The sequence below is a fragment of the Aphidius gifuensis genome, linkage group LG4 (genome assembly GCF_014905175.1).
Source record: "Aphidius gifuensis isolate YNYX2018 linkage group LG4, ASM1490517v1, whole genome shotgun sequence".
NCBI classification, from domain to species: Eukaryota; Metazoa; Arthropoda; class Insecta; order Hymenoptera; family Braconidae; genus Aphidius; species Aphidius gifuensis.
The window spans coordinates 21,884,201-22,028,379 of record NC_057791.1 but is presented as its reverse complement, the minus strand read 5'-3'; the positions used below and the strand labels follow the sequence as shown (position 1 = coordinate 22,028,379).

The 144,179-nt window shown below is 23.2% G+C and overlaps 8 protein-coding genes and 1 long non-coding RNA gene across 12 annotated transcripts; 6 read left to right on the top strand and 3 right to left on the bottom strand.

Annotated features, from left to right (window-relative positions):
• The first annotated feature begins 56,320 nt into the window (after positions 1–56,320).
• Positions 56,321–89,702, top strand: LOC122855692. Its single transcript, XM_044157241.1, is given in 21 exon segments — positions 56,321–61,239; positions 61,241–62,807; positions 67,452–67,495; positions 68,461–68,551; positions 71,218–71,226; positions 73,814–73,888; positions 76,276–76,495; positions 77,364–77,484; positions 79,382–79,488; positions 82,775–82,916; positions 82,982–83,428; positions 83,520–83,670; positions 84,257–84,991; positions 85,059–85,280; positions 85,371–85,823; positions 85,910–86,041; positions 86,122–86,335; positions 86,483–86,632; positions 87,232–87,324; positions 87,415–87,577; positions 87,650–89,702. Coding segments are annotated over 21 exon segments (9,636 nt in total). The 5' UTR covers positions 56,321–57,037; the 3' UTR covers positions 87,948–89,702.
• Positions 89,703–92,920: 3,218 nt separating this feature from the next.
• LOC122855691 lies at positions 92,921–93,742 on the bottom strand. Its single transcript, XR_006374090.1, has 2 exons — positions 93,331–93,742; positions 92,921–93,105 (listed from the first exon to the last, which is right to left on the bottom strand). It is a non-coding gene; the product is annotated as an uncharacterized LOC122855691 (long non-coding RNA).
• A 377-nt stretch (positions 93,743–94,119) lies between these two features.
• On the top strand, positions 94,120–102,171 carry LOC122855688 (ran-binding protein 9). 2 transcript variants are annotated; one of them, XM_044157238.1, is made up of 8 exons: positions 94,120–94,833; positions 96,872–97,227; positions 97,298–97,485; positions 97,571–97,683; positions 97,762–98,247; positions 98,327–98,677; positions 98,855–99,038; positions 99,122–102,171. In XM_044157238.1, exons 1-7 carry the CDS (start codon positions 94,626–94,628, stop codon positions 98,986–98,988), a joined length of 1,836 nt encoding a protein of 611 aa, XP_044013173.1. In that variant the 5' UTR covers positions 94,120–94,625; the 3' UTR covers positions 98,989–99,038; positions 99,122–102,171. The 2 variants fall into 2 exon arrangements, with proteins under 2 accessions (XP_044013173.1, XP_044013174.1); XM_044157239.1 differs by having other exon boundaries at positions 94,306–94,833; positions 99,125–102,171.
• Positions 102,172–102,909: 738 nt separating this feature from the next.
• On the top strand, positions 102,910–104,718 carry LOC122855690. The gene is made up of 4 exons (XM_044157240.1): positions 102,910–103,164; positions 103,260–103,407; positions 103,498–103,976; positions 104,058–104,718. The coding sequence occupies exons 1-4, from the start codon at positions 103,003–103,005 to the stop codon at positions 104,667–104,669; spliced, it is 1,401 nt and encodes a 466-aa protein (XP_044013175.1). The 5' UTR covers positions 102,910–103,002; the 3' UTR covers positions 104,670–104,718.
• Positions 104,719–105,093: 375 nt separating this feature from the next.
• Positions 105,094–106,163, top strand: LOC122855687 (thioredoxin domain-containing protein 9). Its single transcript, XM_044157237.1, has 3 exons — positions 105,094–105,544; positions 105,620–105,821; positions 105,885–106,163. Exons 1-3 carry the CDS (start codon positions 105,368–105,370, stop codon positions 106,157–106,159), a joined length of 654 nt encoding a protein of 217 aa, XP_044013172.1. The 5' UTR covers positions 105,094–105,367; the 3' UTR covers positions 106,160–106,163.
• A 25-nt stretch (positions 106,164–106,188) lies between these two features.
• Positions 106,189–107,743, bottom strand: LOC122855686 (copper chaperone for superoxide dismutase). The gene is made up of 6 exons (XM_044157236.1): positions 107,498–107,743; positions 107,231–107,429; positions 106,911–107,170; positions 106,667–106,848; positions 106,487–106,599; positions 106,189–106,339 (listed from the first exon to the last, which is right to left on the bottom strand). Exons 1-6 carry the CDS (start codon positions 107,507–107,509, stop codon positions 106,323–106,325), a joined length of 783 nt encoding a protein of 260 aa, XP_044013171.1. The 5' UTR covers positions 107,510–107,743; the 3' UTR covers positions 106,189–106,322.
• Positions 107,744–107,949: 206 nt separating this feature from the next.
• LOC122855685 (fumarylacetoacetate hydrolase domain-containing protein 2A) lies at positions 107,950–110,304 on the top strand. Of its 2 annotated transcripts, XM_044157234.1 has the most exons (8): positions 107,950–108,077; positions 108,258–108,490; positions 108,669–108,830; positions 109,143–109,178; positions 109,343–109,559; positions 109,630–109,964; positions 110,055–110,142; positions 110,219–110,304. In XM_044157234.1, the coding sequence occupies exons 2-8, from the start codon at positions 108,351–108,353 to the stop codon at positions 110,279–110,281; spliced, it is 1,041 nt and encodes a 346-aa protein (XP_044013169.1). In that variant the 5' UTR covers positions 107,950–108,077; positions 108,258–108,350; the 3' UTR covers positions 110,282–110,304. The 2 variants fall into 2 exon arrangements, with proteins under 2 accessions (XP_044013169.1, XP_044013170.1); XM_044157235.1 differs by lacking the exon at positions 109,143–109,178.
• Positions 110,305–112,842: 2,538 nt separating this feature from the next.
• Positions 112,843–135,860, top strand: LOC122855683 (26S proteasome non-ATPase regulatory subunit 1). The gene is made up of 8 exons (XM_044157231.1): positions 112,843–112,990; positions 113,280–113,397; positions 113,471–115,052; positions 115,461–115,676; positions 116,368–116,432; positions 134,506–135,199; positions 135,298–135,709; positions 135,789–135,860. Exons 1-8 carry the CDS (start codon positions 112,972–112,974, stop codon positions 135,857–135,859), a joined length of 3,177 nt encoding a protein of 1,058 aa, XP_044013166.1. The 5' UTR covers positions 112,843–112,971; the 3' UTR covers position 135,860.
• Positions 126,837–143,837, bottom strand: LOC122855684 (5-hydroxytryptamine receptor 2A-like). Of its 2 annotated transcripts, none has more exons than XM_044157232.1 (6): positions 143,250–143,837; positions 136,086–136,318; positions 134,268–134,442; positions 132,306–132,621; positions 128,514–128,974; positions 126,837–128,440 (listed from the first exon to the last, which is right to left on the bottom strand). In XM_044157232.1, the coding sequence occupies exons 1-6, from the start codon at positions 143,716–143,718 to the stop codon at positions 127,953–127,955; spliced, it is 2,142 nt and encodes a 713-aa protein (XP_044013167.1). In that variant the 5' UTR covers positions 143,719–143,837; the 3' UTR covers positions 126,837–127,952. The 2 variants fall into 2 exon arrangements, with proteins under 2 accessions (XP_044013167.1, XP_044013168.1); XM_044157233.1 differs by having other exon boundaries at positions 127,943–128,440; positions 128,514–128,971; positions 143,250–143,632.
• Positions 143,838–144,179: the final 342 nt, after the last annotated feature.

Here is a 144,179-nt window from a genome sequence, read left to right as displayed (position 1 = left end):
TTCTGCTAAATGAAAAAAAGGATTTATTTTTTAAAAATTTTACTAAATATACTAGAGCCAATACAAAAAATTGTTCATGATCTTTATCATGATATTTATTCACTAATTTACCACACAATTGTGCGTACAGCTCGTGACTTTTAAATTGCTGCTTGCATGTCATTTCGTCATTAGAAAAATTAATTAATTAATAACAAGAAAATTTTCAATGAATTGTAATTTTTTTATTTTTATTTACTTCCTTTTTTTCGTTCTTTAAAAACACCCTAGACTATTTTTTTGTAATTTTTTAACTTCAACGACAGTTGTATTGAAATATTTTTTAATCTTTAATCATATCAGTTTATCGATTTTTCTTTCCTCCAATTGTTCAGCTATAATTTTTTGTATTTTATTTATTTATAACTTTTCGATATTTTGAAAATTCAACCTCGTTTATATATTTCAACTTTTCAAATAAATAGGTCTTGAATAAATAACCATTACATATATTTTTCCATTTTTAGTATCAAATTTTATGGGGTCGATGCATTTATACCCGCGTCATAAATCCTCACACTTTTTTTCTATTTTTGTTTCTGCTATTCTCTATAAAATCACATGGAAAAAATTTATTCAATAAATAACAATATAAAGTTTTATTTTCAAAAATAAATAAACCAACAATCAGTTAAATTTTTTTTTTATATTTCAGGATGATAATGGAGTCTGGGCAAGTCTTGATTCAGAATTGGAAATGCGAGGTGGTGAAGTAGTTGGTACAAAATCACCAACTGGTCATTCACTTCTAATATCTTGTCGTTTTGAACAACCATTTGGTAAGTCAATTAAAAAATTAATAATCATTAAATATTAACAATAAATTCATGTCACATTATATACACTTGAATTTATTATTATTATTTTTTTTTGTTTTTCAAATTATATATAAAAAATTGGCTTTTAGATAAACACGCAAATTAAATAATTAACATCATTATAAAATGAAAAAATTATTATAATTAAAATTATATATTGCATTAAATTATTAGTGCGTTAATATGAAAATTTAAATTAAATTAAATGAAGGCTTTATTCGATAACAAATACACGTAAAAGTAAGGAGCTTTAAGTTGAGTCAGATGAGCATCAAAAACAGTGGAGAATTAATAAAACTTTTAATTGACAATACTCTCAAGTGACAACTAAAACAATTCGCACAATTTGACATACATATATTTGTGAGACTTGATTGTCATGATTAAAAATATATAAAGTTTATTAAAATAATTATAGCTAAGTTTATTTTTTTGATATATTTTATATATTTTTTTGTCATTTTAAATTATAAAACAATGATCATTATATACGTCATGAGTAAATGAGTTAATTATTTTGATTTATTGGTATGTATAATAATTGATGAATCAGGAAGATGGGATTCAAGATGTGGATGGAAAGCCTTACTTACAACTGAAACAGCTAAGAAGTTACGAGCAGCTCGGCCCATGTGTGGCTCAGGTACCCTCAACTTAAAATCCATCACGAGTGATAATAATTTATATAAAAAAAAAATTTTTTTTTATTTTTTTTTATTCAAATATTAAAACAGTTTTTAAATTATGGATGTGTAATTATTTATTAATCAATAATTTATCAAGAAAAAAAAATTCTATTTCTCAATCAATTCAAATTTTTTTTTTTTTTTAAATAATTTTTATTTTACATTTTAAAAGAACAATATAATTTTTTTTTTTTTTTTAATTGTTTATTTTGTTGTTATTTATTAATTTCATAAGAAAAATAATTTTTTTAATAATTAATTTAATGAGAAATTATTTTTTAAATAATTTTAAAATTTAAAATTACAATTTTTTAGATTTTTTCTTTTTTTTTTTTATTAATTAAATAACTATGTAATTTTTCATATTGTTTTTTTTTTTTTTATTGTTTGTTTTTAATATAAATAAGTTGTTTACCATAAGATAAAATTTTTTACACATCCATGGTTATTATAATGGACACTTGATCCGTTGAATTTAGTAATTGCAAACCCCTTATAGCTCGTCAATCACACTGCATCATCATAACAAACACTTGTTAATATATATTTATTTTTTATATCTTTATTTTAATGAATAACTTATTATCATGTTGGTACATTTTCAATAATTTATTTGATTAATTTTAATATTGAAATTATTTTATGTATATATTTATTTTCTTTTTATATTTCGTCGAATTAAAATTCGATTCAATTATTTTTTAATTATCTTAGGTTACTTGCGACCAGCTCCATTGTTTATTCGACAAATAACTTTTTTTTTTCTTTCTTTTGTCAATTAATATAATAATTATTTATTTGATTTATTTTTTGTTTACCCATCTTTTATTTTTCGATAATAAAAATAGCGTCAAGTTTTACGATGTTTTTGTATTCCCAGAAATTTTTTGTTTCTCTTTGTTTTTTTTAATTTAAAAAAATTAATTTTTTTAATAAACATACATACACACATAATGTGCACTTAAAACGATAATTCACATGTTCAACAAATGCTATATAATTATTGTTATTAGCTGTTTATAAACGTAGTAGGCTAAAAAAAATTAAAAAAAATAAATATTTTGATGTTACTTATTTAATATTATTTCGCTGTTAAAAAAAAATACAATTGCATTTATTTGTGTGCAACTATGTGTGTATGTATGTATGCTTATCTGTATTTTTATTTTATTTATTTAATAAAAATATTTCATTGAATATTTATCTTTTAAATGTTCAGATATATATTTTTTGTTCAATGTTTCAAAAATTAATGTCCAGTGTTAAAATTTAAAAAAAATATCACTACAATTAAAAGTACTATCACAATTTCAAGAAATAATTTTTTGGCTTGATACTAAATTTATATCAATCAGTGGAAATGGACCAACATAAAAAGAATGATAACAATTTTTTACGATGACCTATGATTTTTTAAAATAATTTTTTTTAATGCTCAAGAGTCATGATTAGTAAAAAAAAAAAAAAATGCACAGGTTTATTATTGTGATACACATATTTTTTTGTGTTAAAATTAAAGTGAAGTTTTTTTTTTTTAAATTTAGTTTGCACATAAATATCCTAATCTGCCTTGCACAAATATATATTAATATATATGCACGCAGTAGCGCGGCGATAGCACGGAATAAAATTTTGATTTAAAAATATTGCAGTGACTTTGATAAATAAATGACAATTAAAAATATATTTATTATTTTAAAATATATGTAATAATAAAAGAGGGTACCTGCGGATACACGGAGCTATGGCTGCGACACTGCCAATACCAATATGCGTCTCTACTCTATTTTACTATTTTACTATTTACTATCCTTACCAACTAAATAGTATCATCCAGATAGAAGATTTTTTTTTTCAAATTATTATTATCCAATTATATATTAATTTTACACGAAGAAAAAAATATTGTTTAATAAAAATTACCGCATGCTTCATCACAAGTGGCGAGAGCACAAAAAAATAAATTTTTAATTTTATAAAAAATACATTTAAAATATAATAATAATAAATAAATATTTTCAATTTTTATTTCTTTTATTAAATTACATTTTCCGGTTCATTTTTTATATAATTTATATATTTTTTTACGTGAAAATTCGTCGGAAAAAAAAGTTGAAATATAATTGACATTTGAAAATAATAAAATATTGAATTTTTGTTTTTTCAACTGTGAATTGTTTAAACAATTTTTTTACAATATTAAATAATAAAATTTGTAAAAAGTTGTTTATTATTTACTTGATTTAGTGAGACATTTATTTAAAAAATTTATTTAACGATTAATACTTGAGAAAGGTAATTTTTAATGAATTTTTTTTCTTCGTGTATAATGATTTATTTAATTTTTTTTTTAGAAATTATAGAGTGATTAGGTGAATGAGTGCGACAACTTTCTGAATACTTAAATATCCCCGATAATTTTTAACTCTTAGTAAAGCTCATTTCTCATTTATTTTTTTTTTTTATTTCTATTCTATTGGGAAGTAATTATTCTCGATGGAAAAGATGGCCTTATTCCCATTAATTTCTTTCTTTTTTTTTTTGTTCTTCATTGTTTTAAATTCTATTTTTTTTCTGTTCATTCATTCAGAAGAAATTAGGAAAACTTAAAGTTTAAAATGTCGGTGACAGATGTGTCTCGGTATTTAAAAAAAAATTCAATAAAAAATTTTATTTTTATCTTTTAAAATAAACTAAAAATTGATTTTTCAAGATTTTATATTTCTTTAGATTGTTTTTTTTTTTTTTTATATATTTTTTGCAATTTTTTTTTCTAAGGGATGTTTTGAAAGTTTGTCAATATATCCGTGGGCAGTTGGTGCCTTATGTCCTCTGCTCAATATCCATGGTTATTACTTTTTCTTTGTTGGACATTGGATGGAAAAAAAAAACAAAATTCAATACAAAAAAAAATGATAAAATATTACAGTCTCAGAACGTAGTAGTAAAATATTCTCGAGACGTTTCGAGTAGTATTTAAAGAAAAAATTTGTATTTTTTATTTCGTCCAAATGAAAATTAAAACAATGTAAATAATAATAAACATAAAAAAAAATTTTTTTAAATTGCAGAAAGTGCCAAATAAGAGTAAATCTAAAAAAAAAGAAAAAAAAAATTAATAACTATTGTAGAAATTTTATCACAACTCTTCGCGTATACTTTTTCGTATTTTTATAATTTTTTTTTTTCTACTGTACATGTTTATTATTCACTTTTATCCAGAGTTGAAAATATTTTTCTGGACAAAGTAAGTTTTTCATATAAAAATATAAAAAATATACTTGGCAGAGTTTACAAACATTGTGTTTTTTTTTTCTTTGTTTTTACTAAAATGTTTTTTTCTTTGTAATTTATTTGAAAAATTTACATTGGTATTTTTTTTTTTCTTCATTTATATCCCATTTGTTTTTTTAATGAAGAAATTTTTTTATTACAATTTATATTCTTATAATTTACTTGAATAGTATTAGAACTAATGAGTCTATAAAAATTATTTTACATTTTATTTTATAAATTTATTCTATTATATTTTTTTTTTATTTTGATAAATAAAATACATGTTCAAAACTTTCAGCACAGCTGTTAAAGCATTGTGTTAGATATTTGGTCTTAAATTTTAACCTCACTCCTCAAACACGTACAAAAACCCTAGAAAATACTTAAAAAAAATTCTCAAACTCATTGAGCAATTCAATTCGAAAAAAAACTTTCTAGTGTTTTATAAAACTTTTTTTTATACCTTGTTATTTTTTTATTATTAATAATAAAAAATAAAACCTATCTCGTGTTTTTTATTTAAAATTATTCTATCCGGAAGTTAAACCACAATGCCAATGACTTTTGATCATGTAAAATATTAATTAAATTTATCGTGACCTATGAACATTAGTGATTTCCACAAACCCTAATTTTCACCCCTTTTTTTATTATTAGAAGCGTTGAAAATATGCACTGAGAAATAAATAATTTCATTAATAAATAAATAAAATAAAACGCAAGCACGTGTTGTTAGCATATTCGTGGATGGTCTTGTTATCAAATAAAAATAATAATAATAACAAATAATATAAATAATTAGAAATTTCAAAATAATAATATTTTTAAATAATAAATTTATTTATTTTTTGTTAGATCCAGAAAATACAGAAGGTGCTGATTTACAAAGAAAATTAGAAATGTTAAATAGCACAATGGACCAAGAGGCAAGAGCTGAGCAAGCAAGACGACAAATACTCTACAATATAGGCCACTGTAAGTTAAATTTATAAAAATTTATATTTAAAAAAAAATGAAATATCTATAGGTCAGTGTAAAGCTCTAAAAAAGTAGATAATAATAATAAATAAAATTATTTTTTCCTTAGTTAATAAAACATTGAAAATTATGAATCAATAAAAATCAAAAAAATTTTTATTATTTTCTTTAAATTTATAAATTAATTAGATAGAAATATTTTAAAAAATCAATTAATAATTTCATTATAATTTTCGTATTTATATTTTGATTTAATAATTTTAATTTAATAAATGAATTGATTTTTTTTTTTTTTTGAAGCTTTTATTGATAAAATATTATTTTTATAGTGTTAGAGTTTTTTTTTTTTTTTAAATAAATTTAAGTGTCTATTTTGCTTCACATGATCCTATTTTTTATCATTTGTCATAAAATTGAGATTATATATTTAAAAGATTGTAGTTGAGCTTTTTTTTTTTTTTTATAACTGGATCAAAGTTTTGTCAAAAGCTTTTCTATATTACCGAGTGGCAGTAAGTTTAAGAGCTTTTTTTTTTTTTTCCTTTTCTTGTTATTCAAGTTGTGATTATTATTATTTATTTTTTTTTGTTTTCTTATCATTTTTTACTCTGCAAATACAACAGTCGAGTTTGCATGTAAGCTCAGTCCTTCAGTGGCACCTTCATTATTTGCTTTTGGTCGAGATTTTTTTTACCTTTTTCTTTTTTTTTTATTTCTACGAACCAACAAGCTTATTTAATCTGATTTACATTTTTTTCAATTGAGAAAGTGCCAAAAGAGAATAAGATTTTTCAGAATGAAAAAATAATGTTTGTTTAATAAATTGTGTTGGCTAGTTATTTACTTGGGTCTTTAAAAAATTTTTTTTTTTTCATTTTTGGTATTTTTAGTTATTGATTGTTACTTTTAACAATTTAAATAAATGTTTCAATTTATTTAAAATTTTTATTTTATTAATAAATAAATTAAAAAAAAAAAATATTCAAGTTTTGTTTATAAAAAATATAATCAACTAATGGAAATTACATTGTATTTAATTTTAAGTAATTAAAAATATGTAGAGAATTTTTTTTACAATGTAACGAATATTCATGTTTAATTAGAAGATGATTTATAGTGTATATTTTTTTTTTTTGTAAACTAGTAATTTGTAATAGATAATGTAATCAAATTTTGTTAATTTAATAGCTGGTTACTCGGAGGATTCTGATTACACATCAGATTTAAATTATCCAGTTGGTGGACAGGGTGCAAATAGTTCAGCCTCTCAATTTAGATCAGCTGCTAATCAACTAGCAACACCACAGAGATCCCTGGAAACATCAAGAGAAAATAGTTACGAGAGAGACGATCACCAGGTATAGTTAAAAAATATTTTTATGATTTTATTCTTTTAATTTCAATACCAATATAAAATAATCCTAAAATTTATAAAACTAAATTTCAATTATTTTTATATTTTTGAAAATAAAATTAATTTGCTATTTTGAAATTTTAGATTCCAGCAACAGTTGGAGGTAGATTAGCAGCTGGAAGTTATAATTATGGAGGACGTGGACATAGTCCAAGGTACAATGAACCCTATCCAGGTGAGGGTCCACCACAACGTTACACCACTCAACAAACAGAGTCTTCCGAGCCACTATTTTACAATAGTAGGCCAAGGCATTATAAAGAATACAGGCATGTTTTTATAAATAAATATAAAATATAATAATAATTTATTTTAATAATACACTTAATACATAAACAAACAATTGATAATTTTTACTAAACAAATATACATTTTGTGGGGGAGGGATTTTAATTCATTTATTTATTTTAATTTTTTATCTTCTATTTTTTTTTTTTTTTTTCTTCTTTCTTTTCCTATGATTCAGACGACGGAAGCACACGTGGGATTACGAGGACAGGTACTGTTGAGTGGTTGAGCTTTTATATTTAAAAAAAAAAATATATATTTATATCATTTATTCATAAATATGCTCATCACTCATGCCTTATCGTTGTCATGAAAAAAAAATAAATAAATAAAATAACATACATTTAAAAAATAATCAATATTATTTATTTTTATTATTGTTTATAATTATGCTTCTACTCAAACAACATTTATCCATTTTTCCATTTTAAAATTTACCGCCAAAACATAGAAATCAGTGGTGGGGATAACTCCCACTACTGATTTTTATAGTCTCACTAATCACTATTTTTGTTTTCAATTTAACGCCAAATTTCGTGCCAATTTATTGTGTCTACTAATTTGATTATAAAGTGCAATCAATTGCTTTGCTATTGACATTTATACATTACATTTATACATACTCATTTTTTAATTATCATGTAAGCAAGTTTTAAAATACAAAACTAATAAAAAAATATTCTATTTGCCAAGTGACATTTTAATAAAAAAAAAAAAAAATAGCACGTCTTGAATATGATAAAGAACATTTTTGTGTTTATTTTATTTGACATGTTAATGTTTTATTTTATAGTCAAGATGGATGGTACAGCGAGGGATATGATTATCAGGGTGTACGAGTTGATGATTCAAGGATATACAGTGACACTGAGTATTATCCAAAAACTGCCACTTCATCTTCTAAAAGAAAAGGCAAGTATCAAAAAAAATAAAATAAAATAAAACTGTTTGTTTTATTAATTACCTTTCAATTTAATAACTAATAATATTTTTCTTGGTATATTTAAAAATAAAGGTCCACATAGAAGACCATCATTGGAAAGACAAACGACACTTTATGATGAACATATGCAATATGGTGGTACTGATACATATGGAATTAATAATGGATTAATTAATAAAATGAGTGCAATTTATCCAGATAGTCAGACTGATATTAGACACAATGATTATTATGATAATATTACAGGTTACATGTACAATGACGACAGGTAATTAAATCAATAATTAATTGATGATAATTTTAAATTAAACAAATAAAATAACATGTGTTTTAGATATGGACAAGATGATGAAGATAGACAATGGGATAGTGGAGGAAAATGGTACAGAAATACAAATACATATAATGAAAATAATAAAAATCGTAAAACATTGCCACAAAGACCAGCATCAAGTATTGGTATTCATAGACCAGATTATAAACCAACAGTTACAAGACAACGTAGTTATGAATCTGAAGAACTTGATTACAGGTAAAATTATAAAATAAAATAAATGATAAATATTTAAACTAATAATTAATATATTAAATTTTAGTGTACAAACAACACGTAGAAGAAAATTACAACCACAACAACGTTCATTTTCACGTCAAGATATTGTTGGTAAAAAATTACCACCAACACCAATAAAACCAAGTAATATTATATTAAATAGAAAACCATTATCATTACCAGCAACACCAGGTCGTCAACTGCCACATAAACGTGTACCATCAATTGAAGAAACATATTATAAACAAGATTATAATGAAGATTATAATTATGCATATTCAAGTAGTCAAGATAATTTACAAGATGGTTATACAGATAATATTTATCATGATAGTGGTATTATTGATAATAAAACATTAATAAATCAATCATTATATACAAATGGTAATGATGTTTTGTATTCAAACACTGTACATGTACAAAATAATCAATTTGTACCAGATTATACAGATAATATTGATGATGATTATGAATTATCAAAAAAAGTTAATAATACATTTACAACAAGTGATAATTATAGTGATAATAATTATCATGATAATTATATTGATAATATACAACCATCATTACCAATGACAACAATATCAACAACAATAGCAACAACAACAACAGCATCATCATCTTCATCAAAAAATCAATTAATTTACACTGAAACTTATCAGGAAAATACATATCCAAATATAAATGATAAAATAATTGATGAATTTGATAATTCACATGGTATGATTGTTGATGATAATTATGATAATATTGATACGTATAATGATGATTTTACAAAGCGTGAATTAACTTATCAAAATTCATTTGGTGATTCATTTAAACAAGATTCATTTTGTGATTCTTATAAACAAGATTCATATCCTGATTCATATACTGATTCTTATAAAGATGATAGTTATCAAGATACATATAAAAAAGACAATAATCAATTGCAATATGATGATGATAATTTTAAAAATATACCAGTTACTAGTAGTAGTTGTAGTGTGTTAAATTATGATAAAACAATATCAACATCTGTGTATAATGATCATCAACAACAACAGCAACAACATGAACAATATTCATCATCATCTATAAATCATCAGTATGACAATAATTATAGTGTTACAACAAGTACATATGAACAACAACAAATAATAAATAAAGATGATCAAAATTATAGTGATAATTATAATCAAAGTATACAAATGACAAATGAACCATATGATAATTGTAAAAATATACCAATATCACAAGAATATCAAATTGATTATCAACAAATATCATCAACATATAATAAAGATGAAACAATGACTGATAATAATTATAATAATATATATGATGATAATTATCATCATGATTATAATGATGATAATTATGAAGATGCTTATCAAGATTCATATCAAAATTCATTTGATGATAATTATAAAAATAATGATGTTAATAATACAACAATTGATAATATTGAAAGAAGAAATAGTGAAGTGCCTGAATTATCAATAACAACACCACGTGGTAAAACACAAACAAATGGTTATAAAAATAATGAATCTGAATATTATTATGATGATGATGATGATAATAATAATACAACAACAATAATGCCAACATCAAGACGTAAGAAACTCAGTAAACGTGGTACAAGTCCATTGTTACAACAAAATACTGATTCATTAGAATCACGTGATGATGATTTGAAAGATTCATTTGAAACAGCAAGAGGTTTTAGTGAATATTCAACAGCTGGTGAATCAAGTCCAATAACACATGATACACCATCATTAAAAAATACAATGACACAACAAACAAATAGTATTTTTAATGATATCAATCAAAAAATTACATCAACAATAAATTCTTTTATATCAACAACAACAACGACAACAATAACAACATCAGCTGTAACAGCAACAACAACAACAACAACAGCAATGATACATACTGGTGGTGGTGTGACAATGACAAATGGTAAAAGAGCAGCATTAACAAGAACAGATTCATATGTTGATGATAATAATGATGATGATTATATAAATATTATTAAAAATGAAATTAAACGTAAAGATTCACAGCTATCACATAATAGCCAAATAAGTCATCATAGTCAACAATCAAATCATTCACAAAAACCAAAGCTAAGCAGAGGTGATTCATATATGACAGATAATTATGATAATGAACAGTCATATGATAATAATAGACGTGATTCATATCAACAAATAAATAATACAACATCAAGACGTGATTCATATGGTTCAACAATTGATACACAAGATAGTTTTAAACAATCATCATTAAATCGTACTGATTCATATCAAAAACGTGAATTAACACGTAATTCATCAATATATGGACAAAATTATACAACACCACAACCAATATCAAGAGCTGAAAGTTATCAACGTGGTTATTTTAATGATCAAGATTCAATTGATGAGACTGAAATTGTATTGAGTAATGCAATTAATGGTGAATATAAAATGCGAGATGAAACACTTGAAAGGTAATTTATTTATTTATAATTAAATGAAAAATAAAATTGAAAAAGAAATATACCAAATACAATTTTATTATATTAATAATTAATATTAATTTTATATTTTAGATATGAAAGAGGTGAAGAGGCACTTGCAAGAGGATCTCGAGAAAATTCATTGGTTGAACCATACAAAGGATCTTCATCACCTCCACTGTCAAGATCAGGCAGTCCAAGAGGTCTATATTTTTTTCCTTTTAATTATCTTTTGATTTGTCTTGAAGATCACTTTTGTTGAATAAAATTTTATATATTTTTTTAGGAAGTATCACTAAACAGACATCACTGGATGAAAGTGTACAAATGGATACACCACCAAGAAGTCCACCAGAACCACCACCAGATGAAGAACTTATGGAACTTGTTGGTGCACAACCAGTACCAACACAACTCAAGGAACGTCCTGATTTAACACCAAAACAACGATGGCATTGGGCGTACAATAAAATCATCATGCAGCTAAATGTAAGTTTTTAAAAAAAGAACATTCAATTATTATTATTAATTTATGGTATCAATGAACTGCAGCGACCTTGATTATTATATACGTTTAAAAATACTTAATTGTGACATTCATGGAAAAACATGACCCGCATTTTGTGACAAGAATTTAATTTGATATTAATTACCTTGATAGTGGTTGAATAAAATACAAACAAGTTAACAATATAATTAAACTACAATATTGAATGTCAGCTTAAATTAATTCATCAAACATTTGATAGATTATTTTTTTTAGTTTATTTATATATTGTATGACCTTGGTACAAGTAGACATTGGTTGTGAGGGTTACCCGGGGGTCGTCGATCTATTTACGAGCATTGAACTTTTGTTCAATTAAATAAATATTTATTTGATTTTATACTGACAGTTGGTCACGTTCATTATGTACATGTGTTTTTTCTATCATTCACACATGGATTTTTCGTTACATATTCTTTACTCTCTGTTTTTTTATTTTTATTTTTCGTGTTTGTATTTTAGTAGTAGAGTATATTTTTCTCTACTTTATTTGCATAATTTAATGCTCTGTTGATTTATGAAGTACTAGGTAAATAATACGCGTTATAATAATGATGAACAAAGAGAGGAAGGAAAATAAAATAGGTAACTCAAGATGAAGCCAAAAATGTGTACGAAGAAATTTGGATTTGTGATGGCTTACATGAAAGTTCCATTAGACAGAACTTGTCATTCTTGTTGATATCATCCCCTTTGCCATCATACGTGTGTTTTTTTTTTCTTATAAGCATAACTATTTTATTTTCTGAGCCTGATCGACGTGTATAAATTTTTATACCACTTTGTGTTTTATTAAATTGAGAAAGAAAAATCCTTTTTTATACCGGTAATCCAAGAAAATATAAAAAAAATTAATCCAAATATTTTGGATCTATATATTTTATATAAAAAAAAAAAAAACAATTAATTATTTTTTTAAATATTGAAATTGACGTTTTACATTAAATTAATTAAAAAACAAACAGAAAATTTTACAATTAATTTTATATAATATAATAAAGCAATTTATTTTCAAAATTACAAATACAATTTAAATTTAAATTTTGTATTATTTCTTTTTTTTTTTAATAACTGTTTGTTGTAATCAAATTTTATTGTAATTTATTTTAAAATCTTTGTTAAATTTTAATTGAATCACGTTCACAACAATGCTATTTTCAAGTTAAAATATTATTTTAATTTAAATTGATATTAAATTTAATAACTGTATTTAAATATTAATTTTGAAAAGTGCTTTTAACAATTTATTTGTAGCTGGGTTGTATACTGGTTGGTCCATCATATCCAAGATATGATTTAAAAATATTATTGACTTGATTGAAAACATTATCAATTAATGTTTCATTTAATTTGTGTGTAACATCAGCTGTTATTAGCTTAATTCCAGCAAAACCACCATAGCCATCCATGCTTTTGTAGTAAATTCCAATTCCACCCATTGGTCTTGGTGGTGTTGTAAAAACTGGTTGAATATCTAAATATGGTATCATTGTTTGAGAAGCATCTTTCTCAAAGCTTGTTGGTTGAAATGGAAGATAATGATTTTTTGCATCACGTAAAATTTGATGTTGAACTTTTGTAGAAGCTAATTCCGAAACATCAACATCACCATGTTTCACAGCAAACCTAGTTTTTTGTTTAATAATTTTCATTAAATACACATTTCAAATATCCAAACTTTAGCCAAATTATTTTTCTTTAGCTAGATGAGTTTTTAAAAAAAGTAAATACTTAAATTTTCAAACTAATAGATAAAAAATATGTCTTACTTTGCGTCTAAGTAGGTCGAAGAAACACTTATCTTCTTGTCGGTTAATTGGTCGCCATTTATGTTAGTTTCAAGTCCTTCTGCTCTCAAAAAAATAACACCCTCTACAAATTCAAATTGAACACCTGTAAAATGAATTAAAAAAATTCATTAAATTTCTTTTTTTTTTTTTTTTTAATGAAAAAAACTGTTTACATATTGAGTTTCAATTAAAAAAGTTATTCACCAGTTAGTACTGCATTTGGTGGCAAAATAACATCGTTCAAACTTATTGATCGGTGACTTATATTGAATGTAGCAGTTTGAGTGTAATCCTCAGGTGTTGTCTTCCACTTTATGGTGCTTGAATCAATACTACCGTTGACATATTTACCCTCTTGTATTTCCATATAGACTGTCTTATTTTTTATCAACCATTTTACACCAGTTATAACACTGAAATATTTATATACAAAATAATTCATGTCATATTTATTTTTAGTTGGAGATGTAATAAATTTATCATTCAATAATAAAATTTATATACTTACAAACCAGGTGATGCTGTTACATTTTTAGTACTAAATTTTCTTATTGAATCTTTTTGATCTTCTTGATCAACCCAACACATATGTTGATCTGTCTCAGCATGTTTTTCTATATAAATTCTTTTTAATGATTTTTTAACTTTTTCATCACCTGCTTTTCCCCATTCTTCAGCAGCATACATATCGGATGTCCAAAATGCTTCTTTTTCATAAGCAAAGTGATGAAATTTACGCTCTGGATCTGATAACTATATAAAAATAATTTTAAAATTTATTAATAAAATATCATATGCTCTGCAAATTTTTAAAGAGCTTACATTACGATAGGCTGTATTTGCATTATCGTATTTCTTGAATGGATGACATATCATTTTTAGTGGAGTGATTTCTGTTTTTGGCATATACAAGATATTTGGATGATCAAAAACTTTTATTCCACCTCGACGACATTCAACTCTTTCAGCAATTACTAATTTTGTCAAACGTTCCCAAGTTTTATCTGTAGAAAAAAAAAATTTAAAGTTGAAACAATTACTCAAATAATTTAGAAGATAATTAAAATATAAAAATAATTTTAATACTTCTAATATGTTCTGATGGATCACATGTTCGAATGTCTCGTGATGTTGCATTAAATGCTTTGTGAGATGCTATTAAAACTGCTTTGATATCACTTTGATATTCGTTCATTCTGTCCATAGCCGATGTCATATAATCAGCAGCATCTTTTATTCAAAAAAAATATAAAAATTAATTTATTATAAATGTACGGGTTATTTATTTATAATATATTTACGTTTATCATTTTTTTGTGCAATTGCTTCTTTGTATGAACGCAAATGAGCAGCCATAACAACTGAGTAACTTTTTGCAATAACAGCCATTAAAACCATTGATAAATTAAATATTTTTTCATGCTCAGATTCATTATTATTGCAGTCATCATTTTTTTTTTTCTGAGGCAAAAAATATATATGTATTATTCAATAATCGATGCACAATTTAAAAAAGGAAATTTAATGTAAATTTTGATAGTATTTAAATCAAGGTGTTTTACTTACGCTGGACAGATGCTGATCAACAATATAATCAAAAATTGATTTTAATTTACGAACAGAATTTGTATCAGATCTTATGGCAACAGAATCCTCAACAAATGCTTTGAGTCCTTTTCTGTAATCTTTATTACGATCAAGTAATTCATCTTTATCAAATTTTTCAAATACTGATGAACATGATGGATTTAATAAACATTTAGTCAATCTATCATCATAAAAACCTTTGAAAAAATTAATTTTTTTTTGCAATCCATCAACAATTTTTTCACCAACAATAACACTAACAATTTCATCAATAACTCTTTGTGATTCTGTTTGAATGAGAATTTCAACACGATCAAATCTTTCTTGTTGTTTTTGTGCACTAAGAAAATTATCATTTGGTGGTGGTGTTACTGTTTTATTATTTGCATCTTGGACTGTAGTATAAAATGAAAAAAATACACCTGATACTGTGGATAATACTTTACCAGCTGGATCTGGTATAAATTTCATCAACTCTTGAAGATGCTTGAGTGCAGTCTCTTCAACTTTCCTTGTTATTATCTCAGCATTACTTGGGTTAATTTCGTTTGATGATAAAATTATGAGCAATCCTACGATTGCAAACTTACATGAAAATTTCATGGTGGATGTGCCAGTTTAATTGTTACTTGTTTAGACATTTTCTCGAAAGGCACGTCTATATATATCGAAGAAAAACTGTTTGATTAAAAATTGGAAGGTCACATATGGTCGTCTTTAAATAATAAACCATTGACACAATTAAACAAATAAACAGATTAATCTATCATTTTTTGAATTTTTATTGAAAAATAAATTTCAAGGTTACCTATTTCATGAGGAAGTAATTTTTGTTTTTCATTTTTACGATAGTTAAAGTTTTTAAATATTTATTTAATAATTTTGTTGTCAATAACTAAATTATTTGATATCCGCATTCCAGCATCATCTTGTATAGAAAATAACTCGTTCAACAAAATAAATTTATCCTATCAAAAAATGAGTTTACAAAGTTTACATACACATTGTAAAAAATTTTTATATAATCGCAGATGGATTTTTCTTATACGGCATATAAAAGTTTTCAATATTAAATTGGGAATATTAAAAAATAATATATACTTTTTTTTTTTTTTCATACCATATTTTTGAAATGTTATGTATTTTTTTTATTATCAAAATTCTACTCGGTGAAATATCATGAATAGAGTAGAAGAAAAACTTAATTTTTAATTTAAAAGAAAAAAGCTCAAAAGATTTATTTTATTCAATTTTTTTATTTACTTTCAATTATCAGTTTGCTTTTTACGATTTTTTTTGAGTAGAAAAAATTTTTCCCATGAAATTAAACTACTTTTATGAAAAAAATAAAAATATATATTCATTGTCATGAATATTATTGTGATAATTTCATCATTATTCAAACTTCATACGTAAAATTCAAAAATTTTATGAGTAAAAATTAATTTAAGTTTGAAAAGTGATGTAGATGGCTATAAAGAATAACAATTCTACTCGTAGATGATTTTCAATATTATTTTATATTTATAATTAAAACAAAATAAATTAATTAACTGGTAGTTTATTGAACTTGTTTTTATTTCATCATTTATTTTATTCTTTAATTTTTGTAGACATAAATTTATGACAATTATATATTTCATATTTATTACATTTATTGTATGGTAGGTCGACATTTTATAATTGCAGTATGAGGCTTAACAAGGTATTGAATTTGAATTTTATTTATTAATTTATTTTACAACATATGTTACATCTCAATAATGACAATATAATTCAAAAATGAAAATCATCAAGTTTTTATGGTTATTAAAAGTGTATTAGATTATAATATATTTTGTGGGAAATCGCTGTTACAATTTAAAACTATGTACGTTTCAATTTTTTTTTTTTTAAATTAATTGTAAATATATCAGCAACTTTATAATACTTCTCGAGATTGGTGTTGCATACTTCATGATTGACACCTACGTATTTGCCTTTACCTATCAATGCTAGATCTATCGGTTGATCGACAAATTTTGATAAATTTTTAAAAGCATTTTCAGTTTTGTTAGAAAGTTTTAATTTCCACATGGTATATGGACTAAGTAATGGAGGATTTCCTACTATTTTAGAATAAACTTCATTAGAATTTCCGTAAATTTTATTTTTCAAAAATGCATCATGTTTAATTTTTTGTTGACTGTGAGTTATGATATAAAATTTATCGTCACATTTATAATAAGAATTACCTAAATGTGTCATTTTTACAGTAAAATTTCGTAAACTTTGATGTATTTTTTTTTCTAAACTTTTATTGTTTGATAGTATGAACTCTAATCCGATTTCATTGAATTTGACAGCATTGTAATCAAGACCAGATTTTGTAATATCTGCGTTAATCATTATCTCTTCTCCTTTCAATAAACTTGATATTTCTTTGTGATACTTATCATGGTCCCATACGACAAACTCTCCTACCCCAGCTGGTTTTTTCCTAAATACAACATTTAAGTATGAATCAGCCTCACTACTTGAATCAATTAAACTCGCACGTTTATCTTTTTCATTAATAAGAGTTTTTATCTGTCGTGAGGCTTTATCGACTGAATCACTCAAATTGTTATGTGTAGCTCTCAAATCAAATTGATTTAAATATAAATTTGCAAATGGAAAGATATATTGCTCAAATGCATCCATAGCTTGGCCATATTCATACAAAACAATATTAGACCGTGTTACCAAGTCTAAGTTATTAATTTCTCGATTGAGTGCTTCGTTATCTGTAAGTGGTATCCCTGAATGAATGTTAGCAATGTAACGACCCAACTGTTTTCTTTCATAGGCATCCTGTATACGATCATACATTTGAATCATTGCTAGTACTCCATATTCAAATTTTTCTATGCAACGAGTCAAGCTAACTTGTGTCTGAAATCCTTGAGTCATTTCTCGTATTTGAATTTGTACATCTTTAAAAGTACTTTGTATTTTCCATTTAATTACGTCAAGTGACATATGAGACTTATCTCGAAAATTTTCTCGGACATCTGTGTATCTACTTTTTATCATCTCAATCATCGGAATCATTAGTTTATAAATATTCGTTTCATACTGTTTCAACTTTTCAATTTTTTCAGTCGCTTGTTTTAAATTTCTATCAAATTCGTCGATTCTTAAAGAATGTGTCCTTATTTTACTGTAAGCTTCTTGTACTGCATTACCTAGACTTACACCAGTTTGGATGTGAGTCAAAACATTCAGGTATCCTTCTGTTTTTATATTATATTTAGGCTTTTCTTTGTTCAACGACTCTAAATATTTAGTCGCTAGCTCGTTTTTTTCTTTTTCCAACTCATTCAGTCGATTAACAGACACAGGATCTTTTGTTTGACCTTTTGCTTGTTCATCTTTAATATTTTTTTGATTTTCTTTTATTCTACGTTGAATTTCTGTAGGATCATTCTCGGATCTTTCTTTCTCTACCAATTTTATTTCATTTTTTGTTAATTTTAATATTTCATTTTTCAATGTATGGAGTTTCGTTAAAAGTGATGGATCGTTGTTCAAATTTTTAGGAGTTATGTTTTTCAATTGATCTCGAATTTTTTGTATCATCTGTTTGACTCCGGTAACATTACCAAATGAGTCTGTACTCGAAATTTCATCCAACATTATTTGTGCGATATTTAATTGTTCTTCAAATTTTTTTTGTTCAACTTTTATCAAATCAGATATTCTCGTGAAAGACTGACCAACCGCAGCAGGGAGTGTAGTTGGAACTTGAGTTGGCGTAATAATATCATCAGAACAGAAAGTCTCGTAACCTGTTATTGCGATTCCTAAACTAGCACCAGCAGCTGCTCCAACTGGACCAGCAAAAGCCAAGGCTACACTACCAGTTTTAAAAAGACTTAATAATGTTTCTTGGACAAATTGCCCCTGTAATTGTCTCATTTTTTCTATTAGGTTTAATTTTTCTTCTTTGCTTTTTTCTTGCAAATTAACTGTTTCATTCACTAGCAAATGAATATTTTTATTTGTTTCTTCAATAATTTGATCTATTTCTGGCAGTATATCATTTTCTATGAGATTAATCGCTTCTTTTATTTGTGTTCTCATTATGTTTTGATATCGTTCATTGTATTTATCAATTTGTACTTGGTGCTGTACATTTTTGTACTCTTCTATATCTGTTTTTACTGATATGAAATATTGATTGATATCTATTACTAGATATGTTGATAAATTATTTTTTATACTATAAATTTTACTTAAAATTGCAGCAAGTAAATAATCAGTTACGTTTTGACTCTCGATGAGTTTTGTATCATTTTTTATTCTTTCTTTATATTGATTAACTCTGTCAAATAATGACTCATAGAAAGGTAAAAACGATATTTTTTCTTGTAACTTGAAAAATTGACTCTCTAAAACATTTAATTCATGCGTAAATCCAAACGCATTGTATAAATCATTTATAGAAACTGAATTATCTGATGTAACTGATGAGTTTTCTGTTCGATCATTGATCCCTTTATTTAATCTATTGTTTTCTAATTTATTTAGAAAATCTCTCATTTCTATTTCCCGTACGCTACCTGATAAATTTTCTCTTAAATAACTCTTGTAATTGTTTATGGTATGAGATGGGTTTTCAAATTTGTCTGCTTCTTTAGCTTCTTCTCTTTCCGCAGTATTGAGACCACGAGTACCCCGCCAATTACTTATTGGACCCCTAGTATGTGCAGCGATTTTTGTGGGTTCCTGGTAAGGAAGTTTAGTCGGAACACCGTCAGACGAGTAAATCGTGTGTTCACTCACTTTAAGATCTGATCCAGTCGTTCCCATAATACCAATATTACCTCCATCACCATCGATTCCTATATCTCCTATTGTAGTACTTGTACGAGGTTTTATATTATTATTAGAAAGTATAATAAATATAACATTTCCTGGTTTACCACTATTACCACCTTTTCCACCATTACCTCCATTGCCACCCAAACCACCGTTAGAACCATAAAGAGTAATTTCATCCGTGTTACGATTCATTAGTAAAAGTTTTTGTTCATAACTCCCAGAGTAGTTATTGCAGGTGAATGACATTCCGTCTCTATTTACGCATAGATTTATTGCCTCTCCCAAGCTCTTAATCTTAGGAGGGCTGATTCCATTAGGCCCTTTTGCACCATCACCACCAGCTTGACCTGGCCCACCTTTACCTCCATTAGCAGTTACAGTGAGATACTGAGCATTTACAAACTTTGTTCCAATACCCAAAAAATTTCCACCAGGATCTCCAGGTAACCCTGGTTTACCATTATCTCCAGTTGGTACGATAGTATTACCATCATTAGCTTTTGCTGGATTATGAGCTTTTCCTGGATTGCCATCTAATATTATTTGATGAATTCCTTGAACCTCCCAAGTTGGTGCTATTATAAGAAGCTGTAAATTTTTCCCAGTTTCATTTATATCGACATCGATAAACACCTTTTTCAAAGCATATATCTCTATTGATTTCAATGGTGTTTTACAGTCATGTTTTTGAATATCACTGAGTTTGACATAATTACCTTTTACCACTAATTTATTGCCTTGAGCATAATCGCAAGATTTCAACAAGTTGGATTTCAATGTGAAATCTAATACTTTGTTCAGATTATTCAATTTATACTTATTGAGTGTCATATATTCAATATGATAATTTTTATAATCAGGGTAGCATTCGTTTGAGAACTCTTGCGATATGATATCTCCTACTTCTTTATTCTCTTCACTCCGAGATATTTCAATCAAATGATTATTACATATTTCAGTGTTATTCTGAATATCGTAATCTGACAATCTTTCATATAAACCATATAAAAAGTGATAAAACCTGCTAGAGTCATTCGAGTAACGCATGGCGTCGTCCAACCCATCGGTACACTTGAATCTGTTGTCCGATTGACGAGTCAAATTATCTAAGAAATCCAAATAAACACCGTACTTTACAGTATTTGATGAAATATATTTTGTAGAACTATTAATTTTTGTGTCAGAGATATTTAGTTTATGTACATTATCCAAAATTATTCGTGTACATTTGATATTCTCATCCACGTCATCTGCTGCTATCGTTATTTCTGAAAGTGTGTTATATATTGGCTCTATTATTTGATTTAAAGTTTGTATATCGTAAATCGTTTTTTCTTTATATTCGAGGTATCTTTCTATCTCTGTTCCAATATTTTCAGCATTGGCTCTTATTTTATTTTTTATTTGATTTTTTATATAAGTAGTATTTGCATTGATATATCTTTTTGATCGTTCTAAATTTATCATTATACTTTGAAACGGAGATATCCAAGTTTGTGAGTCAATGCTCTTGAAATTTTCGGAACTAAAATTTCCCAAAAAATCTAAATATTGTGCTTGGTTCACAATCTCTGATACGTTAACAATTATATTACCATTTAATAATTTGATTCTACTAGCGATATTATTTGATAATTCCTCTGCAGTCGTTATAATTTTTATTTCTTCTATCAAATCGAATATTATGTTATATCCTGTATCAAGACTTGTTAAAACTGATGGAAGCTCAGAAGATTCAGTGTCAATAACAGCGGTGCTATTTAAAAATAATTTAATTTCATTCTGCGTTTTCATTACTAAATTGTCATAATAAATTTGCACATTTTTTGCTACTTCTTTTATATTAAACGAAATGCTTTTGTCAATTTGTTGTATCAAATAATGAATACAATTTTTTGAGTCTGCTGATAAAGTATAACCAAAGTCATTTTCTTTATTATATTCAATAAATTTTATATTTTTGTGTAATAGATTTTCTAGAGATGCTTTATGTTCTTGATAACTTTCCATTGTACTGAAAGATCCACTATCTGTTGGCTGTCTTATAAAACCGATTCGAGGATAATTAGAACCATTTGTTAATAGAATATCAACAAATTGCATTATTTTATCTTCTTGCGAAGTTTTATTAATTTTTTTACTCAGTGTATTTTTCACTTCAGTCAAAAAAGCCCTAATAGTAGCAATGATCTTATTGTCTGGTTTAGGATTATTAACTTTTGTGGCTATGATGGCAATACTGTCTTTAAATTTATTGATATTTTTAATCATATTAGTGGCATGCCTAGCTAATTCCATAAAATCTGTTTTGTCCTGACCTTTTTTAACAGAATAATAGTTGACAATAAAAATAAATTTTATTGCTTTTGCACGATTTATTATTTTTTTGATATAATAAGTTCCAGCTATATCATGTTGTGCATCTCTGGTATCACTAAATCCCGGACAATCATAAATTGATGTATTTGTTTTGCTATCGATTACGAGTTCAGGTAACTCTGTATGCGAATCAATAGAAGATTGACCAATTTTATTTCCTGTATCTTGAATGATAAAATCACCAGTTGGTTCATTTCCGTCCATAACCTCGACTGAAAATAAATTCGAGTTATTACCAGCTAAATATTGGACAGACGTACTTTTTCCAGCACCTGTATTGCCTAGTACTAGTACTACGTTTGTATTTTCGGTATATTTAATTAGCTTTTCTCCTTCATCAAGATGCTTTAAAATAGATTTCACTTTATTCTTATCCCGACAAATGTTGGTATCTGTATCATTAATATTACGACGCTTTCTGTTTCGTTTTCGAATAAATACATCATTTTTCCGTTGAAGGTTTTTATAATATTTGAGAGGGGTATCTTTTGTATCAGATGACGGAATAGAATTCAACTTATTTATTTCAGTCGTTGAATCAATGAAATTTTCCTGTCTTTTCTGTAGAAAGTTACATATTATTAGTAATATATTATGACAAAATTTTAGCCATTTAATTTTACTTGAATTATATTTTGTTTACCTTATATTGATACTCATCAACAATTGAATCAAAAGTCTCTTCAAATTTTTTCGCTAGTAATTCAGCATCACTCCGGTTAATTTCATTGGATAATAAAATTATAAGCAATCCTAAGATTGCAAACCGAGATAAAAATTTCATGCTGGATGCATCAGTTGTATTGTTAGTCGATTAAAAATTTACGATAACATTTTTTCCTTAGCTACATCTTTATATATCGAGAAAGAAAATTATTTGACGTAAAAGTGGAAGGTCACATATGGTAGTCTTTGAAAAATAATATAATAAACAACATTAAATAAATGAATAGACGAATCTATCGTTTTGTTAATCAATTTCATTGACAATTAAATTTCAAGGTTACTCATTATTTTTTATTTTTAAATTATTTTTTATTTTTAATGTTAGTCAATATTTTACAAATATTTATTCCAAACTTTTGTTATAAATAAATAAATTATTTGATATCCGTATTCCAGCTTTATTTTGTAGACAATGGCACACATGTATTTATATAACAAAACAAATTTATTTTATATTCTATACAATATTATTGTCTTATTGTTGACATTAACAAGTCTTTTTCTCGATTAATGTTTACCTAATTATCATTATTCTCTCCGGACAGTTATTAGCCAAATTTTATTTCAAATAATAATTCCATAAGCATAAAATTCAATTAGTATCGATCAAATAACATTGTTATTTATAATTTTCGATAACCATTAATATTTTCTGGAGTAAAAATAAAAAAACCTGATAGACAACACATCCATCAAATTGTATAACATGATATTTCTTCCGCATATAGCCTCGTAATAACTTTTGCTTCAAATCCCAATTGACTTGGTCAAAAAAAAAAAAATAACTGAGTAACATAATCATTGTATGTAGATCGTCTCAAATGACTCTAATAATACCCTCAGTAAACACTAAAAATAAAACTAAAAAAAAAACAAAAAACGTCCTAAAATTCATGTACCGTTACAAAGTACTATTTAATTTTTTTTTAATTTTTAATCTCAAGGCTAATTACAGCTGAATGTACAACTGTATACATATTATTTTATATATTTTTTAATTAACTTTAAAATGTAAAATTTTAATCACACGTAGTTCAACAATGCACCTATTTAAATTTTGAATACAACGTGATGAGATAAAAAAAATATTAATAATAATAAACTAATCAAGTATCAAATTGCATAATTTTTTTTATTTTTCATTTATCAAAATTGTCTGTATCAAGTTTAATGAAGTTTCAAAATTTAGTATGATCATGAAGCATATTTGTTAGTATATATCTATGTATATTTATTGTTCATGTGTTAACAATATATAACAAGCATTTGGCTAGGACAAAGTCAAATTGGAAAGTCAAGAAGACGTTCGTGACGGAAAACAAGAATTACTAGGTACTTTAATTTAAAGACGATAACAAGTTTGACAAATAGAAATAGAAATTAGTCAACTCAAGTCCAGAATACTTAGTTCATTAAAATTTATTTAAATAATTGCCTTTTTTTCTTTTTCAAACAATACGATAGTATATCAACATCCGAGTTTATTTGCATGAGTTTATTAATCTATATAGGCCAATTGTTGGTGCGTGTATGACCATCAGAAACCCGTATGTTGTAGTAAAATAGCAATGAGCAATCAACATAATCACCTTCAATTCAAGGTCCCCAACAAATACATTAACACACAGTCAATGTCCTATCAACATTATATATTTATTATTATTATTTCCCCTATTTTTTTTCTTCTATTGTTTTTTTTTTATTGTACGAAAATTCAGTTGAGATGAATTGATTCAGTTTCACTCAGTAACCAATCGCAAACGCATCAATCTCAATATATCGAACAAGAAAAGGGTGTAACATTTCAAAAGATAAAAGACTAAAGTAAAAAAATAAAAGCCAAATTAAATAAAATGAAAGGGTGAATGGGAAAAAAAATAAAAATATATGATAATAATAATAAGAAGATAAAGTAGACATGGTTAAAGGTGAAATGGTGTCGATGGCCCAAGAGTGACTTGCTTGGTAACTCTATTATTATCGATCGTTATTACATTTTATTATTGGTGGATAAGAGTATGGATACTTGTCACAAGTTAAAGGGAGAGTGAATAAAAAAAAAATAAAAAAAAAAAAGAGGTGGTGGTTCATCACAACGGGGTTACCTTGTGTCAAGCTAAAGTGAAAAAAACGGCAAGTGGTCCTATCACTCAAAGGCCAGGTCTAGAGAATAGGTCTATTGGTTTACCTCGCATTTATACTTTGGACAAGCATTCAAGTACATCAAAAAATACAAAGTACAAAGTAGATTAAAATTCATTTAAATCACGAAAAAAAAAAATCATATATTTAAAATTATTTTTTGATTTTAATAGTCATTTTGTTTTTTTTTTTTTTTTTTAACTATTTTATATTGTCTTTAATCAATTTATTTTTTTTATTTTTATTTTGTGAAGTTGTGTTTTTTATTGTTGTGCTGATTTATTGTTATACTATCAGTAAAAAAAATTAAACGATAAAAATTTATACCGGATACACTAACACACACATAATGTTAAATATAGAATTGTTTTTATTTTTTTTATTTTTCATTTAGTATTGCTTGTTTGTGTTGATAAGTAACAAGTATAAAACATAAAAAGAATCAAAATGAATTATCGTGAAAAATCAACAGAATGGGCATTATTATTTCCATTAAAAGCTGGTTTATTTGCTGTTAAATCATCAATTTCTTCGAAGAATATAAACAGAGAGAGAGATAAATTAATGAATGATAATAATATAAAATTAATTTATAATAATAGAATGCGACGTGGTTCATCATTATCAGATTTAGATAAACTTCAGTGTAAATTAAATGATAATAATATTGTTCTACCAGATATTGTAAGATCAATTGAAAAATGTTCAGAGTCATTACCACAATCACCAGCATTATCAAGAACAAATTTACAATTAAATAATAATTTTAATCAACAACGTGGTGGTAGTATTGGTGATTTAATGAATTTAAAAAAATACGGTGGTTCATCATGGAGTGTTAAAAGTGAAACTCTTGTTGCTAAATTTATACCACTAAGTACTGTTACACCTAGGCATAGTCCAACAAATATTGATAGTGATTATGATGCTAAAACAAGTCCAGATGATGATAGTAGTCAGGAATTATTTAATGGACCATTAACATGTGCACAAAGAACAAGGCGGTTAAGTCGACTTATTAGAAGCCAAAGACGTACTAAAGATGCTCTTAATTCGTGTGTTATCAAAAGAAATATCGTAAGTCTATTAATTAAGAGAAAAAAAAAGATATTGCAGTAGTTGATAATTATCACTAATTATTAGGATTACTTGATTTACATTTAATTCAGGTCAATTCACTTCAATACTCATTTAATTGACATATATTTTTTTAATTAGGAAATACTTTAGTTATTTTATAATTTAAGAAAAATAAATTACACAATGATTTCTGTTAATTTTAACAATAATAATATTATTTTTCTAAAAATTATTACAACAAAATACCAGGTAAAAGTATTTGGAATTTTTAATTTTTTAAATTTTTATTAATATCAGTATTTAAATGAATTATTCTCTTTATTTTTATGATATTGCTGTTATCAAAATAAATGTTTATAGCTATTTGTAAAATTAATGAGAAATTTTTAATTACTTTTTGGGTGAAAATTTATTTAATTAATTTGTTAATGGACATTTCAATTTTTTTAAAAATAATTCTTTTGATGTGGAAATATGGAAAAATTAATAATCAAAATAGATTTTTCTTTGTAAATTAAATTTAATTTAATATTTAAAGATTAAATATTTTTGTTTTTTTTTCTTTATTTAAACATTATTTTAATATGATTCATCTTTGTATCACAATGAAAATTATTATTGCACGTGTACTTTCAGTATCATAAATACAATTAGTCCCACGTCTACGATTTCATTTTCATATGCCATACAAACAAAGTGTTTTGTACGTGGTTGATTATCATTCGACCTCGTGAAATCTCAGTTATATATTTTATTTCTCAACTCAAATAATAAACTGTGTTAAAATATACTCAAATAAAAAAAATTAAACTCTTAAATTAAAATTTATTCATTTTTCTACTATCATGAGAATTTGATTTAATTAAAAATAATTATTTTACTTTTTAATTTATAGTTTTTTTTTTTTTTTTTTCATTCGAATAATTCATAATAAGTGTTTACACTTTGTTTATTTATAACTTTTTTTTCTTTCATTAGATGCTCTTTTATGTATTTTTAATTTTTTTTTTTTTCTTGGTAAATTATTTTTTAACTTTAACGTTATTCAGTTGGACAGAGCCATTTACTGAACTTTATTTTTGATGACCATCACAGAGGGACAATAAACTACTGTAATTAAAAGTTTTTGAGTAAAATTTTATTTCACATTTATGTGATATTTTTAATTTTTTATTATTCCATTTTTTAATTATTTTATTTATTTATTTTTTTTTTTTAGTACTCTATGTGGTTTTTTGTTTTAATATTTTTTTTTATTCTATTTATTTTCTTTATTTTGTTTAAAATTAATCAAAGCAAATTTTCTTGAGATTCTTGATGTTGTTCCAACAATTTAATAATAAAGAAAAAAAATATATACTCAGTGAAATTTTTTTTTCATTTCTTTCTTGAAAGTTTTATCGATTAAATAAAATTTCTTTGGTCTTTTTATATAATTTTTTTTTTTTCGGATATTCATTTAAAAAATAATTAATTTAAAATTACTTCCAATTTTTATGGGTTATATATTGATTGAGATTTAATTATAATAATCTTTTTAAAATAAATAAATTAAATTTAATAATCCAAGCTTTAAAAATACTTGTGCTTTAAATATATTTAGCTCAAAAATTTTTACATCCCTTAGCCTCATTATCAGGCAGGATGTCAATAGTAAAAAAAAAAAAAAATAACAAAATAAAAAAATATAAATACAAAATAATGATCACTCTCAAGAGTTATTCATGTTCATTTTTAATTTTTTTTTTTAAATTTTAATTCTACAATAATAATTATTTTTTTTTTTGATAAAAGAACATGTGCACATTCATTATTATCAGTGTGTACGTCTTAAAAAATATTAGAGTGCAAAATTAAAAAAAAAAATTTGTTGTTTACTGTAAAAAACAAAATAAAATTGATTAAAAGTTTTTAATTTTTCTTTCTTTTTTAAGAAACAGCAAGTAAATTTTTTTTTATTTTTAAAAAGCTTTCTAAGTTTGTTGAATAAATTTTTTATTTTCATGTTGGTTATATCTGTTTTGTTACTTTTTTACCTTCATAAATGTAACTGCATATGACACCTTGGTTTCTTATTTATTCTATGTTATAAAGTATAGTTTATGAGGTCGCAACGACGTGGCTAAAGTTGGATAGGATTTCCTTAGCCCGGTGTTTACTCTTATATCCATGCCCAGGCCATACATTAAATAAAACAAAAAAAAAAAATAACAAAAAAAAGTACTACCTTTTTTTTTGTAATATATGAAACGTGACCTTCAACTTACACAAACGACTTGCTGTTTAAACATGCCATAAAAGCATTAAAAAAAAAAAAAAAATTTTAAATAAAATAAAAAAAAAAAATCTATAACTAAAAATGACCAAATTAATTTGAATTTTTTTTTTTTTTTTATATTTAATATCTATTTTTAAAAACAAAATAATGTCATAGTATTAAGTAAAAAAATAAACGGTTTAAAAATTAAACCATTAAAAGGAATTTTTTTTTTTTTTTGCTATTTTATATTTAAGCACTTGGATTGAGTCAAATGTAAGAGGTTGAAATGGTTTACTTGGCATGTATATTGCCACAAAAAAAAAAAGAAAATTGAAGCAAAAAAAAATAGACGAATATACATAGAAAATTTTTACTTTTATCCTTCAAGCTTTTGGTGGTAATAGTGTATACCAAACTACATTTTCACAGCTATATATGTAGGTCTAATATTTTTTTTTTATTTATCTTGTATCTTTTTTATACAAGCTTTTTCTTAACTTTCCTCTTGGATGCCTGATTTTTTTTTTCTTTTTTATGGCTTTCACACAAAGACAATGTTTCCCTGCACGAATGAGCAAAGTACTTGCACGTAGATCGATCAATTTGACAGTACTACTGGGCTATAAAATCCCCAAGTATTTTACAGGTGACAATACATAATATAAAATAAAATGTACATTTTACACATTTGTTTTATTTTTATCTTCAAATGTTTACTTATTTTATATTAATGTATTTTTTATTTATTTTTATGTAAATAAATAAATATATAAAAATAAAAAAAAAAATGAAAAGCCATTAGCTATTTTCAAATAGGAAACTTATCCGAATGATATTGGTTTTAAAATAATTTTATGGATTTTTTAAAATATGTTTATTGAATTGCCATTTGGTGCAATGATAATATAATGTTTGAAAATTCATAAAATCGAATTTATGTTATTAAATGGGATAAATAATAAAAATAATTTATCAGTAAGAATATAGTAAAAATGTCTGGAACTTATTGATGATTTTTACTTCGTGACCTGTTTTTATTTATTTATTTTTTTTCTGTAAACTCATTTCGGTTTTTCTTATTTTCTTTTTTAAATATTGCTGAAGGGTAAAATATTATTATTTTAAACACGAACTGAAAAATTATTTTTTATGATTTCATATTATTTTTTCGGAAATCTTCTAAAGTGTTCAGTGTATATATATATGCGAATTCATGACAGTTATATTTACCAGTTTTATATCCTGAGTCACGTATTGAATAGTGTGGATTTCTTCAATTTTGTGACTTAACTCCGATAGTGCTATCAAGACTATCCAATTTATTGTTACTATTGAAAAAAAAACTGAACCACTTGAAAATTTTTACAAATTCAATATTTATTGATTATTGTAAAATTAAAAGAAACTTTGTAAATTTAGTATCGATCTAATTGTAGATAATAAATTGATGAGTGTTGAGAGAGGGAATGTTGAAAGTAACTTGGATTAAAATTTCATTAAAAATTATTATATATAGCTTCTAAAAATGACAGATAATTTGCATATTACTAAAACCCTCGTGTTGCAATTTCTATAAACCCTCCTTGAGTAATACACAACTCGAAAAATCCACCAATAATATATTTTAAATTTTATAATTTTTTTAATTTTTAACAAAAAAACAAATTATTAAAATTAACAACACATTATTTTCCAATCACATTTTATATCTGTCTATTTAAAATTTAATTATTCAAAATATATTCTCATAATTTTGATCTTTCTCTATGTATATATATATTTTTTTTTTCTTTCAAATTGAATTATAATTTTCTCCAGTGTAAATTAAAATAAAAGAAAAAAAATGAAAAAGAAGCAAAAAGAAATTTCATCTTCTTTATAATAAAAATTCTTTCTCTAATCATTGATTATAATTCTTGTAAAAAATACTCAACATTTCCTCACTGAATATTTTAAGTATTCCTTCATCAAATTATATAAAAAAAAAATTCAACGTCCAAGTGGTTATAATAAAATTAAACTGAACTACATGTCTCGACAGATTACTGGCGCCACATAGATTCACTAAAATTCTTGTCATTCTAATAACACATAGAATCACAAAACTAAAAATTCCAACTCTGAAAAATCGACATTGACAAAACAGTCATAAACCCCTCAAAAAAAATTTCATATAATTTGTTCTTGAACAAATTGAATATTTATTAGAAAAAAAAAAATGATCAAAGACTAATCGATATTCTAGCATCATAATGTAGATAGATATTGCCAATTTTTCTATGTCTTTTCGAATATTTTATAAACTTAAAAAATCACGTATATAAAATCAAGTTTTTAAAATTTTCTACTCGACCAATGACATTTCACCTTCTTGACTTTTATTTATTTTTTTTTTTATATTCAATTGACGTTGTACTCTTCAACAACGTGTAAACTTGGATATTTGCCAAACACAGACTGGACCATAAAATTATATCACCAAATGTTACATTCAAAAATGACAAACAAGTTGAAAAAAAAATTTTTTTTTTATTTCACCTCAACACTCTACAAATAATCAATAAATAATATAATAAATAATTAAATCTTTTTATTTTTTATTTAATTTTAAAAATAGCTTTAAATATTATTTTATATTTATAAAATATACTACTTGATTTAACTGAAAATATTTTAAATTTATATTTTAAAAATTTATCATGATGAATAATTTTAATGTGTATAAAATATTAATTTATTCGTTAAAATTATAAACGTTTAGTAGGGCATCCATGCGTAAGCAAAGTGTTAAAATATATGAATAAAATAATAATGATGATGACGATGATAATAGAAGGATAGTTTTTAATTATTATTCTGTCAGGTTCAAGTCACTTGCTCATGCATAATTATGAGAATTTTTGTATGTATAAAATGTTGATAGAGCTAGAAATATTAATTAAAATTTTTGAATGTATTTGTGAAAATGCAATGCAAATGAGGTTTGAAAATTGTTGTCTTAGATAAAACATGAAATAAATTTTAAAGAAATTTCAAATACTTGATAGAATATATTTTTTTTTTTTAAATTGCAAAAATATTTTACTGTAAACAAGGCTCGCTGCAGAATTTTATAAATGTAAATATAAAAGCTTTAAATATACTAATCTATTTTATTTTTTGTGTTTCAGGTGAGTAATCAAAAAATTTATTTATTTTATATCTTAAAACTTGTTGCTGTTAACAAACGATGATGGTAAGTCAAAAAAAAAAAATATGATTTATAAAATACAATGCTCTAAATACTTTGCAATTGAACAAACCGAAAAACGATAATAAAAAAATGAAAAATATATATTTCATTTTGTATAGCTTTTAAGATAATAGATATTAAAAAAATCTCAAGTCAGATTTGATCCGTTTATATAACAAAGCATTAAATCAAAGTAAAAAAAAAAAATTCAACAAATGAAAAATAATAATTGAATAATTTTTTTACTGAATATTCAATTTACAAAAAAGATAAATTCTTTTTCGAATAATAATCTGTGAAATTTAATGTAGTTATAAAATATAAAATTATGATTTACCAAAGTTATTTAAACTTTAAATAGTTTGTAACTTTTTGGTTATTAAATATTCGTTAAAGTACTTTGTCATACTTTGGTCTTAATATTATTTCTATATTTAATAATTACAAAATGATATTGTTTAAATATTACTTTAACATATTCATTAAACTTTCAACAACATTAAAAGGTGTTTTAATTATTCTTTAACATGTTAATTATGTTTAATTATTTTTTTTTATATCTAAATAAAAATCTAGTTAAATATTTTTTTGAATATTTGCTTTTTACAACTGCAAAAGTTTATTTCTTGTTTAAAAAAAAAATTAATTTCGACGAAATTGAAGTTAACTTTGACGTTTTTATACCTTGCTAATTTATTGTCGTCATTTTTGAAAAGTGGCTGATGATAAATGTCACAATTTATGTTGCAATGTGATGCATAATAATATTGCTGAAATTGTTAACCCCATTTTATGATTTGTATGCTTACAATTACACTAATATGCAGAAAGTTTGACGAGCGTGTAATTAGCATATGCTACACATTTTTTTTACAATTGTAAAAAAAAAAAATAAAAGCAAGAAAAAAAAAGATAACCGTCATTTGAATTTTATATCTTTTGGCTACTAAATATTTTCCATTTTTTAACATGTGTTTCATATTTTTATTTTATTATAATCGTCATTTTTTGATATTCGTTTTGAGCAATTTTTATGATAAAATATCACTCGTTTATTGCCCACTAAATCACAATGACTATGAATAAAAAAAAAAACAAAATTTGATGTCCGTCATAAAAAAAAGTGAATAATGAGGGTGAAAAAAAAAAATAAAAATAAACCAGAAAAGAAAATTGTAATTCTCGAATTTTTTAGCCAGAGGCCAAGAAAAGTTTGATCAATATTTTTAAACCACATATATATCTATACTCATCTTCACATCAACTACATTTTTTTTACATTTTTTTTTTTTTTTTGTTTTCGTTTTCTTCTATTTTATTTTCTACACTAAGCCACCAAGCTTTTTTTGTGAATAAAAAAAATTTTAATTTACGTGTTGGTAACAAGACTTTCTGTCATACTTAATTTAAAAATAATAATAATTTTTAAAATTCTTTTTGATAAAACATTCAAATGATGTTGATAAAAAGAAAAAAAAATATGGAAAAAAAAAAAGTTTAACATATTTTTTAAATATTATTTTTCGAAATTTTTGAGACAGCAATTTATATTTTTTATATTTTTTACAATTTATTTTAAATTTTTCAACGAATGGAATGAAGCATTATTTGAATTTGAAAACAGTATAAAATTTTATATTGATATTGGTTTTTTATTTTATTTTGAATATATACATTGTTGACCGTATTTTTTGAATCGCCGTTTAAATTCCAATGTAACTCAACCAGATTCTTTCTATATATACGAACCACGGAATTCAATGGAATCGTGTACGATTGCAATTTATTTGAATTTCACAAGCAAATTGAATGTCCAATACTTGAAAAATAATAAAATATAAAATAAAAAGAATTAATAGAAAATAAAAAAAATATATACCTGATGAAGAGTTTATTACTTTGGTAATAAATGGCTGACCCTGTTGCTGAGACAGCAATTTGATCGACCATCTGTGGATAAATTCATATACTAAATAAATTTATCAAAGTAATTTAATCATAAACAAATCATAATAATAAATATAATAATAATATTAATTATTCAAGTTTTTGATTATATATCATACAAAATATTTAAAGGGTGTAATAATTTTGTAAATTAAATTATTTGTTAAATAATATCTATGGGCTGATAACAAGGTAATATAAAGTTTGCGTGACATAGTGGCTATTCAATTAAAAGCTTCAACACCTTCACCTCATCAACCAATTCTACGAATTATTTATCAACAGATCTCTAAAATAAGTAATTGGACAAAATTACTTGCCAACAAAATTAACCACTAAAAATGAAATTCATTTTTTTTTTTTCTTTCACTTTGAATTTAATTTTATGAAAGGATATTTTTGTAATATTTCAGTGAGGAAATGTTGAGTATTTTTTACAAGAATTATAATCAATGATTAGAGAAAGAATTTTTATTATAAAGAAGATGAAATTTCTTTTTGCTTCTTTTTCATTTTTTTTCTTTTATTTTAATTTACACTGGAGAAAATTATAATTCAATTTGAAAGAAAAAAAAAATATATATATACATAGGGAAATATCAAAATTATGAGAATATATTTTGAATAATTAAATTTTAAATAGACAGATATAAAATGTGATTGGAAAATAATGTGTTGTTAATTTTAATAATTTGTTTTTTTGTTAAAAATTAAAAAAATTATAAAATTTAAAATATATTATTGGTGGATTTTTCGAGTTGTGTATTACTCAAGGAGGGTTTATAGAAATTGCAACACGAGGGTTTTAGTAATATGCAAATTATCTGTCATTTTTAGAAGCTATATATAATAATTTTTAATGAATTTTTAATCCAAGTTACTCTCAACGTTCCCTCTCTCAACACTCATCAATTTATCGATTTTAAATTTATAAAATTTCTTTGAATTTCACAATACAATGAAAATTGAGCGTGTAAAATTTCCAAGTATCTAAATTGTTTTTTTTTTTTTTAATAATAATATCAATAAATTCTATAGCTTTGATACGATTATCTTTGTTAGCTTATAGAAAAAAAAAGTCTATTCAGTACACTCCCCAACAGTTGTCAATCCAATATTTATACTTAAACAATTTGAATCAATCAAAAAAAAAAACAAAACAAAACAAACTAAAGCTAATATAATGTTAAATAAAAAAATCAATGTGTTTAACTTATCGGAAGAATTGTATATATAGTAATGTAAATTTACAAAACAAATATAAAATGCAATTGAAGATTGATTGATTGTTAAAATGTACAATTACGATTTTCAATTTAACAATTTTCATTGGCATTAGTTCTAGAAAGTTACAAAATAAGTATAAAACTTATCTGGTTTGGTTGGTTGAAAGTCTAAGCTTAAATTCAATGAAATTGTTAGAATCTGTAAAGCGGATGAAACAATGTATGGGTGTTAGTCTATATACATGTCTTGTATATGTATATTGCACTTTCAACAAAAGTTTTACCCTGGGAACGTACATCAGGCTTGGTTGAACAGTGAAACTTTTGTCATATAAACGTGCGACTCAGTATTTTCAAGCTTATTGTATATATAAATATCATATTTTTATATTTTTCTCAATTTTTCAATACATTTATCTGTCTATTTTTTTTTTTTTTTGCCTTTCTTTATTCTCAATATTTTTGATCATAATATTTTATCGAACGTAATTCTACGACACTGTTAAAAAATATACTCCACAAAAATAAAAAATTGTTTTTTCTTTTTTATTATGATTAGTTTGTTCTTGCTGAAAGTTTTTTCTTTATTTTCAATTTTTAATTAATTATATACTTGGCAAAATTCATATACAACTCGTGTTAATAATTTTTAAATATTATTTTTATTTTTTTTGTCTCGTTTTTACTAACGTAAACAGGAAATTTATTTTGCAAAATACTTGCTATGAGATTATATAGTATTAATTAAAGCTAACATCTAAATAAGTTTTTCATAATAATTAGTGTTCTTGGTAAAATTAATGCATGAATAATTTTATAATATTTTGTGCAAATGATAACTTGTTGTACATCTGTATCCATGATTGTCAATTCACGCTTGACTTGATACATCTTAAATTAATGTGAATATTTTCCCATAAGTTTTATTAAATTCAACATAATTAGTGATAATAATAATAATTCAAAACTTGACTCTAATTTAATCTTATTACTGATGATTAAATTCAAAAAAAAAGTATTTTATTTTTAATTAGATTTCTATCCTTGGAATTTGATTCAATGGAATTTTTCCAATTTAAAAACAAATATTCAAATTTCCCGGGAATTTTTATTTTCGCCATATATTAATTATTTTTTCATCATTAATTTTTTCGGAATAAAAAAAAAACTATATACAAGTAAATAATTTTAATTAATAAATAAAAAAATTTTCTTTGAAATACTATATAAATTTAAAATTATTTCAATTCAATTATTTTGCTAAACGATTTTATATAGAAAAAAAAAAAAAAAATGCATTTATAAATTTTATAAATAGTTATTTTTATTATATTTTTTTCATGTTTTATTTAATTGTGATTATTTGTAGAGTTCTGAATAATTTTCTATATGTTTGATGAATTTTATTTTTTATTTTATTTAAACATTTATTTTACAAATCATCATGTACGTGAACAGACAGATTGTGTGTGCTGATAGCAGTAAAATTTAACTTGGCATTTTGCCCGACCAGACATTGTCAGTTGAGTTTATTGTTTTTTTTTTTTTTTTTCCTCATTCTACTCAAAGACTCACTGTTAATTCTAACTAGTATCCTTTTTTTTATTTTTTATTTCCTTTTATTTCGCTACATTGTTTCGGTTAAATTGATGGTTAGTATATCTCTTAACATTTATTTTTAACGTGTGTGCACTTATACACTTGCTTAATTACTATCCTTAGATTTCTAACTCTTATTATATTATTTAATTTCATAATCTAATTATTTTTTTAAATACTCTTTGAATCTTAAACATTGTATTTTTTTATATTTTCTTTTTAATGTCTTGTTTTATATTTTTTTTTTCCTTTATCTGTTATTGTTGTTGGTATGTATTTTTCTTTTAACTTGCTTTGTAGATGATAAATTAAACTTCATCTTGTGGCCATGATAACTCGTCAAGATTTGTATTAAACTGAAATGAAAACCCTTTTACTTGGTAAAATGAGGTCAAACGGTGGGTAATATCGCGCCAGCTCCAGCCACTCCCGTTGGTTTTTAATGTTATCGCTTTTTAGACCCACCATTCAACGAATAAACTCTCTATATTTCTATTTAATAATAATAGAAAAATAAAAAAAAAACTAACTTTTATAAAAAAAAATAACAAATAAACTAATATAAAAAAAAAAAAATAATGATGAAAGTAAAAAAAATAAAACTAAATATATAAAAATACAAAAAATAAATACGATTATCAAAATTGATAGTATTATTAAAAATACAATAACACAATATCAAAATAAAATATTTATAATAGACTTTTTCATATTTTTTATTTTTTATATTTGAAAATTCAATTGAATACTCCTTGACATTTTAAGTGTATCCATTTGAAAATTTTGAAGCTATGGACTCACAAGAGAGTTAAAAAAAAAATCCAGCAGCTTTAATAACTCTATGCAAAAAAATATAAAGCATATGAAGTTGATAATAAAAAAAAATAAATAGAAAAGTATATTTCAGCTATTCTTCAAACTTCATGTTGCACTTTGAAGGAATAGAAAATAAAAAAAAGTGAATTTATGAATGAGAGATTGTTGAAAAATGAAGAATGCATGAGTAAAAAAGAGAGTATACACTTGACCAGGGCTTTTACCAAAATCAATAAAATATATATATATAAATAGATGAAATAGGGTGAACTAATGCCCTGGATGTCCAACAATTGTTTGTACAATGGAATTGGTAGATATTTTGACACAGTATGTGTCATTAAATTTACAAATCTTTTTGTACAATGAACACAAAGATTTATCTTATAAAAAAAAGAAAATGAAAAAACTCATATAATTTATTTATATGTAGATAAGAAAAATGATGCTCAAGTGGATGAAGTGGATGAAGTGGATATATAGAGACAGTTGCTCCAGGTGTGTCAGAATATAAAATGATAAAAGAAAAAAATAAATTTGAGGATTCAGAGTAGATTGTGTTTGTATGTAAGATGGAATAATGTTTTTTCCTAATTTTTTTATTTCACTGAGAGTGAAGATTTTAGAAGTTCATAGCATTGTTTTATTGGCTGAACGATTTGAGACTTTTTTTTTTATCTCTATTGAACATGACAATTGTTTAAAATTAAATTATTCTAGATAAAAAAATTCACGTTCCATTATTTCCATTTACCAGTGTTAGATAAAAAATTTTATTTTTTAATTTTACATGTAAAATTAATAAAAAATTATTAAATAACACAAAAAAAAAAAATAATAAAAGCAATGTTTTATTTATTTTTTGAATTGTATTTAGCAATTTTATTTGGGAATAATTTAATAATTAAAAATTAGCATGATGTTATATATTTCAGTAGTACAAGTCAAGCAGTGTCAGACTCAAATTATTATTTTTTTTATTCAACGTATATAATTGACAAAAAATTATTAAAAAACAAAAAAAAAAAATAAACTAAATTTATTGTTTATTTTTTATAATTATATTTAATAATTTTACTTGGAAAAAATTTAATAATATTTAGCATTAAATTACATATTTCAGTAGTACAAGTCAAGTATTGTCAGACTCTAAATTTTATATTTTAATTTTACATGTAAATATTTTTATTGTTGGTATTTAATAATTTTACTGGGGAAAAGCTAGTTTAACCATGTCAAGTAAAATAGTTATAATAAAAAATGAGTATAATAGTGGATATAATTGGCGGACAAGTTTGTTGTAGACTGGAGTAAAATTATAAGAGCAACTGTAGACTAGGAAAATGCTCGGTAAAGCCCAACTGGAAAATCAATATGGCGGGTATAACCAGAAGCATGGGCACGGCGCGTGGCTGCCTACCTTTCATCACTTGCCGCGTTTATATATATATGATTTTTTTTTTCCCCGTTTTTTTGTTTTTACTCAAAACTTCCCTTTTTTATTTTTTTTTTTTTCTTTCATATTACACACATGACAAATTCAATGCTGGTATACCAATAATTTTTTTCTTTTTTCTCCACTTTTTTCATATAAATTTTTTTCTTTTTTATACTTTCATTTTACTTGTCATTTGAGGACAAAAAATAAATCCCCTTATATTGAGCAAAAGACGCCCAATTTTAAATTTCGTTGACCTCTTTGTTCTTTAAAAAGAAATTTATTTTTTTTTATTTTTTTTTACTACTATTCTTTTTGTTTTAATATTTTTCATTTTTTTTTTTTTTGGCTACTCGTCAGTGTCTGACTAAAAATTGTTTGTTCTACTCAGTATCTTTGTATTCACTTAAATAATGAGATACTAAAAGAATTTTTTTTATATTTAAATTTTATTTTTATAAATTTTTTTATACATTTTTCCAAAGGAGTGTTGAAACTTGATCAAAAAAAAAAAAAAAAATACAAACTTGTCTACAAAAAATAGTAATAAAAAAATTCTTAAAAAATTAAAAAATAAATTGCTCAATTTAAAGTAACACATACAAATAGAATTTACGATAAACATATATTTATTTATTTATTTTTTCTATTTTTATTATCTATCATAGAGAAAATTGAATGATAAAAAAAAAAAATTGGATTTTTTAAAAGTTTTTTCTTTTCATTTTTAATACAAGATGAAGATAGTGGCACCTTGGAGAATTGGTACCGAAAATATATATATAGATATAGATATATATGAATTTAAACAATTTTGCACCCCTATCAAAGTTACGTACCTGATATTTTCTTGTCATGCGCATTTGTGGAAAAAAAAAAAACGTTGTACTAGGGGATGTTTGATGATAGTGGGGGTAGTTAATACTGAAATTTCTGGTATATAGTGGGGATAAAATTTAGCCCCTATAGATAGTATAAATATACTGTAAAGTAGAGTAGGAAATGAGGGGTTATACAAGTTAGTAGCTGAGGTACACGTTGTGTCAGCCGGTAGTAGCAAATGCCGTGCTGATGCTACACTGTTGTACACTACGCGTTGGCCTATTATATATATATATCTATACATAAATGTGTATATGTGTATGTTGATATTCTGTGTTTATATTATTAACATAATCCTTCTTAAAAATTTAAAAAACAAAATTAAAATATTCAATAATTTCGTATATTTAAAAATAATAATTTAAAAATAAATAAAAAAGTATCTTAATTTATTTTGAAATTCTTTGAAATTTTTATTTATTAATTTCAAGTAAATAATTAACAATTAATTATAAAAAATTAGTTTATTTTTTATATATTTTTTTTAGTTAAAAAAATAAAAAAAGTTGATAATTGTGTTGTGGATTTTCTTTTTTTTTTTTTGTGAAAATTTTTGATGGATTAAAAAATATTAAATGTCAAGATTTAATGGATGATTTTGTGACTTTAATAGTTTGTTTGTTAAAGGCTAATGAAAATTTATGAAAAAAAAAATTTAACAGTGATTGAGATTGAGAGAGAAATTTAATAATTAAAATAGAGCAAATTTAGAAAAAAAATAACGAAGAGAAGAATTTATGAATTTATTTATTTATATGCTGGTAGTGTCAGATATTTTTTTTTACAACTCAATCAAGACATAATGAAACTGTAAAAAAAATCGAGTGAATTTAGTTTTAATTTTGTATTTTATATAATTATTTTTTTTATGAGATATTTAAAATTGATTAAATTGTAGTTTTATCGTAAACTGTCAGATAAAAATGTTTTTTTTTTTATTATTTTGTTGTTGTTACTTTTTGTTATTTTGAATTTGTGGATAAAAGAGGGTGATTCTTCACGATAAGTAGTGCTAGACGAGGCGTTGGGTGGCGTCGGGCGTGTGTTGCGTAGCAAAACCTCAAAACGTTCAATACTCGTGAGTCCTTTTTATGGGTGCCGAAAAAAAAAGAAAAAAAAAATAAAATATAAGAAGAATAATAATAATAATAATAAATAGAAAAAAATATAATAGAAGTAAACGGATGACATACAGCCAGAGGGAAAAAAAGAAAAATAAAAAAAATAAAGATAAATTTATGAAAATGACAATGGGAAATGAAAAAATCATGAGATGTAATATCATACTTGTCGAAATATTTTATGTCTAAATGTAGATAACCAGGGGTAATGTCCTCAGATGCACTTTAAGCCAAAAAATAAAAAAAAAAAACTATTTAAATATTAACAGACTTTTCTATTCGTTTATTTATCCATTTTTTTTTTAAATCATTTTATTCATTTTATTTATTGCTCTACTATTTTGGTCATATTATAGATTAATAATTCTAATGAAAATTATATTCACTGTCTTTTTGACTAGTCTTTTATTGGTAAAAATTAAATGACTAAATGAAAATATATATTTATAATTATAATCCCTGAATTTGATTAGTTTAGAAAGAAAAAAAAAATGCTGAATAATTGATACTATTGAAAATTTATAGTCTAAATTTACTCAGTCAAAGTCAGATTAATAAATTTATATTAATTTTATTTTTTTAAATTACTTCTTTCGTTTTGATTTATTAAAAAAATATTATATTTTATTAATTTTTCTATTAATTGTATAATTTTTTTTATCATATTTTGACATGGCATTTATGAAGTAATATTATGTAGAATAATTTGTGTAATAATGTTTAATCGATTGTGCCAAAAAACAAGCTTCTCTGTTCACTTCAATTAAATTGTATATTCGTATCTTTCTTTGAAATCATTGCTGACATCGATTTATTGCTTTAACGCAAAAGTAGTTGACTTCAAATTGAGCATTGAACATCAATTTATCCCCTGACAATATATATAATATATACCCTTATTTTATTATTTTTCAAGTGTCAAATAAAACAAGGAATATAAATTCAATGGAAAATTATTTTGCACGTTTGTTCAATAATAAAATAAAAAAATCAATATTACAATTTTAACTAGATTAAAGCTTTTTTATTTTATTTATTATTTTTTATAGTTTATTATTCTTTTTACTCTATTCATTGATAAAAACTGGTATTTTTTTTTAAATATAATAAACAACTGTTAAATTTTATTTGAAACCACACAAATCAAAATATTGAAATTTCATTTTTCATTCTGTCAAAATATCATTTGAATCTAGAGAATTATTGCTGAGTAGATATTTTTTATTTTTATAACTATTGTGATCTATAGATTGTCTATTTATTTATTTATTTTTTTTAATTTCATTTAAATTGTTGAACAAGTTACGAAGGGATCTGTACAAGTCAAAATTACTGACGAGAGTGTTAGTTCGTTAATTCAATTAAAACTCTACAGAACACAAAAAAATAAAATAAATAAAAAGTTGAAAAATATTGTTTTGAAATTATGCATTTGTTGAAAATATATTTTTCTTATTTTTATTTAAATTTTCATATTTATTTTTAGTTTTTTTAAATTTATAACTTTTTTCAATTTATTATTTAAATTTTGGCTTCAAGTAAAATTTATGCTTCGTGTTGTGAATAGTCTGATGATATTTTAGCATTTTACTAATGCAGATTGATATTTTGAAAACATAAAAAATAAAATAAATTGCAAGTATAATTTTGAGATACTTTTTGAACTTGATGAGGTTGTACAAAGTAGCTTAATGCAAAAGTTTTATATATAATATTGTTTGCAAATGAAATTTAGTGCATATATATTAGGGTTAGTGGGTTTCTGCTATTACCAAAAATGTGATAATTTATCCACTGAAAATATAGAACAATCGAGTGAATAAGACAAAAGATAAATAAAAGCCAAAGAAAGTAGATCGTTTGTCGATAAATGCTTACTCGAGCTTTTACAAAACAGTTCGGATTTTATATAGACAATATATATAGATGAATATTGGAAAAATAAAATGAACATTGTTCTGAATTTTTTTGTTCTTCTATTTTGCGAAATTATTTATGACCGATAAACTTTCTTATTTTTAACAAACAAAAATATTTTTTTTTGTAATGGTAAAAAAGTAGATAAATAAAAAAAAATTGCTGGGAAAAAAGTTGATATACTAACTGGAACCATAGTTTACCACACTTGGAACTTCATGGTCAGTTGAAACGAAAGAGCAGACATAAAACATTGTTTATAAAAAAAAAAAAAAAAGTAGCAGTAAAAGGGCAAAAAAAAATATAAATAGAAAAAAAAATTAAAAACTTCTCTTCGTTATTTCTATTCGTAACAAAAAACTTTGAATCACTTATTAAATATTTTTTTTTTTAGTTTATATTCTTTTTCAACTCAACACATTGTCAAGTAAATATTTAAAAAAATTTTTAAATATTTAAAATGATAATTTATTTAATTGTAAAATATTTCAGATGACAATTAATGCCTGAGTTGAAAGAAGAGCAAAAAAATAATACAAAAATTTGAAAAAGCTAAAAAAAAAAGTTTTTAAAAATAGTGAGTGCAGAGAAAAAGCAAAGCAAAAAGTTGAAAGGAATAAAAAGTTGATACACATTATTCTATTGCTCCAAAAAAAAATTTAAATTAAAAATATAATAATAAATATAGGGTAATACTGGAAAGAACTACTTAATCCAATCTCAACTTTTTACAAGTTGAATATTAATTTATTCTTTCAATGAATTTTTAAAATCTAAAAATAAAAAAATAATAATAATCATTGAAATAAAATAAATTTACAGTGAAAAACAAATTTTAATTATATGGAAAAAGTGAATTCATCAAAAAATCTCATCGTAAATTGAAAATAAAAATAATACTATAAAAATAATTGTTGAACGTTAATATTTAAAATCTTTAAAATCAATTCATTAATAATTATAAATCTCAAGTGTCCGATTAAAACGCGACTAATCGAATTTTGTCAATTACTAGTAATCGTTAATAATTAATTAAAAAAATTATATATATTAAATTCAATTATCGATGTTAACTGTGATGATAAAAAGTGTTAAAATAATTTACCAATCTTTTTAAATAATTCAAAAATTAAATAAACAACGAAGTGAATATAAAAAAAATATAAAAAACAATATCAAGAAAATATCTACGAATTATTAAATGAATAATTTAAAAGAAAAAAAAATATATACAACCTAAAATAAACAAAGTTAAATAATTAATTAAAAATCAAGTAGTGTCGTGTTTTGTGTTGTACCTGATAAATAATTTTTTTTAATTGGAATTTTTTTGTTTAAATTAATTTTATTGTGATTAAAATTATGTTTAAATATATTAATCATAATTTATCGAGGTAAGCTAAAATAATTAATTATTGATCGATTGAAATCAGTATCCAAAGTTATGATCATTATTATTTGGTCAATTTTGTATTATAGGATAATATACATTTGGCATTGTCAAGTGTTATGAAGAGTTGTTTGTGCCAAAAACAATTTTGTTGAACATGTGTATGAATTTTCATTGAGAAGTACCAGTAAAAAAGATAAATGGAGTTTAAAAATAATAAAAAATAAAAAAGATAATATATATGACATTGCTTTTACGAGCCAAAACACTTGTTGACATATCCGTTGACACTCAAGCTGAATATACAATCTGTTTAAATGCAATAATTGTTTTAATTTCCTATACTTGTCCGGTTTTTTATTTTTCATATATGCGTCGGAAAAAATTAACTCTTTTTTTGTTCTTATCTCATTATGGTCTATTGTTTTGTTCTTGATTAGACTTTATTGTTTAACAATTATTTCCTTTTTTTTTTCATTATTTTATTTTTAATTTTGTAATTATCGTATTTTGGTTAATTGACTATTTATTTTTTCAAAAAAATTAGGAGTTTATTGGAAATGAAATTTAAATATTTATGAAATTGGTTATTTTTTGTTTTTTTTGGAATTGCATTTTTGGCTTTTTTAGATATATTTATGTTGATTCAAAAAATATGAGAAGATTGTTATTGGATAGCTTATACTTTGACGTTGTAAAAATCATGTTTATTTTTATTCCAATGTTCTATATTTTTCTTGTAAATATATATCAATGTTTGTCGTAAAAATTGACGTAAAAAAAAATATTCTTTTCGTATAATTTTACATCACAGTTTAATATATTTTTTTAAATTCTCAAGAGGATAAATATTTTTTAAAAAATTATTTTTTAACACTTCAAGCAGAATTATCCCGGGTATTTAAAAAAAAATATTTTTTCTAGTATGAATTAATACTATGAAAAAGAAAGAAAAAAAAAAATTTGACTGACTTTTTAAAAATTAAATTCATTTTCAACTTTTTTTATATAATAAAAAATTTTTTAATATTATTTTCTTGAAAATTACCCATCAAATGGTTTATTTTCTTTATAATTTTATTCAAAAGAATTTTTATTTTCAAGTTTGAAAAAAGTAGCTTGTGGTTTTGAAAAATAATATTTTTTTCTTTTACATTATTTTGGAAGTTTAATGGTACGTGATTTACATTTTTAAATATTTTTTTTTATATTTTCAAAAAATATTTACGAGAGCATAACTTTTTTTATAGTAAAAACTTTCGATGGATTTTTATTTTGTACATATTTATAATACCAGTGTATACTCATCTCGCGATTTTGTCGTATATTTCCTGTCACATCACACGTTATAGATTGTCCTTCTACCTTTTCCTATAAAAGCAATAATTTTTTTTTTTTCATTTTTTTTTTCAAACAGTCTCTGATGCTCCAGTTGAGTTTTACTCAACACCAATTCATCGATGTGACAACTCAATTCGATCTCTTTCTATGCATTTGACAATTCAAAAAAAAAAAAAATCAAATTCCCCAAAGTATTAACAATTTTTCGAATAAAAAAAAATTTAGATAAAAGTTGGTTTTTAAAGTTTGATGAAAAAATAAAAAAAAATTATATATTCCAACGTTAAGTTTTGACAGATTAAAGAATTTAACTTCAATGAATAAATTTGATAAAAATTGAAAGTAAAAAAAAAAAAACAAATTATTAAAAACCAAGAAAATTTAATAATTCTTTGAAAAATTTATCTAAAACTTTTCATACAATATTTTATTTCCAGTAAATCAGCAAATCATTACAAAATATATTTAATTTAAAAAAAAAAAATCAATACTAAAATAGAAAAACATAAGAGCTTTTCAATTTTCCTCTTGAAATTCAATTAAAAAATAAAATAAAAGGATTATTTTTATCAGAATAAAAAATGCCAAGCTTTGCAAAAAATAAAAAAATTTATTATTCATAAAGAAAAGAATTATTCATCTTTAATATAATTCATCTTGTTGAATATTTAACTTTTTGACTAAAAATATATATATGACCCATTGGTAAATGATATATATATATTGTTTTTAAATTTTATTTTCGATCGATACTGGGTTAAAACTGGGTGGTTTGTGCGCGAGTCATTGACTCCTGGCATCTCTTCTCTCTTGAGTTGAGAGTTTCTCTTGAACATCACTGCTGGTACTCCCAGATCCCTAGGCGTGTCACTGTCACCTACCTGACACCCCTCTATCCATATTGACACACTTAAAAGTATTTCCTATAAATAATAATAATGAAAAAAAAAAATCATATATTTTAATATATTTATATAACTATTAAATTATTTTCTTTCAAAAAATTTTTTCTTTACATCTTCAAATAAATAAAAAATAGATCAATTTTACTTTCATGTTGAAATGATATTATGTTATACGACTTCCTTTTGATGGATTTTAACGACACACAATGTGATATAACATTGCTGCTTCTTTTTTTTTTTTATATTTTTTATTTAGCCTTTGTATATTTTATACCTCTCGTTCTATATATAAATATTGTATGTACTTATGTAATAAATATGTGCTGCAATATGAGTATGTGAATTTTATTTATATTTTCAAGGGATTTAGATGAGGTAAAAAAAAAATATATATATTATATATTCTCGAGGTGGCTGTGGGTGCAGTAGCCATATAAGTAGGGGTGAATTATAATCTCACTGTGTGTGACAAGGGTGTGTTGTGACAAGTTAAGAGGAGAAAGTGATACACAGTATACATGAGTCTGGCTATTCAACCCATTCATGCATAATAAATATATTAAACATGCGAAGATAATTCCGACAGACAGGATATCCCTTTTTTTTTTTATTTTTATTTATAAATATATTTTTTATCAATTTGATTTTTTTTAATTTAATAATTGCTTGGAGTTATAATAAATATTAAATTCTTTTTTAATTTAGAAAAAAAATAGTTTTTTTGGATAATTGAGGAAAAAAATATATTTGGCTGACAAGTTTGCGTGGTAAAAGGTTTATGAAACTGAAAATTAAATAGCCTTTTTATTTCACATGCCAAGAAACATCATTTTTTGTATCGTTACAACCAAGTCTCAACGGTAATCTCAAACTCCCTCGTGTTTTGTGGTGGAAAATAAAAAAAAAAATTCAAACAAAACTGAACCAAGTCTTAATGAGCTCTCTATATATATAAATTTTCTTTTTTTATATTTTATTTTCTAGTTTTCTTATTTTTTGTATTCTCTTTGTTACATGATTTTTATTATTTTTGTTTTTTAAATAAAAATAAAATTTCTTTTATTCATTGAATGAAGAAATCTTGTGAAAGGAAAATTTTGAAAGTTATGTTTTTTTTTTGTTGTAAATTATGCTGAATTGTTTGGTGAATTTATGTATTGTCCAATAAATTGACTGTACTTTTTTTTGGTTTTTATTGTTATATTTACAAGTATTATCATGGTAATTAATTTAAATATATAATGTGATTGAAATGATACATTGCGAAATTATAGATCAGTTTGTTGTGGTTTTGTGAATATATCGTTGGTCAATTGGTGAACCTCATTTCCTTGAATGCATATACCATTCGATGATTATTCATAATAACTTGAATTGTTGAAGCCAATTTAAAATACAAATTTGATTGATTTATTTATTTTAATTTTATGTAAATATTATTATTATTTATTGTTTTAAACTGTTGTGAAAAATTAAATTTTTAATTTATTAATTCATTTTTTTTTTTTAAATAATAATTTAATTTTGTAATTAAAAATTTATTTTTCGAATAGATAATTTGATTTTGTAAATAAACAATTAATTTTTCAATTAAATAATTTATTTTTTAAATAGAAAAAAATTTCTAAAATATATTTGGAAATAATTTAAATTATTCTTCATCATTTTTAATTATAATTTTACTTTGAATTTTATTTAAATAAATATTATATCTTATTTCTAATTTTTCATATTTATTTATACAGAAATATTTAACATTTACTTTGTAACCTTTCACTTCTTTTTCATTTTACAACTTTAATGGAATTGTGAAAATTATTCTGAGCAGATTATTCTCATCTCGCACAAAACCTCAAAACAACATAATAATTTTACCTTAAATACAAGCTCTTTTTACAACAAACTTGTATGAAACAAAAAATAATAATAATAACCAGACAATAGAAAAACAATGCATCGTTTGTTTCTACAAAACTTTGATGCATTTTCTTTTTTTTTTTACAATTTTTTTTTTCGACACTAATGTTCTATGTCATTATTATTCTCAAGATGATTTTATATTCTTAAAAAGAAAAAACTTATATAATTTTTATAAAATTGTTAGACCATTATTTGAATTGAAAATATTTTATTATACAAGCATCACAAATATCATAAAAAATTCAACTGCAATGCTACGTTTTTATTTTTGTCTGCAGGTATTTTATCAATGCGACATAATAATAATAAAAAGAAATATATTTGAATATAATTTTATGTTGATTTGTTTATTCTATTTTCATTTAATTATGGTAATTTGATATTATTATAATTTAATCGGGTAGTGTTTCTTTTTTTCTATTTTTTTTATTATCCATTTTTGTAATGATACTCTTGTCATGACATTAGTTGATAGAATATGTGATTTTATCATTCAATATACACAATGATATTAGCAGAATGAATTCACATTGCGTCCTCAATATTTTTTTATTTTTTTTTTTTTCTGAACTCATTGTTGATAACCATCATGACCAATCGATTATTTGTAATTGCTATTCCTTATTCCTTTTATTCGTGCATTCTGTATCTTGTCTACCAACTGGAAACTGGGTTGTGACTCTGCTGGATTTCGATATAACTTTTACTCTTGACTATTTCCATTCAAAATGGAAAAAAAAAATATTTTCTACTACGTGAATAACATAACTGCAATTTCAAAAATTAAAAAAAAAAAAAAACAACAACAATAAAACACGCTTATGATTAAAAGTACATATAAAAATAATTATATTTATATTTAAACAATTTATTATTTATAAAAAAAAATAAACAAACCAAAATATTTATTATGAAATTTAAAAAACAAAATAAATTTTATTTCAAAAAATCTGTAATAAAAATAAAAAAATTTAATTTTTCAAATTAATTTATTAATCATAATAAAGTATATTAAATAAAAAAATTATAAAAATAATTATTTATATATAAATAATGCATTATATAAAAATAAAAAAAAAGATTTTTTTTTTTTTTTGAAATTAGATTTTGATTAATCAAGTGGTTTTGATTACCAATAAAAAAAAAAAAGAAAAAAGAAAATTACATTTAAATTCCCAAATGAATAGCTGGGAATTTAATGGTAAATTACGAAGATGATAGTTCAAACGGGGCCAAAATACCGACATACATATACAAGGCAGACTTACTGCCTCTAGCGGATCAAAATAGAGACCATAAATCAATGAGTAAGCATACCATGCCCCCCAGTCAAACTGCCCGAATACTCTTGACATGCATAATTAGGTACATGCATTCTCTAACAATATATATTAATATATAGATATATATTGTTTGAAACTTGTGATTTTGACCCTACATATGCATGAACATGTGCACCTCAATCAGATATCCATGAATTTCTACTCAACACGATTGAGACTCTTTTACTCAACAATTTACTTCCTTGACAATAAATACTAATCAATCAAAATTCAAAAATTTTAAATCTTAAAAGTTTGAAATTAATTTCTTTATGATTATATATATTTTTATTAATAAAATATATATTAAATCTATTTTTATAAAATTTTATTTAATTATTTTTTTTTTTTTAATTTCAATCTAACAAATTACATATATTTTTTATCTTCTTTCGAAAAAAATATTGATAATTATATAGAAATAATTAGGGAGAAATAATAAATATATTTTTATGAAAAAATTTCTTGAATTATATTTTTTTTTTATTTTTCTTCTTTCAAGTAAATTTAATGAAAATATAATTTAAAAAATTATAAAAATTTATTAATTAAAATGTATTTTTAGTAAATTTTTAAAATTTATTAGAATTCAATTTAATCAAGCTTGTTACATGTGTTTAATTTGTAAAATGCATCATGGGAAATCTAGAATTACATTAAATTTATTTCTAAAATAAATCATTATTTTCTTCATCAAGTAAGCTTGTGGTTAAGAATAGAATTTTACGGTGCATGTAATATCTTCGGTTCAAATCCTAAAGGCACTTTATATGGTGAAGCTATATATTCTATTTGCGTACTTTCACCCGTCATAGAATATGAACTGGGATTGGAACAAATGTTGTGAAGTGGATAAATAGTCACTTACAGCGTTCGAGGACCAAGCGTGTGGAACAAATATCTCCTTGCAAAGTACGAGTAAAGGGTTATCCCCTTTCCTGGTTCTATGCTCGGAAATATTTGTCCCAGGCGCCAAAATATCCTTTTGTTTTTATTTTCATTTGGCAAATATATTTTAGTTTCATCTTGACATCCGACAAATGTATTAAGGAGGTTATGCACAAATTACTCTTTTTTAAAAAAATATAATGAGAATGTTCTGAAATTTTGTACACAAGTAGATCTTTTCATTCTGAATACAACGGTATAATTATTTTCTTGTTGATCAAATTTTTTGTAATTATGTGAAAATATATTCGCCTTATTTTCAACGTTTTCGTCTGTCATATGATTTGAAATTATGAAACCGAATTAATTGAAAAATTTTTAGTTGAGGTCAATAATAGTAATAATTATAGCTTTCGAGAATTAGATGTGTGGAACGTATGGCATGTTCAAACACACACATACCCGCAATCATAATTGTATATAAAGGATTTACTTTATTTTTTACAGTGTAGTCTTTCATTTTGTCTGTGACGTCAGACGCCAAAAATATTTGTCATAACACTTTAAATTAAAAAAAAGTAAACTTAAAAATAAATTTATTATAATTTATTACAAAATACTTTCTTGACAATAAATACTAATCAATCAAAATTCAAAAATTTTAAAATCTATTTTTATAAAATTTTATTTAATTATTTTTTTTTTTTTAATTTCAATCTAACAAATTACATATATTTTTTATCTTCTTTCGAAAAAAATATTTATAATTATATAGAAATAATTAGAGAGAAATATTAAATATATTTTTATGAAAAAATATATCTTGAATTATTTTTTTTTTTCTTTTTTTTCTTCCAAGTAAATTTAATTAAAAAATAATTTAAAAATTTATTAATTAAAAATATTAAATGTATTTATAGTAAATTTTTAAAATTTATTAGAATTTAATTTAATCAAACTTGTTACATGTGTTTAATTTGTAAAATGCATCATGGGAAATCTAGCAAACCGGACATTAAATTTATGTTCTAAAATAAAATCATTATTTTCATTTGGCATCAAGCAAGCTTGTGGTTAAGAAAGCCAGGGCACCGTTTTCCGGTGCCTGTAGTCTTCGGTTCAAATCACGTATTCTCAAAATTTTTACGAGAGAACGTTAGCTATATTTGACGTCTCCAAAACCTTTCACCTTTCATATAGTACGTAACCCAATCAGGCAATGTTATGAGGTGGATATAAGCTACCTTATAGCGTTCGAGGACCAAGCGTGAGGAACAAATATCTCCTTGCAAAGCACGAGTAAAGGGTAGCCCCTTTCCTGGTTCTATGCTTCGAAATATTTGTCTTAGACGCCAAAATATCTTTTTTTTTTTTCATTTTTATTTGGCAAATATATTTTAGTTTCATCTTGACATCCGAAAAATGTATTACATGTAAAATATAAAAAGTAAACTTAAAAATAAATTTATTATAATTTATTACAAAATACTTTCTTGACAATAAATACTAATCAATCAAAATTCAAAAATTTTAAACTGTTTGAAATTAATTTCTTTAATTATATATATTTTTATTTAATTATTATAAATTTTTTTATTTATTAAATTGTTTATTTCTTTGTTTTAAAATTACTCTTAAAAAAACGATAATTAAATTGATTAATAAAATATATTAAATCTATTTTTATAAAATTTTATTTAATTATTTTTTTTTTTTTAATTTCAATCTAACAAATTACATATATTTTTTATCTTCTTTTGAAAAAAAAATTGATAATTATATATAAATAATTAGAGAAAAATATTAAATATATTTTTATGAGAAAATATGTCTTAAATTATATTTAAAAAAAATTTTTTTTTTTCCAAATAAATTTAAAAAATTATAAAATTTATTAATTAGAAAAAATTAAATGTATTTTCAGTAAATTTTTGAAATTTATTAGAATTTAATTTAATCAAACTTGTTACATGTGTTTAATTTGTATAATGCATCATGGAAAATCTAGCAAACCGGACATTGAATTTATCTTCTAAAATAAAATCATTATTTTCATTTGGCATCAAGCAAGCTTGTGGTTAAGAAAGCCAGGGCATCGTTTTAAAATGCTGTAGTCCTTGGTTCAAATCTTATATTTCGCATCTACATTTATCATGTAAACACGAGGTAACTCAACATATGATATGGTATATCAGTTACCTATAGCGTTCAAGAACCAAGCGTGTGAAAGGTGTGGATCAAATATCTCCTTGCAAAGGACGAGTAAAGGGTAGCCCCTTTCCTGGTTCTCTGCTCGGAAATATTTGTCCCAGACGTCAAAATATCCTTTTTTTAGTTTCATTTGGCAAATATATTTTAGTTTCGACTTGACATCCGACAAATTATATTATACATGTAAAATAAAAAAAAGTAAACTTAAAAATAAATTTATTATAATTTATTACAAATTAAATTACAATTTATCTTTAAATTGATTTTATTTTGTATTTGTTTATTAGTAAATTTATATATTTTTATTATTTAATTTTTATTTTTAATTTATCTATACATGTATAGACATGTTAATTACAACGGAAATAATGTGACTTGTAATTAGTCACTAGTTGCACGCATACAATTAAAATTGTTAAAAGTATTTTATGGTTTTGTTGGTGTAAACTTGGATAAGACATGATTATTGGTTTTATCACGCATCCTGGCACATTTCTATTGTCGAGGTAACAAGCCAAGATTGATCAAGCTTGTAATTCAACTGTTCATTTGTATAAATTCACAAAATTTATAATTATTAATAGTCTATTCATGACATTAAATCATTAACAAACCATCTTTTATAAATTAAATATTTAAAAGATATTTCCTTTTTTTTTTACTATTTCAATGAAAATCTTTTTATTTTTTTATCTGAAAAATCTTTTTGTTTTAAATTTAAATTCAATAATTAATCATCTATAAATTTTTAAATTTTTATTTTTAAATTGATAACTAATTCATAACTGAATATATCATTTAAAAATTTATTTAAAATTTTTTTCTACATCTATTAAAAATTCATCCGAAAAAAATTCTATATTCAAACATAATAATAAATTTTCAATGAATTTTTAAATTTTTTCAATAAATTGAAGTATTCTTGAGTGGAAAAAAAAATAAATAAATAAGTAAATCAACTTTTTATACAGAAAAAAAAGAGAAATAATATATAAAAAAGAAAAAAATTAATTTTATCAGATATAAATTTTTATACCATTAAGTTTTATAAAAAAGCTTTTTTTTTATTTTTTCGTTGTACATTTAAAAAAAAAAAAAAAAGTTTACATGTAATAGAGGTATTCCCCCTCCCGTGTCTCCGATCCTGATAAGAAAAATCCTTGATTCTTTTTCCCACAGGGGGATTTCGTGCCTCGTCAATGACCTCTTTAAACCTTTACCTGATATGAGTATATATTATATTTTCCATCGATCCCATCCATTCATATATTTACAACCCAATGTTTCCAGATAAAAAATAAATATAAAACATATACTACACGACATCTTGACTATACAAATCTCTCAAAACAATAAAAAACAAAAAGATATTAACGATAAAAGTAAATAAATAAAATAAAGAAAAATTTATTTAAAAAGATTTAAAGTAATCCTTGAGATTTCTTTTAGAGTCAGTCAGTGAAGACAGAAAGAAAATAAATTCGAAAAATCTAAAATGTCAAGAAAAAAATAATAAAATCCCGGAAAAAAACTTGATAAAAAACGAAAAAAAAAATTAAAAAGATTAAGATGTTTCGACGACAAGTATAACAATCATTTTTATGAATTTTTTTTTTTTTTTTCATTTTGAAATAGATCACAATGCCGAACATCTCATGATTTACTATATCACTTTGAATTTTATTCAAATAAACTTGAGTTAAACTTTTTAGAAAAAAAAAAAAAAAATTCACTGATGCATGTTAGTAAATTTAATATCTACGTTTAGCCTTTTTTTTTTCTTGTTTTATTTTTGGAGATAAATTTATTTGATCAAGGGTCGTATGTAGAATGAATATATCTATGGATTGAAAAACTTTTTGATTGACTTGGTGATAAATTTACCAAGTTGTAACATAATTTGACCGTCGTGGTCAAAAAACTTTTTGATTTAAAATTTAATACTTAATTGTAATATAACCAGAATTATAAATACGTCCAAAAGTTTGATGATAATTTGGGACTTTTTTATTTCGAAATAAAATATTTATTTTTGTTAATTATATCAAAAAGTTTTCTTAATTATTTATTTATCATTGTCAGTTGTGTTCAGATGCTTTTGACAGTTTTAATTTGACAGTTGGTATTGAATTTTCATGATAAATAATCAATGTAGAATATGGTTGGTAAATTTTCATGATTCGACAGGTCATCTTAAACAACAACAAAAGATTATTATAACAACAAAGACTCAAGTTTAGTCTCTGCGGAAATATTTCGTGTTTTATCTGTATCCTGATCCTGGCAGGACTTAAAACTCGAAGTTTCAAAACTTTAAGAGAATATATAATTACTCGTGATATACTTGAGTGTTGTGTCTAATAGTTATTATCAAAATTTTAGTTAAACTAATACATAGATTAAAACATTTCAAAACAAGTTTAAAATATATTATTTCATAATATACATTACCAACAAAACCAACATTACGTATTGAATAAAACCAAATGAAATTTTTAATTTTGCTTATAATTTATTAAAAAATATATTGATCAAAATATAAATAAACAAATTAATTTCATTTATTGTTATAAATTTAAAAATATATATGAAAATAAATGTGTTGATAAATTAATAAATCAATAACAAAAATAAACCAACAAATATTGATTTATTTGTTAATAAAAATATAAACAAAAAATTATTTATTTATATTATTGATGTAAATTATTTAATTGATAGCTTAATTGATTTTTTTTTTTCATTATAAATTATTAATTAATTAGTTAATAGATAAATCAATGAAAAATATAAATTGATGAAAAAAAAAATAAATTTATTTATTTATTTTAATAATTAATTAATAAAAAAATTGTTAAATAAATTTATAAACAATTAAATAAATAAATAAAAAAGCAACATGTAGCTTATGCGCAAGAAAAATAATATTCCACAAGAGTAACAGAGACAAATTTTAAAGGCTGACTGAATATTGATTTTTCTACTGAGCATTGCTATCCTATCATCCTGGTTTCTACAATTGTTGTCATATTACCTGTCGTTTTATTACTTAAAAGTAATTTATATTATTATTATTTTTTGTTTATTATATCAATTGATAAACAGCTTATTTATCTTTATTATTATTTATGTGGAAAGATAAATTTTTAAATGGATATTGAAACTCATTTGTATAAATTCAATTGACAAATGAAAAATTATATATCCAACAGTTTCACACACATATACAAACACTATTTTATTTTCATTTTTTTTTTCATTTTTTAAATACAGTTATTGCATTATTCATGATTATACTAAAATAATATTTTTTTTTAATTATAAATATATATGAGTTTTCTTTTATGCAATATAAAAAAATTCTCATATTATTTTTTTTATTTTATCTCTATACTTTATTTTTGTAATTTTGTAACATCGTGAGGTAAATTATGGTCTACTGATATTATCACTGGCTCGTTTTGAATGATAATAAAGTTCATCACTCTGGATACTGATTACAGATCACACTGGTTTTTTTTATATTTTTTTAAAATTAAATCTATATTTATTTTTTATGATATTTTTACAGATAGCTGTTGCTGCATGATTTAAAAAAAAAAAAAGTATTATTAATATTGAATTGATAATGAACTCTAAAAAGTGAACAAAGTGTTTAACAAGTGAACAAAGTGTACGGTAGAATAATAAAGAATAAAAAAAAAATGTGACCAACATAGCAGAAGAACTTGATTATTTAAGAAAAAAAAAATTGTTATGGATGTGTTTAGTCTGATGAATAAAAAACTATTTTTTTTTTCAAATAGTTCAAATTTAATTGGAGTATCAACAAATAATACTGATATGAACATGAGGATATTCTTGGAATACAAGAAGCCATTGTTAACAAATGTTAAAAATGAAAATGTCATATCATGCAGAGAAATTGTATGGTTATTGTGAACATTTAAAAATAAAATATATTGTTGATTTTAATAACCAATTAAGATATAGATAGTGAATAAAGATAAATAAAGAAAATAAATAAATAAATAAAAATGGATACAACAAGACTTGGTGGTGGACATGGTCCAGGTAATACTGGATCAGATATTGTTGGTTCTAGTGTTCATAGTTATACAAGTATTCCAACAACTGGTGATGGTAATGCTGATTATATTATAAGTGATTATATGGAACGACTTGGTGAACGTTTAAATATACTTGAAACAGAATTAAAATATGCATGGAGAGCATTGGATTTACTTAGCCAAGAGTACATTAAAATGTGGGAGAGACTTGAAAAGCTTGAAGGTTTATTGGGTGAACAACAAACAGTTATAAGTCAATTGGTTGACATGTATGCAACTGGTGGTGATCATGATATACATATTAATACAATAAATGGTACAACAACATTAATTGGAAAAAAACAACAACACAATCAACAACAACAAAGTACTGTAGGTGAATTGGATGCAATTGCTAAAAGTCTTGGACCAGCAATGGGTATTGAAGATACATGTGTACTACGTGAAAAATTAGCACAACAAGAACTTGCTAGAATTCATGGTTTAACACAACATGATAATTCAAATGCAGTATCAATTATTGTTGATATGCATAGAGGTGTTAGAAATATTGAACAACTTGAAACACTTGAAGAAGAAACAAATTTACCAGATGAAGCATTTTATCGTAGTCTTAATAATGCATATCGTGAAGATTTAATATGTGGTGAAACATCAAGATCAAGTTCACAATTGGGTATGATTTGGGAAGAAGCTGAAGATGTTGAAGATTCAAATGGCAAAAATAATACAGATAATAATATTATTAAAAAATGTGAATTAAAAAATGATAATGAAATGACATTTTCAAAAATTGATAATTTAAAAAATAATATTAATAAAGATATTGAAAAGATAAATAGTCATGTTGATGATGATGTTGATGAAGATGATGATAATGATGAAGATGATATTAATGTTAATAATAATAATGGAGATGATGATGATGATGAGGATGCTGATGAAGAAGGTGAAATATTTAGTGCTGCTGATTATAAAAATTATCGTGGTAATACACCGTGTGTTAGTGAACAAGATTTAGCACAATTATCAAAATTAAGTTCATTGGATAAAGTTGCATTAGAAAAATTAAATAAACTTGAAACATTAACAAATAAATTACAAAAAGATTCACAAGAATTAATTGAACTTAATTCACGATTAATGGAATCACCAAAAATTCAATATGCAACTGAAAATGAAGCAAAATTAGCTGAAGAAGCAAATTGTATTGATGAACAATTACGTAAAATATATGCTGAAACAGATGTTGATAATTGGACATATTCAAAAAGTCCTGGTTCAACAACTGTACGTTCATTATCACGTGTTAGTACTGATAGTGGTTTAGCAACTGATGGTGATTTTACAACAAGATCAATATCTCCAAGACTGAATACATCAAAAAATCATTTAGATACAATAACAACAAATTATATACCATCAAGATTAGCATATACAAATTCATTACTTGAAAAAAATAATATTGATAATAATAATACACAAATTGGTATGCCATTACCAATTGATCCTGGTAATTTTGCAAAAGGTTATGCTGAAAATAAAGAATTAACTGATTTAATGGCTGAAAGTTTTGTAACAACAACAACATCAACATCACCACCATCATCAACAATATTTAATACAACAAATGATAAATTACCATCACCAACATTATCTGTACATAGTATTAGTTCTGTACATAGTATACAAAGTATACAAAGTATACGTACAAGAAGAGATGGATATTTTGGTAGTGCTGCAAGATTAAATTTTGAATATCCAGAAAGTAGAACACCACCAAGTCCATCACCAAATTCACCACCACCACCAGCACCAAGTGATTCAAAAATAAATAATTTCATAATGCCAAGTAATCATCATCAACAACAACAACAACAACAAGAGACTGAATTAATTAATTCACAAAATAATAATAATAATAATATTGATAAATTAACAATTATTGAACAAGATAAATTAATATTACATTCACCAAAATCACCAAGATTATCACCAAAACATATTGTAAAACCAATTAATACAAATATACAAGCAGCTAAATCTGATTCTGGTTTATCATCAATGAGTGGTTGGAGTAGTCTTGATAAATCACCAAGTTCACCTAAAAATTCATTAGCTAAATTATTAACTTCATACTCAATGGATCAAGCAAGATCAAATATCATAACAAATAGTCAAATATTAAGATCAATGAGTCCAATACCACCTCTTCCAGAAACAACATTATCAATTACAACATCAACAGTTGCAACACCACCAACAACAACGACAACAACAACATCAGAAATAACAAAACCAAAATTTGCATCAACAAATCCATTTTTAACTGGTCAAGAACCGCTGTATGATACACCTGAAGGTAAAGATGCATTTGGTAATAAAACAATAACAACAACAACAACATCATCATCATCAACAATTAATCACATGTCAGCCAAATCACCAGCTTCCAAAGATGATTATAATTTTGTATCTCAATCAGTATCTCCACCAGTACCACCACCATTACCATCATCAATAGAAGAAACAGCAACAACGATATCTTCAAGTCCTAAAAAACGTATTAAAACACAAAATATTCAGCATACATATGATACAGTACCACCAGCTACAATGGATTATATTTATACACAAGAACAACCAGCAATATATTCACTTGCTGGTAGTAATAGACAAAATGTTATTACTGGTGTTTATACAAGTGGGGGTACAAGTAGTAGTGGAGGTGGTGGTTCATATGGATCACGTACAATTAATTCTGATCAATATTATGATGATAATAATATTGATCAATACAGTGGTAATTATAATGATGGATATGATTCATCACAATATACTGAACAAAATCAAGTATACAATATACATAGTAATAAAAATAAAACAATTCGTGCAATGTCAATTGGTGAGGGTATGTCAAATAATGATAATTATAATAAACAAATAATGTATAGAAATATGTTTCCAACTGGTAATATAACTGATGCATTATCATATTATCCAACATCAATAAATCTTCCAAGAAGTGAAATAAATGATTGTAATTGGCGTAATACAATTGAATCACAAATACCACATGATTCAACTTCATCAAGTATAAGATCATTAACATCTGATGGTAGTTATTCACAAAGTCCATATACTGATAGACGTTATCCACAACCACCAGCTTATCAAAGTCATCAGTATCAAAGTCATCAATATGCCTCACAAAATTATCCACAAACATATCAACAACAATATCAACCATATAATCAACGTTTAACAACATCTGAAAGTGCACAATTATCTGATAATTATCAAACACGACAATGGCAACAACGTGAACATCAATATACACAAGATAATATTGAAACAAATAAAACAATTGGTAATCAATCACAAAATCAAACAAGTAATTATTATGATGCATCAAATGTTATTGTATCACAATCTGGTTATATTAGTATTTCAGCTGATATTAAAGATCATGAAGAAGCTAAAGTTACTAAAAAAATACGTCGTGGTGCATCATTAAAAAATGCAATGAGTTCAATGAGTCATTGGTTGCCGGATCTTCATCTTTCAAAAAAAAATAGAAGTAATTCATTACCTGGTAATGATAATAGAGACAATGCTGATGGTCAAATAATTGAACAACAACAACAACAACAATCAGTTAATAATGAAATGTCTGCTAGAGGTAGATGTGCTCGACCACAACCAACAAAAAAAAAGAAAAAACATATACTTGTATCAACAGTATCTGGTATATTACAAAAAGCTAAACGTAAAAGTCATAGTTCACAATCACAATCTGATCCTGAACAATCAGAAACAGAATGGAGTAGTGGAAGACAAAGTGGATTAGATACTGAAGATGAAGACAGTGTTATGTCTGATATTAATCAAGATCCACCATTTTTTGCAAAAGTACGATCAAGTACTAAAAGAAAAGGACTTCCATCCCAACAACAACAACAACAACAGCAATTTTCACAACAGCAACAAATATCATCACAACAAAATTCACCACAACAAGATTCTCAACCATTAACATTTCAACAACACAAAGAATATTTACAACAACAACAATTAATTCAACAACAACAACAAATACTTCAACAACAAATACAACAACATCAAGAATTATTACAGCAACAAGTTGCACAAGAAAATTGGCAAAAAGATAATTACTGGAACAGATGATGTACATGATGGTTCAGGTAAAAGTACTGGTTCCGGTTCAGCATCTGGTGGTTCAACAAATATGTTTCCAACAGTTGGTGATATTAAACGTTCAACTGGTAGTTCAGATGAGGCACCAAATGAAAAAACACCAAAGCTACCATCAGTATCAATGATGGGTGGTGCAAGTATGGAATTTGCTGTATCAAGAGCACTAGGTAAATATCGTCAACGTCAATCATCAACAGTATCAGATGAACAAGGTTTAAATGATGATTATAATGGTGATAGAAAATCAGATGATGGACAACAACAAATTGATGATAAAGATGAAATAATTAATGATGATAACAATGATGATGATAATAATAAATTAATAATACAAGATAAAAATGATAATAATAATAAAATAACATCAACAAAACCACCAGAATTAGTTGCAAGTTTATCAGAGGAAGCACCAAATTCAGAAGGTAGTATATCAGCATCAAGTAATCGTGGTAGTTTTACAACAAGATATCCACCAAGACATCAACAATCATTAGAAATACCATGGGCTGGTTCACGTAGTGCTGAAGGTGATGAAGATAATAAAAGTACACATTCATATAGAAGTACATCACGTGTATCATCACGTAGACAAAGTACTGAAGATTCAATTGATTCTGAAGATGAATGGTATTGTTATGAATTACGTAAACTTGAAGAACTTGAAAGACAATCACAAAATGATATTGATTTTGGTCAACGAGTTGTTGATGATGCAGATGGTAATGAGCCATATCAACCTGGTGATGAAGTTAAAGAAAAAATGTCATTTGTATTAAAAGAATTACGATTGAAAACAGTACCAAAAAAAGATGATATTATTATTAAAAAAATGAATGATATTAATGGTGGTAAAATAAATGGTGATATATTAAAAAAAGATTATTATGATAATGATGATGATGGTAAACCAATACCTAAAAAAAAAACAGCTGAAAGTTTAGAGACAGTATTTGCAAGAGTTACTGATTATCATACATGGGCACATGAAGAAGAAGCTAGAAGAGAAGAAAGAACAGCATTATTACCAATGGATGAAGGTTCATCTGGTGAAACATCGGGACCAGATAGTCCAGGACAATCAATGGATGAACTTGATGAAGAACTTGATTTACGTAAAGATTTAGAAGAACAATCACGTAGAAGTTCAAGTAATTCAATGATGAGAAGAAATGAAGAAAGATATTTACATGGATCTGATTCATTATCACGTGAAGGTAGTACAAGTGTACCACCAAGTGAAATATCAGTTAGTATACCAGGTGGTTGGGATACTGAAAGTATCATTGATGCTACTAGTATTGAAACAGCAACACTTAGTTTACCTAAAATTAAAATTGATTCATCATCATGTGGTAGTTCAGATGTTACATTAAAAGAAGAACAAGTTAGTCCAGGACCATTTGGATCAAAGTGGAAATTAGTTAAGGCACTTAAAGAACGTAAAGCTGAAGAAAAATTAAAAGAAGTTGAAGATGCAAGTACCAAAGAAACAACACCAATTGTTCAAACACCACCAGCAGTGAGTATTATGATCAAGTAAACAACAAAACAAAAAAACTCAATATAACTGTATAATTTTTTTTCTTTTTTTATTTACGAAAAAAATTATTGTGCTCTTAGTCAATAGATATATTGTCGAAAAAATATATAGTCAATATTTAATACTGTGAATTTAGATATGAAATAATTATTTCATAAGAATAGAATTTAATTAGGTCTCTTTTTTTTCTACAAACATTTAATGGTTGTATTAATTAATTAGAAAAAAAAAAACAAAAAAATTTATAGTCAATTTAGTAGTATGTAAACGAATATTAAGTCTGACTTGAGAAAATTATGCTCAACTGACTGGATAATATGAGTCAATTTGATCATTAATATGAAAATAATAATTAAGGTTTTTGGTGCTTTAAGTTTACTAGAATGTTTAAATAAAAAAAATAATAATCATCAGTCTTTCTTGACTTTGAATAAAAAAATTAAATAATAATCAATACATAATTGTTATAGCCAATCTTGTGGATTTAAAGTTTTAAAAAGAAAAAAGAAAAGAAAGAAAAAAAAAAATACTGATCACTTGCAATTTTTAATGCAATAAATTATCGTCTTTGCACATCGAAATCACTCACATATATCTTAATAGCACAAAGTTTGTTAAAGATACTTTTTAACAAAAAATAAACAAAATGAAATTACATAAACTTTGATAGAATTTTTTTTATTTTTCATACTACATCCAGGCATGAAATAACTATTAGCCAAAAAAATTTTGTGTAATGTTTTTTTTGATATATAAATTTTTCAGATTGATCGGGAAAAAATTCTATCAAGTTTATGTAATTAATAGATAAACGTGATCCAATAATAACAATTGGATATCTGTTGTTGAAAAAATTCATTTCTTCGAAACGGAAAAAAATATAGAAAAAAAATTCCAATAATGTAGGTTTAGTAAGAAATGCTCAGAAATGGTTGATAACCAAATCCAATGAATAATCACGCTTCCATTCACTATAGAAAAAAAAATAAACTCCCAGTGTATAGTTGAAATAGATTGCCATTTGATTTTTTTTTTATAATTATTTTGTATTTCCAGGATCATTTGAGAGGAAAATAATAAAAAAAAGAAAATTATTGTTTTTTTTTTTTTTTAATTTGGATTAATTATCTCGCTTTGATAAAGACTCAAGTATTATAACGAGAGTCGGATAGTTTTTTTAAAAAACATATTAATTAATTTAAAGAAAATTTATTCAATAATATTAATCCTTCCAAATTGATTTTTAGACTGAAATTTTTAAATTTAATTATAAATTATTGGAGCAAAATATTTGTATGCTCAATTGAAGTAAATTCATTTATATAAAAAATATTTCGTAATTTGTTTATTTATTTTATGAAAATTAAAATCTGGATTTAAATAAGCCAGCCTCGTGAGATAACGTATCGAAAAAAAAAGCTGACCATTTCTCACTTTTATATGAAAAAAAAAAAAGAAAAAAAAGGGAAAAAAAGAGTAAGAAAAATTTTTCATTGAGCTAAATACCATAGTATTAATAAACACGGTAAAAATTTTTATTTATGAAAATATAAAATGAGTAAAAAAAATGAATATTTATACACAATATATAAAAATTATTAGTGTTTTAGTATCACGAAAATATATATTAATATATTCATAAACATTGAATAAATAATTGTGTCCTAATTTTATAAATTAACATGATAAATTTGTTATTCAATAGCATTAGTTTGAGTCAACAAAAACAATCATAAATAATCATTTTATTATTTTAAAATATTATTTTTTATTTTTATATTTAAAAATAGTAAAAAAAAAATTATTTTTATCTTATTTATTTAATTTATTTATAATTATTTATAAATTTTAATTTTTATTTAATATTTTTTTTATAATTATTGATTATTTAATAATAATAATAAAATTTATTTTTATTTTTTATTATTGTCATAAAGAAAAATAAATTACATATGCATTGACATTATTAGTGCTTTTTCCTGTCTCTACATTAAATTGTACTCTAGCTAAAACCACTATTCACATGCTTGTCAGACAACAACAACACAAGTATATTATTTTAACCAATATTTATTACTTAATGTACAATACATTAAATTGACAAAACTATTTTCAGCCTATAATGTTATCAATTTTATAGTTTCAACAACATTACAACTCTACATAGTATAGTCATGATAATAATAAACAAAAATTTATAAATATCAACTATAAAAACACTTGTTCTATGGTTTTTTTTTTTTTTTAAATTCATTTTACAAAAATACAAAAGTATTTTAAAGCTTTCGTTTGATTTTTACTTGTGTATAATTTTGTTTTTCTATTTAAAATAGCATATTTGTTATTGTTGATCAAACTAATGTTTAATTAATCATATTCATTATCATAAAATATAAATAACAATATATATAAATAAGTAAATCTACAAAGATATTATGATTTATGTTGTTAAGAAACCGAGATAATTTTGTCGATTGAAATACCTAAATGCCTTCTATTGAATACTTGAAAATCCTTTTTGGCATGTGAGTGCTTTCACTGTATAGACGATTGTTTAACTCACTTGTTGGTTTAATCATCCTACAAATATATATACATGTACATTGTATATGTACTAAGTAACGCCAAACGTGCAAGGACAGGCATTTGTGGATATGCCTTAGGTCGGTGTTTCAGAGAATTAAGCTCACTTGATAGCTATTATATGACGTCATCAAGCGTTATACTGTGTTAGCATGTCTATGATTGGTATATATGCCTCAAGTACATTGTCTATTTATTTATAATAAACCCTTGTCAATCGATTTGACAATTCACTTCAATATCGTATATTGTAATACATTGTAATAATTATTATTTCTTTTTTTTTTTTCATGGGAACTAATATAGACATAAAATGAAAATAATTTTTCTGGAAAATTATTACTGTTCAAATAAAACATTATGATAAAATTGATTTTTTTATTCATTTTTTTTTTTTAAATCAACTCGTCAGCCAAAATAGGCAAAAAAAAAAGATTTATTTAAAAAATTTTTGGTTGAAAAATTTTTATATTTTGTTAATTAATTAAAATCTTTTTTAATTTTTTTTTTTTCAGTTTTAATAATTCATAAAATGTGTGTTCATTTTACTCTACATTTTTCTATATATTTTATTTTTTCATTTAACTTTTAATTTAATTTAAAAATAAAAAATTTTGGTATTTTTTTTAAAATGAAAAATCTCGGTTTCTTGATAAATTTATATACATGAATTAATTTTCATTATCAAGCACATTCATATCATAACCATTGTAATTTATAAAAATTGCAATTAGTCAATAATATATCATGTACCATTTTCATATCATTATCATAAAATATAAATCATCAAAAATACAGTAGAAATAGTAAAAAAAATAAAATGATAGATTGCAATATTTAGATTTTCGTCAAATGCTTTTTTTGGTGATAAAATGAATATTCATTAGCATTATTAAAATTCACTGATAGAGTGTTTTATGGATAGAAAATTAATGATACATATATAGCACTAATTAGGCCTATTAAAATGCATTAAAAAAAATAAACAAATAATAACAAAACAAAAATTCTGTATCGAATTTATTTTTATTTAATTTAATTCTAAAAAATTGTTAATTTATTATTTTTCAAATGAAAAAAAAATGAATTTATATTTTTTAATAATTATATTTTATTTAGTTAAATATTAATTCAACAACATGGTTAAAATAAATCTTAATATTATTTTTTCATTTATTTATAAATCAATGAACAAATTAAAAAATACAAAAATGAAACGCGAAGCTTATAATAATAAAAATTGAATAAATAAAAAAAAAATATTATATGATTATTTAAAATGTTTAAAAACATTATTATCAAGGCTTTAATCTTTGAATATTTATTGACACTTGTTAATCTATCAATAAGTTTATAAAATAATATTTATTATATCTACGAATTGATAAAAATTGTAAGTGATATTATATTTATACGTACAATTGTGTACACAATTTTTACATAAATATTAAACCACTCAATTCAAATTCATATATGAAATATGAAATAATATAAAAAATAAAAAAAATTGTACGTTATTTAAATTATTGTTTAATAATTTACCAAATAAATTTAATACAACGAATTTCAATAAAATGAATACCAAAAGAAAAAAAAAAGACAAAAGAATTGAAATAATATTAATGTATAATTAATATTTAAATTACTAAATGTTATTTTTTTTTATTTCCAATAATGATCTGAACAAAAACCAATTTAATTGCAAAGTAAAGAGCATTGTACACGTTTGTTAACAAAATTGCAGTTGAAAAAAATTAACAAACAAATATTTACAAATTATCTTTTGATTATTTACAGTGCAAACAAAGTTGCGAATAAATTAATTAATAAAAAAATAACTTTGATAATTTAATACTGAATTTTGTAAACAAACATTTATTATTAATTATTTATCAATGAAAAAAATATGAAAAATATTTACTCTGTAAACTGCCATCTATCGTTGGTATCTTCTTGAAAAAAAAAAACTTGTACATTTCTTTTTTTTTTAAACTGTTATAATATTGTTTTTTTAATAAACTGTAATTTTTTGTTTGTTAGAATGGAAGTGGAGCAGGTGGCGAATCCGGTGGACGAGCTAATGGGTAAGTCTTTTTGAATAAAACTTTGCCCCGACGTATAATTTTATTTGAAAAATGAAAAATTGTTTTTTAAAAGTATTTAAAATAAATAAAGTAAAAAGTTTTTAAAATATATCTAAACCCTATGGGAATGATCGAGCAAAAAATATAATAAATTTTTTAAATTTTTTAAATTCAACAGTCTTTTTTACAGTTAATTTAATTTCCCTTTTTTTTTATTATTAAATTTTATATATTTATTTTTGAAATTTAATATCAAGCACTTTGTAAAAGTTTTTTAAAAATAATTATTATTGAATTTGATATTATGCAAAATAGAGTGTTTTGTATCAAGTGCATTATACATTGTAATAATAAATTTGAATGACATCAACAAAAAAGTGACTAATTTAATATTTATTCAAATATTATTGAAATATATTTTAATGAAACGTCAATGTTCATTTACTGCATGAATTCACTAGTTGAAGTTAATTTTATTTCACAACGATTTATCTAGGTAATATTAAATTTATTTTTCTCATCATCGAGTCTTTTATGTATTACCAAAACTTTACATCTTTCAAAAGTAATTTAAAAACTTTTCAAATGCATCATACAAGTGCCTTACATTTACTACTCGTAAAATTAAATTACAAAATTGAAAAAAAATATATAAAAAAATCAAGTTAATTTTATTTTCACGATATTGAATAGTAATTTTAAAAATTTTAATCAATAATATTTTAAAGTTATAAATTGAATTGAATATACTTTTCAATTTATAATTTTTTTTTTCTATATTTGTCAATTTTTTAAACAAATAAAAAATCTTTTATTTTTAAATTAAAAATACCTCTGTTTTCTATGATTTAAAATTACTTTGTTCTATTAAAAATACTTTAAGTATTTTCAAAAATAATAAATAAACAATTTATATAAATTTTATAATATTTTTAAATAATATTTTTAATAATTTTGTATTTCAGACGTGCGGGTGATAATACATTTTACAGTAACATCGACAGTATGCCAGATATTCGTCCACGACGAAAATCAATACCATTGGTTTCGGAGCTGGTAAGTTGTCAATTACCAATAATAAATAATCAATTATTAAATGTATATATTATAATAATAATGCTTGTGTCGTTAAATATAAAATATTTGTCAAAAAATAATCTGATAAAATACATCCAAAAATTGTATCTGCCATTTATCGTTATCGTTACAGTCAAAAAAAATGTAATCATTAAAATTTCAAAAAAAAAAAAAATACAACACTGATGTCATCATGAATATTACAGTTGTAATTGTTACTCTTGATATTTATATGAATATTAATAACAAATATTTGTAATAATATATGTTAAATCAATATTCGAGTGAATTAATTCAAAGAGTTGTAATTAATTTATCACTACGATCTAATATAATATAATGAAAAATAAAATAGTTTATGTTCAAGTTGGTTAATAACAATGTTAAAATATTTAACGATTAAATTTTATGTTCCATTGTAAATGCAGATCTACATGTTTATCTGACAATGCATACCGTTCCAATTATTATATCATGCAGATTCTCCCATTTATTCGCATTATCTTTTTTTTTCCATACATGGTTAACTAAATATTCACGTGATATTAGAATCATAATTTTTTTACAATATTGTTTTTCTTTTTACTAATACTCGGGGAGATCAATTATAATTTTTTTATTACTTATAAAAATAATATTTTGTAATGAAAATAATTCATAATTAAAATTGTCGATTTTTTTTTTCTGAAAAAAGAAGAGAAAATAATAAAATTAAATATTGAAAATCAAAGAAAAAATAATATTTATATAGCTAGATTAAATCCCTCTATTTTCAATGAAAAAAAAATGTCAAATCATTTTTTTTTTAAATAAAAAAAAATTACAATAACATTGTTTACTAAAAAAATTCAATTTTGAAAAACTATTTTATTTTTTAAATTAATGATGATCATGTGTGTGTATTTTTTTTTTTTTTTTTATTTAACTTACCATTCTCGATTGGTTTTAATAAAAAATTTTTTTATCAAATATTTTTATAGCTCCATTTATATTGTTGGATAAGAAAATACAAATTTTAATAAAATTTTCTTTCGTGTCTGGCAAGTGTTATAAATCGATGATTAAAAAAAAAAATATAAAATTTAATTTTTTTAAATAATATAAATTGCAATAATAAATCGGGTTAATTTTATTTTTCATCATAATTATTGTATGAATTAATTAGCAAATTTTTGTGGTTGAATAATTTCAGATTTTCAACATATTTTTTTTTTAATTAATTTTGATTGCAGTTAATTGAATTTAAATTATTACACCATAAATATCTGAAATTATTCAAATTCATGGTTCATGGTTATTTTCATTAATTCATTAATATTATTTTAATTTTATTATTAACTATCGTGATGTCCATAAATTTGTCATTTAAAATTAAACAGCATAAATTCATTTTCAACTATTTTTTTTTTATTTTTTTTTTAAATTTTCAAATAATCATTAATTACTCAAAATTAGTCTTGACGTTTATCATCATACATCGTATAAAATACAGAGATATTTTTATACTTCAGTATAAATTTTCATCTATAAAATTCAAATGAGTATAATATTGATTTTTGAATGTTTAAAAATTTCTCTGGCTTTTATTTTCGATTCAACTGGGTCGACAAGTAGTCAAGATAAATATTAAAAAGTAAATATACATCTTTTTTTAAAAAGAAGAAACATTCAGTTAAACCTACAAATAAAGTAACGTAAAATTGATAAAATTTTAAAAATAGCAAATTTACTACACTCGACTCAGTTGAAAAAGAAAAAAAAAAAAAAAACTCATTACGTAAATTTACTGAATTCATTTATCAACTCGTATATGCAATCCTGGATAATAAGCGAGTGTTTCGTACTTTTATGTTACCTACCCTATAAAGAAACAAAAAAAAAAAAATTAAATAATTAAAATTAAATAATTCAGTCCTATATTATGTGTCCCCTTTGGATGTTTAATGTCAAATATTTTTAATCTAATCGTTGTGTCTTTTTTTTTTTTCTTTTTTTATTTTGTATACAATCCTTTTGATAAAAAAAAAAAATATAATAATAATAATTCTCGTAAAATAACCTACAAAGATTTTCCTTATTTTGTTTTAAATTAAAAAAAAAATTAATTGTTTATTATTGAAAATAAAAATAATGTATTTTATTGTTCATGAAAACATACAAGTACGATTTCATAATCGTGACTATATTTATGCATAACTCAATGAAAATTACCAGAATAAAATTGAAAAAAAAATTAAAATATAAATAAATTGATAATTATAAAAAATATAATTTATAAATTTAATTTCATTAATTTAAATGTATTTTTTCATACAAATTATCAAATAAAAAATATGCAAAACTAATTTCTTTGCTTTTTAAATTTTATTGATGAATAAATAAATATATTCTGGTACTTTAAATTGTGTATATTTTCTAATAAATTAATCTATTTTGCATAAAAAAAAAAATAAAAATAAAAACTAATCAGCATATATTGTTTTTCTTTGTTTGTTCTCTGTGGCGCCCGTTGTTGTATCTACCTGAACACCTGACAAAAAAAAAATAAAAACCACTCACTCAACCTCTAAAAAAAAAAAAAAAAAAAATATCAATAAAAAAAAAAATAAAACAATAAAAAAAAATAAAAATATCTCCACCTCCAGGTCTTGAAGGTACTAATTACATGCCTCCTTAGCAGATTTTTCTTTTAACAAAAAAAATATATAATAAAAAAAAAAATTGCTTGCTCGAACGTTGCATGTTTTATTTATTAATATGTTTTTTTTTTTTTATATATATATAAATATCTGTCTCTCTATATTTCTAATCTATATATTTTTATCGTTCGTTACTATTTTTTATATTTGTTATTTACAGTCGTTATGTTTATGAATAATTTACTTAAAAAAAAAAATTTATCTCTATTTTTATATAATAATTACTAGTCACATTTTAAAAGCTATTTTTAATTATTAAATTTGACAAAAATAAATTTTCTTTTTTTACATTTTAAAATTTACTATTTTATTTTTATTTTTTTTTCTATTAAAAATAAGTTAATAATTATTTTTATTTATATTTTTAATTAATAGTTTTAAATAAAAAAAATTAAATTAATCATTTTTAATAATAATGATTATTATTGTTTTTTTTTTTTTTTTTAATTTTTAATTTAATCTGTGAAAAATAAGTAAAAGAAAAATAAACTCTTTTTAGTCTTTTCGACCTAACTTGAGTTTTCTTGTTTTACGCACAAGCACGCTTTCGCGCGTATCGTCGAGATCGATAAAGAAAAGCAAAAAGGAGATTGTGTGGTAATTATGTAAAATAAAAAAAAAATAATAAAAAAAAATCAAGGATTTCTACGAACGCTTGCTCTAGAGCTTTTGCTTAATTTTTTTTACAGAAATTAAATTAAATATATTGTTGATAAATAAATAAAATATAGATTAACTAAAAATATTTAAAATGTAAAATCTTTGATGATTATAACATAGTTTCGTTTTTTATTTTTTTATTTAAATAAATGTAAATTATATAATTTTTTAATTTAAATTAAACGCGTTTGCTTATATAAAATAGCTTGCATATTATTTTATTTTTCTCTTAAACTTTCTTAATCTTTCATTTCTAAATTTCGTTGATTTTTGTAAGAAAAAAAATGAATAAATTAAACGAGTCTATATTCAAAATGAATAATCATTTGTATATATATTTTTTAATTAAAATTTGAACTAAAAAAACTCGTTTTTTTTATGATGATTAATTATTTTTTTTTTTATATATTTTAATAGTATGTCATTAATTTTATTAAATGTGCCCTTAAATTGTGTAGCACGCAAATTGCATGGAGCGTGTTGATTAAATTAAAATATATTTTAAAAGTTTAGCATGGTTTTTTTAAATATAAAAAATTTAAACTAGTTTATAGAAAATAATAATATATAAATACGTAGTGTAATATTAATAATACCGTAGATAGATAGAAAAGTAGTTGAAGAATGTTAATTAAAAATTTGAAAATAATATAATTCATCAACAAATATATAAACGTATATAAGAATCAAGCAAAAAACATTTACAGATACAATATATTGCTTGTGTAACATTATCATATCATCAGAAAATAATGAAAAATTAAAAATCCACAAACCAAGACATGATGGATTGATAAAAAAAAATTGAACTAAAAATTAAATCATAAAATCATAAAGAATAACCAGATGTCATAATGAACCAAGTATCAAATTAATAAATTAACAATTAATTTGAAAAAATAGAAGAGCTGAAAAAATTTTAAATAAATTACTATCTGTTTTATTAACAAACACACATGTTTTGTTCGCTCAAATGCGATTTTTTAAATCGAGCTTTTAGCTGTTTGTCCAATGATAATTATAGCGATAAGGACAACACAAAATTAAGCATGGTTATTTTTTTAATAAACAAATACAAAAATAATATATTTTTTTTTTTCAATAAATTAACGTACACTTTTTTAACATTAGAATTTCAAGTAGATAAATAAACATAATGTTGACCTGATTTTTTGTGTGACTTTTTTTGTTTTTACTGATAACTTTTTTTTGTTTTTTTTTTTTGTTTTAAATAATACATTTTTGATTTATATTTTAATCAAGGTAACTCAGACATAGCATCTATCTTTCTATCTATCTATTTTATTTTTCAAACTTAAAACTTTAATTCTATAAATATTTTCGCGTTTTGAAAATTGTAAATTAATTTATTTAGCTATAATAATGTTTTTTAAATTTGTAAGTTTTTTTTTTATTGTTTTTATATATTTATACTATTCGATTTAAAAAATAACTAGTATTATTAGATTATTAGATTACTTATTATATAAAAAATAATTTTTTTCAATAGTTTTTCTGTGATAAATTAAATGATTTGTATTTGATGTATTGATATATGAATTTTTTCAACAAAGCTAAAGTAAATTTAAAAAATTTATTACCACTTTAATATCACGCTGATTATTAACACAATATTTCACATTTATTTATTTATTTATTTATTTATTTATTTAATATTTCTATTCACACGTAATTTCACAATGTGTATTATATATTTTGGTTTTTTTTTTTAAATTTTTTTCTCTCTATCTACCGACCAGGTCACATATATGCACAAATATTAAACTTCTTTAAAATCATGAGAAGCAATCACATTCACAAACAAATAAATATTTAAAATTTTTAATTTATTTTGAATATTAATATTTATTTATTTTCCCAGACGATGGCAGCTAAGAGAAATGCAGCAGGATTGACATCAGCTGTACCAAGAGCAACACTTAATGACGAAGAATTGGTAAGAATTTGTTAATAAAATTAATTTATAAATTTTTAATTTAATTTTCTTAATTATTTATAAATGAAAATAATTAACAAAATAATTCCAGCTCCCTTTTTTTATTATGAAAAAAATTAAATAAAATCACTTGTCGTTATAATTAACAGGATATATTTTACAACAGAACACTAGGTTCTGCTGTAATTTAGAAAAAAAAAATTAAAAAAAAAGGAAATTTAAAATTTTTTTTATATCCTTTAAAAATATAATTCTTTATTTTTCATATTCTACCGTGCTGCAATTTTAATCCTCATTTCCACGCTATTTTATTTCACGTAAGTGTGGCTCAACCTCAGTCTTGTTTATTTTTTTCTGCAACCTTATCCCAAGATACAAATTTTTAAAAAATAATACAATCATCAAAAATATATATTCACATCCTCGAGCCGTATTCTTACTTACGTTTTTTTTGAATAAATTTTTTTTTTTTTTTTCATAACATAGATTTTATTTAGACCATCGTAAAATAGATAATCCATAGAAAAATAATCACATGCAAATGCATGATAAAAAGTTGATATTTATTTTTATATTTTTTTTAAAAAAATAACCTTTTTATCCAATTTAAATTTTAATATAAATTACATCACTTATAGGTAAATTGAGATTTATAAAAGCACAATCGATAAAATTTAATAGCCTTATCAGATAGAAGATAAAATAAAAATAAAAAATTTGAGAATGTATAGAATCATCGTAAATTATAACCCAATCGTTGCACAAATAATTTTTCACATTTACATTTAACCAAATAATTCAATAATCAAAAAAAAAAAAAATAATACTTTTAATAAATTCAAAGTTCAAAAATATAAATAAATTTAAAAATTATTAAAAATTGAATAAAATAAAATCAAAATTGTTGAAAAAAAAAAAGGGAATAATATTATTATAGTATTGAAAAATAAAAAAAAACATTTCTCTTTCAATTTTGAATCGGATAAAATACTTTTTCTTTTTTTTTCCACTCGATCAATATACACACATGCAATTTATTTATTTATCTATTTTTTTGACAATATTTTATTCTTACAATCTAGTCACGACAGACATCATCATATTGAATATTATAAATTATAAATAAAAATTGTCACGAACATATGACATTTACTGATTTTATTTGATTTAAAAAAGAAATAAATTTTATTTCATTCTCGACCATATTTATTCATTTAATTTATTATTTATTTATTTTTTTTGTTCATTAATTTATTGACTTTATAATCATTTAAATATTCATTCAAATTAACTGCACATTGACCCAAAATAAATACTCAATTTTAGTTTGATAAAATAATAAATTAACATTTAAGTAAAATAAATGATTAACTTGAAAGTTTAAATAAACAAGTGTAAAATTGTTCATCAAGCAGTGTACTTCTGCTTATCATGCTGTTCAATCCTAAACAAGCAACAATCAACAGCAAAAATAAATAACCAAAAAGCATAAAACAATTCGAGTCGAAACAATTTTTTCTTCAATCTAAATAATATTGTAAATAAATAATTATCACTCATTCATTTCCATGTTTTTTTTTTTTCGATATAGAAATTATTTCGACTACATTTCCATGCGTTTTTTTTTCGATATAGAAATTGTTTCGACTCATTTTTACTATGATATAATCAATCAAGCATAGCATGAACCAATGCGATAACATATTTCATTGAGATATATAGAATTATTAACATATAAAACATGTTGTAATATATTCATCATCAAAGTATGTCAACTTGCCTCAAGTTATATCCCTTTGTTTTATTTGACAGTCAGGTTTATTATTATACACATATCAAATTTATACTAGATATAAACAAAATGTCACTGTTATGAATTATTATCCTGAAAGCACTTGAAATAAAATATTATAATAATTTTTATCTCTCTAAATTATTTGATATAAATTTTTTATGATTATTTATCAATTGTTTATTTATAATTTTATATTATTATTTAACTTTGATATAACATGATAATTATTCAAAATATGTCAAAATTATTCATGTCCAGTTGATTGTTATATTAATTGAATAATAAATTAATTAAAATTTTCAAATATATCATGAAATAGAGAGATAAATTATCAACAATTTAAATATTAATTAAATTGTTAGTAATAGTGTTTTGAATTATAAATAAATATTCAAAAACACAATCGAAAAATTTTTTTAAAATATATAAAATTAGGTAGCATGAGATCCAAATTGTTTGATACAATTTAATCAATCATCTTGATGCTTTAATTTTTTTTTAAAATTAAATGTGATTTATTTTATTTTGTTTACTAATTTTTTGTTTATTTTTTTTTTTCGTATTTTTTTTATTGATTATGTGGATAATGCAGAAGACACATGTGTATAAGAAAACACTCCAGGCAATGATATATCCAATATCATCAACAACACCACATAATTTTGTTACGTGGACAGCAACATCACCTACATACTGTTATGAATGCGAAGGATTACTTTGGGGAATTGCACGACAGGGTGTCAGATGTATGGAGTGCGGTGTTAAATGCCATGAAAAATGCAAAGATCTTCTCAATGCTGATTGCTTGCAAAGTGAGTTGTCACCTATTTACATTAATAAATCAAAAAACCACAAAAAATAATAGTAAAAAAATTTATTTCAAGTAATATTTTTTAACTAGAAAAATTCCAGTTAAATAAATGAAAAAAATATAACTATTTTATACAATATTTTCTATGAAAATTATAACAAAACTAAATTTAAAAAAATGTAAATATTTAGTCCTTAAAATAGCCTGGCTAGTTAATTTATTTTCGGTAATTTTTTGAGATATTTTAAATAGTTTTTATTATTCAAAAGATAAAACAGAAAATTTATCATGTTAAACATTATTATTGTGTTATTATGAATTGTTTTTAATTAAAGTAATATTAATTCTATAATAAAACGATTAACGAGTGTTAGTAAAATATTAAATCACAATGTACATGAAAACTTGGCTCGTAATTAATCATCAAGGATAATTAATTACAACTTCAATTTATCCAATAATAATTTTGAATAATAACTGCATTCTTATTTAAAATTTACTAACATATAAATTAATAATTAAACTTTATATTATTTTAATTAAATTCATCTAAAACTTTCTTGTTTAAAAGTTTATTTAATTTATTAAACAAATAATATTTATATAATTTTTTTTAAATTTATTAATTTTATAAAATATAACATCTAGTTTATTTATGTTTATTTGGATAAATTATTTATACAAGTAACTAACTCTAATTAAATTAAATATTAATAACTCAAGAAAATAATTTTTATTTTTTTCTATATCATAGTTTCTTATTACTTCCTGTGATATTATTAATAAATACATTAAATTATAAAACTTTTAATATGAAAATTAAAAAGTTTTTAATAATAAAGTTAATTTTTTGTTGTTTGTTTTATCAGGGGCTGCTGAAAAAAGTACAAAACATGGTGCTGAAGACAAAGCAAATAGTATTATAACTGCGATGAAGGAGAGAATGAAACAACGTGAACGTGAAAAGCCAGAAATATTTGAACTTATTCGGTGAGTTAATGATAATTATATTATTTATTTTAATTCATAAAATGCTATAATTTATTATTTTTTATTCAAATAATAAGTATTAACAAGAAAAAATATAATCATATTTGTGTGAATGAATTTTTTTTTGTTTTTGGCATAACGCCATAAACCAATCAACATTTCAATTGAATGAATAAAATTGACGTTCACCAATGTGGATAATTTGTTGAGGTATATTTTGTTAAAAATGACTTTCAAATGAATTTGACTGACAGACAGACATGTACCACATGACTAGACTTGAAACATTCATTAATTAAATTAATTAATTCTAGTTTGAAAATTTAAAAAATATACTTTTTATATGTTAATAAATTGGTTATTTAAAAGGATAAGTATTTTTTTAAAATAATATTATCACATGATTATAAATGTCGTGTGGGAGTTTAGGTCAGTATTTGGTGTTGATGACAAGGCACACAATCAACAGATGGAGACAATAAAACAATCAGTCTTGGATGGAACCAGTAAATGGTCTGCTAAAATTGCCATCACAGGTTTGTCCATCGTTGTGTCTCATCATTTATTTAATATTTATCTTCATCATTGTCTAAACGTTAAACATAAAAATATATAAAACATATTTTTAAAAATATAGCTTTTTTTTGCTGGGTATTTGATAAATTGGCTGACGAAAAAACTCGAAAGCTCAATCAATAGATTGTGTGTGTGTTTGTTGGTGTCATTATTATTTTTTTTTTATTATTGTTAAAAATATTTTTCCCCAGGCAAAATAGAAAAAAAAATATATATATTTGAGCTGCAACTTGCTGCAATGGCTGTACCATGTTTTTTTTTTTTTCCTTTTTTTTATGATTTTTTTATTATTTTTCATTACAAATAAATGTAGAAATTTTTTTCCAACCTTTTACCTAAATATTTTTAAAAATATTTGGTGATACAAATTTTATATTTTATGCTTTTATATACTCCAGTTAATTTTTTTATAACTCTCCTTTTCAAACTCATACAATGTAATTGTTGATTTTTAATTTTTGCTCGTGAAATATGTTCGTTGTTTCGATATAGTTTAATCAATGTTGTATATACGTGTTATTTTGTTATATTTTTCATCAAAAAATGGTCATTAATTTTTTAGATATTTAATTAACTCATGCATCAAAGAGATTTTTATTATTAAACACTCAATAATTAAAAAGTTTATTTGAAATTTCAAAATGAAATTAAACAACTGATTAAATTTCCTTTTTTTTTTTGCTATTTTATAATGAAAAAAAAAAAAGAAAAAAATGAACTTGGTTGATTAGTTTTCATTTGATACTTGAAATAGAGATATGAAAGGAAAAAAAAATTATTTATACAAGTATTTCAAATGATTTGTTGGTACGTGGTTTTGAAGATTTAAACATGCAAGCTGGTTCAAGGCAATGCAAGGTCGTTATAGAGGTACCCTAGACTTGGCTCAACGCCACTGCTTTTAGTTTGTTTTTTGCCTTGCTCCTCGATTGAATGAACCGAGTAAAATTGAGGGGTAAAACGTGAGACAAGCAACAAGTTTTCTTATTCCGTCTCGAATGAACATAGTAAGCATACAAGCTTTCATCATCATCTCTCCTATTCAACAAACTACATCAAAAAAAAAACCATCTATTTCTTTCAAAAAGAAAAAGCAAACATCAACAAACTCTTTGACTCAAAAACTCAAACTAAACATTTATTAATTAATTTTTATAGCTTTTTTATTTACAACAATTTACACTTTTATAAATACAGATGCAGTATGGAGATTTAAAAAAAAAACCAACACCATCAAGACAATGGAAATTAAACACGAAAAAAGGCCCTTTTAAATAAAATATAAATTAGCAAGTTTACTAGGTCATTGTCTTTATTTCAGAACAACATTTTCAGTCGACCCGGACACACATATTGACAGTCTAGAACAGGCTGAATCAATGGTCCTCGAGGGTACCAGCAAATGGTCATGCAAGATCGCCATCACAGGTAGCATAATAATCAAACAAATGACACTTATTATTCACATAAAAATACAATAATAATTTCTATTTATTTAACAATACAAATACACCAACTAATATCATCAACAAATAATTTTTAAAAAATATTTAAAATTCATCATAATAACACAGCATGAAACAAAGAAAAAATTACACTCACGCACTTGACAAAAAAAAATATAATAATTTCTATTTGATTATTGTTGAAAATGCTTTGATTGAATGAGAAAATGATTGAAATAAATAGTTTTTATAAATTTTAATACATTAGATTTTATTTTTAATCTCAAGATAAGTCTGTATGAAGTGAATAATATATAGTTTACTGAGAAAATCGATAGTTCAACGTACAGGCAAGTGCAGCGCCATCCCTGACCTGGTAGAAATAACCCAGCAACCATCCAGACTCTAGGCTCTTATCTGACAATTGATATGGTGCTATTTTCATGAAAAACACTCCAATCATTTTTATATACAAACTCTGGATTATTATTATTTTTATTTTATTCATTTACATGTTTACTGAAATATCAAATAAAATATACATATCAGGTTTTTTTATATCAAGATTTTTTATAACAATATATATCAATTTTTATGTTATTTTTTTTTCATTTTGTGGGTGCGTGACACTAATGCTTAGGAAAAAAAAAATATTTAAAATAGGACAACATACCATGCAAAAAATAAAAATCAATAGAGAAAACTTTGTGGTTGATGATGGAGTAAACAAAAAAAAAAAAAATGAAAAATGTTTAACTATGGTAAATTTAAATTAATGGGAGTTTGAATTATAGAGTCCCCCAATGATCAATCATCCTTAAAAAAATATATAAATATATCTGTGTATTTCTTCTGGGATTGACAGAAAAAAAGGCATTGTTATTATTTTATTTTATTGTTTAAAATATATATTATAATTAATTGTAGTTTAGAAAATATAGGGGAGGTTTTTTTTTTTTTCATTTTTAAATATTCGAAATGCGTGATTGTTAAAGTAATTTTGAAATGTAGTTTTTTTTTTTTATCATTATTTCGTGAGTATTTAAAATGAGCTTTAAATTATGAAATTTTTTAATAATTTTTCATTTTTACTTGTGCACAATGAAAGTAGAATGAACAATTAATTATCATGCGAATTGTTTTTTTTTTTTTTAAATAAAAAATTGGAACAATTGATAAAGGAAAAGTTTTATTGTTTTTTATGAAAAATTTTGAATAATGTGAAGCGTAATAAAAGAGTGAGAATGAAAATTTATTTTATTTGATATTTGGGGTAACAAGCAACAAATTATCGAGCAGATGGTGCAAAATAGCAGAAGCGAATAATCTGTGACAGTTGGCATTATGCTCCAATAATTTGATTATTATTTTTTTTTAATTAATTTAACTTGAATATTTAATTAAAAATATTTATATTTAATTTTCTACAGATTATATCACTGACGATATAAAAAAAAACTTGTCGAAAAAAATAAGAAAAATTAACAAAACAAAAAAGGAAAAATATACAGTTAAATTTTACTATCAAGATTTTTTTAGATTTTAGATATGTTTGGCAAATTATTCAAGAATACATCTACTAAAAATAATAAAATAAAAAAAAGTAGATAAGAGGATTGATTGAACTTGGCCAAATAAATTCAAAAAAAAAAAATAAATTGAAAATAAAATAAACTAAAATACAATGGAATAAAATGAAAATAAAAAATACAATAGTACAATAAAAATAAAAAAAGTACAATAGAACAATAATAATAAAAAAGAAAAATAAATAAAAGTTAGTTTTATAAAAACGTGAGTTTATTTTTCCGTGTGTATCTTGATTTTGCGATAATAAAATCAATCGAAATTTTCTGCCAATAGAAAAATTTTATTTATCTTAATCTATTAAACAATTATAAATGATTCTATACACATATTAACATATTAACACAAGAGCTTAGACAAATCCGTATATTGATGCAACAATTTAAAGTCCTTGAGGCTTTGGTCATTGGCAAATGTTCACAGTTTGTAACCACAATATCATCAATTTCGATTTTCGAAAAGTTTATTTTCTCTCAATTTGGATCATTAAACCGCAAATATACTTGCACACAACTTCACAAAGATGTAATACTATTTTATTTTACAAATTTAATCAATTAAAATTACAGCACAATTAATGAAACTAATATATTCATTCATTTATCAATCATTTAAAAATAAATACAAAATTAGCTAATAAATTTATTTGTATAATTTTTTCGAATATATATTTTTGTAGCATGATATTATTTCTGTTGCATGTATGATATTTATGTAATTTTTTTTCAAGTTATATACATTAAATGTATATCCATTTAAAATATAAAAAATATTTAAAATAATAATAAAATATAAAAAAATATCACAGCTGCGCTTTTGCACGCTTATCAATGTCATCATAAACTTCACTATAAAGCCAGTGTATATCCTAGGATTAAATATAAATCCTTAATATAATTTCTAGAAAATATAATAATATTAATAAATGTATTTGTGTGTGGGTGTTTTTTTTTTATTGTTAATATAATTGCACGTCTTGACATTGTTACGTTGACATGATATTTGTTGGTAAATTATTATAAAAAATGTAAAAATGAATTTAAAAATATGAAAAAGTTTACAATCTTGAGATTTTATTTATCATTATTTTAATTTCATTTTTTATTTGAATTAACAAGCTCTATTTTTTTTTCTTGACATTATAAAGCTTGAAAAAATAAATGAAAATTTAAAAATATAAAAAAAAAATTTATATAAACAAGAGGATCATTGAATTGTGAAAATAAATTAAATTCTGTTATTCAAAAATAAATTATTATTAATGAATATTAAATTATTCACATTGTTAAATAATTTAAATACCTGACACAGTTTAATTTTATAGTTAAACCATGACAAAATTGCAAACTAGCATGTCCAAGTTTTCAGCAAAACTTTAAACCTAAAATTTACGTTTTAGTTTAAATTTACTGAGAATGAAAATACTCAGTTAGACATATATATATTTCTAAGTTTTTGTTTTATCTTACTTCTTGATAATTTATCATTTTAAATTATCATTTCAAATCAAGTTCTGTGGTTGCAAAACATTGACAAAATAAAAATTCCATTAACCAATTTATTTACAATTCAATGCTCCTCAAAAGAAATATTTACATTCAAAACTTAATAGTGTAATTAAAAATAAAGTACTTAACTTGATGATAAAAAAAATACTTATAAATAATTTTATTATATTACAGTAATTTGTGCACAAGGTCTAATTGCCAAAGATAAAAGTGGCACATCTGATCCATATGTAACAGTACAAGTTGGAAAAGTTAAAAAACGTACACGTACAATGCCTCAAGATCTAAATCCAGTATGGCACGAAAAGTTTTACTTGTAAGTATAAATAAACCAAAATATCCAACAAAAACAGAAACTATATATTTTAAAAATCTATTTAGTGAGTGTCACAATTCATCTGATCGTATTAAAGTACGTGTATGGGATGAAGATAATGATCTTAAATCGAAATTACGTCAAAAATTAACACGTGAAAGTGATGATTTTCTTGGACAAACAATAATTGAAGTACGTACATTAAGTGGTGAAATGGATGTATGGTATAATTTAGAAAAACGTACAGATAAAAGTGCTGTATCTGGTGCAATACGTTTACATATTAGTGTTGAAATAAAAGGTGAAGAAAAAGTTGCACCATATCATGTACAATATACATGTTTACATGAAAATTTATTTCATAGTTTATGTGAAAATAATGGTGGTATGGTATCATTACCACAAACAAATAGTGATGATTCATGGAGAATATATTTTGATCCACCTGGTGAAGAATTAGTTGATGAATTTGCAATGCGTTATGGTATTGAAAGTATTTATCAAGCAATGACGTTAGTATTCGACAATTTTCATTATTAATTATCAGTTGATAATCCATTTATTTCATGATTAAATTTAATAATTATCTTGATATTATTTCAGGCATTTTCATTGTTTATCAACAAAATATCTTTGTCCAGGTGTACCGGCAATAATGTCGACACTTTTGGCAAATATTAATGCATATTATGCTCATACAACAGCAAGTGCTGCTGTATCAGCTTGTGATAGATTTGCTGCTAGTAATTTTGGAGTAAGTCATTAATTTTTCCTTCATTTATTTTTATACTATCATAATTATTTTATGGCTTTTTTATTTTTTCATTATACACTATTATATGTCCTTTTAAAAATACCTTGAAAATATATAATAAAAAATAAAAACCTAGATGACATAAAATGACTAGGGGTATTACGGGTATTATTACTCAACTGGGAGTTGAATTGTTGTTAAAAAAAAATAGAAAAAAATGTGAAAAATGCTTGGAAAAAAATTTCCGGGTAAATGGGTAGTGTTCGTTATACGAATCCCTGAACAGTATCAAACCTGTAACACAATTTTCTTCTTGATGTTATTTTTTAAATTGGTATTTGAAAAATTCTGTATTCTCATCAATTTTACTCAGTCTTATATAAAAAGAATAATAGCAAACTTTTATTCTTTATTATCATTGGATTGTGCAATTTATTATTATCATTTTTTTCATTATAAAATTTTCCATGATAAATTAATTTTACTGGTCATTGTATTATTTTTTATTTTGATTGATTATTGATGGTATTTTTTATGATTTTTTATTTGAGAAAATTAATCATTCTTTTTAATTTTATTTTTGCAGAAAGAAAAATTTGTAAAGCTACTTGATCAATTGCATAATTCATTGAGAATTGATTTATCAATGTATAGAAATAATTTTCCAGCATCAAGTCAAGAAAAATTAATGGATTTAAAAAGTACTGTTGATTTATTAACGAGTATAACATTTTTCCGTATGAAAGTACAAGAATTATCATCACCACCACGTGCAAGTGCTGTTGTTAAAGATTGTGTAAAGGCATGTTTACGTTCAACATATCAATTTTTATTTGAAAATTGTCATGATTTATATAATCGTGAATTTCAAGTTGATCCAAGTGAAGCTAAACTTGATCCAGAAGATCATGGACCACGTCAAGATTCACTTGATTTTTGGAATAGATTAATAACACTTATTGTATCTGTTATTGATGAAGATAGAAATAGTTATGCACCAGTATTAAATCAATTTCCTCAAGAACTTAATATTGGACAATTATCTGCAGCAACAATGTGGTCATTTTTTGCTGTTGATATGAAATATGCACTTGAAGAACATGAACAACATCGTCTATGTAAATCATCAACATATATGAATTTACATTTTAAAGTTAAATGGCTTTATTCAACATACGTCAAAGATGTACCACCATACAAAGATGCTGTACCAGAATATCCAGCTTGGTTTGAGCCATTTGTCATGCAATGGCTCAATGAAAATGATGATGTTTCACTTGAATATCTTCATGGTGCATTTAATAAAGATCAAAAAGATGGGGTAAATATTTTGTTTTCTTTTTTTTCTCTAAACTTTTCATTGTACTTATATTTTTTTATTTTTACAGTTTCAAAAAAGCAGTGAACATGCATTATTTAGTGTATCTGTTGTTGATGTATTTACACAATTGACACAATGTTTTGATGTTGTATCAAAACTTGAATGTCCAGATCCAGAAATATGGAAACGTTATATGAAAAGATTTGCCAAAACAATTGGTAAAGTTTTGATAACATATTCTGATATTGTTAAACGAGAATTTCCAAATCACATGAAGGAAGAAAGAATTGTATGTTGTCCACTATTTTATTTATAATAAATTATTATCAATAAATATGTTTAATATATTAATAAATTTTCTTTTTTTTTAATAAAATAGGCATGTATTTTGATGAACAACATACAACAATTACGTGTACAACTTGAAAAAATGTTTGAATCAATGGGTGGCAGTGCATTGGAGGAAGATGCAGCAAATATTTTAAAAGAATTACAACAACAATTAAATAGTGCACTTGATGATCTTGCAATGTTATTTGCTGATAGTTTAGAACCGAGAATAACAGTATCAGTACGTGAACTTGGTGATTTACTTTTGGCAATTAAAGGTGGTGGTCAAGTTTCTCTAACTCAACCAGCTCAAAGAAATGCAGTTGCTGCTGAGGCTGATGATGTATTGAGGCCATTGATGGATCTTTTAGATGGTAGCCTATCATTGTATGCTGAATCTTGTGAAAAAACTGTTCTTAAAAGATTACTCAAAGAGCTATGGAAAATTGTTATGAGAATATTAGAAAAAACTGTTGTATTACCACCAATGACTGATAAAAGTGTAAGTTTATTTCGATTTTTTAAATATTTTTTTACAATAAAATGAAAAACAAATTTAATATTAATCTATTTAATATATTTTTACAGATGATGTTTAAGAATTTAACAGACAATGCCAAGAATCTTGCAGCAAATGCTAAAATTGAAGACATGTCAAGAATATTTAAAAATCATATGGCAGGAAAACCCGATGTAAAAAATGCACTCAGTGGAGTTATGGTATGTAAAACAATTTAATAATAAAAAAATACAAAATACTTTATCCTTGAAATGCATAAAAATAATAATAAATATTTAAGGAAATGGAAAAAAATTTATCACCAAAACAATGTGCTGTTCTTGATGTTGCACTCGATGTTATTAAACAATATTTCCATGCTGGTGGTAATGGCCTAAAGAAAACATTTTTAGAAAAATCAGCTGAATTACAAAGTCTACGTTATGCATTGAGTCTTTATACTCAAACAACTGATACACTTATCAAAACATTTGTAACAACACAAACTGATCAAAGTAAGTATAAAATTTAATTTAATTTCGCAATAGTAATAAGTTTATAATTTAATAAAATAAAAATATTATAACACAAATAAGTAAAAAAAAAATATTTGAGAAATATAAAAGTAAATAATATAAATAAAAAAAAAATAAAAAAATCAGTGCCACTGAACGATATGACGACGTTGCGTCAACGTCAACGTTCGATGAGCAGCGAAAGGCCAGATGATGGTGAGGGTGCTGAGGGTATGGAAGGTCTTGAAGAACCTCTTCGCCAAAGAAAACCCCCACTTCGCCGAGAAAGTCGACAAGGTACCAGAGCACTTGCACTCTGAGACCAAAATAATAGCAAAAAAAAAATTATCAAATCCATATTTAAGATAGAAAAATTTGGCATAAAAAAAAAAAAATAATTTTTATCATTAGATTGTACCTTTAGGGTATAATAGACATATTACAATCAAGATGTTTAAATTTTTTAATAATATTAATTTATTAATTTAAAAAATAAATAACATCTTGATTTTTTTTTTACAAAAAAAAAAACAGCTAAATACATTTAGTTAATTAAAATTGCTTATAAAAACTTTTGTCTTTTTTTTTTTTTTAAATAATTATCATGATCAATGCTATCATTATTATGAGTCACTTACACTCGGCTTTAATCACAAATTATTATTATTATCATCTTATAATACACATTATTTAAATGCAAAAATAATAATAATAAAAAAAAATAGCATTTAGAGGCATGTTGTTAATCGAGTGCTAATTTAAATTAATAAAATTATGAAATATTTAAAATATAGAATAATAGAATGAAAATTGAATGAGCTTGATATAGTTTAATGCAAAAAAATATAATAATTAATTGATTAATATTAATATTTGTTTTTTATTTTTAATTTTAGATACTTCTGATAATGGATCTATTGGTGAATTGAGTGTTCAAGTTGATTTGTTTACTCATCCTGGTACTGGTGATCAAAAAGTCACTATCAAAGGTAAAAAAAAAATATTTATATTTATAATTTTTAATCATGTTACTAAGGAAAATAGAAAAAATCTAATTAATGTATTTTTTTAAATTTTAGTTGTAGCAGCAAATGATCTCAAGTGGCCATTGGCAACTGGAATGTTTAGACCATTTGTTGAGATTAATTTAATTGGACCACATTTAGCTGATAAAAAAAGAAAACATGCAACAAAATCAAAAAGCAATACTTGGTCACCGAAATTCAATGAGACATTTCACTTGTAAATAAATTTATTAATTTATTTTTTACTTAAATAATAGCTTTGATTATTAATGTTTGATTTTATTTATAGTATTATTGGAAATGAACAACAGCTACTTGATTTCTTCGAGTTACATATATGCGTTAGAGACTATTGTTTTGCACGTGATGATAGACTTGTTGGTGTTGCTGTTCTACAATTGAAAGACATTGCTGAAGAGGGATCATGTGCATGTTGGTTATCACTTGGTAAAAGAATACAAATGAATGAAACTGGTTGGACAATATTACGTATACTATCACAAAGAAATAATGATGAAGTTGCCAAAGAATTTGTTAAACTTAAAAGTGATATAAGACAAGAAAATCCATTGCCTAATCCAACTTGAAATAATTAATATTTATAATTGTAATATTAAAATGATTTTTAAATATTTCATCAGGCATCGAAAGTGTTTGAACGAAAATGAAAATAAATATTATATTAAATTAATTAAACAAGGTCAAAATAAAATTATGAGAAATATTTAAAGTTGAGTGTCTTCAAAGTACTGATATATGAAGAATTTTTATCGCACAATAACATCGTCCAAAATTCAGCATGATTAATATGGTTAATATGTATAAATATAAACGTCCGACGTAAAACGTCAAAATGATTTAAAAAAAAAAAACAACAACAACAAAATCTAAAATAAATTGCGCCTATCTCGTTATGAAAAATAATTCGACAATTTATTGTTGGATGATTTATAGAGAAAAAAAATTTACAAACATGCAATTTATCTTTTAATAAAAATTAAATAGAAAAAAAAAAAAAAATAACAAGTTTGAAATAATGAAAATTGATTGTAGATATTATCGAATGGTGAATAAAAAAAATTTTTTTAATTACAAGTTAAATGTAGCATTTATTGCGTACGACCAATAGGCATATCCTGACGTGATTCAGGATTTCGCCACTAGTTATTAAATAATAAATAAATTTAAAAAAAATTAATTAATTAATAATTACTAGGCCATTGTATTGTAAAATAAATAAATAAATAAATAAATAAATAATGTTCTTAAGTGTTAAGAAATAAACAGAGATCGCAAGAGTCTGACTGCTAATTATTGAGTAAAAAAAAAAATGTTGACATTCAACGTGCTCCATTACTTGTCTATATCTAAATGAGAAGTTGATTTTTTTTATAATTTATCATGTATTATTATTGTTGTATAATAAAACAACCCAAAAAACAAAAATATAATTATCAAAAATTATATAATTACTAATTAATTAGCTTTCTAAAATTGAATTATTATTATTTTTTTTCTTTCTTTTGTTTGATTATTATTGTTAAAGTATTCTTCCAATGAAGATTTAAAAATGAAATGGTAAATAAATTTGAATAATTTAAATTGCCTATGACACAATAGAAAAAAAATTCGCACTAAAAAATTATAAAATTTGATGATAAATTGATTGATAATTAAATTAACATTTTTACAAAATATAGATACGTCTAGATTCATTGTGACAAACTTTTAAAATTATATTAAATTCATTAACAAAAATTATATAAAAAACAATGCTGCATGGAATAAATAATTTTGGCGTTAAAAAATTAAAAAGAATTGATAAATTGAAATGAAAAATAACAAAAATATAAAGAACGATGTTTCGATACATAGCAAAAATGCACGGATCGACAATATAATCATTAAAAAAATTAATTTATCATTAAAATAAATAAAAATCACAATTTTTTACTTAATATAAAATCAACTAGATTATCAATCATCTCCTTTATGTGAAAATTAAATAAAAAACGGCAATTAATATGTATAAATAAATTTTAAAAAATATAATTATTTCTCTGCTTTAGATAATACATAACTAAGATATAATAAATTTAAAAAAATTTCGCAATTTAAAAATTAAAAATGTCCAGTCGCGATATCGATGGTGTTATGCTCTACATTTTTTAAAAAAAATATATAATTAGCATTTAATTTCATTGAATTTTGAGTAAGCTTTAATGGAATGATATAAAAAAAAATAAAAAAAAAAAAAAAAGAGTTAATATATATCTCGCATATTCTGTGATAATTAATCGTTAAAATAATAACACACTTATACACCTATCATTTTCATAAAATTAATAATAAAAAAAAACAAAAAATTTATTAATCCTGTATCACAAGCACGAATAATAATTTTCTCATTAAATTTATTATTGATTAAATATTAAAAATAAAATCTTTACACTTACAAATGACACTACAAATTTTTCTTCAAGTTCAAATAATAATAATAAAAATAATAATAATAGATATCATTAAAATTATTCTTCAGTTTATTGGAATATTAAATGTGAAATACATGTATTTTAAATTTTAAAATACAAAAAGATATGCAATGATGATGATACCAAAAATACCAAATGAAAATGTACGAGAATATTTAAAAAAAAATATATAAAATAAACAAAATCAATATTCATAAATTAATGTTGATGGCTTTTATTTTTAACGAAACAAAAAAAACATTTACTAATGATGATTGATTTAGATTGTTGTACAAAATGAAATTACTTGTTAAAGAAATTATTTTTCATTTTATACAGAGTTGATTGGCCGTTACTTTTTTACAGCTTATTTTTGATGGATAATAAAATAAATTTATCTACGTTCTATATTTTTTAATTAATTAATAGTTTATAATTTCACTAATGAGATTTTTTTTTTAAATGAAAAATAAAAAATTGAGTTAATCATTGTCATGGATTTTTTAGTTGAAAATATAGGTCACCAATATTTGTTAAACTTGAATATGAATTTTGTTAAAAATAATGAAAATGAAATAATAATATATTAAAACGAGTTGATTAAATTATATTATAATTATGACGTGTTGAAAAATCAATGAAACACAATTTTAGACAATACATAAAACTACAAAAACAAATATAAAAAAATTGAATTTAAAATTAACAAAAATAAAATCAATAAAACGAAAAATGTAGGACAAAAAAATTAATAAAAATACTAGATATTCAAAAAGAAAAATAATTTCATGATAAAATAAATTAATATCGCTTAAAATTTGAATTAAAAAAACTTGCGTGTAAATTTTTAAGTATAAATAAATCAGTTATTTTATTTGATAAAAATAAATTCGTATTTAAAATGTTGAATATATTGTCATTGTGTTGAACGTTGATTATTCACGCAACAAAAAAAACATTTATTTAAATAATTATATTCCAGTTGAAACACGCACACGTTATAAACAAAAAAAAAAAAAATAATAAATCCAACAACAACATTGTAACTAAAACATTTTTCTTCGTGAAATGGTTCTATGAAAAATAAAAAAAATTTAATTAAACTCGTTTTTAATATTAAAACTCGTAAAAAATAAAAAAAGAAAAATATATTTCGATCGTTAACTATTGTGACAAGTATTATTAATATCCATAATAATTTTTTTTCATTTAAAAAAAACGATAAGTTATGAATATTAATAAAAAAGTCAACAAAAAAATTTATGCATTGATTAAAAAAACCACTCAACAATAAGAGAGAAAATTGCTTGAATAAATAATATTTTTTTTTATCTAAAAAAATTCGAGGTATGAAAAAAAAAAGTTAAAGAAACAATAAAATTGCATGGAAACATTGGTATTGTTTATCCGGAATTGAGTAATATCCTAATAATCTGAGGAAGCTTTATCAGTTATAATTTTTTTCCATAAATAATTGTGATTTAAAAAAGAAAATGAAAAAAGCTGTTTAAAAAATCCGATAAATTGTACATTTTTCTTCCAATAAATTTGTTTTATTTATCTCCATTTAAGATAGCTAAGATAAACATAAAAATATTATTAATTAAAATATAAAACACAAACACAATTAAACACACAATTATCAATTTTTGTGAATGACAAAAACGTGACAGAATAAATCAACGAGATAAATGAAAAATAAATATTTAAAAAAAAAGTTTAAACAAAGATAAATAAACCAAGAAAGTTGTAAATGATTATTTATAATAAAAACAGCAGTTAAATAATTTCTGAAATGTATAAAAAAAAAAACAATGAAAAACTTAAAATTGTATATCACCAGTTGATCATTGTTAAAGTGTTCCATATCATAATCTTATCGATCAAATAAAATAATCATGAGAGATTGAATTTTTCAAAAAAAAAAAAAAAAAATACAAAATAATAAATCCAGAAAAATTAATTCAAATATCGTTCATAAATATTTAGCTAGATAAAATTTAATAATTTATTTGGAAAATTAAATAAAACATAATTAATCACATTGTTAAATTTTTTTTTTTTTTCTTTTTTCGAAATGTGATTAATTATGTTTTATTTTCTAATGAGTTTCGTTCATGACTGTAAATTGATTAAAAAATATATAAATAATGCCTTTTGTCCTGAACGAAACAATTGTTTTTTTTTTTCATTTTTTATGAAATTATAAATGTTGAAGTAATGAAATCTCCTCTCCTTGTTATATAAAATAAAAAAAAAAAAAAAAGAAAATAGTTGTTCTGATTTAATTACTAATGTTATTTATTTTTATTATCTATTAATTGTTTATCATTGAGAAACGAGATTTCATGTGCTTTATAATTATAAGAAAAAAATAAATAAATATATCTAAATCATAAAGAAACTATCATATCATAACTATCATGCTCATTTTTTTTTCTTTCATACATCAACAATGTATGATCAACAAAGATAAAAAAAAATAAATATATGGCTTTGGCAGTATTAAATCTCGTATGTGTGATATTGTCAAATTTTTAACCCACGAAAAAATATAATAATTAAAATTTAAAAAAAGAAATGCACATAAAAATGACCCGTTATTGTCTGCACTTTGATTCTGAGAAAAATTTGTAAGAAAAAAAGAAAGAGAAAAGAGAAAATTTAAATAAATTATTATTATTAAATTAAGTCATGTTATTTTATTATAGTCAAGATGGTAAGCTAGATTTTTTTATTGGACTTTTATTGATTATTTATAACTGTCTTCATTTAGCTGATGATTGTGTTTTTAATTTTAAAATTTCAGCAAGTTGTGGTGCCTTCAGGAGGACATAGAAAAAAATGGAACAAAGCAGCTCAATTATATATTATTTTGCTCTTTTTTAACAATTGACTAATTAATCATTATTATTATAATGATAATCATTGGAAGATGATGATTTTATTTAAATAAATATGTGAAATATTGGTAAACTAGTTTTGGATTCGTCTGACATTTTGTTTGATCAACTGACAAGTTTGTTGTCAACTTAAATCTACAGAAAATATCGGAGTAAATTGATTTAAAAATGAATAAAATACCTTGATATATTTTTATATTTATTAGACTGATATTTATTAGACTCAATTTAAAGCACAATCATTGTGATGAAAAATTTACATACTTATTGTAAGAATAATAATATTATTGATAAATTGAGTCACCACAATGGTGATTATTTATTTCACACTACTGAGATAATCTCTTTTTTTTGCTCGCTTCCACCAGTTCCTGAAACCAAAAAATCAATATGACAAATTTGTCATCCAACAACAACAACAAAAATATTTACTAGATTATTTTCTAAACAAAAAAAAAACAACACTCTTACATAACCTAAATAAAAAAAAAAAAATACTACTCAGTGTTTTTTTTTTTTTTTTGATGAAAAAGATAAAGTAAATTTGCCTTAGAAATAAGTAGACAATTAATTAACAATAAAAAATATAAAATTACCCTTGGTTTTTTGTGTGGACCACCTCGAGGAAAAGGTCCATTTAGATCATTGGCACCATTTCTGTAGTCAGTTTTGTACATCCAGTAACAGTGCATGACAAATGCAGCAGTTACAAACAATGAATGATCAACACCCATATTCAACAAACAATTATAAGCTCTAATTAATTATTATCAAACTGTTGTTCACTTTTTTTGATTATCCAGACAAATCTGGATCAAAAAAAATTAAAAGTCAAAATCCAAAACTTTAATTTTTTTCAATTGCTCCAAAACAGCTGATTACAGCTGATTATGCCAGAGAGAGAGAGGCGCTGATGTGTCAACGGAAGCCATATTTGATTCGCAAGAGAGGCGCCAATTTTAAATTGAACAATATTAAAAACAACAACAACATAAACAAAATGTTATTCTAAATAATCGAAAATTTCTATAACAGAAATTCACTTGAATTTTTACCTGTTAATTAGCCAACATTTCTCTAAATTTTTTCTACTAGAAAATTTAATATTACTCCAAATTTTGCTACACTGCATTTTTTGATAAATTTTTTTAATTTTTAATTTAAATACAATTGAAATAATTTATAATTCAATTATCCTTTTTATTTTTATATCCTTTTATTTCACTCTAGCATCGCAATATGTAAACAGTGATTAAATTTCCTATCAACATCTTAAAAAACACATAAAAAATCAACACAAAACTACACATATATAAAAATCATAAAAATAAAAAAATATGTAATCTCCAGGTATGGAATATGCGCACTTCAAAATGCGCTGTAACACTGGACTCTCCACACAAACATAAACAAACCATCTACTTCAACAAAAACATCATCATAAGCAAAATATAATAATAATAAAAATAAAAAAAAAATAATAATAAAAACACACACAGAGAGTGACAAGAGAGTGAGAGAGAGCGAGACAGGTGAGGAGAGTATTAAAAATAAAGAAAAAAAAAAAATAAAAAAAAGAGAAAGAGAGTAAGACAAAGATTACCAAAATCCTGCGCACAAGTTACAGCAGCAGTCAGCACTAGGTTGAATTAAAATACATATGTATATTATCTCGTTGAGCTAAAAAATATAACACAAAATAATAAATATAACAAAAAGAAAAAAAAAAAAAAAAGTTTAGCAATGATATACATTTAAAAAAAATAAAAGAAAATAAACAATAAAAAAAGAATAAAGAAAGGGATAGGTATATATTATTTATCTCTGTGTGTGTGTGTATATATATTAAAGAGGGTGTACAGTTTAGGGGGAGAGAAGGGGGGTATTGCAAATGACAATGATGGCCGCCACCAGCGAGGAACGGAGTGTTATGGAGCCAGTTAAATTAAATTCTGTTGATAATCAATCATTTGACAGACTCAAGATGTTATATCCAATGGTTAACGAAGAAGAAACACCATTACCAAAATCATGGAGTCCAAAAGACAAGTACAATTATATTGGATTATCACAAAATAATCTTCGTGTACATTATAAAGGTAAGTGTTGTTTGAGCACCTCTACGACCTCCGTACTACGATTCACAATTTTATACTTTTTTTTTTTTTTTATTTTTATTTATTTATATATTTAATATGACCTTAAATTAATTAATATATTTAAGCATTAGGTATATATTTTGTATTATTATTATTATTATTTATTAGCTTAGACTTGAGATTTTTATGACAATTTTTTAATTAATTATAAAAAAACATCTTTTTTTTTTTTTTGTTTTCTTTTTTTTTGCTGTTTTGTAGGTTTTGGTGTTTTTTAATTTTTTAGCTTGGGCATTTAATAATTATTGATTTACAATGGTAGGGTCTGGGTTTTTTTTTTTTTTTTTATGTGTTTATGTGTGGATGATGGAAGCGCGTGTGTGTCACCGACCTAAACAAAGGAATCAGCTGATCGGTCATAGTCTGATGGATTTTTTTATTTTATTTTTATCATCTAGATACCATTTAAATAATTATTTGAAATGAGAATTTTTTTATTGGAAATTTTATGTATTTTTTAGTTTTTATTTTTTTTTATTGTTGGTATTTTTTATGGGGTTTAATTATTCATGTGGGTGTACGGTCAATGATTTCAGTCACTTGATTCACTTGGGAAGCTCAATAATTATTGTTTTTTTTTTTATTTAATTTTTTTTAATTTTATACTGTAGGTGTGTTTATACTACTTGGGATAATGATAATTTCAATGACAGCTGTTTCAATTTTACCTTGATACTTTGTGTCGACAAAAAATTTACAAGAATTTGGATTTTTTAACATCTAGCTTTCAATATGGCTTTTTATAATTAAATATTATTTTTTTTTGCTAATTACATACATATTATCTTATCTGAAATTTTATTATTTTTTATAAAGAAAATTTTTTTTATCTTAAACGTCATATTTTTTATTGAATATTTATTTTTTTTTTTTTGGTAGAAATAAAATCGATTAAACTGTCGCATCATTTTGTGGCATGATACTTACACTAGTATTATTGTCAAATTAAATTTACAATAATTATATATTTTTTTTCTTTATTATTAAAAAAAAAAAAATTATACTTTCCATATCTGAAATTGAAAAATCAATATGACCCGGGAATCAAGGGCTCACGAAATGCGTGAATGCAGTTGCCGTTACAATTTTCATCATTTTTTATTATTATTATTATTTATTGTTACATATTTTAATAATTTAATTGACTACTTGAATATTTTTCTTGATGATAGATAAGTTCATATTTAAAAATGCTAAAATACCAAATGAATTTACAAAAAACTCATAATGTATTAAATTAATTTAAATAAATTTTTAATTTACAATAATCCATCCAAGATTACTTATTTAATAATCTAAAATTCATTATGTTTTATTTTAAAATATTTAACAATGGCATTAGTTGTAATGTTGATAATAATTTTCATAGAAATATGCACATTATTTAACCTTGATCAACTGTGTTAGCTATGTCACCAAGGCCAAATAAATATTACAATATTAAAAAGTAATATTATAAATAAAAACACCAGCACGTGTATTGTAAAAAAAGAATAATATTTGATATAAACATAAGAAAAACTTTCACCCATTCTATTGGATATATTTTTCTGACTGACTCTTGTGCATTCACCATGATTATGCATCAAAAGTTGATTATTAAAATACACCCATACAATTTCAACATAATGCTTTAGAAAAAAAAAAAAAAATACATTACTAAATGATGAATAATAATTTTATAAATCTTATATTATTAATTAAAAAAAAAAATAAATTTTTAATAATATTATTAATATTTATTAATTTGTTAATTTTTAAATATTTTTTCTTTAATGATGGAGATTGCGTGTTGTCATTTTGAGTCACATCGATGAAAGAGTTTTTGTTGACCTAGTGACCTAGAATTTTCTTGAGCTTAAACTATATATTACTCTTGATGAAAAAATACTTTTGAAAAAACGAAATAATGATTAGGTGCTAGCTGTAAAATAATGAATGATTAATTGATTAATTTAAACTGTTTGTTAATTTTTAGGATATGGTAAAACACACAAGGATGCTGCAAGTGTACGTACAACTCATTCAATACCAGCATCATGTGGATTGTATTATTTTGAAGTTAAAATTGTTAGTAAAGGACGTGATGGTTATATGGGTATTGGTTTATCAGCACATGGTGTTAATGTAAATAGATTACCAGGATGGGATAAACATTCATATGGCTATCATGGTGATGATGGACATAGTTTTTGTTCATCTGGTACTGGTCAACCATATGGACCAACATTTACAACTGGTGATGTTATTGGTTGTGGTGTTAATCTTGTTGATAATACTGCATTTTATACTAAAAATGGACATCATCTTGGAATTGCATTCACTGATTTACCGGTACGTTTTTGTTTTTCAATGTTTAAATATTATTTATTAAATTTTTTAATTTATAATTTATGTTAAATAGGCAAATTTATTTCCAACTGTTGGATTACAAACACCAGGTGAAGTTGTTGATGCAAATTTTGGACAAACACCATTTGTATTTGATATTGGTGATATGATAAATGAACTTCGTGTACGTACAAGATTACAAATAATTAATTATCCAACACCAGATTATGGTCAAGGCCAGTGGCAGGCCATCCTTCAAAAGTATGTGTTTATTATTATTAAAATAATTTTAATTTATTATTGTTATTATTAAATAATAATAAATTAAAATTTAAATAATTAACAGAATGGTATCAACTTATCTTGTTCATCATGGCTACTGTGACACTGCTGAGGCATTTGCAACAAGTACTGGACAACCATTTGAAGAAGATTTTAATTCAATTAAAAATAGACAAAGTAATTATAATAATATTAATTATTATTTATCAAAATATATTATTAATACATAATAATTATTTATTTTAATTTCAACAGGAATATTAAAGCTTGTATTATCAGGTAGAATGGGAGAAGCAATAGATTTAACTAGTAGATTATATCCAGGACTACTTGAGCATGATCCAAATTTAATGTTTGCATTAAAATGTCGTCAATTTGTTGAAATGGTTAATGGTAGTGATTCTGAAGTATCACAATATAATAATGATAATCAAACAAGTGTTATACAATCAACTAAAACATATACTAAAACAACCACAACAACGACAACAACATCAACAACAAATGGTAATAATAATGATGATAATAATATTAATAATAATAATACTGTTAATGGAACAAGTGGTGGTGGTGATCAACAACAACAACAACAACCACAATTTATAAATGGACAAAATGATGATGTTGATATGGAAGATAATACAACAAGTACAAATGGTATTAAAAATACAAATGGTTATCAAAATGGTAATCAAAATGCAAATGGTTTCAAGTGTCAAAATGGTGAAGATGTTGATATGGGTAAATTGCTTGAATTTATTATTTATATATTTGTCATTAATATTTATTATTAATTTTATTTATTTATCTATTTTTTTAGAAGTAGATAGTGTCAATCAAAATCAACAACAACAAAATAATAATAATAATAACAATAATAATAACAACAATAATAATAATAACAGTGAAACAACGACAAAATGTATAAAAAAACAATTATGTGGTGGTAATAAACAAGCTATTGAAAAAATGCTTGATTTTGGACGTGAATTATATTCACAATCAATACGTCTTAGACAACAATATGGTAAAAATGAAGCTAATAAAAAAATGTTACAAGATGCATTTAGTTTATTAGCATATTCAAATCCATGGATATCACCAGTTGGTTGGCAACTTGATTCACAAGAACGTGAAACTGTATGTACACGACTCAACTCAGCAATACTTGGTAAATTTTTGAATATTCATTTGCTTTTTTAGTTAAACTAAAGTTATAGACCAAGATATAAAAAATACTTGTGAAATTGATTACAAAAAACTTTGTTAATAATTTGCTATGAAAAATTTTAAGAATAATTGATTAAAATATTTAGTCGTATTGTTAATTTATTTGGTTTATTTTTAGAATCAATTAATTTACCAAGAAGACCACCAATGGATGTTGCAATATCTCATGCACGTGAATTGGTACGTTTAATGTCAAGTGCTGGTTTAGGTGCATGTGGTTTTGCTGTTGTTGATAATATTGTTCAATATTGACGATGTGTACCACTGCTGCCACGACCGCCCTTACAACCTGCCCGAGTATGGTAAGTTTATTAATCATTGATCATTAATAATAGTGGTATTACAAATGTAAATTATTGAAATATTATTTTTCTTTTTTAACAAGGAGGATTTTTTAGAATGCGGTGAATAAATGTGGAGCAGATAATTGATTGTTGATACAGCAATTTGTGGGTATGTAACGTGTGTATGTGCGTGTGTGCCTCATTCATCAACAATATAAATAAGATAAATAATTATTTTAAAAATAAATCACAAAGCCCAAAATAACACACAATAATTTTTAATTAATAAGAATTGTTTTTTGATTTATTTTATTATTTCTTTTTTTTTTTTTTTGTCAGTGATATTATTACTTGAAACGATCTTACACCATCGTGGGCACGAAATATAAATGTAAAGAAAAAAAAAATAATTGAAATAGAATGTTTATGAAAGAAATAAATAAATTGAAAAATACGGGAAAATAATTTGTGTTTTAAAGAAAATAATAAACAAATATATATATATTTATGGTGAACGCTTCAGCCTGCCAACCAAAATGACACTTAATGTTTCCGTAGATTAAATAAATTTAAAAAACAAATTGAAAAATCATGAATATTAAATTCAAATTTATTAATTATTTGGCTGAGGATGTAATGTTGCCTCATGCTCAATTTATATAAAAGAAAAAAAAGCTAAAAAAATAATTAAAATTCAATTGTAAACATGTTATTCATTTTTAAAAATCCAAAGATTCAAAAATACAAAATTTTCGTTATTTTCATACTGAAGAATCATTGATAATGCAAATTAAAATTATCGTCAAATTAATGTTAAAATATCAATTGGTTTTCAATTTTTTAATTTGTAATTAATGCGGGTTAACGAGGCAACAAGTAAAAAAAAATTTTAATCGATCAGATAGTCAAACCATTTCTAATAAAAAATTACAAGATAATAAATGAATTTAAAACAACAAAAAAAAAATAATAAAAACTAACTAAGGATTGATCTTGTACTCTATAATAAATAATTGTTTTTTTATATGCAAAATAGTATATTATTATATTAAATATTATTAAAAAAAAAAAATTAAACAAATTGAAATTATATGCAGCTAAAAAATTAGCATGCATCTAAATCAATTTACATATATATATTAAAAAAAAAAATAAATAAAACATTAATAATAATAAAATTATATAGGTTTACTTGAATTAATTAATTATTAAATAAATGAATAATAAAAGAAATTAAATTTATTAGTATTTTATCTATGTTACATAGATACGTTTTTTTTTTTTTTTTTTTATTTTTATTTTATTCGCTGAGAGATGACAAAACTCAATTGTGTTTTTATTTTTAATTCAAAATTATCAATGATTCTCGTCATTGATATTAATTATCAATCTACAAAATATTTACTATTTTTTTTTTATGTTTAATACAGTCATCCAGGCAAAATTATAAATAAATAAAAATAACAATTGCTAATTAGACTCCTGACGCTCATCCGCGAGTCTCGTGATATATAAAAAAAAAAAAAATAAATGAATAAAATTTAATAATAATAAATGAAAATACATTTTAAACAAAAATTAATAAGTTGACTGCCTTTTTGTGGATCGACGTTTAAACTGAACTTGATCCACTTCCAAATAAAACACACCATAATTAATAATCGTATTATTGTCTCACGTTATCATAAAATACTTAATCTGTAAATTATTATTTTTTTTTTAATTTGGCAATATTAGCTGTTTAATTTCTAGAATATAATAATTTTTAATTTTTTTTTTTTTCGTTGTATTTTATTTTTAAGATATTACATTTTTGTAATTAATTTATAATTTTTTTTTCTTTTTCGATAACGGTTATGCGGCAAATCAAAAATAATAACAGTAATAAAATATAAATAATAAGATTTGTGGTTTTTTTTTATATAGAAATTCAGTTGAGAAAAAAAATAATTATGATAGGTAAATTTATAGTGGCATAAGTGATAATTTTTTGAATAATAAAAATAAATAAAAAAAAATGTGTTTTAAATAAATTGCATGTATGTTGAATAATTAAAAATGACCATTGTTGATAAATTCATTTTATAATATACTCAATGCTTGATATGAGTGTGCTGATAGTTATTAAATAATAAAAATAATTCGTAATATTTAAATTATTCGACTGGTCGAGCATTCGGTATTTGCCAGCTTCATTTTGGCTCCAGTAACTACCATTGAGTATTTAAAATATTTAATAAAAAATAAGGAGGATTTTCATGTTTAATTTGTGATCAAACAATTAGCAATATAATATTAGTAAATTCATGGAACAAGTATTTTATTATCAAACAAAGAAACCACAAAAAAAAAAAATATCACAAATTTAGAAATTTAAATATTCTGATTAAAAAATACAAAATAATATAAGCATTAAATAAATTTAAAAAACAAAATTAATTAATTAATATATATTTCTTCAATAAATGTACGTTTAGCATGTCGACTATCAATAGAAAATAGTTTGTAGCGAAAGAAAAAAAATACTAACCAAAATTTTGATGATAAAAAATTTTTAAAAATAAATAAAACTGTATTTTTGTACATTTTGAAAAACAACAACAGCATTGATCACACATAATTCAGATAAAAATAATAGTTAGTATTCAAAATTACCGGATGAACGACCACTAAAAAAAAATATAAACAAAAATAAAAAAAATATGTTAATAATAATTTTATGAAACAAATAACAAGCTCCAATTTTTCTATAAAAAAATTTATTTTAAAATATAATAATGAGTTTGGACCAATGGCCGCATCCGTTCATCCGTAAATTCAAACAATTAGATATTTCAATTTCATTATAAAATTTATAAATAACAATAATTAATATATCAATTAGATTTTTTTTTATGTAAATAACGTGAGGCATATACGAGTATTTAAAAAAAAAAAAAGTTAATGAAACATAAGCAAGTATTGTGAATTAATGTGTAGGTGAAAAAAAAAAACATCGATTAGGAATTTTAAAATTTCAATGTAATTATTACGATAGTTTTTATTATACGTGCTTATCGTAGATGGTGTGTGGTTAAAACGTGATAACAAGGTAAACACATTTAACGTGTGATTACCAAAAGAAAAAAAAAAAAAAATGTGTTAAAATATATATATAACAAATAGTAATGGATCAATTGATATTGTAGGAGGATTTTTGACACCTTGACAACAACATGAATATTTTTTTTTTAAATTGATTTTGATTTTGGGTTTGGTGGATTGATTGGTGGTGTTTAGTTGTGAAATGAGTTGGATCCAGTTGATTGATTTTTATCGAAGGTTTTCGAAATTGGCATTTGAAAAAATTAATATAAAATTTAAAGGTGAGGTATTATTATTATTTAAAATAATATTTTAAACATCGCAAGGATCATCATTTATTAAATTGATTATGTTTTTTACGGAGGCGAAAGAGCTGAAAGCCCCGCTGTTGTTTTTGTCAAGGAAAAAAATAAAATATACTCTATTTTAATCTGTTTTTTAATTTAATTGTTCGAAACAAGAATTTGTTTATTGTTTGTGGAAAAAAATAGATGCTCCAATTCCTAATTCCATTTGATGAAGTTTCTTACGTTATTGTCAAAGTTCTTGATGGAAAAATTTCAATCAAACAAAAGTAAAGTGAGATTATCTATTTAGATCATGTTCATCAAAAAAATATTTCTAAATAAAATGAAAATGAAATTATAAAATACTTAATTTGTCAATTATTGTTAATTTAAAAATTCATGAAACCAGTTGATACTATTTTAGTTCATACTTTTACCAACAGCTAGATACAGAGAGAAGACTTTTCTCTGTAGATAAAAAGTCTTCTCTCTCTGCTAGATATAAAAAAAAAAAAACAAATCATCAGCTGACAATCTGACATCAAACAAGTAAGAACTGAAGCAACATGTGTGTGATGAAAATTTGTTGATGTGTTATCGCAAAAAACAAAATGAAACCAAAACTTGCTCCTCGTGAATTATCAAATATGGAAGAGTTTAGAAAAAAAGAGTTGGAAAAAAATTTTGCACAAGAACGTAAGATGTCGAGTAAAATTTCAACTTGTATTGACGAATTATCAACTTATATCACCTTTAAGGAAAAAAAAATTGAGGCAAGTCTAAATTATATCACTGCAGTAAAAACATGCTTGTAGATATTAATTATTGAATTATTATTTTACAATATAAATATTCATTATTTTTTCAGGCGTACTGTAAGGATCATGATCATTCATACGCCAAAAATATAATAACTGACCAGGCCAACAGCATAACAATTGACTTTGTTAATGATGATTGTCTAGCAGCAATATTCAAGTATGTGCCAGCATGTGAAAGACCAAAAATTGCATTGGGTATGTGACAATTACAATATCAATTAATTGACAAAAAAAATAATTCATTAATGGTAATTAATATATTTGTATAATTTATTTATTTTTTAGTATGTCAAAAATGGAAAAGAGCCCTTGATCTTTCTTGGTTTAATGTCAAAAAACTTGAACTAACTCATTGGGAATATGATGAGAATCCAACTTGTTTGATAAAATATCCAACACTCGATGGACAATTAAGTTTTTTAAAATCACTGCTTTTTAAATGTGGTCGTTATTTAACAAAATTAGACTTGTCAGCTTATGGTCATTGTAACATAGTGCCAGTTATTAATGAATATTGTCCAAACCTCGTAAAACTTCGATTGAGATTTACCTATGTTGACAAAATAATATTATATGATGCTTTTTCACGTCTATCTAAGCTCAAAGTATTAGCAATTATATTTCAAGATTTTAAAGATACATTTATACCTATCACTTTAATCTATTCATTACTAAAAGTTGCTGATACATTGACTGATTTGATTCTTTTAAATTGGAAAGATAACTTGTATAACCCCTGTTACTTTCCAGAAGATACCATTTGTGTAAGTCAAGGTTTATATCTATTAAAAATGAAAACCAATAATCTTTTTATTTTTATTTATACTGAATTATTGCGTTTGCAGGTGTTACGTAAACTGAGGGCAAATCTGAAAAGATTTGAAATTAGTGGTATTCAACTTTCTAATGAAATGACCCATTATCTGATGACTAATGTGATACCATTTTTTTCGAATCATGATTTTTATAAAAACTATAAAACAGAAGAGTTTAAAAATATCAAGGACCTAGATATGGGGGAATATCTAATTTCAGATGATGGTTTGTATAGTATTGCCAATACCATGAAGCAATTAAAAGAATTACGCACGTATTGTCATAAAATAACTAATGATGGTATTGTAACAATTTCAAAAATGAATTTACTAATTCTTGATATTGCTGGCCTTAATCTAGTCATTGATTCTTCATCAATCAAATTGCTTAAAAACCTAAGAGTGGCACGTTTCCCACAAAGCAATAACATTACTGATGAATTAGCCATGGAAGTTCTTAACAATTCACCAGAGATGGAAATGCTTTATGTTCTGAACACACGTGTAACTGTTGAATTTATAAAAAAAGCAGCAGAAATATCAAGAAGACGAAAACGACATTTGAATTTAGGTGTTTCATTCATGTGTGATAAAAAACAATATGAATCGCCATATTTCACAATTACTATACAAAAAAATTAAAAAAAAAAAAAAAGGTAATTCACAAATTTCGATAATAACTTTTGAAAATTATGGAAGTACGTCAATTATCTGTAACATATATATAAAATATTTCTAAATAAAATATTTGCGTGATATACTTAATTTTATTCTTTAAACTTTAAATATTATTGTCCTGAAAGTAAATAAATTTTAATTATTTTCATTTTTTTTTTTGAATTTATATATCCAACGTTTTTTTAAATTTAAAATAAGTAAATTATTATTCCAATATTCCAAAATAAAAAAAAGACCGAAATTTTGCTAATTCCTAATTTTGTTCATTTGAATTGTTTTTTAAATGTCTGGTAAAAAAATGGCGGTGTAGAGTCCCTAGACTCACTTCAGCACACTCTAGGATGTTTTTTTCTGAACTACCAATATCCTGGTGTATTTTTTTTTATTATAATTAAAAAAAAAAACAGGTGCATGTTGGTTGTCAATTTTTACTCTTTGTCAAAATAAATTAACTTAATTATTTTGTATTACTCAATTTGATTGAATCAAATATTATTGTTAAATTATAAACATTTTTATTGGTGTAAAAAATAATTGGAAATTGTAATTATTCTTGTTATTAAAATTTGGAGTAAATCATTTCCTTATAAGGCAATCCGGCTTTTGTGTGTGATAAAAAACAACTCTCTCTCTGTGTTTAATAAAAAAAATATAAATTTAAAATGGAATCATTAATTCAGCAAAAAGTTTTGGAAGTTGCTAATCAAGTTGAAAGACAACTTGATGCTGAATTGGAACAACTGGAAAATTTAGATGTTGATGATTTGGAAAGATTAAGAGAAAAAAGACTTGAAGAAATGAAAAAAGTCCATCAACAAAAACAAAATTGGATCAGTATTGTTAGTATTTTTAAAATAAAATATTTAAAAAATAAAAAAAATAACAATTTAATAATAATTATTTTGATATTACAGGGACATGGTGAATATTCTGAAATTCAAGATGAAAAAGAATTTTTCGAAATATCTAAAAAATCAAAAAATATTGTTTGTCTTTTTTACAAAGAGGGTTCACCAAGATCAAAAATTGTTGACATGCATTTTAATATACTTGCTAAAAAACATATTGAAGCAAGATTTGTCAAATTAAATGTCGAAAGATGTCCATTTTTATGTGGTAATTATTTATAAATTAAATTAAATTTTAATTAACATATTAATTATTAATTATTTATTACAGAACGTTTGAGAATTAAAATTATTCCAACAATTGCTTTGATATCAGACAGCAAAACCAAGGATTACATTGTTGGTTTTACTGATTTGGGAAATTGTGATGATTTTTCAACAGAAATGTTAGAATGGAGAATTGCCCAATCACGTGCAATTATTTACAATGGTGATTTAATGACTCCACCAGAAAAAGGAAAGAAAAATACATCAATTCTTGGACGTCCTAAAAAATCAAAAACAATCAGAGGTCGTGATGATGATGATTCTGATTCTGATTATTAAATATTTCCAAAATTTAATTAAGACACAAGTTGTTTTGTTTTTTTTACATTTATTTTATATAATAAATAATTGTCATTAATTATCACACGTATTTTTTGGAATGATAATTATATCCATTTACACTGGTTCGTTTTTAAAATCTCCATTTATATATATTTTTTTTTTACACTTGAATACCACCTAGGATAAAGAAAAAGAAAAAAAAATATTAAATTAATAATCTAGTTTTAAAAAAAATAAAGTTAACAACTTAAATTGTCATGATTATATTTAATTAAAATATTTCACATAATGTTGGTGTTAATTTTGTGACATTTAATAATAAACCTTTTTTTTTTGTTTCATCTCGTTCATCCCAAAGTGTTTTTCCACTACAAGCACATATTTTTTTTGTATTTTCAAATATACCAGATGATCTTGCAATAATTCCACATGCAATTCTGTAACGAAAAAATAATTTATAATTGATTTTAATTAATTAAATATAAATTATAATAATCATCATACCTATCACCACTATTTCCATGAATTTTAGACAATTCATTAGCTTCATTTCCTAAATCATCTTGATTTTGTGTTATCACCAATGACCTACCAATAATATCACCAACTTTTATCAATTTATCTTGTAATCTAAATCTAGCACGTCCAGAATTATCAGCCTCAACATTTCCAAGGTCACCAACATGCTAAAAAATACAAATTACAAATGAATAAACTTGTAATGCTTGGAAATAAAAGATTTAATTACCCGATGATTTGCATCATTTTCAGGAGCACCATGTGGACTGTTGTATGGGTTAAAATGATCACCAACAGATTCACAACCCTTGGATATATCACCACACTCGTGTACATGTAAACCATGTTTACCAGGTGTCAAACCATCAATGGTACCATCAATAATACAATTTTCATTTGCTTGTACAAAACGAACAACACCCTGGATATTATTATTTTTTAACAAACGTGTATCACCATTAATCATTGACACTGCACTTATACTATTTTCTGTAATAACAATTTATAATTTAGCTATCTCATTAATGCAATTTGGATTTTTTAAATTACCTCCATAACCTTTGAAGACTGCTCGACGACCTGAATCTTCAATTTTTTCTTGTATCAATGTATAAGGAAGACTAGATTGAACAACAACAGTACCACGTTCTAATGACACATCAATTTTATCAACACCATTTAAACTTGATAATGATTTTTCAATTGAATCAACACAACTTTGACATGTCATTTGGACTGCAAACTCAACCTAAAAAATATTATTTATAATTATTAATTATTAAATCAGTTTTATATTATTGTCTTGATGACACTGACTTTTGCGTTCATTTTTATCAAGTATCAACATCTAGGTAATACAAAATATTTTTTCTCAAGCTTGAACGTCACACAACACTTTGATATTGCTGATAAAATGCTGATTAATTTTAATATATTTGCGTCAATATTCATTGGCAACTACGCAAAATAATCAGCTAACAAGTGATTTAATGATACATCATCATCATCATCATTTTGCATGTTTACAAAAAATCATACATTTTTTTTTTTTTTACCCGGTGTGATCAAAGCGACATCTGCAACAAATATCAAGGTTAGTAAAAAATTTTTTTTTCAATACTTTTTTATTATTTATTAAATTTTAAATTACACACAACAAATGCAGCAAATAATTTTCTAATGAATTGGCAATTTTATATTTCTTATAACTCATAATTAGTTTGACTTTTTTATTTTTTTTTCTAGTTACGTAAAATTATCAAGGTAAAGTTGAAAAAAAAAAAAAAATCCTGAAAGAGGGGCAAGAGAGAGAGAGAGAGTTTGGGTTGAATCTGAAATTTTTTATTAATTTTTGTCTCAGTCATTGGTGATCACTCCAAACCAGTTGATCATTTTGGTAAATTATTTTTTATTTAATTATCAATGTGTATTTTAATTACACCACAATGACAATTGAAAATTATAAAATAAAAGCTATATTATAACTTTTATTGTTTATTTAAAAAAAAAATTAATTTTAACTTGTTTTTTTTATTGCTTCTTAAATTATTAATTTATCATTGTTTAATTTTTTCAGATTAATATATATTTTTGGTTCAAGTGTATACTTGATTTGAAGAGCCAGATAACGCAATAATTAAAAAAAAGAAAAAACAACAACAATCTGATAATGCCTTATCGAGCCAAGTTGATGTTCAGTCAAACACTTTTAGCTCATTTGAGTCCAGGATTATGTCGATCCAATGCTGTTAAAACATCTGTTTTAAAATTTCATCGTAATTTTTCAATCAGCACTAGACGAGAAATGAGGTAATTATTATTAAAAATAAAAATATAAATTTTTTAAATAATATATTAACATGTCAACAGTATTGATTATTTAATATCTATTTTATTTTTCTTGTCAAGAATAAAATGTGATGTAATCCATGTCAATATGATAATTATTATCATGTTTCTTTTTATTTATTTATTTATTATTTTTTAGGTTTGTACAATTTGTGAATAAAAATGGAGGCCCACAACATTTGGGTGTTCAACTCAAGGCCGGTGGAGATATCATTGCTATTTCAGCAATTGATTCAAGAATTCCAAATACATTGAAAAAATTTTTAGAAGGTGGTGATGTACTTACTAATAAAGCTAGAAGGTAAAAATATCAACATGACATCAATAGATAAGATAAAAAATATGCTTTTATTTTTATTGAAAAATATATTGTTAATTTTTTAAATTTATTTTTAATTCTTTAATATTGATGTTTTATTTTTCTTAATTTTTTAATGTTAATTTATTCAATTTATCATCCTTGATATTTTATAAATCAAGGCCAACATATTTTTATTGACAAAAAAGTTATTAAGTATTTATTTAATTATAGTAAATTAATTACAAGTAAACATGTTTTTGTTTAATTTTTTTTTTAACAATAATGACTTGTAGATATTTTTCATTTCTTCAGGAATGGTGATACTGATTTTGGTGATATTATTAAGAGGTTGGTGGTGGAATATTTCCATCTCCCTTGTTTGCTGAATTGTTGTTTTTTTTATCTCCTAGAAAATTTAAAATCCAAAAATACAATTTAACAAATGAAAATAAATTGAATGAATGTTTAATGAAAATTTTAAGCTGTATTTTTATATAATTTATATTCAACAGGATAATTGCTGAAGGTAGAAGTGTCATACCAGAGGCTGATGTTAATTTTTTGGCTCCAATAACAAAAATGGATAAATTGGCATGTGTTGGACTAAATTACAGTGGTCACTGTGAAGAACAAGGTGTTGAACCACCAAAAAGTCCAGTTATATTTTCAAAATTTCCAAGTAATATTGTTGGACCAACTGACAATGTTATACTACCTTCAATATCAGATGTAAATAAATGATTAAATAACAAATCTAATAACAATTAATCATCATTAATAATTATATTTATATTTTTAGAAAGTTGATTGGGAAGCTGAGCTTGCAATTGTCATTGGAAAAACTTGTAAAGGTTTAAACAATCATGAGGCTGAAGATTGTATTTTTGGTTACACTGTTGCTCAGGATATATCAGCACGTGATTGGCAAAAAGGAAAAAAAAATGGAGGTCAATTTCTTCTTGGTAAAGCTATGGATACATTTTGTCCACTTGGTCCAGCTGTTATTACTAAAGAAGCTGTTTGTGATATTAATAATCTCACTGTCAAAACATGGGTCAATGGTGAAATCAAACAAAATGGAAACACAAGCGAATTAATATTTAAACCACGTGATATTGTTGCTTATCTTTCACAGTATGTATTTTTCATTATTTTCTTTTTTTTATTTCGATTCATATTGTGTTTTTCTATTTGGTTTTATTTATTTATTTTTTGGTATTTTAGATTCATGACTCTTTTACCTGGGGATGTCATTTTAACTGGTACACCAGGTGGTGTTGGATTTGCTAGAAATCCACCAGAATTTCTCAAGGTATTTTATTCTTTTTTTTTTTTTAGATTAATCATAATTATAAATTTAATTACATGTTATTTTTTTTTAATTATAGAAAGGAGATGTTCTTGAAACTGAAATTGAATCAATTGGTCGTCTTAAAAATAACATTGTGTAATCAATCTGCCATTTAAAAAAGATTAAAAAAAATGTACAACATATTTTCAAGTACAAATAAAACATTTATTATTTATATTTATCATTTGAAAAAAAAGAAATGATAATCTTTCAGTGTAATCATCCACAGACGTACTTTTTTTTTTTTTATATATTTTATAAACAATATTCGAAATTTATAATATTTAGAATAGAAAAATATGTATCGACGAGAAAAATAAATATATAAATAAATAAAACATTTAAAATATATTAAAATGATTATTTAATTTTTTAGAAAAATTATTTTTAGATAGAAATCTTCAAATTTAATTTATTTAATAAAGTAAATAAATAAAATTTATTATTAAAAAATACCTGATAAATTTGTAATTTTTATATTAATTTGTTTTTTTTTTTCAAATATTCATTTAAATAATTGAAATATTTTTTGCTGGAATTGAGGTGTTGTTGCTTATATTCTAAAATGTTTCACACAATAAGTTTAAACAAAAATTTAAGAATTGTCTCCTGTGGTCTCCTGTAGCTACCTTAATCTTAATCTTCAATTTTAAAGTCATTTTAGACAAATAGTTTTGTCAATACCTTTTGATTTCCTTTTGAGTTGCCGCTTCTTCTCTGCAGGTGATTTTGTCACGACTTACACCTCCTATCTTTTTTAATATGCAAAATTATCTTTTTCTCATTTTTATTTTATCATTTCATTTGGCTAAATATTTTCTAGAACTATCGTATCTGTTAAATTATATACTGCCGACAATTTTTTCTTTCGTTTTGAAGAAAAAATTTAAATCAACGAATTACAAAAAATTATCAACTTTGTAATAATTCACAAACATAATTTTGTTTTATAAATTTAATTTCATAAACATTATTTAAATTGATTGTATTTAAATTAGAAAATGTATTTATAAGAAAAATAAATATAAATAAATTAAATGATTTTTTAATAAGTTGAAAAGAAAACAATTAAAGAGTTAAACAGAGATATTTGAAAACATGTGATGCAAAACAAATATAGTACCCCATATTTTCAAATAATAATAAAATATTAATAATTTACATTCATTTTTAAAACAAAAAAAAAATGAAGAAAATAATGATCTCTCAGTCTAATAATTATTAGTAAAATTAATATTTAAAAAAATATATAATTAAAATTAAAATTAAAATTGAGTTTTTAAAAAACAAAACTAATTAAAATTTAAATAATAATTTATTATATATCTTTTTACAATATACATGTATGAATATTTATATACATGTTTATATATATATTTACATTAAAACAATAATTTTTAAAAATAATATTGTTTCAATAATAATTTATCTAGGCAAAGGTCTATTGGGTCTATGTGGTTGAGGTCTTGGTGTTGGTCTTGAAGGTCCTCCACTACCCATTACAATTGTAATAACTGGATATCCAGGTGGATTATTTTCCTTTTCATCATCGAAACAAAGAATGCCAGTATCTTCTGGAACAAATAAATAAAAAAAAAATTTTATTAATTTCAAATTAAATATTATTATTTATTTAAATTTAAAAAGAAAATTTTAAAAATATATTTTATCGAAATATTTTTGTTTGTAAAAAAATATATAATTCTAGCTTTGGAAGCTCTAAACCTGGAGCAAATTTAATTAAATAAATAAAATAAATTAAATTTATCAAAATATTTTTTTATCAATAATTTTTACCCGATAAGTCAGTAGCCCTCATTTTGAATTGTTTTTTTAAATAGTTAAAATATTTTTGATTTGTGTTAAGGTGATGTTGCCTGTACAACAGCAAGATACAGAATAATTTAAAACAAAATTTTCAAAAATTCACACATGTACCCTCATGTGTAGTTCGGGGGGTGTTCGGGGGTTTCAGTCATCTTAGAAAAATAAAGTTTTCTATTCTCTTTCATGTTCCATCTTCGCCTTCCCTACAGGTGATTTTGTCAGCAATTTTTTTCTTTTCATTTTTCATTAATACATCTTCTAAAGATTTTCTACCAGTTAAGTTATTAAAAGTTTTCATTTTCAGTTGGAAAAAAAAATTTTTTAAGAATCAATCAATTGCAAAAAAAATTAATATACGAATTTTGACAGGGTAAGATTTTTGAAGACCCCATGTTGTTAAATACAAATAATTTGTCAATATAATTTACAATTATCATTTTTGACAGATTGTTAATAATAATTTTTTTTTTAATTAACATTTTACAAATTGTTTATTTACTGTTAAATAATATTTACAAATAAATTACCAAAAAAATGGCAATTAAATTATCCAACATGATGATTTTGTAATTTTTTTTTTGATATTTATTTGTTGATGGTCATTTAAAGTATCATTTGTGACACTTGACAGTTGATGGGAAGTCATCATTTATCATTTTAAATGCTCAGTATAAGACTGTGGTTATTAATAATCACCCATCAAGTCAGAGAAATAAATTGTCTTCTGTAATATTCAAATTTCAAAAAGGAAACACGTGATACAAAATGGCTGCTAAGAAGCTGTCTAGATTGCGCTGTCGTCAGTATATTTTTTTATTATTATTTTTCGTCATCATCATCATCGTAAATACTGTTTGTCGTTTGACAGGAAAAAAATTTTGTGAACACAATTGTGACAGACATTATTTATTTAATAATATATCAAATAAATAACAATATAAATTTCATTGGAAAATAAGGAAGATGAATATCACTTCAGCAGGTACGTTCACATATAAAATAAATATTAATTAAATTAATATTTCTAATACTTTATGTATTTGTTTTTACAACAACGCTTTGATTTTGGAGCGTGATTTGCAAAACTTGTATAACCTAACCTAAATTTTTTAAATGTAAACTAAATTTTAACAAATAATTTTAATTATTTTGTGTATAAAAATAAATAAATCTAAACAAAAAAAAGTCATAAAAAAAATTAACAAACTTTTTAGTATTCAATTTTTAATTTCTGATAAATTATGGTGATAATATTTTGACGTTATTTTCAGCCGGTGTCATCTCCCTTTTGGATGAGCAGTCACCCGATTTAAAGGGTTTTGCTTTAAAAAAATTAGACACTATTGTTGATGAATTTTGGCCTGAAATATCAGAGTCAATTGAAAAAATGTAAGTAAAAATAATAATGATAAATAATTGTAATATTTATTAATAATATAAATATTTATGTTTGTTGATGTAGTGAAATTCTTCATGAAGACAAAGGCTTTACTGATCATGAACTTGCTGCATTGGTGGCAAGTAAAGTATACTATCATCTTGGTAGTTTTGAGGATTCATTGCCTTATGCACTTGGTGCTGGTGAATTATTTGATGTTAACCAACACAATGAATATGTCAATACAATAATTGCAAAATGCATTGATTTTTATACTCAACAACGTATTGCTGAAGTTGAGGGTAAAGTACAACCAGGACAAACAATTGATCCAAGATTAGAAGGTATTGTTAATCGTATGTTTCAACGTTGTCTTGATGATGGACAATATCGTCAAGCTCTTGGTCTTGCACTTGAAACAAGAAGAATGGATATATTTGAAGCATCAATAATGCAATCAGATGATGTTGCTGGTATGTTATCATATGCATTTCAAGTTGCAATGAGTTTAATACAAAATCGTGGTTTTCGTAATGAAGTATTACGTTGTCTTGTTAGTCTTTATCGTAATTTAGGTACACCAGATTACGTTAATATGTGTCAATGTTTAATATTTCTTGATGATCCACTTGCTGTTGCTGAATTATTAGATCGTTTAAGTCGTGGTTCACAAGATTGTGTATTAATGGCATATCAAATTGCATTTGATCTTTATGAATCAGCAACACAACAATTTCTTGGTAGAGTATTACAAGCATTGAGAGCAACAGCACCAATACCATCAGCTTTAATGGTTAAACCAATTGTCAAGCCAACAGTTAAATCAAATGATAATAATACATCAACAACAAATGATAATACAACAACAACAACAACCACAACTACATCAACTCCAACAACACCAGCAACACCAACAGTAACAACTGTTGAAACAATTTCAACACCAATTAATCAAGATGCTGTTGAACAAGCTATTGAACGTAGTGTTGAAAGTTTAACAAATGAAGAACGTGAACAACAAAAACGTGTTGATGCATTATCAAGTATATTAGGTGGTGAAGTGTCAATTGATTTACATTTACAATTTTTAATAAGAAGTAATCATACTGATATGTTAATATTAAAAAATACAAAAGATGCTATTAGAGTATCAATATGTCATACAGCAACTGTTATTGCAAATGCATTTATGCATTCTGGCACAACTAGTGATCAATTTTTACGTGATAATTTAGAATGGCTTGCACGTGCAACAAATTGGGCAAAATTAACAGCAACAGCATCACTTGGTGTTATACATCGTGGTCATGAACAAGAAGCACTTGCATTAATGCAATCATATTTACCACGTGATACTGGTGCTGGTGCTGGTTATTCTGAAGGTGGTGGTTTATATGCACTTGGTTTAATTCATGCTAATCATGGTGCAACAATAACTGATTATTTACTTGGACAATTAAAAGATGCACAAAATGAAATGGTTAGACATGGTGGTTGTCTTGGTCTTGGTTTAGCTGCAATGGGATCACACAGACAAGATGCATATGAACAACTTAAATTTAATCTTTATCAAGATGATGCTGTTACTGGTGAAGCTGCTGGTATTGCTATGGGAATGGTTATGTTGGGATCAAAATCAACACAAGCCATTGAAGACATGGTTGCTGTAAGTTTTTAATTTTATTGTTAAATTAATTGTCTTTTTTAGTTGAGAGAAAATAATTTTTATCATTTTAATTTAATAATATTGACAAGTCTTGCGAAAGAAATATTATGTCTATAAACGAACCTTATTGAATTTACATTTTGTCTTTTTTATTATTCTTTTTTAAAAAGAAAATAATTCATTTTTCTATTCAATGTTAAATTCAATCAGTGCTCAGAGATAAAAAATTAAAAGAAAAAAATTCTTCAATTGAAATATGACCGATTGCTTGAGATTTTATGGCGTTGAAATTTTACAATGAATATAGTATTGATATATTATTATATCAATTGACATAACATAATAAAAAAATAATAATTTTTACGATATTTAAAATAAAAAAAAACATGTTATTTTAATTTTTTCTAGTATGCTCAAGAAACACAACACGAAAAGATCCTACGTGGTTTAGCAGTAGGAATTGCATTTACAATGTATGGTCGTCTTGAAGAGGCTGATCCTCTTGTAACATCATTGTGTGCTGACAAAGATCCAATTTTACGTAGAAGTGGAATGTACACTCTTGCAATGGCATATTGTGGAACTGGAAATAATCAAGCTATTCGAAAGCTTCTTCATGTTGCTGTAAGTTATTTTTTAATACTTGAATAAATTACGTAATTCTCAAGTGAAATATTATTGATAAACTTGGCTATCAAGTGATTCATCAATATTTATAATTTATCAGTAGCTTTATCTACAATGGCTTGAAGTATTTTGTTTTTTTTTTTTTTTTTTAAATTCAAATTGAATGAGGAAATTAGTTAAATGATTAAGCTTGTGATAAATCAAAAGTGTGTTATGATCTGTAGTAATTAATTATTCATCATGTTAGCTAATTTGGTAATAGTTTGTCGATCCGAAAGCCATGATAACAACCATCATGATTATCAATTTGATGGATAACACTTTGAGCATTTAAAAAAATATTTATTTTTCATTTTTACATTATTATTCTATTTTTTTTTTCATTTTGTTTTTGATGGATATCATTAATTTACTGGGTATGATTTAGTTGTTCAATTATTTATAAACATGATGGGTATTTATTTGAATATTCATATGTATTTTTTAATATTTTTTTATTAAAAAAACTTTATTATTTTTTATTTTTAAAATAGCTTTTTAACTTTAGTATTTATTTTTTTTATTAAATTTTTAAATAACCCGAGGTTATATTTACTTGAATTAAAAAATAAGTGAATGATTGGTTATTAATTATTTTAAATATTGTATAATTTGATGAGCTAATTTTTATTTTGATTTTTAAATACAGGTATCTGATGTTAATGACGATGTTCGACGAGCAGCTGTCACTGGTCTTGGATTTCTTCTTTTTAGGTGAGTCTATTAATTCAATATTAATATTTATTTCATGAATAAAGTTTAAACTTTATTCATCATAAGAATAAAAATATAGACCCTCCCGTATCATTTCGTTTTATTGAATTTAATTGAAAAAGTTTGAGTTTATTGTCCGGTATATATCAAATGACCACACCATATTTTTATCCTCCAAGTTGATTCTACCTTTTTTTACGACTGCTAAATGTCTTGGGATGGAAAGAAGAAAAAAAAAAGGTCGCGACACTTTTTAAATAAATTACGGTGATAACTGAGTCTTTTTTTTTTGAAAGAAGAAATTTTCATTGAAAATTTAATGTCTCTCAAGATCTTCAAATGAATTTTAAAAACTCGCGTTAATTATATTTCTTATATTTTTTTTAATATTAAAAAAATTTCTCATCATTACCCAAGAATAAAATTTTCTTATTAACAAGTTAAACACCCTTGATTTTTAAATCAGATAATATAATTTTAGATAATTAATTCAATTTAATTTTAATCAACTCTTTAACTCACTATATTCCACTGATAAAATTAAAACAAAAAATAAAAACTAGTAAATTTTCTGAGTGATATTTCCGTGATTGGAATACTTGAAAAAAAAAAAAGGAAAAATAAATAAATAAAGAAACCCAAACAGTTAAATAGAGTAAAAAAAAAAAATACCTAAAAAAAGGAAAAAGGAAAAATAAAACTGCATTCGGTTTAAAACAAAAAAAAATATTGATCAATTTTTTTTATTTTTATTTTAAACACGTAGGACGAAAGCTTGATAGTTTTTTTTTCTTTTTTCATTTCGTAAAAACCAATGAACCGAGATATTGAATATACATCCAAATTTTCCACTTCGATATATATTTCATCAAAAAAAAATAAATAATGATTAACAATGCCTGGAATTTCATAGGTTTATTTGATAAAAAAAAATCGAATATAAAATATTAAGTATCTCTATAAAAATAGTTGATGGATATTTTTAATATTTACATGAAAATTAATTATTTGTATTTTATAATAATTTATGTATAATAAATGCAAAGAATTATTATTTAATATCAAAATTAATTAGTTAAATTAATTGTTTAAAAATCATGTAGTATATAACTATAAAAGTAATCAGGGTTATTGAAAACTAATGGTTAAATTTTGAACATAAAGTACATATTGATATTCTAGTCACGTTCGTTATTCCACCACAAGATCGTTACTGTTTAAACTCCCGAGTGGTTTTGAGGCTTTTCAAACATGAGATTTTACAGAAACATATAGCACGTTATTTAAAAATTATTGTATATATTTTATTTATTTATTTATTCAGCTTTATAAATTATTTTTAATATTGATCCTTTAATTTTATATTTGGGTTACAAAGTGTTTAATTATTTAAAAATTATTTAATTATAAAAATCCAAAATTACCATTGACATATATTGATTGTCAATTTTCAGAAAATATAATTGGATTATAAGTGTTTTAAATAATTGAGTTATTGCTTTCAAAATAATTAAATACTTCATGAAGAATCAGACTATTTTCTTTCAAATTTATATTCAATTATAATTATTTAATTTATTTAATATTTTTAATTATTCAGTAACTATAATTTAATAATTAATTTTATTATATTTTATATATATTAAATAACTTAAAATAATATACTTGATTGTTATCAATTTATTGATAATAAAAATTTTTCAAACTTAAGATAATTATTTTAATTACTTTATAAAATTGTTCATCTATATATCAAATTTTAAATTTTAAATTTTAGAATAATTAGTTATTCATTAATTAACAAATTAATATTAAATTAAATATTTAGTCACTGTAAATACTAATGATAAACATATAAATTATTAATTTGTTAATTAATAATAACTTTTAATTTTGCTAAAATTTGAAAATTAAATTATATATAATGAACAATTTATTTTAATTTAATATATTTATTTTATTGATATTATTATAGTAAATTTCAATTATTTTTAATTTATTAAATTTATTTAAAATTATTAAATAATTATAATTGAATATAAAATTTTTCATATGATATTAAAATTATAATTTAAAAATTTAATATTAATAATTTTATTAATTGAGAGCTTTTCAAAGATAACAAAATTTCCTAGAAATTATTTTTGAATTTTATTTATTTAATTATTTTTTTTACTTGTTATTTGGAATATTAAATTTTTATTTTTACTTTTTTTCATATTAAACATTATAATTTAATTTATTTATTTTAAATTATATAAAAATTAAAAAGTTCAATTAACTTTTTGATTGTTATTTAAAAAAAAAGCTATAATTGGAAAAATTTTATTTTCAACGAAGAAAAACATGATGAGATTTTCTAGAAAATACATTATTTTAAAAATTTTATTTTTTTTTATCATTGATATTTTAATTTTTCGTACATATTTCCAGTTAACTAAAATTTATTTATTTAAAATGATATAAAAATTTCAAAGTTCAAAAGTTCAATTAACATTTAAATTGCAATATAAAAAAATACATTTGAAAAAAAAATGTTTAAATATACGCATAAAGTAAAAAATTTAAAATAAAAAACTTTTTTGAATAATTGACATCCATAAAAATGAAAAATATATTGGTAATTAAATTTTTTTTTAAAATAAAATTAGTAATTTTCATTTGACACATTAATGACCTTTCAATGTTAGTTAAAAAAAAAAATTTATCATCGCTTATCAATCGAAAATAGTCAATTTCAAAAATAATTTCGAATCATCAGAAATAATAATTTAATTATCAGTTTAAAAATTAATATAAAGTAAAATATAATTTCAAATAAATTAAGCTGATATTGGAAATTAAAAAATAATCATAATTATAATTTTACTTCAAATAAATCAACGAGATAATATTGAATTAAAAATTTACAAATATTATTACATGATTATAATTATGGATGATTTAATGAGTAAAAATTATTATCTTATTTTGAATAGATTAATATTATTTATTTCAAATAATATTATTTGAACAATAAATGACTAATGCACATGAAATTATTGGAAAATTCATTATGCATTAAATTTTCAAAACTCGTATACACAGCTGTCTTTTTCATGTTTAACACATACGCACGCTTACACTCGTAATACTCTGGCTGATGTGAAATATTTCCCAACGATATAACTGACAGCCCGCAATTTCAAATATGCGATCCTTTTTAAAAGACCAAAAAAAAAAAAAATTGAAAAACTGATAGAAAATAGTTGAAGATAAAAAAATAAAATAAAAAATTCGAATATATTTTCAACAGTCATATAAAAAATAATAATAAAAGACAAAAAAAATGAATGAATATAGAAAAAAAAGGGACTTTGTCTTTTATTTCAGCATAAAAATTGGATTTATTACCATTTTTTTATTTTTATATTTTCATGCTTTGAAAATATATATATATTATTATTAAATTGATTTTAACACAACTTTTTCATTTCGTCACATCTGTTACTGACAGCTTACCCTTTTTTTCTTCTTTTATTTAGATATTATAATTTGTGTATTTTTTTTTTTTTCTTTTAATATCTTATTTTGAATATCGTATTTTTGAAAAAACAAAATGTTATGACTGGTTTTTTTTTCTTCATGTGAATTTTTTTTTTTTTGATCTTTGGGCTTTTATATTATGATATATAAAAATTGTGCGGTCAACTTGTTAGCTTGGCACGTTTCACTTGTCTCTTTGAGGCTATCCGCAACTGGGTTTTCTCGCTGACTATGTGTTGTCAACTTCAACTTTACCCAGGTCATTCTATTTAACGTTCAAGTTTGTGTTTTCATCTATGTAATAACTATAATAAGTCACGACCTATTTTTTAACAAATTGTATTACACGATAATTTTCTATTTTATAATTATTTTTTTCATTTTTTATAACCAGACATATTTTTAGATATATAATCAAGTGTAAAATTATTCAAAACTAAATGTTTATTTCACATGTGAAATTAAAATATAAAATTTAGAGTCTGACAATACTTGACTTGTACTACTGAAATATGTAATTTAATGCTAAATATTATTAAATTTTTTCCAAGTAAAATTATTAAATATAATTATAAAAAATAAACAATAAATTTAGTTTATTTTTTGTTTTTGTTTTTTAATAATTTTTTGTCAATTATATACGTTGAATAAAAAAAAAAATAATTTGAGTCTGACACTGCTTGACTTGTACTACTGAAATATACAACATCATGCTAATTTTTCGTTATTAAATTATTCCCAAATAAAATTGCTAAATACAATTCAAAAAATAAATAAAACATTGCTTTTATTATTTTTTTTTTGTGTCATTTAATAATTTTTTATTAATGTTACATGTAAAATTAAAAAACTAAAAATACTCTGTCTAACTATCTGTCGTTGACTCGTACTAATATTTAATATCACGAAAATAATGACACAAAAGAATGCAAAAAAATTAAAAAATTGTCCAGTCAGTGAAAAGGTTATAAAAGTTTATAGCATTCTTTTTTAGTACAAAGAAAAAAAGACTTTACAAAAATTATTCAAATAATTATTTGGGTTTCCTTTTGAAGTTTATATATGTATTAAAAAAGAAAAAAAAATATTATCTGTGATGTCACATAAATTTAAGTATGAAAATCAAGTGACACTGTATAAGACAGTTATTTACCCTACTACACTGAAAATCCTTCAGGCTTTCATAGTGATTAAAACAGGAGACTCTATTAACAGAGTAATTTCTCACCAACTACATAATTGAAGAGCCACTTAGATCTTTTTTTCTCTTTTTGCTCATTTTTTTTTCTTCAAACTTTTTAAGACCAACGTTAAATTATCTCAATTGTTAAAAGAAATAAAAAAAATTCATTATTGATTTAGCTTTAATTGACGTTCATAAAAAAATAATAATTTAAAGCAGTGAAATATTTTTTTGTCATTAACTCCCTCGCGTGTGATTATGACATCGACCGACATATATATGCATTTTTTTTTTGTCAACGGTAAATTTAAATAGACGCGTATATATATTTCAAATCAAAGAGAAATAAATATAGCGTTTGATAAAAAAATTTATTTTAACTTTTAGTTATTGTTAGTAAAAAAAAAAAAAAAAATTATTTTCATTTTTAGATACGATTGAAAGTTAAAATTTCTTTGTCAAAGTTTTATCATTTGCATTATACTTTTAACTCATAATGATTAAATTTTCTTCTTGACTCATTTTGTTAAATTAAAGTGCTGGCTATATACTCGATTGACTAAAATTATATTATATGACATAAATTTTAAAGTAATTAAAATTCAAAGAAACAAAAGAAAAAAAAAAAAAATCACTTGAAATATTTTTTTTAAATAAAAAATAAAACTGCCACAATAATTCTACAATCTTAAACTTAACTTTTTGACAATAAAAAAAAAAGTAAAATTCGATTTTATTCAGCATAATTTAACTATCAAACATTTAAATCGATAAAATAGTTAATTTAAAACTACTTTGAAAAGTGATAGTCCGTTGAGAAACTTGTCAAGTTGTAAATTCTTTGTCACTAAGTATAAAATTACCAATGAAACTTTATAAAAAAAAAAAAAAAAACATACTTTAAGTTTAACTTTAAATTTTTTTTCTATTTATAATTTTTTAACAATTTATTCACGATCAATTTATATTCAAGATATAAAAAAAAAAAAATATATATAAAACAAGACTGAAAATATTACTAGTCATTTATCACTTGTCTAGTGAAAAAAAGCAATATTTTAAAACCGTAATTTTCCAAGCTACCTTGTGTCTTTTTAGTAAAATTATTATGCAATAATGCTGCATTGTAATACAAAAATAAATTACATAATTCTCAAGTGAAATATTATTGATAAACTTGGCTATCAAGTGATTCATCAATATTTATAATTTATCAGTAGCTTTATCTACAATGGCTTGAAGTATTTTGTTTTTTTTTTTTTTTTAAATTAAAATTGAATGAGGAAATTAGTTAAATGATTAAGCTTGTGATAAATCAAAAGTGTGTTATGATCTGTAGTAATTAATTATTCATCATGTTAGCTAATTTGGTAATAGTTTGTCGATCCGAAAGCCATGATAACAACCATCATGATTATCAATTTGATGGATAACACTTTGAGCATTTAAAAAAATATTTATTTTTCATTTTTACATTATTATTCTATTTTTTTTTCATTTTGTTTTTGATGGATATCATTAATTTACTGGGTATGATTTAGTTGTTCAATTATTTATAAATATGATGGGTATTTATTTGAATATTCATATGTATTTTTTAATATTTTTTTATTAAAAAAACTTTATTATTTTTTATTTTTAAAATAGCTTTTTAACTTTAGTATTTATTTTTTTTATTAAATTTTTAAATAACCCGAGGTTATATTTACTTGAATTAAAAAATAAATAAATGATTGATTATTAATTATTTTAAATATTGTAATTTTCTATCAATTATTGAGAAAATTATTCGATTATTATTTTTAAATTTATGAAATTTTTAATCGATAAATACTTCAACAAATAATTAAAAAAAAAAAAAAATCTCAACGATGTTATTAATTAATGGATTTTCTTCCAAGTTGTCATTGACATTTTAAGATTCAATTTAATTAATTAATTTATTCTTTTCATTTTTTAATTTTTAAATTAAATTTATACCAATTTATAATCAAGTAAAATTTGATTTTACATACTTGTTTTATTCACCAAAAAAACTTTGTTCACAATGTTTCAATTATATTTTATACAACTCGAAAATTTGCCTTTGATATTGAAAGTTAATGGTTTATACTTGCAACTCTAATGGAAATTCTGAATACGAAATATCGTTTCAAACTTACAACAAATAATGCTATTAAAAAAAAAATATAAATTATTAAAAAAATTTATATTGTACTTATACTTCCGTAATTATAAATATATTAATATTATTAAAAAGCGAAAAAAAAGGAAAACCAACATCCATTATTGATAAAATTCGTTCAACTTTTATTCCCTATTAAAAAAAAAAAAGTTAATTTAATAATTAATATTTCCTATACATATATATATAGAGTATTTCATTTATATATTTTAACTCAATAAAAAATAAAAACTTTTTTAATTCAAAATATTGTGGGCTGAAAAAGTAAACATTTCAACTTGATGAGAACGATATGAAAAGAGAAAAAAAAAGCACCAAAAAAAAAAAAACACAGTTAAATACAGATGAAAAATAAATCGATACACATCAGGATAATTCTATTTGTCTAAATACATCAACTTAAACTAGAATAAATGAGTTTGTTTTTAAGTAATTTACAAGCACGTTTTATTTTTATCTTTTTAATTCATAAAAAAAGCAAAAATAAACGCAATTAAACAACAAGATTGGCCATTTTTTTTTCATTTATTTCTCTTTTTTTTTATGATTGACAGCAAATATTGGTTGTATTTTTTCAAATATATCAAGTACAATCACAAAGTAGCCAGTGAATTTACCGTAAAAGTTGAACTTTTGACCTAGATCATGTTGGGCTATCCCCGTTATATTTGAACTCATGACTGGTCGAGTTTAATTCGTCTAAATTATGATTTTTTTTTTTTTTTTTTTTACTTTTATCATTATGAATTTTTTTTATTTAAAAAAACAAAGTATTTTCTTTTTTCTGAAACTCAATGAAACTGTTGGGAATAATTTATTTTTTAGAACCAAAGTGTTGTGAAATTTCAAATATATCAAATGCTAATTCTTGGATAATGATGTAATCAAAATAATTATTAACCATCTAATCAATAACACATTGTGTGTGGATACGCTTGATACATCTTCTAATGAATATCAAATTACGTGATTAGTATATATATTGAAATTATAATGATCCATCAACCCTATTGTTTGTCATTTCAATGTCAAAATTCATGAGATATTTACTATTTTATCTACTCGTATTTATAAATAAATAAATCAATATTTAATCGAGATTTTTAACTTGGTAATTTTTTTTTTATGGATAAAAATGATTTTCAAGTTTTTTTAAACTCATTCTTTCTCGTTTGCTGACAATGCCTTCAAAATTAATGAAAAATTATTAAATGACACAAAAAAAAAATAATAAAAGCAATGTTTTATTTATTTTTTGAATTGTATTTAGCAATTTTATTTGGGAATAATTTAATAATTAAAAATTAAGATGGTATATATTTCAGTAGTACAAGTCAAGCAGTGTCAGACTCAAATTATTTTTTTTTTATTCAACGTATATAATTGACAAAAAATTATTAAAAAACAAAAACAAAAAATAAACTAAATTTATTGTTTATTTTTTATAATTATATTTAATAATTTTACTTGGAAAAAATTTAATAATATTTAGCATTAAATTACATATTTCAGTAGTACAAGTCAAGTATTGTCAGACTCTAAATTTTATATTTTAATTTCACTTGTAAAATAAACATTTAATTTTGAATAATTTTACACTTGGTTAAATCTAAAAAATGTCTAGTTATAAAAAATGAAAAAAATAATTATAAAAGTTAAAATTATCCCGCAATAAAACTAGTTGAAAAGAAGATCGTGATTTGTAACGCGTATGAAACCATTAAATAGAATAGTCAAAATCTGAAAAACGTCCATTGATAAAATATATAATGATAATAATTAGGTGACGTTTTGTAATTCAGTTAATGTAAATTAAATACCTAAAATACTTTTTTTTTTCTCTTTTTTATTATCTTTTATCTTTTTATAACCCATGTGTGCACGATAGGTATATTAATGTTGAGCTTGCAGAGCTTGCAGTAACAGTATCGTAAAAAAATAAAAAAAAGACCTTGGGGGTAGAATAAAAAAAAAAAAGAAAAAAAAACGTCAGCTAATAAAGTGTAAGCTTGTTTTTTTGCTTATAACTTTGATTCATAATCCTTAATGGCTTTGCTGATGTGATTTTTTTTATATCACAATATTTTATTATTATTATTATTTGTTATAATAATTTAAAATTCATTTTTCTCTTTGATGTTTGGGTTTATGAAAAAAATAATAAACAATGTCACATACTACTGAAGTTTTAGTAATTTAAATTTAACAAAAACATTTGCTTCAGGCTTCAAATTATTTATGATAATTATTTTTGAAATTAATTTTCTAGCATTCATTGTACATGAATCTTGTGATTCTCTTTTTTTACATTTATCACAATTTATTTCCATGTCTCTTTAAAATCAATACGTAAAAAAAAACAAAGAATAAGTTATCAATTTTTTTTCTTTTTTTAAATTAGAAAGAGGAAAAAATTTACCGGGTTGTTAATTGGCCCAGGCATTAATTGCATTTCCTGTCTGTAATTGAACGGAAACCGTGGAACAATAATCAAAGATTGGTCTACCCTGGTTGACTATATCATTGTGTGTGTGTGTGTTTTTTTTTTATCTATTCATGATGAAAATATGCGACGAAAAAATAAAGTAAAAAAAGATTACCCAGTAGCAATTGAGTATGATTAAAACATTGAATAAAAATTTTAAAATATAAAAAAATCATAAACAACTATATGAAATGGGTCACAGAAAAAAATGAAAATTTCATTTAAATTTTTTATACTGTTATTTTAAAAATAACTACTCTTTTTTTCAAAAATAAAAACAAATTTATCATGTCATTTTATTGACATTTTTATATCAAATATTTGTCAATTAATTTTTTTTTTCTTTTAAAAATTGATATTTCTTTTTTGGTTTGAAAAAAAAACTAAATTTCATACGATCTTATTTTTATCGACTTTTGTTCTTTTAATTATTATTATTTTTTTTTTTTTCTGACAAATTAATGTCTTATCAGTAGGCAGTACTTTCCTGAACTAATTTTACTTTTCTTTCTTAATTTTTCCCCTTTAAAATGGAGCATTTGATAAGATATTTTATTTTTCCTTTCGACCCCAATGAGGATAATCAGTAACATCACTTTCATGTCAAACTTTCTAGTTTTTAAACCAATCAATACACATGAATATACTTATCCACAAAAATTTACCCTCAATCAATGGACTCAGAAATTTTATCCTTTTTATTTGATCCAGTAAATGATGCATAAACTTACTTATATTTTTTATTTATATCATAAGTATATTGAAGTTTAAATCGTTGGAAAATTCTCTAAAAATATTTATAAATATATTTAAAAAAAAATAATAATTATAAAATATATTTTCAAAAGATTCTTGTGCATTTAAATTGAACATGAATTTAAATGTCAATATTTATGAAATTTCATAAATATACAACATTCAAAAGCCATAGTTTTTTTCAATCCAATAACATGTTTCTTTGCATATCTGTAAAAATAAAATAGTAAATATAGGATTCAGGTAAAAAAGTTATTATTGCTTTTTAAATTTTTTTTTTGTCTTTTTTTTTTCTTGATGTGGAAGCACATTTGTGCATTTTATTTTGATGAAACTAGAAACATTGGGATGCGGGAACAATGGGCTTACAATTTTTTCTTTTGACTATAATTTTTCTCATTTTTTTGTTCTTTTATAATATGATTATTTTCGGGTTATAGAAACCTTGCCTATTGTCTTTTATACATAATTTCATTATCATTTTTTTAACTCATTTCTGCATGACTTCCTATGAATCTACATCATTATAAGTACAACGTCTTTTTTTATTATTTTTAAATTTTAATCAATGCCGAGATTTCAAAATTTTAACAGCCTCTTAATATCTAAAATTTTCGAAACTTTATTCTTCTTTTTCTTTCATTTATATTTAATCAAATAGCACAGCACAATTTTTTTTTTTTTATTCTTTTCCTCTTTGATTCATGACAGTAAATTCGTTTAGTATATTTTTTATTTAAAAATTATTTCTACAACTTATATTTATATTTACATTTATTATTTAATTTTTAGACGAATATATTTTTTAATTATTTTAATTATTCTTTTGAGCGTATAAGCAATTTTTGGAAAATTAATTTCAATGATATGATAAAAACATTGATTATATTTTTTTTTTAAATGAATTTTATATATATATATATTTTTATTAATTATATTTACACTGATCGGCTTATTTTTAAGACATGGTCTTTTCAGACTTGATTGTTTTTTTAATTTTTTAATCAATTATTTATTTATTTATTAATAATTAATGAGTAACTGTTTTATTTTTTAAAAGATATTTTCAAAATTTACAAAGATTGTACATTCGCTTTCAATTTTTTTTATCAATGAAACAAAAAAACAAAGTAAAAGTAAATATTTGCAACAAAAAAAATATGATTTCTCAATTAATCAATTATTATTTGTTTAAATAAATTGATAAAAAAAAAAAAAATAATAAAAATTTATTGATATTGAAAACCTTTTTATTCTATTTAAAAAAAAAAAAACTTTTCAAATTGTTTATTTTATTATCAACGACGTCCCGAGGAGTTAAACAAAAATAAAATTAAAAAAAAATTATACTTTTGTAACGACAACCTCGGGTCGTCTTGCTATTACCTATCTATTTGAATTCCATGCTGGTTTTTTATAACGGCAAAGTAGTACTTTTTTAAATGCCTGTCTAAATACTTTGTTAAATATTGTATAAAAAATTGGATTAACCATTGAACTTGAATAACCAAGCCATGTTACAAAATCAAATATTTTACTGTCAATATGTTTTTCACAATTTGGACATACTGCTGGTATTAAATTTAATACAAAAAATGGTGCCCATAATATAACAAATGTAAAAAAAACAACACCAAGTACTTTTGTTGCTTTTTGTTCAAGTCTTATAATACGTCCGTGACGTGAACTATTACGTGATATAACACTACTTGTACGTGAATGATGTGTACGTATTGGTATATTATTTTTATTTAAATTTTGTATTGTTGTATTATTTTTATTTGTTATATTTGATGCTCCATTATGTGCTCTCATTGTTGCTGCTCTACGTATTGGTGTTGGTCTTGATGTTGCTAATAATGTTCTTGTACTTCCTATTTATTTATTAAAATTAATATTAAAAATTAAAAAAACAATTAATTTTATATTTAAAAAAAAATTACTTACCAATACTTGAACCTCTTCTAGTACCTCTCCATGTTACAACTGAATTTGAAACATCATTTTTCTTAGCATTTAATTCATCACAATTATTGACTGTTATTTTTTCACTTGTCAATATAACAATATCTGTTTTTTTATTATTTTTAATTAGCTTTGTTGATGATTCACCAAAATATGGACATGTACATGGTGGTGGTAATGAATAATTATTTTTTTTATCGCTATCATTTGTTAATTTTTTTTTATCATTATTTAATATTGTTGTTTCATGAAAACTAAATGAACGTTTTCTATCAATTTTTTGTGATGGTGATGATATTGTATTTGCACGTTGTAAATATGTTTCATTATATGTTGATGCACGTCTTCTTTGTCTCCATGGTGTTGTTGGATTTGATTCATCTTGATTTGTTGATAAACTCATGTGTGAACTTGCCTCACTGCTTCCTCCACTTTCTCCACTTCTATCATAAATAATAATAAATATAATTATTAATTAGATAAATAAATATTTTTGTTTTTATTTTCTTTTCGGAAAAAAAATAAATAAAATAATGATGTGATCGGAAGTTTATCGAATTTTTTTTTTTTCTGTGCTTTTACGTGGAAGGTTCTTTTCGAGTACTCTTCAGATTGAGAGTAAAGTAGACGTGGAATATACAGCTATGTGGCGTTTCCAGAATTTGTGAAATAAAAAAAAATAAATAAATAAAAGAAAAGGAAAGTCAAGTCTTGTTGGTCTACCATCACATGGTCCAATATCTTCGACAAACTGTCAGAATAAAAATACATAAAAGAAAAAAAAAAAAAAAACGTTATAACCAGAAGAACTTGGTAAAAGAGTGCTTCACAATAACAAGACTCAATAAATTTGTTTTTCTTTTTTCCCTCTTTTTAAGGGTATCAATTGACGACTGTAAATACAATGAAATTAATTTTATTAAAGCACACCAGTTATTCAAAATGTTTAAAGTTTAAATTTGCATATTAAACTGATTTAATCATTTTAGTTTTTTTTTTTATTCTTTTATAATTTATTTTTATTTTTACGTCATCATTTCTCAGACAGCCAATATCCTTGAGTCCTACAAGTAACTTCATCCCCTAGTTTTTTTTTTTTATTTTTTTTTCTCTCGCCTTGCTACTTTTCTCTCCCTTGCTTATTTATTTATTTTTTCTATATATCACTTTTTCTTTCTGTTGAAAAATTGCAAGCCCAGCAAAAGTATTCATGATGATGATGATAAAATTAGCTGGTAATATTTAACAAACCAAGTTTAATTTATTTTAAATTTATTTTTTAAATATATACATTGCAATGTCATGAAGAATCATTTGAATTCCCTCGAAGATTATTCAATTATTTATTGATATATATGCTTCTTTGAATAATTGATTTATCAAGTCATTCTATATGTATTTTTTTTTATTTATAAATACTCATTTATTATATAGTATTTTTATCATTTCATTTGGTTACTGACGTTTTAATATTAATGACCATCATTCAAGAAGCAATTCTTCAATCAAACAACACTCGTTATACCTGATAAATCCACCGGATATTGAAAAGAAAAGTTTTTCTCGTCAATTTCCACCCTTCTTTTTATTATTATTATTTTTATAATGAGTTTTTCATACATTTATTTATACAAGTATGAAGATTTTTTTTTTTTTTTTTCTATTCATTTTCAAGTAGGCAAATGTATATTTATAAACTTTTCGCTTCTCATTAATCTCAATGATTTTTTTAAACTTGTTTATAACTTGATGAAAAAAAAAATTTATAAATACGTCAAAGAGATGCAATTAAAATACGACTTGAGTGTTGTAATTTTCTTTGGCAAATAATAATAAAATTTTAAAAATTTCTTTGGTCAGTTTAATCAATCAAGTTTTGTTTTTAAGATTAATTAAGTTTTTTTTTTTTTTTTTTTCTTTTGTTTAAATTGCTTTGATGATGAAGGTGTCATTAACTAAAGAAATCGAAAAAAATTATTTTTGACCTCGTTATCGAGTTATATATTGGTGCTTTGAAATTGCTACTTGGACCTTCAACCAGTGATCCCATTACTACTGACATTAATATCGTAGACGTGATAAATTATTAAATCTTTTTTGTTTTTTTTTTTTTCTTTCTTATATTTTCGTTTCAATTTTCAGCTACCTCTTTTTTTTTTTCATTAAATTTTCACGTTTATTAGTGGTTTTATTTGAAATTCGATAGCAAACTACATTTTATTTTTAAAAATCAGTTTTTATATTTTTTATTTTTTTTTTATTATCGCAATACTTTGATACCACGATGTGGTAAATAATTGACCTTTTGTTGAACAAAGTATAATAAAAAAAATATAAAAAACTTATTCCGTGTTTAAAATTTTCATTAACTCCTTGACAATGTCGTAGCAAGCCATCGATATGCCACTTTAATTTTCAATTTTTCCAATATAATTTTTTTTTCTTTTTTTACTATTGCTGTTTGCTATTTAAACTTTTTTTCTCTCCTTATTTTCTGGCATGTTTATCGAAATATAAACTCTTTAATAACATTAAAAATTTATTTACCATTATGAGACTCGATTTAGTTTAATTTTTAAATATACACTTTGGATTTTTATCCTGACACATACAAAATAACGAAATAAAGAAAAAAAGTTTTTTATTTTATTTTTTCTCGAGTCATACTTTTGCATATATGAATCATATATATTTGACTTGGATATCTTTTACTCTTGCATGAACCTTTCAAGAATCACTCTGGCAAATCATTTTCTCTGGAGAAAAAAAGAAAAATATACATAAGAACCTGAGGGAACGATGAATTTCATTTTCCTTTCCATTTTTACACATTTACATTTTATTTTTTTTCTTTTCACACAATTTTATTTTCATTTTTTTTTTATGTATTCGTATCAGTTTACCAGGTTGTGTAACTGTAAAGAAAGATCATCCTAATGGTCATAGCCTCAAAGGTCATTCAAACGTAGTACAAAATAAAATATGTAATACGCTTTTTTTTTTTTTTTTTAATTTATTTCCTAAAAAGAAACATTTGTGGTTATTTTAATGTTTTTTTTTTTGTTTTTTTCACTTTTATAATACTCATGGGAAATATGATATAAAAAAATAATAATTATTATATTTTTTTAGTTGAATAAATAAATATTTTATGGATTTTTAAAATTTTTTTTCATCAATATTTGAGCATCAATTTAAAATTATTTTTAGAGATACAATTATTACATAATTATAAAAATTTTTTTTTCTATTTATTTTTATTTAATATTATTACACTTTTGCAGTGTTATATAATCTTGATTAAAATTTTCATAAAGTATTTTATTGTATAAGAGAAAAAATGATATTCAAAAAATTATCTTGATAAAATATTTTCATAAATATTGTCTTAAAATTAAATTTGCATCTTATTATTTTACCACAAATGAATATTTCATCTCTAAAATAATATTAAAATTTATTTTTATTTCCTAATTTTAAATAAAGGAAATGAAATTTTATCTCATCATTTTTTCATTAAAAAATATTTTAAAAAAATAAATTAAAAATAAAATTTCTCTAAAATTAATAAACAATAAAAAAATAATTTAATTTTAGTCAAAGTCTTCTTTGTACTGTCTGTTATTATAAAAAAAAAACTTTTTATTTTATTTATCATCAAGTTAATTAATTTTTCGAAACTTGGATTAAAGAAAAAAATATTAAAAAAAAAGTATACCTACATCTTGAGAATATTGGTATATTTTTATAAAAAAATCTAATAAAAATTCTTACCCATTACGAAAACTGCAGCGTAAATGAGTTTGATGTTTAGAAATTGTTGTTGTTGTTGTTGATGGTGATTGACTCTCACTAAGACTAGCCATACCCTCAAGACCCCTTGATAATTTAAGCATTTCAGCACCAAATGCATGTAGTGCTGACATTGCTGATGGTGGAGGATCACTTTCTGGTAGCCATAATTCATGTGTATCAATTGTCGTTGGTTCAGTATCAGTTGATCCACCAGATGCATGTAATGGTGTACCACTATTACCACTATTTCCTTTATTCAATAAAAATCTTTGCCAAGTACTTGATCTATCAAAACCTAAAGTAAATACAAAAATTTTTTTAAATTTATACAATTAAGCTTAAAAATAAAACAAATAAATTCATCAACAGGAACATTAATATAAATGAAAATATGAGAGACAAGTGAGGTAACTGAACTTGATTTAAATTATTAAATAAAAATTTTATTTTTTTTTATTTTTTAATCAACTGATTATCTAGGCCACGACTTGGCGTCACCTCAACAACTACCCTTTTTTTTTTTCTTTCTTTCTTTTTTCCTAATTTTTGTCCGGACTTTTATTTTATTTATTTTATTTTTTTTTTGTGCTTTAATCAAGAGTAGGTGCGGTTATATTCAGGGAACGACGCCGTCACCTGCACGCGAGAAAACAAATAGTCCCAACGCATCAGTGATTCTTGTTACTAGCCCTCCTTTTTTTTTTTTTATATATATTTTTTTCTTTGCGGCCAGTCGATTCGATGACTGACGTCGTGCATGTTTTTTCTTTTTATTCTTGCTGACTCACTTAATCGTCATTTTATCCATTTATCTAGTTTTTTTATTTCTATGTTGGGTGGAAAATATATATTTGCAAGTCGATTCGATGATGATAGTAATCTTTCACGCTAATTCTTTGAATTGCTGATAGACTCTCTGGCATGTAACATGAATTTAAACACCTTAAAATAATTTTTTAATAATAAAATTGTAATTTTAAATCAATATTTTATTATTTAATTCAAAAAGTGCAATAAATTTTTAAAATTTCGAATTTATTTTACCTTTAAAAATACTTGAAAAGATAATTATAAAAACTTTTTTGTTTATATTTTTGTATTATCTTTAAAAGCCAATTTAAAAAATGAAAAATATTAAAATTAAGTATGAAAATAGACTCTTGTTTCTCCATCAAAACTATTCAATTTAATAAAAAATATTATCTTTCTACTTTTAACAAAAAAAAAAAAAAACTTTATATACAAGTTTGTTAAGAGTTTGATCGTCTTTCAATTCAAATTTTTTTCTTTTTGAATAAAATATAAAACACATTTTAACCATGAATACTCAAACAATTATTCACTTTGATTACAGACTTTAAAATTACCTGAATAATTTTATTCACCACATTTTTTTTTACTTGCAAAAAACAAAAAGATTTTTGAAGTTTCTTTTATTCTAAAAATTATACAATTTTTTTTTCTATTATAATACCTACTACGTCTCTTTAAAATATTTTTTTATTTTGTTTAAATATTTTCTGACATCTGAGAATTATTATATACCAACTTGCCAAACTCGACAGAAAATTTAAAAATGAAATAAAAAAAAAAGCTATTAATTTCTATTCGAATTCATTTGATTTTAAAATAAAAAAAAAAAAAAGTATATTTAAAATTTTTTAACAGACAGTGTTAATTATAATTTAAATAGATAATATAAATGTGCATGTTGAATCAAAGCAAAGGGCAACTTAATGTGCCTTGAGTAGATCGCGAGTGTGATAATTAAATAACTCGACACCGAGCATGAAGAGATAATCGCATTATTGTCAACGTGTCTGTCGTCTAAAATCAAAATTAATGTTAGAAGCTTTACAATTATCTCGACAATATCATCATGATAATAATATTAACAAACTTTGATAAATATTTTTCGAAAAAAAGCTATAAAAAACAAACCTGATGGTTGCATTCCTCCAATGCTTTGTTGTTGTTGTGCCAACAAACGTACAGTCAAGGCATACGTTAGTAACATAACACCAAGTGGAATGTAAAATGATATTATACTGCCAATTAATTTATACAATGGATTTGGTATTTGACATGCTCCATCAACTAGAACTGATGCATCCTCCTTAAAATAATAAAACGAAAAAATAATTAAATAATAATATTTGATAATTTTTATTTGTTACAGAACACCAGAACAATGTCCAAGTGTTGTATCATTGCTTGCTGAAAGTTATAATCCACATGTACGTTATGGTGCTGCAATGGCATTGGGTATTGCATGTGCTGGTACTGGTTTAAAAGAAGCAATAGCATTACTTGATCCAATGACAAATGATCCAGTTAATTTTGTACGTCAAGGTGCACTCATTGCATCAGCAATGATATTAATACAACAAACTGAAACAACATGTCCACGTGTTAAAGATTTTCGTGCACTTTATGCTAAAGTTATTGTTGATAAACATGAAGATGTTATGGCTAAATTTGGTGCAATATTAGCACAAGGTATTATTGATGCTGGTGGTAGAAATGTAACAGTATCATTACAATCAAGAACTGGACATACAAATATGCTTGCGGTTGTTGGTGCACTTGTGTTTACACAATATTGGTATTGGTTTCCATTGGCACATTGTCTTGCTCTTGCATTTACACCAACATGTTTAATTGCACTTAATGCACAACTTAAAATGCCAAAACTTGAAGTACGTTCAAATGCAAGACCAAGTATGTATGCATATCCAGCACCACTTGAAGAAAAAAAACGTGAAGAACGTGAAAAAGTTACAACAGCTGTACTTAGTATTGCTGCACGTGCTAGACGTCGTGAATCTGAAAAACGTGCACGTTCACCAATGAGATGGAAGTGGATGGATGTCGTAAGTATACACACATATTTTTTTTATTTTTTTTTAATAACAAAATACACTGTGTTGAAATATAACACACAATTTTTCTTTTTTTTCATTTTTTCTAGGATCAACCAAGTGGTGGTGAGGGAAAAGATAGTGAAGCTAAAGAACCAGCAACATCATCATCATCATCATTATCATCTGGCACTACATCAGGTACTAAAGAAAAAGAAGAAAAGAAAAAAGATAGCAGCAGTACTAGTAGTAGTAAAGATACTGTTGTTAAAGAAAAAGAAAAAGATAAAAAAATAATCAAAGATGAGGATAAAGAAAAAATTGAAAAAGATAAAAAAGAAAGTGAACCAAGCTCTGAAATACTTCAAAATCCAGCAAGAATTCTTCGTCAACAACTTAAAGTTGTACAACTTGTTGATGGTTCTCAATATGCACCAGTTAAAGATATACAAATTGGAGGTATTGTCATGGTCAAATATGTCAAGCCTGATTCTGAAGAAGAACTCGTTGAGCCTGTAGCTGGTAAGTAACATATTTATAAAGAAAAAAATATATATATATATACATGTCTTTTAACTTTTAATAATATTTCTATTCAAAGCATTCGGGCCAAAACCAGACGAAGAAAAAGAATCTGATCCACCAGAACCATTTGAATACACTGAGGATTAAATGAAAAAAAAAACGAAAAACTAAATAAATATAATTATATAAACATTTAATAATTGTTTATGATAAAAATAATACAAAAATGTAATATCATGAGTATTTAAAACTAAACAATACTTGTAACAATTTTAATTTTTTTTTTTTTTATTATATACGTTAATAAAATTGATGATTAATAACAGTAAAAAGAAAGAAAAAGAAGAATAAAATAACTTTTAGCTTTTATTACCTTGGAATACATGAGACTCAGTGGTAGACTCATAGCAATGCTCAACAACCAGACGAATATAATTTTTAGTATGACTCGTCTACGTGTTTTATTTCTACCAAATTTCATTGGATAACGAAGACTCAAATATCTGTCGACACTTATTGTACACAAATGCATTATGCTTGCTGTGCAAAATAACACATCAAGACATATCCAAGCAAGACAATACACCGATGCAAGTGGAAAGTATCCTGTAATTAAATAATTTATTAATTAAAAACAATAAATTTTAATAGTAAATATTTATTTTTCAATTTTTTTATTATTCAATTGAATTAATATAAAAGTTATTATTGTATAATTAAAATTATTCAAGTGGAGTATAGACAATCCCTCGGCAAATCAATTTAATTCGCATGAATGAAACACAGAGTAACTATTTGAATTTTAATAATTATTATTGAGTAATAGTATAAAAATATAAATAATGTTTTTACCCCAGGTTGTATTGAAGGTGTGCATGTGGAACATACCAATTACATTTTTTATTTTTTTTTTATTTTTTACTAACGCCTACGGCTGAGTGTGTGAATATATATTCGTTATAACAAAAGGTCGTAATTTGATATCCGTATTTTCATCGGTATTCATTTCATGGTGTGAGACTTGGTATAGAATAAAAATATAAAAATAATAATACACTATTGAATATGTGAAAAACAAAAATATTATTTTTTTAAAAAATAATAGAAAATATTATTTTTGAACTATTTATTATTGATGTGATATTTATGCATATTTTTTTTATTTTAATATTATTCATGATTTAAATTTTAATATTTTAAAATTCAATAATTCGGTTATAAAAATTGACCTATATGTTTTTTGCTCACGAATATTATCGAGGAATAAATTTTTATTAATTAACTGGAAATTAGTTTTATGAAATTATTATTTGGCATTATTTCAAATACAACGAAATTAATTTATTTTAATTTTTTTCGAATTAATCTAGTTCAAATTTTATTACTATTTTTTTTTGTAATTTTACTTTAGTATTAATCAAAATTTAACGATTTACATTATTATCATTGAATTGAATTAAAATAAATTTTTTTAATCTCACTGGATTTGCAAGAAAAAATGAAATCCAATCAGTCGAATAACGTAGATCATTTTCTATAGAAAAAAAAGTAGATCAATCATTGAATATAAATATTAATTTTTATGAATAAAAAAAAAAAAGCTCTAGTTATAATAGCAATTTTTTAATGATATTATTTTTATTATCAATTTGATATTAATAGAAAATAATAGTAATAATAATTTTCGACAATGGAATATCAACAGTAGTCGACATTGTTGTATATATTTTCATACAATTGTAACGAAAGAATAGCTCAGTAATACATGAATGACAAAACATGAATATGTAGTGAAATTTTGGCTAATTGGAAGTGAAATGAAATTCCATTTTCAGTTATCCTATTTCAACATGATATCTACACACACACATTTTCACTCTGACAATTCTCAAATTTACCAAAGAGAACTATATCTCATATCCATTAATTATTATTATGTTTTATTATCTTTTACATCATTTAAAAAATAAAAACAAATAATATAAATAAAAATTCAATTTTTCATTAATAAATAAATTTATTTCCTTGGATTTTTTTGTTGCAAAGAGTCTATTAAAAAGTTGTCTTAATTGTGTAATTAATTTTAATAATTTTACTTGTAAAATAACAACAATAAATTAACAATTAAAATAATAAATTTGTCTATGTTTAAACATAAATAAAAGTACATTTTTTTTTGTAAATTTAATTGTTAATTTATTGTTGTTATTGTTCAAGGTTAATTATTAATTTTCAGTACTTTTTAAATTTAGAAAATAAGATTAAATCATGAAATATTGTTATCATTTATTTTTTGCTATTATCTTTTTAGATAAACATTTAAGAATTATTCATTCAAAATTAATTAAACGTAACAAGGCTTGATTTTTGTTTTGTGATTAAATTAATTATCATGATTTTGTAATTTCTTTATCGTTTAGAATATACATATATGTTTAAACTTGTTTTATATATATATTGTGTATAATGCAAATGTTGCTAAAGTTTAGTTTCAAAAGCCGCGAAATTTCGTAGACAGGTTTAACATGAAAGGTTTTTGCGCATATTATTTTCTATACATAGTAATCGTTAGTTTTCAATCTCAATTTCTATCTCTAAATTTTTATCATTTTTATTTTTCTATTTCCTTTTTTTTTTTTAGCATCAATTTAAATGTATTTTTATTACCCGATAAACACCCTCTTTACCAAGCCTATATACTTACAAATTATAATTTTATCGTTGGAAAAAAAAAGCAGTAGAAAATATTTTTTATAATTTTTTTGTAAATTCGAAATTATTTCGTTTAATATTTTTAGTATATTTTTTTTTGGCATTAACATTGTGGCTATTCTTTAGTGAATTTTTTATGAACGTGTATATTTTATATTTAAAAAAATAGAGATGAGAGAGATGAAGTTATTCAAATAAAAGTTTACATTGTCGAGTACATGAGTGGATCTGTCGGAGATGTTCTTTGTTTCCTGCTCACTCATGAAAACGAGAACGAAATATATATATTTAAACTTGACAGTGTTTTTAAGCTTCCACAAAATATAACGAGAATGTTAACTTAGCCAAACACTGTTTTTTAAAAAATATAAAATAATATTTGTCACAATACACATTCAAGACTCATTTTGTTAAATTATTTTTTTATTTTTTTTTACATTTTTTTTAATATACTAACTAAAAGTTTCTACTAAGGCACAAGAAAAAAGTCCAAAAAAATTACTTATATTTTTAAAGTTATGTCTCATTGAAAATAACGTAATTTGTTGACATTTTTTTTTCATTTTTTTTTTCGTCAAATATAAGTTTAAAACTTTGTACATTTGATATTACGTATTTTTTTTTTTTCATATTATTTTTTTATGGAAAGGGTATACAAAAAATCACTTTAACATCGTTTCAGTTTTTTTTTTTCGAATGTGATTTTATTTATTTTGATATTTCTAAATTCAATTTATAAAGTTTAATAAATTTTTTTTTAAAATAAAAAAAAAGTACTTACTGCAAATGACAGATTTTTTTATTTTTTTTTATATTTTAATTTAGAGAAATAATAATACTTTTAATATTTTATTTTCATTTGAAAATTTAAACAAAGAAAAAATTATATATTCTTGTGTATTTTTGATGTCACTATGTACCAATGAATTTCTTTTTATTTATTTTTTGCATGTATTCATATTCTACTTTCATTTTTCATTATTATTATTCCAATGGAATCATGATGAGGTCACAAAAACGTTCTTCTTTGTGTGACATGATCAAATCTCTCTCTATGTATAAGATGAATATATTCTCTAAAGTTTATATTGAAGTGACTTTACTCGGGGAATTTGATATTCACGACGATTTAAAGAGATGCTAAAGAAAACAGATAGGAGTTTTAAAAAACTTAAAAAAAGTAAATTTATTTAAAAGCTGTGAATGATGATGATTTGTTGGGAATTGATAGAGAGATTGTTTTTAATCTTGATATAAATAAAAATAAAAAAAATACTTTTTTATTTAGTTTTTTTTTATTAATAATTTTCTCAAATTTATAAAAAACTTATTCATCTGATTTTCTTTTTGAATTTATTTTTTCTAGTAATTATTCATTCGTCATATCAAAAGAAATATAGAAAACTTTTGTTATTATTTATACTTTGAGATTAGGAAAAATAAAAATAAATAAAATAAAAAGTTTTGTTGAAAAAGTGACATCAAAGTTCATGCAATATTCATATTTTTTTTCCCCAACTTGAATCTATTTTTAATGATCAAAATTCAAACTAGACACAGAATGTTTTTCTGTTTTTTTTTTTCTATGATTGAATAAAATTTAGAAAAAACTTTAAATTAAAATCACTTTAGTGTTATTATTTTGTTTTATTTTTTAAGCAATTGAATATTTTTGAAAATAATTAACAAGATAGATGGGATAGTTGGAAAATAATATTTGTGAATTTTTTTATTTTCGTATGGATGTAAAATTTATTGATCGTTTTTTTGAATAGCTTGTTCACTAGCGAATTTAATGGAAATCTCTGTCTACCATGTGCGTGCAACATATCAGTATTGTCCATCAATGAGTGTAAATTTAACCCACAAATTGCAACTCTGCATACAACAATTTTTCATTTGGAATTATTTTTTTTATTTCTCTTTGAACTTGTTTTTACTTTTTTTTTTTTTTTTATTCTTTTCCAATTTTTATTATTGTTAGGCTATTTGTATTTTTTATTTTTTTCAATAGAACAAAAGTGATAGTATTTCATTCTTTGAATAGTTCATTTGTTATTTTATATGAGTGAAATTATTTTACTCAATAATACTATTATAAAATAAACCAACATCATTTCGAAATACCTAGAATTTATATTGTACTTTCCTCGAATTTTAATTTAAAAAGATATGTTTTTTTTTTTTTTTTTAAGGTTTTAATATTAGCTTTTTAAATTTTTTACTTTATTTTTTTTTCATTTAAAAAATTTAATTCCACTTGAACAATAAATTTTTTTATAGTATTTAAAATTAATAACGTGTAATTTAAAAATTTTTAAATTCACATGGAATTAAATACCCGCATAGAAATTATTTTATTATATACGTAAACATTGAATGAATTTGAAAATTAATATTTGTTAATTTTTTGCGAGATAAAAAAATGTACTTGTGTTATTTGAAAAATTAAAACTAGATAATATGAATTAAAATTATGGACAATTTAATATATATAGTTGTTAAACGTTTAAAGCGTTTTCAACAAGTCGTTTAATACACCTGACACGATGAACATTTACGGATTTAATTAAACGGAAAAGACAAACTACTGGTTGTGTCATTTATGTATACTTGGGGGCAACGAGTATCTCTACACTTTATAAATACACACTATTTAATTAACTTTTCATATTTAGTGACACATTGGCGTCAATAATAACCAGCTGAATAATAAAAAAAAAAAATATTTTTCTATGAATTATTGTAAAATTAAATCATTGAAAATTCAGGTTTTGTATAAAATAAATTTTTTTATTTTTGTTGTTTATTTTTTAGAGCTTATTCATTGTCATGTCAATTGATTCTTGGAATTAATTTACATACTGTGATACTATCTTCATGATCAATCTATGACCCTTTATTCTGTGAAATACTATTAAAATTTCATTACAACTCTCCCTAGTAAAATTATTCCGAGCTTGGCTATTTTTTTTTTTTTTCATTTTCAGTATAATTAAAAGCTATTTAAAATATTATTTTGTCTTGTTTATATTATCAAACTATCTGGATATTGGAAAAATTTAATTTTACTTAAAGCTGGCTCAAGATTATTCGAGGAATTTAGTTTTTTTTTTTTTTTACAAGAGTTTAAAGTGATTAGGAGAATTAGCGTTTGATAAATTATACTTTACAAAAGTAGTGAAAAAAAAAAAAGTACTTAGTGATAATAGGATAATAATAACAATTTATAATTAATTTAGAATTACTTGAATTTAAATTACTAATGAATATAAAAATAAACAAAATTATTCAACTAAATAATTAATCAAAGAAAAAAATTTAATTTATTTTGTAAAATATCTTCATTGATTAACAAAAAAAAGTATATATTTTTTTCTGTAATTGAAAAGGAAACAAGCAAATCAATAACAGAAACCAAAACTAAAATTAAATTCTTTATTTTTACATGTAAAAATAATTAAAAATAATTAAATGACACAAAAAAAAAAAAATTAAATTAATGTTTTATTTATTTTTTGAATTGTATTTAGCAATTTTATTTGGGAATAATTTAATAATTAAAAATTAGCATGATGGTATATATTTCAGTAGTACAAGTCAAGCAGTGTCAGACTCAAATTATTTTTTTTTTTTATTCAACGTATATAATTGACAAAAAATTATTAAAAAACAAAAACAAAAAATAAACTAAATTTATTGTTTATTTTTTATAATTATATTTAATAAATTTACTTGGAAAAAATTTAATAATATTTAGCATTAAATTACATATTTCAGTAGTACAAGTCAAGTATTGTCAGACTCTAAATTTTATATTTTAATTTCACATGTAAAATAAACATTTAATTTTGAATAATTTTACACTTGATTAAAATTAAAAGATGTCTATTTAATAATTACGCATGTGAATACATAAAAGTACAATATAAATATCTATTTCTGACTTGTATAAATAAACAATCAATTCAAACAATCAATAAATTCATTTCTGGTAATTTACGTCTGACTATTATCGGGCTTTACTACTGTGGTTTTCAGTATTCCAGTGTCAATTACTATATGATTTGAAACTACAATTGCAATAATTATTAAGACAATTAATGAAACAACTAACCATCTACTTGAATATACCAAAAAAATGTAAATAATTAATTTTTTTTTTAAATCTAAAAAACACTTTACATTTATTAAAATACAAATAAATTAACAATATACTAGGTTTATAAATAAACTTTATATATATTTTTTATAATTTATTATTTAAAACAAAAATAAAAACATTTTATGTATATTATTTTAAAAAATTTTAACGAGCACAGTTATAAATCTTGACGTCAAGTTGTAACCGCGTGGGTGCATACTGATGATAAGAGAATATTCAAAGCTAAAAATAGACTCAAAATACATTTATGTTTTCATTGAAAATACTGTCAATACTTATTGACATATAAAAGCATCTTAAAATTAGATTTATATAATTTCAATAATAACCATAATATCTTTTCTATATTTAAAAAAAAATTTTAAAAACAAAAAAGTTATATAATCATGACGAAATTCATGGATTGCACGAATTGCTTTTAAAATATTCAACCCTTTTTTTTTATTATTGTTATTTTTTTATAGCACAATTATTATGATTTAGTGAAGCAAATAATTTTAATTGTCCATTTCCCTGTAAAAGTCTAGAAAAAATAAATTTTATTCCAAGAAAATTGTGTCAGGCAAAATGTTATCTAATATTTTTTTATTATAAAAAACCATTATACAATGATAGAAAATGATTATAAAATATATTTTTTTGTATTATTAAAATTCTTACCTCGAACAAGTGTTAAAACTCCGAGTGGCATAACTAATATTGCAACCATTAAATCAGTTATAGCAAGACTCATGAGAAAATAGTTTGTTACATTTTGTAATTTTCTTTCCCATGATATTGCTAAACAAACGAGAACATTACCAGCAGCAGTACCAATAACAAGTACAACAGCTAACATTGCCCACCAATTATTTAATTCATTATTATTATTAACATCAATAAAACTATTATTATTATTATTAAAATTATCAACACTTGAATTAATCATAAATTCATCACTGCTGTTAAATATTCTAGTCACATTATCCCACACTTTATCACTTGTTAAGTTGACATTTTTGTCATTATCACTAAATAATAGTAGCACATTTTTAGAATTTAATGATGAGTTTATATTTTTTATATTTTCACTTATATTATCATTTGTGATTTGATGAATTTTCATCGTAACGTTTTGTTGATTCATCATTTTATTACATTAAATTTTTTTTAAATTTATTTTCCTTTTTTTTTTTTTTTTAACAGCAAGTTTTCATGACAATTGTTTTTATTATTTTTTTTTTTTTAGTTTATTTAACAATCCGTCATCTAGTGATAAATAAATAAAAAAATTATAATTTATATTATTTTTTAAATTTAAAGATTCAAGTTGGAAAATTTATTGTAAAATAAAAAATTTTTTTTATCATGATTGAGGAAAATAAATGTGGGCTGAATTTACAAAATAATAAATTATTTTTGAATAGATAGATAGTTGAATAAATAAGAAAATAAAACTATAATTTAATTTGAAAATAATGGTGGATTTTATTTTTGTTCTCATGTGACAAATATTTTATGAGATAAAAAAATTTATATTGTGTAAAAGTCAGAATAAAGTTTGTATGAAAATATTTACTCAAAGCCTATTTTGAATTTTTCATGTAGCTT

Bases quoted from the DNA above. Each gene is read 5' to 3' on its own strand.
- LOC122855688 (XM_044157238.1), top strand. From the start codon at position 94,626: ATGACAATGATGGCCGCCACCAGCGAGGAACGGAGTGTTATGGAGCCA. The intron at 97,684-97,761 runs GTAATTATAATA...TAATTTCAACAG, and splicing joins TTCAATTAAAAATAGACAAA to GAATATTAAAGCTTGTATTA. The intron at 98,248-98,326 runs GTAAATTGCTTG...CTATTTTTTTAG, and splicing joins TGGTGAAGATGTTGATATGG to AAGTAGATAGTGTCAATCAA.
- LOC122855690 (XM_044157240.1), top strand. From the start codon at position 103,003: ATGAAACCAAAACTTGCTCCTCGTGAATTATCAAATATGGAAGAGTTT. The intron at 103,165-103,259 runs GCAAGTCTAAAT...TTATTTTTTCAG, and splicing joins TTAAGGAAAAAAAAATTGAG to GCGTACTGTAAGGATCATGA. The intron at 103,977-104,057 runs GTAAGTCAAGGT...TTGCGTTTGCAG, and splicing joins TTCCAGAAGATACCATTTGT to GTGTTACGTAAACTGAGGGC.
- LOC122855687 (XM_044157237.1), top strand. From the start codon at position 105,368: ATGGAATCATTAATTCAGCAAAAAGTTTTGGAAGTTGCTAATCAAGTT. The intron at 105,545-105,619 runs GTTAGTATTTTT...TTGATATTACAG, and splicing joins AACAAAATTGGATCAGTATT to GGACATGGTGAATATTCTGA. The intron at 105,822-105,884 runs GTAATTATTTAT...TATTTATTACAG, and splicing joins AAGATGTCCATTTTTATGTG to AACGTTTGAGAATTAAAATT.
- LOC122855686 (XM_044157236.1), bottom strand. The intron at 106,849-106,910 runs GTAATTAAATCT...TGTATTTTTTAG, and splicing joins AAAATGATGCAAATCATCGG to CATGTTGGTGACCTTGGAAA. The intron at 106,600-106,666 runs GTATGATGATTA...TTTTCGTTACAG, and splicing joins CATGGAAATAGTGGTGATAG to AATTGCATGTGGAATTATTG.
- LOC122855685 (XM_044157234.1), top strand. From the start codon at position 108,351: ATGCCTTATCGAGCCAAGTTGATGTTCAGTCAAACACTTTTAGCTCAT. The intron at 108,491-108,668 runs GTAATTATTATT...ATTATTTTTTAG, and splicing joins AGCACTAGACGAGAAATGAG to GTTTGTACAATTTGTGAATA. The intron at 109,179-109,342 runs GTTGGTGGTGGA...TATATTCAACAG, and splicing joins TTTGGTGATATTATTAAGAG to GATAATTGCTGAAGGTAGAA.
- LOC122855683 (XM_044157231.1), top strand. The intron at 135,200-135,297 runs GTAAGTATACAC...CATTTTTTCTAG, and splicing joins GATGGAAGTGGATGGATGTC to GATCAACCAAGTGGTGGTGA. The intron at 135,710-135,788 runs GTAAGTAACATA...TTCTATTCAAAG, and splicing joins ACTCGTTGAGCCTGTAGCTG to CATTCGGGCCAAAACCAGAC.
- LOC122855684 (XM_044157232.1), bottom strand. From the start codon at position 143,718: ATGATGAATCAACAAAACGTTACGATGAAAATTCATCAAATCACAAAT. The intron at 128,975-132,305 runs GTAAGAATTTTT...TATTTATGATAG, and splicing joins CGCTGCAGTTTTCGTAATGG to AAGTGGAGAAAGTGGAGGAA. The intron at 128,441-128,513 runs GTAAGTAATTTT...ATAAATAAATAG, and splicing joins TAGAAGAGGTTCAAGTATTG to GAAGTACAAGAACATTATTA.